Source organism: Helicoverpa zea, chromosome 1 (assembly GCF_022581195.2).
Source record: "Helicoverpa zea isolate HzStark_Cry1AcR chromosome 1, ilHelZeax1.1, whole genome shotgun sequence".
In the NCBI taxonomy this organism is placed as follows: domain Eukaryota; kingdom Metazoa; phylum Arthropoda; class Insecta; order Lepidoptera; family Noctuidae; genus Helicoverpa; species Helicoverpa zea.
In genome coordinates this window covers 1,871,918-1,978,745 of record NC_061452.1, presented here as the reverse complement: position 1 = coordinate 1,978,745, position 106,828 = coordinate 1,871,918, and the positions used below count along the sequence as shown (strand labels likewise).

At 36.5% G+C, this 106,828-nt stretch overlaps 1 protein-coding gene and 5 non-coding genes across 6 annotated transcripts; 1 reads left to right on the top strand and 5 right to left on the bottom strand.

The window, feature by feature from the left end:
- Positions 1 to 10,234: 10,234 nt before the first annotated feature.
- On the bottom strand, positions 10,235 to 99,659 carry LOC124630378 (galanin receptor type 3). The gene is made up of 5 exons (XM_047164261.1): positions 99,279 to 99,659; positions 14,519 to 14,640; positions 12,466 to 12,641; positions 11,822 to 11,963; positions 10,235 to 11,086 (listed from the first exon to the last, which is right to left on the bottom strand). The coding sequence occupies exons 2-5, from the start codon at positions 14,619 to 14,621 to the stop codon at positions 10,404 to 10,406; spliced, it is 1,104 nt and encodes a 367-aa protein (XP_047020217.1). The 5' UTR covers positions 14,622 to 14,640; positions 99,279 to 99,659; the 3' UTR covers positions 10,235 to 10,403.
- Trnah-gug lies at positions 18,996 to 19,067 on the top strand. The gene has a single exon. It is a non-coding gene; the product is annotated as a tRNA-His (tRNA).
- Positions 66,671 to 66,742, bottom strand: Trnah-gug. Its single transcript has one exon. It is a non-coding gene; the product is annotated as a tRNA-His (tRNA).
- Trnah-gug lies at positions 67,454 to 67,525 on the bottom strand. The gene has a single exon. It is a non-coding gene; the product is annotated as a tRNA-His (tRNA).
- Trnah-gug lies at positions 67,903 to 67,974 on the bottom strand. The gene has a single exon. It is a non-coding gene; the product is annotated as a tRNA-His (tRNA).
- Trnah-gug lies at positions 70,552 to 70,623 on the bottom strand. The gene has a single exon. It is a non-coding gene; the product is annotated as a tRNA-His (tRNA).
- Positions 99,660 to 106,828: the final 7,169 nt, after the last annotated feature.

The following is a 106,828-nucleotide window of genomic DNA, read 5'->3' as shown; positions in this document are numbered from 1 at the left end:
CATACCTACAACACACGACCACCATTACTTGAAGGACGTAAGGTCAACGACCTTTATTGCGGTAGTGACCGATATTTAGGAACGTGCTAGTACCTTGGTATTCAGGCTAATGGCATATTGGCATTGGTGGGTAATTTATGTTTGCCATATGATGCCTGGTGAATTTTTCGTTATACACTAATGTATAATGTACGTATTTCTACCAATATGCACAGTTATCGACACCATAATTTCAGCGATTTTGATGACCTTGCTACCGCCTGCAGTTTGATCTGCGTCCAGAGGGAACTTCTTCCTGAATACCTAACATAGGTATAGGTAAATTGCTATGTTATTGCCAATATGCGTTGTTATTGCCAAGTTTCATCAACAACCATTCGGTAGTTTTTCCGTCAACGAAAAACAAACATCCATATATATTTTCACGTTTATAAGATGATATAAGGACGATAAGATGTTGATTGAGGTTACCATTAACTGTGTAACATACCAGGTGACAATATTTTGCGCTAAGTTATTTCTCATTCCCAAAAGACAATACATACACATTATTTTCATAATATGAAATAATAATTACTTACCGACTGATCCATTATTTAGTAAATAAACGTGTCAATTGCGGTGTAGCAACAGTTGGTCCTAATGACTACGCATGCGTAGTAAATCCTGCTACGCCGTAGACGTACATGCTACGCAGGTACTCATATGTAGGTACTTTAGAATAAATAGACGATTGGCAAGGTAGAAGGTGTCTTATTTTCTTTGACATAAGATTTATTTCACATTGACTCGATATCATACAGGTAAAGTACGGAGTTTGTACGTGTTCGATAGCTTTTAATAAATAAAAAAGAAATTGTTTTATATCCAGCCAGTGCTTAAAATTTTGTCCAATTAACCCCTCTGCTCGACAAGGTTTTGACATATGACTTTACCGTTGATTCGGCGGGATATTTTGAATCGCGACATGGAAGTCAAAAATTTGTACTAACTTTCAACACATGAATTCTAAGTCCGTAACGCCTGATCAGAAGTATTTTAACTATAACTTTAGAGCTCACTTATTTGACAACAACGTGCGAAGGTCAAATGGGGTCAGTTAATTCAGAAAAAGATAAAAATTACGGTGTTTTTAAGTCTATCGAAAAGTTAGGCCTTTCAAATTTGGTGAAAACTTACCAATAAATAATCGCATCACTTTCTCAAACACAACACAAACGTCATATTTATAACATTTTCAATCCATTGCAACACATTTCGTGCACTTATTTATGTTCAATAACTAAAAATCAGCACATAAAATACACAATAAAAATGAACAATTTACAAGATCAAAGTCACAGACAAGAAGTAGATTTGGAATAGAGTATTTTTTTTTTTCAATCAGCGGTGTGCATTCGATACCTAAATCGGATATTTATTATAAATAATCGAATACCAATTTTATATATATTTTTTTAATAGCAACTTATTTCAATTTTATTAATTAATTTTAAATTAAGGTTCAATTTGTTTTTGTTGTTAAGAAAAATGATATTTAAGTGTTATGAAAGTTTTTAGCATTAAAATTTTATATGTATTATTTATTTTGGTGTTGCGTCATTCGTAATAATTTTTAACTTTAATTGAATTTTTATTACCTACTAGCTGTTGCCCGCAACTTCGTCTGCGTAGGCAATATAGAATAGTCAAAATACTACTTATCCCGTAGGTGCATTCTTTCACGTGACAGTATAATTAGGATTAGCACTTAGCAGTCGCATAGATTCATTGATCAAGGTTGTGTTGTGGATGTGACCATTTATCTAAACAAAAGAAGTAAAGTTTGTGACGTTGTGAATATCTCTGGATCTAGTCAGCCAATTTGGAAAATTATTACGTATGGTGCGTAAGTAATTTTCACAGGAAACAGTTATAATCTATGTCTATATGCTTTGAGTCTGACAAAGCTGTCATTTGTACATTTTCTGCAGCTTCTGCGACTAATCAGAAGCCAGAAAGTCTGTCAGTTTCACCATGGATATCGTCTTGTGTAGTGAGACTGGATTGAAGATAGGTAGATAGGTAGTCGCTCCAAGCAAAATATTGGTACTCAAACAGATTCGGTGACTGGAAGGCAACACCAACATAGTTGGGGAATAGCTGGATGGATGATAAAATGAGTCATCATCATCAGCAGGCGCATAGGGTAGGATAGTTTCACTACTGGGGAGAAACACTTGTATGACGGGGATTTTCTGTGCACTTACTCACTATGGTAAGGCTGACCCCACATTAGGCGTGCGCGATCCTCGGGCGTGTGAGTAGCGCGGGCATCGCGAGCGTGCTGCGTAAACGTCGCGTTTTGCTGCCCTGCGGCATGTGTGAAGAATGCAAGCGACGCGCTCGCGGCGAGCATGCGGCGCTCGAGTTGCGTTCTTACCCCTTCGCCCGCTATCCCCGCCGCCCGCTAAACGCCTTAGCAGTTAAACGTCAAGGAGAGCAGCGCGTGCGCGACGCGAGCGCGCTGCAAATGCCGCAGGGCAGCAAAACGCGACGCTCACGCAACGCGCTCGCGACGCACGCGCGGCGCCCGCGCTACTCACACGCCCGATGATCGCGCACGCCTAATGTGGGGGAGGCCTAAGCCGGGACTCCACCGAAATGTTTGCATTAGTTCACGAATAGGCAAAATGTACGTATCTGTGCGAGTCCACTTCATGTGTTCGTACTTGAAACCTGCAGTTTTGCCAAGATTTTCTAAATGGACGCTCGCAATTTGCCATTTCTTCGTGGAGCCAGCAAATCAAAAGAAACATAAATGTTGTATACTGTGCGTCACTCACTACCGCACACCGGGAAAATTTCGCTCTTGCGGAGGACGTTTATGTACCATATTTTGTGTCACACGTAAACAGGACGACAGTAAGTATCCATCGAAACACTTTCAAAGATCTGATGAACGAACAAATCAGACCTGACTTGGTCACCTGGGGCCAATCAGAGCTCTATGAAGCGATCATACGCTTTGGCTCCTACTGTTATTGTGGTTTCTGAAAATTTATTCACCTCATTCAACGATGAATGTAATTCTGATGGTACTATTAAGAACACTTACTTAGCGCAGAAGCTGACGTTGGCAGGTCGACTCTTTTGACTTCTCGAATAGGATACCATTGGTTTTTGTGCAATGCACACCTGCAATGCATGCTGGATTAGGATAGGATACAGGTGGATAGGATTTGTAACAGAAAACAATTCTGTCTTTGTGATTGAATGACATCAAACGTAGTTTTATATAAAAGGTGTTTTTTTAGACTTGGCTCGGGTCTTACTGAGACTGTTCGTAATCGTGACCAGTGTATTTGCGATCAGAAGTTGAAAGTAAGCATGTCTCTGGTATGCGACGCGCAATTTGTGCGTTTTCAGACGCATAAAGCATTTTATGCGTCTCACTTTGTATCTGGGCTTGTTCTTAAAGCTACAGAATCCTACATTACCTACCTACCTCACGCTTAGCACACGCTCACGCAGATCCTCCTTTCTTCTATGATTAAGTTTACATATTTTGCATCAGAAAAAATAATTAAGGTCTACTTAATACTACTCACTCAAAGTAATTTGTTTTAAGGCCACCACATTAGTGGAAGATAAGCTAAACTATGTTTATGAAAAAATCCTGATATGAACTCCATCTGTAACTTTAAATGATAATTAATTGTTCCACTAAAGTCATCATTTTTGACATAATGTTCAAAAAATAATTTAGATGGCACCGTTTTAAATTTGGCTGAGAACTATTAATTTTCTTTTCATCAAGGTAATAATTATAGTTGAATTTTGATGTGGCACGGCAAACTGACAAACACTATTGAAATGTCTATCGAAAAATTACACAAAAAATTGCGAATTACGGAAAATACACAACTCCATCTGTTGAAATAATAATCCTCTATAAAGAATGTATGGTAATTTATTGTCATTTACCACCTCGCTCTTTTGACAAATTTGATGTATTTTATTTAACACAGATTACCACAGATGGAGCTACTTTAACCTTGGCTAAACAAAATTTTCATATTTTTTTTTCTTCCGAAGTTACTTATGAAGGTGTGATTTTCTGTGTAAAGGTTAATAATAGGCCGATCAACTAATATAAGTACAACATTCAAATGTACAGTTTTGACAAACAGATTGCGTGTCGTAATATTTTACATCTTGAATTCACAAAATTAATCATATCTTTTGATAGAGTCAATCGATTTCGATGAAACAAAAACTAAGTAATACCCCAAGTTACGTAGAATTTTTGTATATAAGCATTGTCTGCATTGAATTCGTAGATTTTACGTGAATCCCGAACAAACAAACAGATAAACAGACAAACAGACAAACAGACAAACAGACAAACAGACAAAAATGACAAAAATGATGGAAATGGGTTCTGTTAGTTATCCTTTAACATGCTGGCTATTTTTTTTGTCAATTTCTTCAATGTACAAAAATTACTTTTCTACAGATTTATTATATGTATAGATTACGGAATTTTAATTTATTCTTATATTATTTCTCAACAATTCTAAGATTTTTGTTTCGGCGGAGGGTAAGCCTGGCGTTCTGAAATATAATGCAATTTGTAACTACCAAAGTCATGTACTTATTTCATGATGAGAAACAATAATAATGATTGATTGATTTTAAAGTCACCAAATATTTTTAACCGAATCCCAAAAAAGGAGGTGGTTCTCAATTTGGATACTTGTTTTTGGTCGAAAGGGGTCCCCATATTTGTTATTAGGTCCAGGATCTGATGATGGAAACCTTGAGAAATCGAGGGCAACTCTCGAAAATTGTAAGCATAGATAAGGTTATAACTTGACACTCAGATGTATGTCTGATAACACTATGAAACAGTAAAGGTTTAGAGCTGACCTGATGATGGAGACGAGAGAAGTTCGGTTGTCGAGTTCCCGCGACCTTCTCTGGTCTCCATCATCAGGTCAGCTCCAAACCTTCACTGTTGCAGAGGCCTCGTAAATACGAATAATATAAGCCCAAACACGAGAAAGTTTACATATTCAGTTGTCGAGTTCCCTCGACCTTCACTGGTCTCCATCATCGGGTCAGCTCAAAACCTTCACTGTTGAATAGTGCTACCAGGCAAACACCTGAGTGATAAGATTTCACCCTATGTATTTCTGCAACTTTCGAAAGTCGCCCTCGATTTCTCAAGGTTTCCATCGTCAGATCCTGACCTGATGATAATGGGACCACCTCGGAAGTATACGCTATCAAACAAAAAAAGAATCATCAAAATCAATAAATAAATGGCTGAGTAATCGCGTAACAAACATACAAAAAAAAAAACGGTCGAATTGAGAACCTCCGCTTTTTGGGAAGTCGGTTAAAAATAAGTCGGCGGCGGTCATCTTTCCATCTTGGACCAACTTTCGATGAACAGCGAGTAGCACTTCCGACTACCTATTTTCCCTTTCAAACAATAAAATCGTCATAAAATTTTGCGATAACTACACCTAACTACAGCTCTCGTCAAATAGCTTTGCCGCTCAGTTAAAAAGTTGGAAGTAACGAATCGCCATTAAGTTTGGCAGGTCTACAGGAATTCTGCACATAAAACACCCGAAGAAATAAATAAGTCTTCATTTGCCGTCTTCAGAAAGCCTAAAAACCGAAGATTTTTTTTATTCCGGCTACAACACAGCTACAATCTGCTACAGTTTTCTACCACTGATTTTCTAGCATTTTTTTTTCAAAATAAATTAAGTCATTTTACTTTTCCTAATTTATTTTCAGATTATGATAAGTATACAAAAGTGCAATTTAGTAATATTATAATATCAAATAATATAAAATTATTAAATCGATTCTTTATTTTAACGAATCGGATCATTCGATGCAAAACTTCTATCACCGTCGCCATCTTGTCTATGCGTCTTCAAATTTAAAAAAACAACTAATGTAAACAAACATGGCGAGTTCGATCAGAATTCGCGGTAATTACGATTGGATTTTAAAAAGGTATATTTCTAACGGGATGCTAAATATGAAAGGTTTGAATGCGTAAAAATAATTTAAATTTATTTAATTATTTTATTTTGTACTCACAAATGCGGTTTGATTGGAAAGAAAATAAATATGAGCGTAAACAATAAAGAAAAATGTATGACTGATTCGCAGACCCCGATTGGGGTCTAAACCGAGCTTACGGTGACATTGATTTTCAGACCCCGATTGGGGTCCGCTACGGATTTGACGGTTAAACCTGCATGGAGGTTGTACGTGATCAGTTAAGAAATTAAATTAATGGCGGTCGGTTTGTAGCCACCGTGTAATCGTTGATGCAATTATAAAGGGTGCATTGGACTTGTAACTCATTAATTGGATCTTTATTCAATATTTTGTGAATAAGTTTTACTGTTTCACGGATTTTATTGCGTCCAATTTTATACGAGTATAAATTACTCATTTAAATAAATGGATTGTAAACAACATTATTAATATATTATTATTAAGTAACGATAACGTAAAGTTGTGTTTTAGTCTACTTTTGCAATTACCTATTTTAAATACCTATTCTTATAAACTTTTTAGTATGTAGAATTATTAAATCAAACTCATTGGACATGCATTAGACCCAACCAACCTCTTTTTAGAGGTATATATGGCATAAAATAAGAAAATACTCCTTATCATTTTGAACTAAGAACAGCTACCGTTCCATATACAAAAAAAAAAAAACTGGCTGGTACATTTCCCGAACAACAATGCATGACGTCACAACGCGTTGCTGATGGTGTTTGTTAACTTCGCGCCTTTTATACAAACATGGCGGGGCTATTTTAGGCGGGAAAACATTTGTCTTGTTATAGTTCGGCCATTCAGAGAATGCGTTCCTGACACGTCGCGATTGAACTGACGACGTAACTTTGCAATGGCGTTGCAGTTACGATAAAAATATTTTTGCTGGTTGTTTACCGTTTTAACAATTGAGGAGCATTAAAACAACATTATTATATCAATAATCAATGAATGTTATAATTTTGTGCCAAACTGAGTGTCAAATAACTTGGTAAACAATATTTTTCTAAATCTATACTGCGGTGTCAGGAACGCATTCTCTGAATGGCCGAACTATAGTTCCTATTCATTTGATGTGTTGTTATAATGTTGTTTGGTATATGTATATCTTTGTGGATGATAAATGTTGTGTTGCACTGAAAAGAATATTTGATGTGATAAATAATGATAAAGTAGAAATGAGTTTGTACATTTCAACTTCTGTAGGTACACAGGATTTAATTATTTTTTTTGTGTAAAGTGTTTCAAGGAATTTAGAAAGAGAAGTAAATCCTTAGTATAGAAAACCTTAAAATACAATATCTGTAAAAAATATAGTCTAGCTGTCACGGCTCTTAAGATCCAGCCTGGTAATAGTCGGACAGCGAAGACTTAGGGCCCATTTTACCTTTTTAGTATCTCTAAAAAACAATGTAACTGAATAAATACTAGCTGTCGGTAGACTTTCCATCATGCTTTGTCCATACAAACCCGTATTGAGCAAGCGTGGTGATGAACGCTCAATCCTTCTCTATGTGAGAGGAAGCCCAGCAGTGGGACAATAAAAAGGCTGTAACGTACGTAATGTTTTGTCCATATTTTGACAAAAGGCCCTTATACCACTTAGACCAAGACATTTCCTCATCAACAATTCACTTCTATTATCCAAAGACTGGTTGGTAACGGAACACACAAGTTTGTAAAGCATGCATTCAGATATTGTTGCACGAAATCGAAATGCAAATGGATTGGCTTGCACCGAGAGCTGTATTCACGCCATTCAAAGAACGACCATTTCAATTTATACGGGAAAACCTTTCTATAGTTTCTATAGACTTTTTTCCTGTGTTTGTGATCGAGAGGAATGTATTGATATGAGCATAAACAAAAGAATCTTCTTTGAATTTCTTTCAAACTATGTACCATATATATTGTATAGAATCTTTTGAGCAGTTGGTAACAAGAAAATACCGTTGTTATTAAACTGACTGGTAGCAACTGTAGACTGTAGTAAAAAAACGGAGACTATACCACAGACTATACATTTGATAACATGTATATACTCCATTGACACTGAGCACCGTTTTTTTTTTTCATATTTTTGAAACGTCAAAAAGAATAAAAACTCCAACTATAATACAACTCGTCCACATTCGTTATCTGTTTCATGAACAAAAGCCTATCAAGGTTCAATCAAAAAGTTCCTGTTGTCATGCATTTGTTTTTAAAATATTAGTCTCAATGGCCAGCTTGTTGACAATTTGAAAGTTCGCTCTTACATTACTCACTGGCTGTTCCCTGCAGTTTAACCCACGTCTCGGGAGTACCACTTCCTACAATAAGGTAAAAAACTAGCCATTTAAAAATAATTTGAATCGGTTCAGTAGTTTTGGTGTGAAAACGTGAATAGAACCCCATTTTCGTATCTTCACGTTTCCAGTGTCGCTTTCCAAGCAATCCTGGGGGAACTACTTACCACACCTGGATGAAAAGTACCCTATTTCTTTATTCAGGCTCAAGACTATCAGTGTTCTTTAAATAATTTCTGTAGATTCAGCGTGAAAACACGATGGACAGAGTTACTTTCGTATTTATAATATTAGTGAGGATACATTGTGTGGTCAACTAGACCGGACGGTCGCATGTTTGTTAATAGCTCTCGATAGCGCAGTTCCGTTGTATAGTCGGAACTTGTTAATGGGTTACACTTATTTATAATGTTGTAGTTAATGCAGAAATGTGGTAACTTTTAGATATTTGGAATAAAGCAGTAATGGCAGTTTTATTTTTTCAAACATTAGTATCTAAAGGTTTTGTATGAAATATCCTAATTTTCTTTTTCTTTTGGCCTTAAGCTAGCTCAACCAGTACTACCAGCCGAACTGCTGTCGATTTGCCTGATCACAGATTTCATTCAGTTTTTTTCAGTAAAATAAGTTCTTCCTTATCGAGTGTCAGCAAGGGAATTCTTTAGCCTAAAGTTGTGTTAATATGTTGATCACTATACTTAACTACTTACCATCCATCCCTTTGTAAATACCCTAATGACTTTGTCAGGGTGTTTACACTTTAAATGCCAGTCATAGGGTTGCCAGATACGGTTTACCAGATTTGTGGTAATTTAGAGCGTGTCAGGAAACAAGGTGGCTGGATTTTATCAAATCTTGTCGGACTATATTCGGACACAAAACACTGTCGTGGTGTTTCTCTGTAAAATATGGTTACACTAGCTTCTGCCAGCGGCTTCGCCCGCGTGGTGTGTTGATAAAAAATAGCCTATGTGTTAATCCAGGGTATCACCTATCTACATACCAAATTTCAATCAAATCGGTCCAGCCGTTTTTGCGTGATTGAATAACAAACATACATCCATACATTCTCACAAACTTTCTCATTTATAATATAAGTAGGATAGTAACTAAACAATGGCTGAGCCAATTTTTTTGGGCATATCTAAGTACCACCTCTGGAACAGCAGCTACATTCATTAATCATTACCATAGACAGCCAGACACCTGCAGCGGTCAGACTTTTAACACCTCTTTTTTGCATCGGGAATTAATTTATACGTAAATATACTTTTTTAATAGCTATTCTACCAGTGGAGTCCAAGAAGTCACATCTACTGGGTTACCGGGTATCGACAAATTAGTCGACAAATTAGTCGACAAATTAGTTGTCCGACAAAGTGGTTGACGTCGGTCGCTTTTGAACGCATTCGAGTCTTTAATAGGTCCCTGCGGAGTTGTTCCGGGTCGCAGTTGCGGGAATATGACGCCCAAACTTACTAATGGCTATGTAGTCGATGTTCTTTCAAATTATAGCTATCGAATAAAATTTCTTTACATGTTTCAGTCTATTGTACATACTTTTATTTTTGTTTTCCCGTTGATATACTTACGATTTTATAGTCCAGTTACAGGAGCTCTGGGTTAGAACCCGAAGAAAGGTATCTCATTTTACGATTTCTCGCGACGTGCCACCATATGCTTCATACCCTTTTCTGTCTCCTAAAATACGTCAACTGTAAATCTAAAAACTGTTAAAACGTTTTACTGTCTTATAAGAACTGGTGGGGCACATAAACAAGGGATCTGTAGCAAGGATAAATCACAGCCATTCCGCGCAAGGATACGACACGTCAACAATCGTTTACGTCCACAATAAAACGTCTATAAGTGTTTCATACACTTTATTGCTTCACGGATATTATTCTCCATAAAATCTCAAACAACCACGTTTATAACGACGAAACGAGCGGCTCCCCGCGAGGGGCGCCTGTAGACTATACGAGGCACTGAGAGACAGGAATCACAGATTGACAGAGCTTAGAAGATAGACGGACATCAATAGAGGAAGCTTGAGGGGGGAGGGCGGGGCGAGGGCGCGGGCCGGGCGAGGCGCGGGTGGAAGGCTCCGAGAGCCGCTTCGTTGGTCGACGAGGGGCGCTCCTCCCGCACGCGCAGCTGCGGCAGCCGCCACGCCGCGCACGCCGACGTCAGCGCGTGCCGGTTCAGCACCCAGTACGCCACGGCGTTCAGCGCCGAGTGCGCGTACCCCAGCAGCAGCGCGAAGTGCGCCAGCAGGAACGGCACGTGCAGCCCTAGTGCACCGGCTACCACTATCGCGGCATGCGGACACCAGCACATTGCGAATATCGCCGCGATCCCCATGAGAACGTTGCCTAACCGTCGTCTGGAGCGGAGCGTTGAGGTTTGGGGTTGTGGGCCTAGAAGGCTCGGTTGGAGTTTCTTCTTGGATCTGACGTCACCAACGTCGACGGCGTCACGGCGTTCTCGGGGTCCTACGCCGGCGACGATGATGACGTGGGTTGGTCTCCTCATGAGGGGCACGGGGAGAGGGAGCTCGCCGTGTGCTGCTCGTGCGGTGAGGGAGAGGGCTGTGAGCTTGACGCGCACGGCCCAGTGGCACCGCGCGACCGCGATCACTGGGAAGCAGTATGTGAGGAGTGCGTGCGCCGCCGCTAGTGGCGGACATGATACGCACGTCGTTGTGAATGCTGCCGCACCTGGGGGAGAAACACTTATTAAATGAAAATATTCAAAAGGCACCTAGAAATAGTAATATTTTTTCGGCTGCTTTAAGGATAACGTAAATAAGTTGTAAAATTTTTATTTTTCAAGTTTTCTTTCAGGAAGATCCATATTCACAGTTGACCAATATATTAAAGGGATAAGTTTAATGAACAAGAAACAGGGACATAAAGGGATTTAGTTTCGGTTCCGTATTCATGAATTTCAAATAAGGACAAATAAGCAACGCCGGTAAAACGATGTAATAAAAATATTTACTGCTAGATTACAACTGGCCTTTTGTTAAATTAGGGAAGCCATTTTGTTTACTGATCAAAACGTTTGGCAGATTGCTTTTTTTATAGATGTCTCGCTACAAATGAGTTGTATTTGATTAAATAAGATTTATTGTCAAAGAACGATGTTAGGATTAATAAAATTAAGGACCTTTTCGTAAGGTTCCGCCAGACTTCTGTTATCATGGAAACAGATCGATAAATTATTAGAGTATTTTTTGCTACTATTTAGGAGCACGAACTAGGTACTGTCTTTTTTACACATTGTAAATCTTTGCAAAGTCTAAAAGAGTGTGATGCAGAAAAAAAAAATTCTACTCGCTCGCACAAATAGTAAAAAATTGCATGTGAATATTGCAAGCTTGTTACGCGAAATCATGCTAGCTGCGGAGTCACAATCAATATTGATAGTAGGAATCTCTTCGTAACACTCACTAAGTAACAACGCGGCGATCCACACGGCGACTACGGCGAGGTGCGCGCGCGCACACAGCGAGGTGCCGCCGCGTCGTACTGCGCCGCATCTGTCCGCGGCAATCGCGACTAGAGAGAGTGTGCTCGCTGCCACTGGGAATGACTGTGGATGAGAAAATTGTTAGGTCAGCAAAAAAGACTCGCTGTATAATATTCGCTTAGTGAAAGCGAAAGAGTAAGAATGAAAGAAAAGAAGTCAAGAAGCAGACAGCATACGTACACTCACAAGTTTTGTTATTCATAATGCTAGTGTGACAGTGAGATATACCGGCGAGTAGGTATACTGCAACGTTAGCTTTATATATTTTCTATGATCTCCGGTGCATTGTAAGTTATATAAAGGATTGTACAAGTATACCAACATAACCTAATTATGTATCACACTAATCTCGTAAAAATCGAACATAAGCTGACCCACCTCAACTCTTGTAGGTCCCGGCTGTCATTGAACATCCTTGGCAGTCGTTACGGGTAGTCAGAAGCCAGTAGTCTAACCAAGGGGTATCGGGTTGTATGGTCACTGGGTTGAAGAGGTTAGATAGGCAGTCGCACCTTGTAAATATAATTGGAATAAGGGCAGGAGGATGATGATGAACTTGACCCACCTCAATATAATAAGTAACTTGGCAGGGCAGCTCATCTATCCTGGCGGCCCTGGTGGCCGCTAGAGGCGCGCTGGCCGCACACACGAGGAAGTCAGCTGCGCACGCGCTCAGCATCTGTGGCGTGCGGAGACGCGACGCGCCGCCTGACGCTAGCGCTGCCATTAAGCTTACATTGCCTGGGGAAGAAAAAACATATTAGGTAAAAGGATGTTTTGAAATATTTCAGAGTTATAAATTCTTAATGGTATAAGTTCCAGACATTCATCTGCCTATCCCTTTGCCAACTAACAAGTCGAGTACTGGTGTTTTACATAGAACCATTGCCTTTCTGACCTCCTTAACCTATCTACTGGGGCCACACTGGTAAATCCCCTACCTAAATTATGTCAAAAAAGTTATTAATAACAAATCATTGTTGTCTACTGTTAATATGGACGTGTCAGGTTTGTACAAACCCAATTTAAACGGGGAGACGTAGGTGTGTTTTTCTCTGAAGGTACTTGTTTTTTTCTTTTGAAGTCGTGGTGGCCTAGTGGGCAAAGAACCAACCTCTCGAGTATGAGGGCGCGGGTTCGATTCCAGGTCAGGCAAGTACCAATGCAACTTTTCTAAGTTTGTATGTACTTTCTAAGTATATCTTAGACACCAATGATTGTGTTTCGGATGGCACGTTAAACTGTAGGTCCCGGCTGTCATTGAACATCCTTGGCAGTCGTTACGGGTAGTCAGAAGCCAGTAAGTCTGACACCAGTCTAACCAAGGGGTATCGGGTTGCCCGGGTAACTGGGTTGAGGGGGTCAGATAGGCAGTCGCTTCTTGTAAAGCACTGGTACTCAGCTGAATCCGGTTAGACTGGAAGCCGACCCCAACATAGTTTGGGAAAAAGGCTCGAAGGATGATGATGACTTGTTTTTTTCTTTTAAAACAAGACTGGTGTCAAGGTTAGTACTAAAAATGATTTCAAGAGAATCTGTTATATACAAAACGCCGGGTTTTTTTCTGTATACTATTCGAAAAGCTTTAAAAACATCTCGGCTCTCGAAGCAATAAACACACTACGTCCACTATAACTAGAAATTAACTATTAAACACGAAAGAAAATTATGTTTCACAGGCTAAATTAACTATGCAAAGAAAATGTTGAACTTCAGTTTGTTACCAGGAACTCTTGTAGAATCTTATATTAAGCTCAGGTTATGAAAGGATTTGCAATTTCATGAATTAGTTACATCACTGGATTCATGAAAACAAGACTAGCGTTACTTTTCCGTTATTTAAGATGAACTTGCCTTTTCTTCAGTGAAATTACTTTGCATAACAAATATAAAGTAAAGCGAGGAGCTTATTATCCGTAAAAAGAAACTGGACAATTGTAACTCGGACTCCAGAATGAAGGGATCAGCATCTGAGTTTTTTATTGTTGGGTTTACTTTATCCTTAAGTTGGTTTTTAAGGAAGATATCGCTGACAATCAAGATCATACGCGGATGGATTGCCGCGGTGATTCAGTAAAAATTCCGTTTTTTATTGGCACGCGGCATCTTCACACTTACCGATAATACCTATGACGGAGACGAGCACGTAGAGCGCTACGAGCGCCGCGAGCGTCGTCTCCTCCGCCACATCGCGCTCCGCGTCGCTCGCGTTACTGTACATAGCGCGGCATGTTCACACTTACCGATAATACCTATGACGGAGACGAGCACGTAGAGCGCTACGAGCGCCGCGAGCGTCGTCTCCTCCGCCACATCGCGCTCCGCGTCGCTCGCGTTACTGTACATAGCGCAGCATCTTCACACTTATCGATAATACCTATGACAGAGACGAGCACGTAGAGCGCTACGAGCGCCGTGAGCGTCGTCTCCTCCGCCGCATCGCGCTCCGCGTCGCTCGCGTTACTGTACATAGCGCGGCATGTTCACACTTACCGATAATACCTATGACAGAGACGAGCACATAGAGCGCTACGAGCGCCGCGAGCGTCGTCTCCTCCGCCACATCGCGCTCCGCGTCGCTCGCGTTACTGTACATAGCGCGGCATCTTCACACTTACCGATAATACCTATGACAGAGACGAGCACGTAGAGCGCTACGAGCGCCGCGAGCGTCGTCTCCTCCGCCGCATCGCGCTCCGCGTCGCTCGCGTTACTGTACATAGCGCGGCATCTTCAAACTCTGGAACAAAAACAGAAAAAGTTCAAAAGGGATTTCAAACTTTTTGGTGTAGCTAAACCGCATCCATTTTGTTTTTCTTTTTTCATTTCGATTTTAACTGGAACCTTTTACAATTTCATTGTAAGTAGTGGTTTAAGTTAAAAACAATTATTTGGGACCATGTATGTGTTTTATTTTTCACACATATTCTACTAAAATGCTATTACTTTCATGAAAAACAAACATAGCCCATGTTTGTTTTTCATGAAAGTAATAGCATTTAAACAAACGTAGCCCATGTTTGTTTTTCATGAAAGTAATAGCATTTTAGTACAATATGTGTGAAAAATAAAACACATACATGGTCCCAAATAATTGTTTTTAACTTAAACAAACATGGGCCATGTTTGTTTTTCATGAAAGTACTTTGTAAGCAATTTCAAATAACGCCCTTATCATTACAATGCACTTACGCATTTACAAATTACTTTTTTTCAATAAATCTTCTCTGTCATTGCGTATGTATAAATATCGAAATACATAATGTATTAGATCGAGCTTTAGCCGAAATTAATATCGTCACTCAAAGAAAGATTAAAAAAGATCTAAGCAATATTATTATTGCATCGAGACTGAAAGAAAGTAAACACTTTCTTTTGAACAAAATATTTTATCTTGCAATTCGGTTATTAATATTATGAGAGAAATATTATGTACTTATTTCTAATAAATGCTCCAGTCTTTAAGTTATTGAAGTAATATGAGTAATCAGAATGATTGAAACTTTCAATACACAATTTTTTTACCGTGTAAAATGACTAGCACAGTTATCCACAGTTTCACTCGCATCGCGAGGAAACTTACTGCGCCCGGATAAAAAGCAACTTTCTCATTGTAAATATGTAAATAAACTCAAAATACATAGACAAAAAACTTTCTCAGCCTTTACTATCAGTGTACCACAAAATATGTAATTCAAGAAAAACTAACAAAGAATAAAGGTTATTGAATATTTCCTACCACGAAACCGTTTTGTAGATTTGGCTTATAACTACGACAGACAGAGTAACGTTTGCATTTATAATATTAGTACGGTTTTGTAGGTATTTTGTACCAAAAGAGTGACGACGAAGCACTTCATTTATAAATACCTACAGTGTACACGAGTAAACTCGTGATATTTAATTCATTTTCTTTGACATTTGCACTTTGTAAGATGACTGCTCTAACTTCTATATAAATGTATTTAGTGTTTCTCTGTGAGATAGTCGCAGTCTCTTTATTAAGTCGGATTGAGAGACACTCTTCATTACAGTAATGAGATGTTGCTTAATTTAGTCTTACTTGTCAGTAAAGACACGTTTTCTTGATTATCTGATGTTTCAGATGCTAAATTATTCTTTAAACATCGTCTAAAGGGGTTGTAAGTTAAACGTGTTCAACATGATTCAGGCATAGTTTTTTTTTTAAATATTTTTAGCTTTAAGTAACGCTAAAAATATTTTCAGGTATCTTGTCTGTCTGTGGTTCTCAAACGGATTTCAAATGTTGAATTCGACTTTTGAAATGTTAGTCATTGAGAGGATTTTTGGGTGTGCAAGTATATTCAAGTTATGTCTGCCTGTTTCAAAGTTAAGCCACTGAACATAAAATGAAGTATGTAAGTCGGTCGATATTATCTACTCCACATTGTAGCATCAATGTATATTGTGTACAATGTATATTACGGACACATTCCATATAAAAGCTATTTTATCTTCGTCCACAATCTGTTATCTTATATATCAATACAAATAGCGTAGGAATAAAAAGTAACTATTACTGGCCACCGACGTTAGTCGTCTACTTGGAGAACAAAATGAATAGCGGAGATGTCATAACGCAATACGCGGGTGTTCGGGGGACGAACAACGTTACTAGTCCTTAGACGCCTTCTTTGGAACCAGCTCAGTTTTTCCAAAATAAAATCACCAATCTTTGAGGGATGTCGTGGTTTGACAAATTTTCTTCCATTTTAATTTCTGTTTCCTTTCATTTGCTTTTTACACACTGTTTACATCTCTTTTATTCTCATTTTCCTTTCGCAGGTATGCTGGAAGAGATTTCTTTAGAAATAAGCATTACCTTTGTAAATTCTTTCTTTCCTGTCATCTTTCTTTAATATGTGCGTGTACAAAAATTTGAAAATAAATAATAAAGAACCCGAATGCCTTGTTACTTCTAGTAATTGATCGTTTTGCACAATCTTACTGTACGTTACAAGATGGCGCCTGACCTACCTTTATGGCATCTCCGCTATCTTTCCTTCCTCCGTGGCTAACTATAAAATAAAGAATGGAACCTCTTTTGTCCCTTATTACACTTAAACGCGTCTAGACGGCCATATTGAGTTTTGAAGAACACTTGCAATCGTTTGTTGATGAAACTTTTTAGCTATCGTTTCGTGCTTAGTAGATATCTAATTTTGTTTTTGTGAACAGACTTGTTGTAATAAAATGAAGATGAAAGACTGAAAATTGCAATTTTAATGAACATCTATTTTTGTTTGTTCCTAAATTGTTGCAGGGTTTTTTCCTACTTCGCAATTTATTCTTAAACTAGCTTCTGCCTGTGACTAGGTCCTCAGTAAATTAGGTACTTTAATTATTATTTAAACCGCTGTTTTCCGTGTTTGCGTATTTATTCTATTATTGAATGACTGTATGTATGGCCTAATTACCTTATACAATGAATGTGTCATATCTTTAATATTCAAAACAATATAAGGGCCTATTCAACTCTTGACCAAAAACTGAATAGAATTCATAATAAATTCAACTAACATCAACTGCCAACCTCTGACCCGAAACAAGACAGCCTATCATCCCTATCATTGTTATTCACCACAGAACTACTGTCAGTCCCCTGCCCAAAAGTTGTTACCCGCCAGGGAACTGTTTTATATTCAAGATGTAGCTCCCTTATAAAATACAATTTTGTACATTTCACGCCTAAACGCTGTTGTAAAGTCCTTTTGACAGTTATTAGGGTTATTTAAAGTTTTGGTAAGAAAACGGTTTATGTGTAGTCGTTATATTTTTGGTACAGCCTTTCTTCAAGGACTTTCGTTAGATAGGTTGTATTCGATGTCTCGATGCCTGGTTGGTCTAGTGGTCGCAAGCGCGGCTGCTGTGCTCGAGGTCTCGGGTTCGATTCCCGGGTCGGGCCGAAATCGCTTTGTGGGTTTTCTTAAAATTTCACAAAGCAGCCCGTAGTCTGGAAGTTGGTGATTGATTCACCCGAGCAGGTAAATGTCAGTCCTGCGCCTGATCTCTTTCCGGTCGTTTCAGATTGCCATCCCATCGGGTTATGAGAGTGAAGGAATAGGGAGTTCACTTGTGTCTGCGCAAATGCTCGTGCACTATAATATGTCCTGCGCAGCTGGCTGGTCTCCTTAAATGAGAACAGCCGCTGTGGCCGAAATCGGCCGTGGACGCCATTATTCGATGTCCTACTTCTACACTAATATTATAATAAAGAGGTAACAAATAAAACCTTGAAGAAAAAAGGCTCCGAAACTGAAAGAAAAAACGATTCACTATTGCATAGCTACACTATTTCCGAGTAATAGGCTACCTATATTTTATCCCTTCACGGGCATTAGTTTCCACAGGATGCGGGTGAAACTGCGGGAAAACGGTTAGTTTAAAATATAACTGGTCTCAGTTTAATAAAGAAATTGACGACGATATTAATTGATATTAAAACTGTCGATCTTGACTATCCAGGCGGTTATATTTAATTAAATCAAATTAACTCTTCCAAGGTCATAAGAAAATTAACGATGTTAGAAAATGAAGAAGATATTTGCTACCTATTTCCTTTTAGATATAAAAATCTCTATCCTCTATTAATTATTATGTTTTTTTTTGCAATATTATTTTAAGAAAGACTAAAAAATATTCATTGTAATGATAATTTTCTTGTGAATTATTGTCGCATAAAAATCGGATACCCGACTGATACCCGTCTCGCATCTTTTATACAATAGCTTTGCCTTAAACTCACATTATTATATTTGAAATCTTTGGCTATAAATCTAATACATCGATCTTAAACATATGTACATAGTCTATAAAGACTAACAACAGTATTAATTTACTCGGATCATAAACTCAATACATTACACAATAATTATTTGTTAACATAATTACAACACCATTTATTCGCTACACTGCCGAAGAGAAAGTGCTCCACTTTGTATAACACAACCAAATTACGAAGCCTACCTGTCGATACTAACAAGTACTTCAAAAGATGACTTTCTAATTTTATGGAGTTATATTTCTGTGGCAAAGTGTTCGCGGTATTAAGTGGTGTTACTACCAGCTCCGACAGCCGTGATCGTCTAGTGGTTAGGACCCTACGTTGTGGCCGTAGTAACCCAGGTTCGAATCCTGGTCACGGCAGTGTACTCACTGTCGCGGCGGAGCACTATGGGAAAGCCCCATACAAGGCCGTCTCAAAACCGTTTCACCTGAAAGTCATTGTTATGGAGTAAAACTAATTAATTAATTTAGTCTTATAAATGAGCTTTCTTTTCTATATTTTTTAAATTATTTTTTGCTAACCTAAATGTATAAAAAAAGGCATCAAAGCTAACCCATGTTCAATGATGTGATTTTAGCACAATACATTACTACAATTCAACGCCACATTACTCGAAAGTTTTTGATATAAATGTATAAGTATTATACATTTTTGAAATGCTTATAATCTCCTCATAACGTTTCTTAAATAATATTATGTATAATAAATAAATAAATAAAAATTAACCAATGTAGTTTAAGATGGTATAATTTTCGGGTTACTTTTTTTTTTAATGAGACTTACCCGGTTGCCGCTGTTTGCCGATGTCTAGATATTTGTTGTATTACGATCTTTATACATTAGTTTACACAAGGAGAAAAAAAAAAGTTGCGCATACTTGCGCCTTTTCTGACACGGTGCCAAAACATATCGCGAGATAAAAAAAATATTTTTTTCCAATATGATTTTACTTCTCACATAATCATCTGTTATCTATTGTGTCAAATTGATAAAATGGTCATTACAGTGATGAGTATTATTAATAGTTATTTGTGGTTTTGATATAGTTTTGACCACCTTATATGATAAAATATGGTCACTTTATCTATTAGGGTCAAGTTAAAAACAGGTTATGGGAAGAATGCAAATATTAGTTTCTTATCTTTTTGCACATATCACTATTTTATTGGCCTATAAAAGAAAGGCGAACCCTGAAACATCCACAGTTGTTCGTCAGAAATTCAGTTGCTTTTAAAAAGCAGTTCAAACCTATTTTCAAATATTCACAGAAGTTATCTGATTTTAAATAATGGGTGAATTTGTTTGTAGTAAACGAGAGTTGTGCAATTTGTTGATAAATGGGAATAATATAGAAGACTACTTGCATGAAAATTTCAATTTGTCACCAGACGATATGGCTACTGTGATCTCCTACATTCAAAGAAACTTGGTGTCTAAATGTAACGAACGCTGGAGAAATGCATCCCGGAAAAGAGAACGCTTTGAAAGTAAGAACTTCGACTGGTTAAATGGTGAATTTCGTGTTCCACTGGAGTGTCGAGTCACAGTTAATGACCCTAATACATCTGGAAGCAGTGCAGGTGGCAGACCATCGAAACCATACGAAGCATCTTCAGAAAAAACAAAGAAACGAAAAAACATGCAATTAATACAAGAATACGGATTGGAGTGTGTGCTCAATGCATATACTCAGGAGTTGCGGTCTATGGGTGAGACGGAGGAGGCCACAATTGTTAATATTATACGAACTGCGCCAAAAAATGATAAGAAAAAGTTTCTTAAATTCATAACTGAGAACCCTGAAGACGTTACACCTTTTACAAAGGAAGAAGCACTACGGACATTTATTGACTTAGACCTTAACAAAGAACAGTATGGGAAACTTCGAATTTGTTTGGCGGACAAAAACTGCTCAGTGTTTCCTTCTTATCCAACTTTAGCCGAAGCGAAGAAGATGTGTTACCCACCAGATTCGAGCATAACCATTACTAACATAAGTGCAAAAGTCAATCTGCAGGACTTATTGGATCATACTGTAGCTCGTATATTACTAATTGGTTCAGTTTACAAAAACGGTTTAAGACAGTTGAAACTATTCTGCAAATGGGGTTGTGACGGGTCATCAGGGCAAAGTGAATACAAGCAAGTTTTGCCCGAAGAAAGCGATTTCATATCAGATGCGAACCTTTTTATTGCTTCACTTGTACCCATTAAACTCATAGATGTGACAACTAATATCGTTATTTGGAAAAATGAAGCTTGCTCATCCGTAAGATATTGCCGACCTATATTAATAGAATTTGCCAAAGAAACTCCTGAAAAAACCGCGTCTGTTGTGGCTGATATCAAAAATCAAATTAAAATCCTGTCCCCTTCCATGATAAATAAGAATGGTGAAGTAATTGAAATTACTCATGACCTATTTTTAACCATGATTGATGGTAAAGTAGCACAAGTTTTAACTGAAACTCCTTCAAGCGCTTCTTGTACAATTTGTGGTGCTACTCCTCGGCAAATGAATAACTTAGAGGCAGTTAGGACACGAGATGTGAATGAAAGTTCATTTCAATATGGACTGTCAACACTACACGCTTGGATTAGAAGCATGGAGATGATTTTACACATTTCCTATAACTTGTCTTTCCAAAAGTGGTCAGCCACTACACCAGAAAATAAAAAAAACAAAGACGAAAAGAAAAAACTGGTACAAAAGCGGTTTAGGGAGGAAATGGGACTGCATATCGATAAACCTCGACAAGGCACTGGAAATAGTAATGATGGAAACACAGCTCGGAGATTTTTTCAGAATTACTCTTGCTCTGCAGACATTACAGGTGTAGACGTAGAACTTATAAAACGAATGTACATTATACTACAAACTATGTCATCTGGAATGGCTATTGATTCAAAAAAGTTCGGTGAATACGCATATAGTACCGCCCAACTGTACGTAAATATTTATAATTGGTATTATATGCCTTCCTCCGTACATAAAATACTTATTCACGGAGAAAAAATCATTGAGTACTATGCTATTTTACCTATCGGACAATTGTCCGAAGACGCTCAAGAATCCCGCAACAAGGATTACAAAAAGTTTAGACTTCATCATTCTAGAAAGTGTTCAAGAGCGGCTACCAATACAGACGTTTTCCATACCTTATTATACACTTCTGATCCATATATATCAAGTTTGAGAAATACCTCAGAAACAATATCGAAAGAACTTTTCGATGAAGCCAAGTCCCTTCTTGCTGTCAACAAAAATCTGTAGGAGCTTGTTGAATTTTGTATATTATTGTTTTCTCGTTATACAATGATATTTAATTATATTTAATGTAAGTAAATTACAAAAAAAAAATTTTTTTTCTTATAAATGCATGTATTTTTTTAAGTTTTATTTTTTAAATAAATTAATAAACATATTTTTTTAAATTATTATTTTTTTTTATTAAACCTTGTACTTTCAAGTATATGTGTGCAAAATTACAGATCATTTAGTTTTGAAATAACTGAGATACGGAGTTTTGAGACGAAACATACGCGATTTTCCCATAGTGCGGAGCAGAACTTTTTAGCATTTTATCGAAAAAAAAATGCTTAGAGGCGAGAACTATGTTAGGAGACCCTTTCCGAAAATCCTTATTATTTAATTCTCTACTCTACCTACATCGTATTAGCGTGCCGAAAGATGATTTTTGTTTATTTTCTAATTTTCTTGACAGACTTTAACATGATTCAATAACATGACAAAAACTTTGTGGGGTACAGACATCATTTAAAAAATTATCAGAAATATACTTCTATACATTTCACTGTACCATGTACTGTACAGTCATACAGTGGTATGGAAGCTAATTATATTTACTTACCTATTACAATCTCTATAACCCGGCAAACAAACAAATGCCATCTAATACTTACAACAATTGCGTATTTACCGTAATTCCCATTTTACCCGGCTTATGTCAGCATTGCCACGATTTATAAAGAATGTCCCTAACTACAGTTTAGCTCAAGGCATTGTCATCTTCTCGTCAAAGATAACGACTTTTTCTCTTTTCTTTGCTAAAACGGTTTTTCTTTGGAACTCGAGCGTAATAACTGTCTTGGTAACTATAAGTGGACATAATAAAAATGATAGACCGTTCGTTTAAGGGGGTGTTTGTGTGTATTTGTGTTCGGATTCTTTTGCTGTGGAAAATCGCTATTTTGATAAGTTTTTACGTATTTAAGTGTAGTGGAAGTCATGGTATCCTGTAGGTTTTTATTCAGTACGAGTGAGTTCGATCCCAGGTCATGTAGGTACTAATGTAGTCTGAGTATGTATATCTTAGATGCCAAATGACTACGAGTGGGTTCAATCCCAGGTCAAGCAAGGTAATGCAACATGTATATTTTATTATTTTAGACGCCAATGACTGAATGAGCGGAAGAAAACATATTGACGAAATCTGAGCTTAAAGTATGAAATCGGCAACCGTAGTTAGCGGTAATTATTTCGCTGTATGAGAATTGAAACCCGTTTATTGACGATTTCCATAGAAATACAAACTCGATCCTATAACAAAAAACACATTATGTTATGTTTGTCTATTTACATATCCACTCTGCAACAAATTAAAATCGAATCAATTTCAGGTTTAATTATTCGAGTCCGGAATCGATATAAATCGAATGATTTTGTATCCGAAATACTCATCTTGTTTTAATTACAACACGAGCGATATTTTATTCAGTACTCGATTTTAATTTCACGGAGATTTAAAGATTTTCCGTTGCTTTAATAAAGCTTGCATTAATTATTAAAAAAAATATATACAGAGAATTGTACTGCGAATTTTATTTAACTAGAGTTTTTATTTCGAACGATGGATTCTTGAGACTGTATAATATTTACTAAGTTTAATCTCGAGACTCATCTCCTAACATTTGCACAAAAATATATGTCAAGTAGGTAGTTCTCGAAGTTGTTCGGAAATATGTATACCTCGGGCAGACATTGCAGTTAGGTAGAAATAACTTTGAGGACGAGGTGAATAGGAGAATTCAGTTGGGTTGGGCTGCATTTGGGAAGCTACGTCGAGTCCTAACATCGTCGATCCCACAGTGCCTAAAGACAAAAGTCTTCAATCAGTGCGTCCAACCTGTCATGACTTACGGAGCCGAAACGTGGACACTGTCGGTACGGCTGGTTCACAAGTTTAAAGTCGCTCAGCGGGCTATGGAAAGGGCTATGCTCGGCATTTCTCTGAGGGATCGCATCAGAAATGAGGTAATCCGTCAGAGAACCAAGGTTATCGACATAGCCCACCGAATCAGCCAGCTGAAGTGGCAGTGGGCTGGCCATATTAGCCGAAGAACCGATAACCGTTGGGGTAAACGAGTTCTAGAGTGGAGACCACGCCTCGGCAAACGTAGTGTAGGACGTCCTCAGGCACGGTGGAGTGATGACTTGCGCAAGACGGTCTCAGTGGCGTGCACTTGGAGAGGCCTATGTCCAGCAGTGGACTGCGATAGGCTGATGATGAGGTAGTACCTAATAGTATCTGCCTCTGCTTTGTTAAATAACGGGATAACGGTTGATTTGATACAGTTTGAGTTCACTATGGATATCCGTGATTGATAATGGAGATATAGTCTTACTTTTTATCAAAAATAATGTATTATCTAAAAACAAGTACATAGGTACAGTTTTGTTAGTTCCATTCAGAAAGTTCGAATGCAAGCGAAATAAATAGTAACTAATTAATCAATTCATTTTCCCTATTACACCGACACCAATATTGATGAAAAACCAATGATACCATTTTCAGCTCGAGGTCAACTGCAACATTGCAATGCAGCCACCGCGCTGTTGATATAGTTAAGGAAGCACAACAGTCGTGTGTCACATCAGCTGACAGTTCTCACGGCTGTGACGTCATACTTGTTCAGTTGACAGGTTATGTAGGTAAACTTTTATTAAAAAATAGCAATTTTAAAAAATATCAGAATTTTTTTAGCAAAAAAATGTAAATGGTTCCCCTCAGAATCGCTGTCACTGCTCACCAATCCCCTCGAAATACATGAAGAGAGTTACTACCTAATTACTACCATTAGTTTCATTCAGAAAGTTCAAATGCAAACGTGATAAACAGCTTCTAATTAATCAGTTGATCTTCCCTATCACCTATATTGATGCAACATTTCAATGCAGCCACCATGCTGTTGATATAGCTAGATGAGGAAGCACAACAATGCTGTGTCACATCAGCTGACAGTTCTCACGGCTGTGACGTCATACTTGTTTGGATACTCAACATACTGGTGTTTGTGCAGTTCGGTTTGGTTGACAGGTTATAGATATAGAAGTATTGATTTTATTGAAATTTTGCTTTTATTTAAGGGAGCTGACCACTTCAACTGCCTAATATTGGCTCGTGTTATAAGACATTATAATCAGGCTATGTATTTTCAGTATCTTCAACAGATGTGTGGTGCATACTTTCAATGTTGGAATATCAATAAGATTGTAGCTACTGTTCGTATTTTATATATTTATTATATGCGTAAATTAACTTTAGATTATAAAAAACTGATGACACTAATTAACTTTCAGATTCTGCTCAAAATTTTATAGGTACTTAATCAGTGAAAAGTTTTACGAAAATTGAAAAAATATATTCACAGGTTCAACCTATTTATTTACGCATAATTAAAAACAAATTAAAAGTAAATTAAACAACAACGAAGCGACAGAGTTAATTGGACTTACTCATAAATATTTCGATGAGTATACTCTCTGCTAATTAGATGATATTAAATTAATCCGTCCCGTTTATGTATAAATTAAGGTGACAGACTCATTAAAATCAATCTTCTTAACAAAGATGTATTTTTATTCAAGTATTTTTGTGGGTTTGATGGGGTTATCGAACTGTATTTTTTATTAATTGGTGAGGTGGACAAATTACAATGATTGCATTGAAAAACATTAATTTTTAACATTCCTGCACCGTCAAAAAAATACGATAATGAACAGATTATCAGGACGATTTATGCTTTTATTTTTAAAGGAGTTCCCACCAAATAAGTATAGGTTTTACAAAAAAGTCTGTAATGGTCACATACTGAAGACAGCGCAATGATTAATGCTTGCGCCCTATCTATGTAAGAAAAAGCCTCCAGCGTTGACAAAAAGTATGTCACTCTTAAAAGAATTTATCTTTAATACAATTTCCTAAGACCCAAGGAGACCAAACCACAAAAAAAGGGAAGAAAAAAAAAATATATTTTCCAGGCCAAATTATTTTAGCCAACATCAACAAATTGGTGGTTTCTTTGCAAAATATCGATGTTCGCGACAAAATTTCCATAATCCCTGGAAAGTATTCATAATACCGTACTTGGGTAAGCAGGAATATCTAAAGTAGGTACTTCCATTTTAAGGCTACAGTCATTGATTGTATTGACCTTGAGTTTTTGTAGGGTTACCATAAAATGTATGAATTTTAATACTCAATTTTATTTACTTGTTATATAAATGGTAAATACATAAATTATATACAGTTTTGGGGACATCTAAATTTTTACCCCACTGCGCCAAAAGGAGGGTTACGTTTTTACGCCAAATCATCTTACCTTAAAAACTTTTTTGACATGGAACTTAAACCAAATCTTTTACTCAGTACAGTAGCTGAGGTAGCGTGGCAGCTATAATGATATTATTATTAAGATTAAAGGGTGTTTGGCTCAAAGCGTCCGTGAAAATTAATTTAGCAGTAAAATAGAGCTGTAGTTAGTATTATACCAGTTACCAAAACTTGATTACACATAACAGATATCGACGTTATAAAGTGTAAACCTCGTTAATGCATTTTTGTTCTTTGATTTATTCTAGGAAAATAATGTCGTAAAACACAACCCATATCTTCCTCCTAAAAAGTTACGTATTTTACTAACTACACTTAACGAGGTTTTCACTATAAGGTATACCTAAATAAAAAAAGAACGTGTCATAGTCGGATGGCACACGTATTTTCTATCTTATCCATAAAAATATTTTATACTAATGAAACTACACTCATACAATATTATTACCACTATACTCATAACCAAATGGTAATCAGAATTTAGTGTCAATTGAGGAAGGTCTGAACAATATATTGTACTTCTGAGAACATAGAAAAGGTTTCCAAGAAGTCTGGTCAAGTGACGTCACAAGAATCGAGAGTGTCCGCAGTGACATCAACTCTCGGCATTTGTAGGGTGACCATCATGCCTAATGTTGCAGGATTTATTTATATATTTTTAATTTGACATTGAACCTTCAGTGGAATGTTTAATATGTCAGAGTTTGCTTAATATGAATATAAACCTGAAAATAAGGTGTGTTGGAACTTTCTTTTTTTTACATATGTAATTTTTCATATGCGTTAATTTGTCAAGGTCAAAGGTCAAGATATCAGCATTCCTCTGCTATGTTATTATGTACCTAACTAGAGAGATAATGTATGTAGCTACTTCAGTATAGCACTCTATAATATCTCATTTGCAAAACAGGGTATACTCTAAATTGATAACTTTACCGGTCGGGTAGCACTAAAAACCAGATATGTCCCAAAAAGCTCGGTCGTTTGGTCACCATAACTATGAAGTCACACTCGCGTAAAAAATATTTTATGGTATAAAAAGAAAATCGTGTTTTACTGAGAAACCTCATACATGTATTTCCCAGAAAAGTTTAGTGCACATCTTTGAGAATATTAGCAATTTTTTTGTGCATGCAATTGCAATGTATTTTTCATAGATTATGTGGTTCAAATGTGGTTAATTCAGGATAAATGTTTTATTTAGTAAATTAATCACTTCCTAATAGTGATACTAAAACAAAAGCAAAAAACCGGCTAAGTGCGAGTCGGACTCGCATACGAAGGGTTCCGTACCATTATTTATAAAACGGACAAAAAAATCACGTTTGTTGTATGGGAGCCCCAAAACTATATGTTTTTAATTCTAGTTTACATTTGTTGCATTTGTTGTTATAGCGGCAACAGCAATACATCATCTGTGAAAATTTCAGCTCTCTAACTATCACGGTTCATGAGATACAGCCTGGTGACAGACGGACGGACGGACGGACAGAGGAGCGAAAACAATAGGGTCCCGTTTTACCCTTTGGGTGCGGACCCCTAAAAATCATCGTTTATATACCAAAAGTATTAAATCGTCACTGAAATCAATTCCAAAATTAAAAAGCAAGGCACGAAACTCAAATAGTCCTTCGACATCAAATACCAAAGAAAACAATAATTCATCTATCTTTGAAAATCCTTGTATTATTTGTTCTACGACTTGTCCCAGAAATTAACCAAAAGTTAAATGGGTAACTTTTGATTGATGTCCCAGCACGGTTCAGTTAAAACCAATAGACTTGAAATCATTTGAATGAACTTCGCAAAATATGAATTAATATTTGAGTTACAGCCTTTGTTGAACCAAAAAGATAAATGGGATAACTAGGTCACAGTCACATTGTTTACTATAGTTCGGCCATTCAGAGAATGCGTTCCTGACACGTCGCGATTGAACTGACGACGTAATAACATTCATTGATTATTGATATAATAATGTTGTTTTAATGCTCCTCAATTGTTAAAACGGTAAACAACCAGCAAAAATATTTTTATCGTAACTGCAACGCCATTGCAAAGTTACGTCGTCAGTTCAATCGCGACGTGTCAGGAACGCATTCTCTGAATGGCCGAACTATAATTGATAAAATAAATGTCATGACAAAAGTTTTGCTGTGTCACGGGTCTATGATTGGCACTAAAATAACTCAGGCTTTATACTATTTTTGTCGCAGTGGCTAAGAAGCTTAACCTAACATTCAAAGAGAATGTTATATAGATTATATAGAGAATTTTCCTTAAACGTGTGACTAACGTCGGTTTAACTTTTTTTGTAGGAAAACCATTGAAGTTCAGCAAACGTGAAAGCTTAACCAACAAACAGAATTTCTCATTTCGCAAAAAGCTGATTATAATATCTAATTCTATTAGAGTCAGCTCATCTTGATTTCAAAACCTTTTCTCTTACTACACTTTCACACAGTTTGCACAAAGCTTTCCCTGACATCGTTCAGATTTCCAAACGATCTATAAAGTGCCGACTCGCCTTTTGACCGACACTGCATATATCGGAACCACATAAAACGTAGTAAGTACCTAATCGTGATATGGACCAAGAATACAAACCCACATTAAGATCAAACAAACCACTGTGCTATAAGGTTGGAAGTTTATAGCCCTATAAATATTTTATGTGTATAGAGTGACATACATTCAAATATTATCTGCACCTGCAACTTCTTTACCTTGAAGAAAATTATCTTACGTTAGTAGGTATGTACTTATGTATTTTTATTTTCAGTTGAGCTGATTGGATCTTGTTAAGATGTCTTGAATCTCCATAAAGAATACGAGCTTTCAATGATCGTGGAATTAATTCGGTCCTGCTTATTATTGTTTCACAAAGTAGAGCAGTTTGACGACCTCGATGGCGCAATGGTCATCATGCCGGACCGCCGAACCTGAGGTCCCGGGTTCGATTCCCGGTTCGGTCGATATTTGTGTGATGAGCATGCTTGTTGGTCGTGGTCTGGGTGTTACAATATGTATTTATAAATATGTATATATGTAGCTATATGTAGTTTATCAGTTGTGTTAGCACCCATAACACAAGTTAATAAATAACTTACCATGGGGCTAACCGACCGTGTGTGAAAAGGTGTCCCGACATTATTATTTATCTTATGTTATTTCTTTTTCTTCTCTTTAAAGAGAGTATAAAACCTTACATGCGGGCCGGAGCCAAGCGTGTAAGGGATGCTTATATAGAAAATGTAGATGATAGTGTGGATGATGTAAGAAATTTACGTGTAATGCGGCAGGTGTTAAGTATGGTGGCTTTTTGAAGCATGTGTAGTGTATGGGCAGGCATGTGTAGTGTGTTGAGGCTTTGTAAAAGAGATTTGGGTATGATACCGGTAGATGACAGGACTATGGGGACGATGTGAACGGTTTGCGCTTTCCACTGGGTTTTTATTTCTATCGCGAGATCCTGATATTTACTCAGTTTCTCCGAAATGGTGGTTTGAATGTTGTGTGAATTAGGTATTGCAATGTCTATTAAGTACACTGTTTTAGAAGTCTTATCGTGTACTGTTATATCCGGTCTATTGTAATGAATAGTTTTATCTGTTATTATTGTGCGGTCCCAGTAGATTTTATGATTCCTGCCTTCTAAAATTGTCTCAGGTTTGTATTTATAATATGGTACTATCTTATCTATGAGTTTGTATCTGTAAGCTAGGTGTTGGTGTATGATTGCTGCAACCTGGTCATGCCGGTGTTTGTAGTCGGTCTGTGCAAGGGATTTACACGCTCCCGTAATATGTTGTATCGTTTCAGACGCAGTGTTGCAGTGTCTACATAGATCAGTCGGTTGAGTTTGGTCTTTTATAATATACTTTTTATAGTTCCTAGTAGCTATAATCTGGTCTTGTATAGCGAGCATGAACCCTTCGGTCTCCGGAAACAACTCGCCTCTCCTGAGCCATTCGTTCGACTTAAGTTTATCGACGTGTGGCTGGCACAGGAAGGCTCGGTGTCTTCCGTGTAAGGCTTTAGTGGACCATGCTGCTATTTTTTGTTGTGTGTTTGTTATTGTTTCGTTAGTTTGTGTGTTTCGGTCATGTAGGTTGAGTGGTGTTAGTTGTATGTCGGTGTTTGTGATGTGTCTGTGTAGTGGTGAGTGTTCAGATTTGTTGTGGAAATATGTTCTGAGTGTCGATATTTGTTTGTTGTGTAGGTTGTGTATGTCTATCAATCCTCTTCCTCCTTCTTGTCTTGGTAGTGTAAGGCGTTGTGTGCATGATTTGGGGTGGTGTTTTCTGTGTTTAGTGAATGAAGTGTTAATAGTGCGTTGTAGATTTTGAATGTCGGTATTAGACCACTGTATGATTCCGAAAGAGTATGTGAGGATGGGTATTGCGAATGTGTTTATAGCTTTAATTGTGTTTCTGGAGTTAAGGTTGGTTTTTAAGATGAGGTTGATTCTTTGTGCAAATTTTCTACGTAGTTCTTGTTTTGTGATCTTTTGCTGTATTTGTCTGGACTGTTTGAACCCTAAGTATTTGTATGTACTGTCTTGATCGACTGGTTGTACTGTTTCACCAGAGTCAAGTGTGTAAGTGTTATTTTGTACTTTACCTTTGACTATTGACAAGATTTTGCACTTGTCTACGCCAAATTGCATGCATATGTCATTGGAAAACTGTTGAGTAGTGTCGGCTAATTTAAATAGGTCGTTTGTGTCAGCTGCGTACAATTTAATATCGTCCATATACATGAGGTGTGTCAGTGTGTGTTGTGTGTCATTGTTAGATAGTGTGTATCCTGTATTAGTTTGATCGAGTAAGTGAGATGGTGGGTTTAGAGCCATACAAAACCACAATGGGCTTAGAGCATCTCCCTGGAAAATTCCGCGTTTTATAGATATTGGTTCGGTAGATACAGATGAAGGCCCTTGATTGATTTTAAGTGTGGTTTGCCAGTTTTGCATGGCAGATTGTAAGAAATGTTTAAGTGTCGGGTGGATTTTATAAAGGTCTAAGACATGTAGTAACCAACTGTGAGGGACGGAATCAAAGGCCTTTTGATAATCTATAAACATCGCATGAATCTCCTTTTTGCCTTTAACTGCGCTGTTTGTGGTGACCGCGTCGATTATAAGTTGCTCTTTGCAACCTTGGCTGTTCTTACGACATCCCTTCTGTTGTTCAGCCAGTATGTTGTGTGTAGTTAGGTGGGTGTATATTACTTCACTTATACAGGCGGTGAGTATTTTGTATAGGGTTTGTAGACAGGTGATTGGTCTGTATTTGGCTGGATTGACGGTGTCGTTTGTATCCTTTGGTATCATATACGTGACTCCATGTGTGATGTATGTTGGAAGTAAGTGAGGTGAATTAATGAATGTGTTCAGATGATTGTGTATGAATGGGTGTATGCGAGTGAATTTTTTATACCAATAGTTGTGTATATTGTCTGTGCCTGGTGCTTTCCAGCTGTGTGTACGTTTGAGGACATCTATGAATGTGTCTATTGGTATAAATTCATAGTTCATTTCGCTGATTTCAGATGAAACTTGGTTTAACCATTCAGCGTTGTTGTTATGCTCTACTGGGTTTTCCCATATATTTGCCCAGAATTCTCTGAGGGCTTCAGGGGAAGGTGTTTCAAGAGTGTGTTGATTAGTGTTGCTGTTATAGTTCGGCCATTCAGAGAATGCGTTCCTGACACGTCGCGATTGAACTGACGACGTAACTTTGCAATGGCGTTGCAGTTACGATAAAAATATTTTTGCTGGTTGTTTACCGTTTTAACAATTGAGGAGCATTAAAACAACATTATTATATCAATAATCAATGAATGTAGTTACGTCGTCAGTTCAATCGCGACGTGTCAGGAACGCATTCTCTGAATGGCCGAACTATAGATGTGAGGTTCCTGTAGAAGATTTTCTCATAATTGATAAATTTTGTGTTTTGTGATTTACGTTCTGTACATGTCATGTATCGCCTGAGTCTACTAGCTGCAGCATTAAGTTTTTGTTTCAGTGTGTCCAGAAAGTGTACTATTTGTGTATTTGAATCTTCGTGTTGTGCATGTAATTGGTATGTTGATTTTACTGTTTCTACTGCTGCTATTACTTTGCGGCTTCTATTGCCTCTAGCGTATTGTGTTAGCCTACCGATGTTTGCTCTTAGTTTGTCGATTTTCTTTTCTAGTCTTATCTGCCACTTTGGCTTTTTCTGTACGCTCCTTCGATTTTGGTTTTGTATCTGTTCTGAAATTTTGGCTCCATTGCATTTTGCTGCCGTCCATGCTGCGCAGTATATTATGGACTGTAGAGTGTTAAAGTTGGTGTCAGCGTTTACGTTGTTGGGTAGAATTTTGGTATCTATGTAGTCTACTATAACTGAGAATTTTTTGGATGTCTTTTGTTTCGGTATGAATGGTCTGTTGGTAGGATGTGTGTCTAGGAAGTATTGTTTTGCTTGTGTGAATGTGTCTTCTATCACGGAGTTAAATTCTGGGGCAGTGTCAGTATTATTTTGAGATGGGATAAAAGCTTCAATATCGATATTGTTAATTAAATCGTCCTGACCTATGTCAAACGTAATATGAGGTTCGTTGTTAGTTTGTGAGTTAGGGTTTTGTATGTTTGTAAGCTCAGTGTTAAGTGTTTGGTAGTTGTCGTTGTAGTTTTCTGTGTTGTGTTGTGTTTGTGTGTTTGATTGGTCATCAATTTGGTTACTGCTGCTCCTCAACTGATCGGATACCTGTCTTTTAATTTCTGCTAATCGACTATTGTTTATATATTTGTTGTTGACAATGGCTCTTTGTTGATCGGATAATCTTTGTTCTGTAATATGAGATAACTGTGGATATTGGTTTATGAACTCTTCGTGCAAATATTTTCTATAGGATGTTTTGTTTGTTTCAAGTTCTGTTACTGTGTAGTAGATTCTCATGATTGATTCGTTTAACTCGTTACCCCATTTCATTCGTTGTCCAGTGTTGGTGTGTAGTGTAATGTTTTGTGTAGAGTGTTGTTGTGTTTGAGTGGGGAATATGTGTAATTGACCTCTTACTTCTTCATAAATACGGTTTATTGCATCTTGTGGTAACAGTTTCTTATTAACTATGGCCCTGCGTTGGTCCCCCACTCTCTGTCGGCTTACTTGCATGTATGGGAATTTTGATGAAAACTGTGTGTGTAAGGGCTGAAGATATGTTTTGGTATCGGTTTCCATGTTAGTGAGATGAAGATAAGTACGTAGGATGAATTCGTTCATTTCTTTAGTCCATTTTCTACGTATTGGTGCAGTGCTAGTGTTGGGTACAGGCTCATTGACAAAATTTGTCTCCTGTACAACATCCACCGACTGTATACTAGCTGATGATAATGATGGTGATGGTGAGATGCAAAATGATTGTGATGATGATGGGATTGATGAAAAAAGTGAAGAACATGATGACTCATCGTCATGTGAATCTGCAGCAGTTTGGGACTGAGCAGTTGGCTGCGATACGGTGCCCCCCCCCAGAATACGAAGGGCAGCCCAGGCTGGAAGCCATGGGGCGGGATTCTCCATCGCGGTTAGCTCCGGTACCCGCCTGGGGTAATACTCTATTACGTAGTCGCATTGCATAGGGAAGTTAACTTAATAGGTTTAATACCTAAGAAGATAGTTAAAGAGACAGGAAGAAAGAAACAAATTATATGGGAATAGAATTTTAGGTATCTAAGTCCTGCTGATACCTGAAGGGTAAAGGTTTTAAGCTTCCGTTTTCTAGGGAGTTGGAGGGTGTAGGTAAAGATAAGGGAAGGGATAGGTTAGGAAGTTGGGACCGTTAGTTGGAAAGGGTAGTGTCAAGGTGTAAAGACAATTTAATTTAGCTTAGTACCTCCTGATTACCTGATGGCACAGGGTTGTCATGATCGTAGTGACAATTTTACTGTTCATGCCTTCCCACAAGCCCCCCCACCACGTCAAGGTGGCCCCTTGGGGGGGACATTATTATTATTATTATAGTTTTTTTTTTTAACTGCATCGAGGAAGAATTTATAGGTTATAATTTATACCAATATAATATAGCTGAAACATCTCGACAGCTCCGATAGTACTGATTCGATTTGAAAATGTAATGGTTCTGTAATGGTAGAGAAGCTACACTATACCTGGCTGACATAGACTATCTTTTATCCGGATGCGCGAAGTAGTTTCTGCGGTGCGCGGGTAAAACCATGGGAAATAGCTAGTCAAGAATATAAAGAATTTATAATACATAATTATGGGTTTCAGGCACTATAAGTTGCTCACAGAGTATCAAGTCCTAATACTTCCTACTATTATATTGAGTACGTTATAATCTGCTCAAGTAATCCGTAGTTAAACTAGAACTAATTGAATATATTATTACACGTCGATTAGTTATCTGTCTAGTAAACGTAACAATTAAGGTGATTACACGACTAGATCTATGCCTGTTTAATTTAGTTGACATCATCCCAGATCTGGTACATTTAATGTAGGACGACTACCAAACAGGTTGGATAATACAGAAAACTGCTATCCGGTGTTCTTGGAAATCAATGGGGAAAGTCCTATGTTCAGTAGTGGACTTCTTACAGTTGAAGTGACAAATTCTGTAAATACTGTTTTGTAACGTTTCCTCTATTTTGTAGTGTAAATGCGGTTGCCGCTACTTGCATTTCAGAGAAGAATACCCGAAGTTTTATTTATTTACAGTGTATTTTGTTTCGTAAAAAAAAACTGTGAAAATCATAAAGCAACAAAATACAATAAATAAAACTGCATTTTTGCAATACAATACATAGTAAGTCTTAAAAAACAGACGCCTCACGAAAAACATCTACAAAGAACTTTTCCTACAACGATACTTTGAATTAACAATTTAGTTACGTAGGCAACAAGCTAGGAAACCCAGTTACCTACAATTTTGTTCAAAACAAGAAAGTTGAAAACACCTAGAGGTAGTATTTTAGTTACGTCTGCACGAGGCAAGGAAAAGTCTTGCATACAAGTTTTGGACGTATGACTAGAATAGACAACTGTTAGTTTATTTTCTGTTTTAAGGTGGGTCTCACACTACGAACTCATTTCTCCATTACTTACTCTTTTTTTTGTGATTTCTCTGTATTTTGTCTGAGACATCGTAGTGCGGTAGGTACATTAAGAGCTTTCGCAGACTGAAAAATGTGATGTTTCCCACCAATGTATAAAATTGAAAACTTTCAGTCGACCTGACAGTTGAAAAGTGCACACATAACGTACCAGTAATCAAGTAACGGTCGACTAAAAATGTATTATTTATAGTCAACATAGAATGCATACTGCACGTCATAAGGATGCTCACATTAATTGAAGAGTAATAAAATTGTAGCTCACAGTACGCCTTTTTAATCAAAAACACCACAAAGCTCTGTCTGAAAAATCTCTTTATTTTTACATCTCTCTAAAAGGTGGTAGCAAAATAAATCCTGTGACAACAATTTCTATATATGACTAAGTTATGGTAGTGTGTGATCCGCCTCGTAAAACTTGCAAGTTTGGGACTTATGATAGGAATAGACACGTGTCATGTTAACCTTAGTTTAAGTTAGCACAAGTTTGTATCAAAATTAATAGCAGAGTAAGGATCTTGTGTACAAAGCAATGTTTGTAGAATATTGGTAGTTTGGTTGTGTAGTGAGAAATTTTGCACTTTGGTATTCATTATTTGTGTGATTACCTACCGTGTAATGACACTATGCTATTTTAGGTAAGTTATAAAACAGTGGTCTGCAGTTACAGAACACAGTGAAAAAATGCACTTGATGAAAAGTTCTAGGCCGAATAGGTTTTTGATTAAAAAAATGTTTTTTGCTTTTAGTGTTTGGGTATGAATTCTAAATAAACTTTAGTAACCATTTTTTGTGCGAAAATTAGGTCTTAATACAAAACACAAAGAATTTTATAAAAAAATTTAAAAGCTCGCACAAAGCAAAGCTATTCTTTAAAATTAATCCTTTATTTTCAACTTCTCTGCACGTAGGAGCTTTAATTTGCTTTTAAATAACTTCTTTTGCACGGGAAACGAAATATTAATAACTAAAATGGCGGACTTTTTATTCATTCAAGTATCCGAGCAAACATCGCTTTTGTTATGCACAGGAGTTAATACGCAATGAAGTGGATGAAACGTAATTAAAAAAGGAGATGCATTGTTAATTTAAACTGCAGTTATCTAGGAATTACGTATTTGTCTATACCTTTTTATTTCTACTGTACTCGCATTGAATACTCGCACCCGAATAAAAAATACCCTTTATTTTATTCTGATAATTAAGATATTATCACCAGGTTTCATTAAATCCGGTCAGCTATTTGCGCTTGAACAAGTAACAAACACAAAAAAATTGCTTGAATAATATTTATGTTATTACTAGCTGTTGCCCGCAACTTCGTCTGCGTGGGCAATATAGAATCGTCAAAATACTACTTATCCCGCGCTCGCGACGCACGCGCGGCTCCCGCGCTACTCACACGCCCGAGGATCGCGCACGCCTAATGTGGGGGAGGCCTAAGCCGGGACTCCACCGAAATGTTTGCATTAGTTCACGAATAGGCAAAATGTACGTATCTGTGAGAGTCCACTTCATGTGTTCGTACTTGAAACCTGTAGTTTTGCCAAGATTTTCAGAATGTACGCTCGCAATTTGTCATTTCTTGGTGGAGCCAGCAAATCAAAAGAAACATAAGTGTTGTATACTGTGCGTCACTACCGCACACCGGGAAAATTTCGCTCTTGCGGAGGACGTTTATATACCATATTTTGTGTCACACGTAAACAGGACGACAGTAAGTATCCACCGAAACACTTTCAAAGATCTGATGAACGAACAAATCAGACCTGACTTGGTCACCTGGGGCCAATCAGAGCTCTATGAAGCGATAATACGCTTTGGCTCCTACTGTTATTGTGGTTTCTGAAAATTTATTCACCTCATTCAACGATGAATGTAATTCTGATGGTACTATTAAAACACTTGCTTAGCGCAGAAGCTGACGTTGGCAGGTCAACTCTTTTGACTTCTCGAATAGGATACCATTGGTTTTTGTGCAATGCACACCTGCAATGCATTCTGGATTAGGATAGGATATAGGTGGAAAGGATTTGCAACAGAGAACAATTCTGTCTTTGTGATTAAATGATATCAAACGTAGTTTTATATAAAAGGTGTTTTTTAGGGTTTTTAGACTTGGCTCGGGTCTTACTGAGACTGTTCGTAATCGTGAACAGTGTATTTGCGATCAGAAGTTGAAAGTAAGTATGTCTCTGGTATGCGGCGCGTAATTTGTACGTTTTCAGACGCATAAAGCATTTTACGTGTGTATGGTATTAAATAGAGAGAGCTCCCATTTCTTATCTGCACTTTGTATCTGGGCTTGTTTTTAAAGCTACAGAATCCTACATTGCCTTCCTCACGCTTAGCAGCGCTTGCGAGAGATAGATCCTCATTTCTTCTAGGATTAAGTTTACATATTCAAACTATGTTTAGGTGATCTTCACACTGCCCCGCATCACGCTGCATCTTGCGTGTCGACGCACCTACGCGCGTTCCTGCGGGAGTGCAGATCTGCATCATCGTGCGGGTTATTCACGCACTCACGCGCGTAGGTGCGTTTTGTAAATTCACGCACAGCGAGTTCCATTTTCAAATATACACGTCACGCCCATTCAAAATCACGCGCGGCATTGCGGGATTCAGTGTGCCATACCTTGCGTCTCGCCCCGCACCTACGCGCGGGGGTGCGTGTTTCTCCGCATGTATGTGCGTGATCCGCATGAACGCGCGTGGATGCATTTTCAGTGTGTTGGACTATGCGTGTTTTCCATACAAACGGAGATATTTCCATACAACGGAAAAAAACGCATCCACGCACTACGCTGCATCATGCGGGGCAGTGTGATAATCGCCTTATGAAAAAATCCTGATATGAACTCCATCTGTAACTTTAAATGGTAATTACTTGTTCCACTAAAGTCATCATTTTTGACATAATGTTCAAAAAATAATTTAGATGGCAGCGTTTTAAATTTGGCTGAGAACTATTAATTTTCTTTTCATCAAGGTAATAATTATAGTTGGATTTTGATGTGGCACGGCAAACTGACAAACACTATTGAAATGTCTATCGAAAAATTACACTACGTGTTAAAATATGGTGAATTACGGAAAATACACAACTCCATCTGTTGAAATAATAATCCTCTATAAAGAATGTATGGTAATATTGTCATTTACCACCTCGCGCCTTTGACAAATTTGATGTATTTTATTTACCACAGATGGAGCTACTTTAACCTTGGCTAAACAAAATTTTCATATTTTTTTTTCTTCCGAAGTTACTTATAAAGGTGTGATTTTCTGTGTAAAGATTAATAATAGGCCGATCAACTAATATAAGTACAACATTCAAATGTACAGTTTTGACAAATAGATTGCGTGTCGTAATATTTTACATCTTGAATTCACAAAATTAATCATATCTTTTGATAGAGTGAATCGATTTCGATGAAACAAAAACTAAGTAATACCCCAAGTTACGTAGAATTTTTGTATATAAGCATTGTCTGCATTTAATTCGTAGATTTTACGTGAATCCCGAGCAAACAAACAGATAAACAGACAAACAGACAAAAATTACAAAAATGATGGAAATGGGTTCTGTTAGTTATCCTTTAACATGCTTTCTATTTTTTTTGTCAATTTCTTCAATGTACAAAAATTACTTTTCTACAGATTTATTATATGTATAGATTTGAATTAGGTAGGTACAACATACATGTCTCATCCATTAACTATTCCGTTGTGAAGTTAGCTCAAAACGTCAGTCAAAATGTATACAACGAAAATGCCCGCTTTGCTAAGTATCAAACAATAGTAATGGAAAATAGAAAACGTTTATTTGCAACATGGCGTTAATTAAGAAAGATACCTAAAGCCTTTTTCATAAAACATGACATTTTATTGCACGACTTTTAATTGAGTTTCCACATCAAATAGTAATAGGTATAGCAGTGGATGGATCAAATAAATAGCGATATGAACTGATAAAACACATTTACTGTACCAATCAACGGTAGTGTACTACATTCTCTTTGACACAAAACTACAAAGTACGAAAAATAACATGTTTCATTAGTTATTTGACGCACTGACCTGAATATTTGTTTTGATATAGCTACAAAAAAAAAAATTACGCAAAGTAAAATTATTGGCTCCGAAAAGTAGTATTTTTTTGTAATTCTATAATGAATTTAATGATAGATAATTAAAACAACTTCAAAATTTCACAATTTATTAATTTTTCAATCGTATGGAATAAAGAATAAGAAAGCAATGCTTTTCATCAAAACTTAGCTTAGAGACATTAACATTATAACTTAATTTCGACATATAAAATGTGTGTTATAATTTACGTATATAATGCAAATTATAATATATAAACAAAACAGACTATAATAACCTTTTTTATTAGTAAAACATTATTATTTAACCGCACGAGCTAGCCGATACCTCCGCGAGTGATTCCGCTCAGTGCGCGTCAAACGTTTGAGTAATGACCAACGCTCTTTGAGTTTACATTGTAGGTACACGCTACAGGTTAATCTATACATATAATAAATTTAAAATATACATCGGAATTACTGCGGTTAGTGAAAATTTAAAAGGTTATTTTTCATTTGTTTTGAGATGATGTTTTAACTGGATACATTGCAATGACCGAATGAATTTCATAACTACTTTCTATATTTAAAAACGAAGTGAGTTACACAACGTGATATAAAATCTAACTCAACATCTGGCAACTATAAGCAACTGCTGGCCTTTCCTGATATTTATGGAGTAAAATGGGGCCGTGATATGAATATCCTACTAAGCTTTATGAGTATTTGTTTAGCAATCGATTGATTATTATTTATTAATATTTAGAGAATGAATTTTAATCTATAAAATCTATACTCTCGTCAATCCGTTTGTACAAAAATTCTATAATAAATTCTATTTAGGTAATTATTTTCTAAAGTATTATTAGTCTGGTACGCGAAGTAGTTACTTCAGGAAACTAGTGAAAATCAGAGCGAAAGTGATAAATGAAAAAAAGTTTTTTTGAAAAATTTTATATAGGTACTTTTTATGAGTTTATTACTCAGAAAGACTGAAGTAAAATCCGTTCATGATAAAAACACTGAAGTCACTCTTATCCTTATCTTTTGTAACTTAGAAGACAGATTACTAAGAACTGAAATAAACCGCTTAAGTTATCCCTAACACCGAACTTAGTAAGTATTTATCTACTAACAATATTTATGAAGAATTTCCATTTTGTATTCCAAAACTTTGTTTTTAACATCCATTATATATTTGAACTGAGAAAATACATAAATGTATAGGTAGGTATTGAAAGCAAGAAAGTGTGAAATGAGATTATTTTAAAGTTTTTGAGTACGTGCACACTGCAGATTAAACAGTCGGCCGACTGTTGACCCGGTGGTTGTTAAGTTACAGCCTTTTTATCGTCCCACTGCTGGGCACAGGCCTCCTCTCACACGGAGAAGCCTTAATCATCACGCTTGCTCAATGCGGGTTGGCAGTTTTCCTCGAAATGCTTTCCTTCACCTTTTTATCAGCCATTGGTGTCTAAGATTTTACTTAGAAAGTACTTACATATTTAGAAAAGTTGCATTGGTACTTGTCTGACCTGGAATCGAACCCACACACTCATAAATGAGAGGTTGGTGCTTTACTCACTAGACCACCACGACTATTTCAGTTAAAGTTTTCAGTCGCTAAACCTGCTAAATACCTGATATTTGTAATGTACGTACTAACGTTCATCTTCATACTAATTTATGAGCTAAAACAACTCTCGGCCGACTAAAAGTTTGCAGTGTAGGTACCTGCAATAAATTGGTTTTTGCATACAACGTGGTAAGCTGAGCGAAAAATGAATGACGTCATTCGAATGAAACTTTCTTTTCAAATATAATCTTTCATTTTTATGGCTGCGACTTTTAATCTTATCTTTGATTTATTTGATCAAAAGATTTTTCTGAAGTTACACAAATTCTATTATTGAAATTGAAATTGATATGAATTCTAACTGCATGAATTTATTTAAATAGTAAGAATATTGGTGGCAAAAATCTTTAAGAAGATTCAGGTAAATGATTCTTTAATTTTTGGGATAAATTATGGATAAATTCCATTACATGTATTACTTTATTAAGCTTTTATGATTTCATTTTTGACATAGGTATCATTTATTACTGCTGTTATCTGCGGAACAAATTCCCGCTCCGTATCGTAATCGTATTTAAATGGGCACACACTATAATCACACGATTAGGTAGGTTTGACATCAAAGCCGGACAGATAGAGTTACTTTCGCATTTATAACATTACTAGCATCCTCCCGCGGTTTAACCTGTACCTCGATGTATCGGGTGTAAGTTTCGCGTCAGCAGTTTTGTCGCCGTCACCGCTGTCACCGCCGAATGCTGAGTCAGCACAGTGCGCGCCTCGTCCGCCCCGCTGCCCCGCTCCCGTCCCTGCGGCTCCTCCGCTCGCCGCCGCTCGACCGCTAGATCAGCTGCTTGTTTCTGCAGCGTCGACGAAACATCAAGATGTACATCGAGACTACGCTAGCGTCACCAGTAGCAAAATTGATGCTACGAAGAAGTCCGTGCCCGTAAAGGGACCGAATCCGAAAACCGGGCTGACGATGAGGGGTTCGTTACGGTGCAAAGGAGGAAGCGCCGTCAGCGAACCAACAAGAATCGCTGCGGCACGGGCCCTATTGAGCATAACATCAAAATCCGTGCCGCTAAGCCAAACACCCCGGTGTAGGTACATCTCCCGCCTACACTACACCACTAAGGCGGAGGACATCGTGGAGTACGTGCGTCAGAAGCTGAAGTACGCCCCGAGAGTGCAGCTGCTGGAGTCGCGCCATAACGCCAATTTCAAGGCGTTTGTGGTGCTAGTGCCGACGTGTTTCCTGCACCTCGTGTTGGACGAGAACTTCTGGCCACAGGACGTGGTGTTCCGTCGCTTCCGCGGACAAGTGCCGCAGAACCGCACGGAGTGACATAGTGCATAGTGAAGTGCTACTAACATAGTTTTAAGTTTTTTATATACTAACAATTTTGTATAATATAATATGTATGTTAGTCATTAAGGTATATATCTATGGGCAATGCAGCCTGAAAATAAAGATATTTGATTTGATTTAACCACGTCGCGAAATAACTGCCTCCCGTACCGGACCGGATGGTGATGAAAATTATCTTACGTCCTTCTCCTGGGTCTAAGCTACCTCTCCTCTTATTTTCAGCTTAAACGCTTCAGAAATTCACGTGTGATGGCATGCCAAAGAGATATCAAAGAGATATTTTATATATAAGCGTTAAGCATATATCGATAGTAAGTATTTCGCCCAAAACTGTATCTACGCTCAATCCTTCAAAAGTCCCGAGCACAATTCCTAAATCATCTGAGCCACACAGATCAATTTGTTTCACAAAGCGCAGTATGGAAGCCGTCAGCTCATACATACAGCCACTCAAACCGGCGCCGTATGAGTGACGGCCCAATCAAACCACTTTGATGTAGGCTCCATATCAAACTGCTATTTTTTATTTCGAAGCAATTTTACACGGCTTTGCCTTTAGGTAGACTAAAGTTTTCATTACCTATATTGGATTTTTTGATTACAAATAACTATTAACAATAAATGTTCACAAATAAATAAAAAAGAGAAGTTAGAACTACGGACAACTTCTATAAGAGAAATCAAGAAATCCATCTGTATCGCTTTCAGCGGGGTCGTACCCAAAAGTGCTAGAAAAAAATATTATGTGCCACAGGGATTAAAAACTACATATATACGTTGGTAGCAAGCAACTTTACTTTAGTTTTTCTACCTCATAATCATCTAAATAAATGAATAAACAATTGAATTTATAGCGCTCCACCAAACATGCTCAAAACAAAAGAACTAGCTGTCTTCAAATGCAAGCAAGTAAATCCTAAGAACTTCACATTGTCATCACTAAAACTGTCACGCAACTTACACAAACAAAACAAAAGAAACCTTAACACTATGCAACATAGAGTTCATTTCTGTACCTAAAGGACTCTGGCCATTCCTGGTCCTGAAGGCTTCTTTCGAGGCGTAAAACAAACATTACTTAAACCACCAGCGCGTTGATGCGGATCATATAACGTACTTGGAACGTCAGCCAAGATCTTCCACTGAAGTCCTGTCGCCTTAAATAAATGTTTTTTTCACCCGCCTTAGAGACGGGAACTTTGTATATTACAGGTCTTTTTATTAACCGACTTCCCAAAAAGGAGGAGGTTATCAATTCGGCCGGTATGTTTTTTTTTTTTTTTTTTTTTTTCTATGTATGTACATCGATTACTCCGAGGTTTATAGACCGATTTACGTGATTCTTTTTTTGTTCGACGCGGAATAGCTGCCAGTTGGTCCCATAGTCATCAGGTCAGGATCTAATCATGGAAACCCTAAGAAATCTAGGGCAACCTTCGAAAGTTGTAGGCATACATAGGGTAAAAACTTGACACTCAGGTGTATGCCTAAAAACACTATACAACAGTGAAGGTTTGGAGTTGACCTGATGATGGAGACCAGAGAGGGTCGAGGGAACTCGACAACTGAATATGTAAACTACCTCGTGTTTGGGCTTATATTATTTGTATTGACGAGACCTTTGCAAAACTGAAGGCTTGGAGCTGACCTGATGATGGAGACCAGAAAAGGTCGAGGAAAATCGACAAGTGAATATGTAAAATACCTCGTATTTGGGCTTATATTCTTTGTATTGATGAGAACTTTCCACTTATATGGATAGGGACAACTATTCATATCACTGAAAAGCTGTAAATAAAAAACTTTTTTACAAAAAAAATTAAACCGACTTCCAAAAACACTAAAAAGCAAAAAAAAACTAATTTTAGGTGCATCGGCCTAGAAGGCGGTGGCAAAATTAACTTAGTAACATTCATAAGGCACCGACTTCTAAGCCGATGCACCTAAAATTAGTTTTTTTTTGCTTTTTAGTGTTTTTGGAAGTCGGTTTAATTTTTTTTGTAAAAAAGTTTTTTTTAAGGTGTATTAATCTTTTTTTTATCCTTGACCTTTCTCAGTCCATTGTAAGAATTTTAAAAGGAATTCTGTATTCATTTGTGAACTTACAACCTTTGGTGTTTAAGACATCTATACTAATATTTACAGATGAAGAGTTTGATTGTTTATTTGCTTGAATTTAAAACGCTAATATGATGAACTACTGGATCTAAGTAAAAAAATATTCCAATGTCAGTTCTGGGCGAAGTGAATAAATATTCCAGTGTTATTATGTGACATAGGTATGGCTCGTTTATCGATGAAGGCTACAAGCTACTTTTTATTCGGGTTCGCGGAGTAGCTACCATGAGAACGAATGACGCAGGTGAAACGGCTAGTGGAATCCAGTCTACTACAGAAACTTCGACAATTCCAACCTAAGCAAAAGAAACTTGCAAATAAAATAAGAAACGTATCTAAAAAACACAAAACATCCCAGAATATATCTAATAAAATATCTAGCCAATAAATAATTCACAAGCAACACGTACTTTGCGAATAAATAGAAGAATATGTTGTGAATATTGATCAGGTCTTCGTTGGGCACAAAGGGAGTCCTTCGTGCGAGGGAATTGGCAAGAGTGCTGTAACCTATTTGAATAGGTCACGCACCGATAGGCTCGCCGTATCTAAGGGTTGAATGCTGCGAAAATGTACACGTGTCGGCTTGTTTCCACCTGCTCCACAATTTCCTTCCCAAGGGGTCCAAAGCAAAGAAAACAATTCTTTAAAAATATACCTTCAAATTCCTTACTCCGAGCTCCAAAATATTTTAAGTATAGAGACGTAATTTTGATAATTTGCTGACGATTCACACCATATTTTGGAGCCATGTAGAAGGAATTTGAATGGATATCTTAATTTATTTATTTTGTTCTACACAATTTTGAACCCGAGTGGAATAAATGTATGAAAACTTTGCAAACAGAAATCAATGAGTTTGGAATAAAATGGAAACAAGCCCGCGTGTCTTCGATTTTCAAAACATTTCCGAAAGGTGATATTTAGGTGTTGTAGCTGTAAACGTGGGAATTTCTAAATAAGCTTTTTTTATGAACCGGATTATTCTATAGTTTCCAATGTATAATAAAATGCTGGAGTTTGTTTGTTTGAACACGATAATCTTAAGAAATATTTACTGATCAGATTTGAAAAAAAAGTGAGCTAGATGTCACATTTGTCGAGGTAGGCTATAGAAATATAGGCTATAGAAAACACTGACGGATAAAAAGTAGTTTTTTATCCGTCAGTGTTTTCTATATGAACCGGGAATTTGCTGGATAACTTCAGCAGTACGACATTACGGACACGAAAATCAATGAAGACCATTGTATATTACACAGCACTACAGCTTTTCGGTGATACGAATAGTTGTCATTATCTATATAAGTAAAAAGTTCTCATCAATACAAAGAATATAAGCCCAAATACGAGGTATTTTACATATTAAGTTGTCGAGTTCCCTCGACCTTCTCTGGTCTCCATCATCAGGTCAGCTCTAAACCTTCACTGTGGTATAGTGCTTTCAGGCATACACCTGAGTGTCAAGTTTTTATCCTATGTATGCCTACAACTTTCGAAGGTTGCCCTTGATTTCTCAGGGTTTCCATCATCAGATCTTGACATGATGACTATGGGACCAACTGCCAGCTATTTCGCGTCGAACAAAAAAAGAATCACGTAAATCGGTCCATAAACCTCGGAGTAATCGATGTACATACATAGAAAAAAAAAAACATACCGGCCGAATTGAGAACCTCCTCCTTTTTGGGAAGTCGGTTAAAAGTACATTTAAGATTATGACTTTGAACGACGCATAATATGTATGCAAATCCACACGAAGCAAGCATGCTCATAAAACTTGCACAAATGTACGTCGTCCACTTGTCTATGCATTTTACATAAGAGTAACAGCACACTACAAACTTTTAGTTGGCCGACAGTTTGTTGGACTCATAAATCAGTATGGTAATTACTGGTAGTTGATAATGATGATGATATCCTCCTAGCCGATTACCGGCTACGGCGGCTGTTCTCATGTAAGAAGATTAGCCAACTGCGCAGGACATAGTGTGCACAAGCATTTGCGTAGACACAGGTGCACTCACTATTCCTTCACTCTCATGGGAGGACGCTGGGACGGTATTCCGACACGACCACAGAGAAAACTCCTAGGAATTACTGGCAGTACGCACACAACAACGATCAGGTATTTGGCAGATATTAGACCGACTAAAAACTTTTATTGAATTCACGATTTTCTAAAAAAAAAACTGTTGGCCGACTATTTAGTCGGCAGTTTGTAGTGTCAGGAATCTGCAGTGCATAGTTGTGGAACATATTAATATGTTTCCTACTACTGGTTGTTGGTCCCAAAATGATCTAAACCTAGGACAATTTTGAAAATAAAAGAAAGTTTGCCACTGTAAGTGTGAATCGTATTTTGTTTTTATTGAAATTGTTTCTGGCACAGTTAAAGCACGAATGGTCTAAATGGAAATAGTTGATTAAAACCACAGTTTAAATTAAAATGCAAAGAACATTTTTGTTGGTCTGTGTGCAATGTCTTTACAATTTAGACTCGAAAGACCAATAACACTACAATACAATAGCGCAAATTAACAGAAATAATAGTCAGAAATAACTATTACCTACATTTGTGCTCATGGCAGGAAATATACTATACCAAATTAGTCTTCGATAACGCCACAACACACCAAACAGTAAAACAAAAGCAAATTTTAATTACAATAAATGATCGACTAATCGAGTTTTGTTCACATTAACTGGCTACATAACACACCACTGAAAGGCTGTATATTGTGTAATGACCCAATATCGTGGAGAACAAATTTACCAGCGGAGGTGGCACAACGGGAAATGTCCCAAAAACGAAGCGAGCCAAAATGCGGCTGAGCAGGGGACGAGGAACGTTACTGTTTCCGCCATTAAACGTCTTCTTTGGACCCAACTATTTAATACCTACCAAAAATCGTTGTCAGACGTCTCAAAGAATCCGAACGCCTCGTTATTTTACTCGTAACTGATTGCTTTGCCCACCGTATGTACCTAATTGACCTAGAAGAAGGCCTGACCTACCTGCAGCATAGCATCTCCGCTCATCTTTCCGCTTTCTTTTTTCGCTCACTTTTTCCTTACTCCGTGGTAATGACCCAATATAGATGGATTTTCACGTCTATTCACAAAAGGTTTTTTGTGTCGCGACAAAGGCCGTGATTATCCTAAGCCCGGACGGGTTTAATTCACTTCCGACTAGCTGTGTTGAATCATCCGTCTTTTGTCAAGGTTGCAGAATTTATAAATCTTTATTGGGAGGCGTACATGGAAATCTTTAAAATGTGGTTAGGGGAGAATATTTTTATTTCAATAAGTGATTATTTTTTAAAAGATATAGAAGCTTTTTTCCAAAATCAGCATCCGCAAGTTTGATTAAGAGCGCGGGCACACTACAAAGATTTAATAGGCCGATAGTTGATTTTTGTTCATAAGGTTTGCTCTTAAGGTAAGGTTTGGGCAGTTATTCGGTATCTGACTGACTAAAAACTTTGATGCCTACCTAGACCCGACTAAATAGTCTGTACTGTACGCGCGAGTTTAGTAACACATTTTCCTGAATACAGGTCCTCAGAAATGTAGTGTACGTATCGGTAAGCTGTATAGTTAGTAGATAGGTATAACTGCCTCGTTGGTCTAGCTGTCGCAAGTGCGGCTGCTGAGCGCGAGGTCTCGGGTTCGATTCCCGAGTCGGGCCGAAATCGCTTTGTGGGTTTTAGAAGACTTTCACATAGCAGCCCGGAGCCTGGAAGGTGGTGATTGATACACCCGTGAATCGGAGAGCACGTAAATGTCGGTCCTGCGCCTGATCTCTTTCCGGTCGTGTCGGATTGCCGTCCCATCGGGCTATGAAAGTGAAGGAATAGGGAGTGCACCTGTGTCTGCGCAAATGCTTGTGCACTATAATATGTCCTGCGTAGTTGGCTAATCTCCTTACACGAGAACAGCCGCCGTAGCCGATCGGCTAGGAGGACATCAGATAGGTATACATAATTTGCTACTCTATTTCCATATTCAATTATATTTCATGCTAACCCTATGCAGAAAACATTCATCATAGCAGGTTAACGGCTACGACTCATGAGTTTATACACTACACTCTGAACTGCTGATAAATTACTCTATAGAGTTCTTTTGACGTGTGAGAAATTAGTAAGGATCTGGGTGTTGATATAGTCGAGAAAGTTATAGTATTGGTACCATCGATTAAAAGTTCGTTATGAAAATGATTACATATTTTATTTACATTATACAAGCTGTTGATTTGCATCCGTGCCATATTCAAGGACGTAATTATGCTAATGATTCTCGACCCAAATAAACAAAAAAATTGGTACGTCATTTTTTTTTCAATTTTTTTTTGCGGAATTCCGTCAATGTCATTTAGCCGTATTAAAACTTAGCGCGTGTGTTACTGGGCTTAAAACCGTGCTGCGCCCTCACACAAACGCAAACACAAAGCATACGCAACGATTATTCATAAATTTCATTCATAAAATTGGATTACTTCTGAAATACTACGACATTACAATGACAAAAAAAGCAGTGCATATTAGCTATTTCCCGTCTACTGTAATTACAATCGATTATTTAGGTATTTTATGTCCTCCTCCTGACGTATGGCACAAATGCAAATCAACACCTTGTATGTATTATGAAGCTGAAGATTTTGTAGGAACGCAATAATTTCAAGAACTACTGGTCCGATTTAAAAAATGTTTTCACTGTTGGATAGCCCATTTATCTCTTGATGTTATAGGGTATTTTTTTATCATCATGCAGAAGCTCCCATAGGACGTGGTTGAAATTGATGGCAAAAGCTAATGGCTTAATATCGGGAATAAATTGATCCTATGGTTAATGATCCTCTGTTGAGGCAACCTTAGTTAGCCGTTTCACCTCCCCAATCCTAACAAAAGTAAACGAATAATATTATTTTTCCTGTTAATTTTGCGGCCAGTTAATTAAAGCAAACTGAGAGAAATGTTCCTGCAAATATTCTCAGTCATTCAAAATTACACCTTATTCCATTCCAATAAGGTCTTTTTTTCGTGCATCCTTTTTGCGTTTGTTGGGTTGTAAATCACTTTCGAAAGCAATTTTGGTCCACCCCTACACCGTGTATTGTGAGAAACGGCGTCTACTTAGTTACCCGTAGCCCTGATTTATAAAAGTCTCCTCAAACAAATCTTATCTTTATTGCCTTTAGAATAAGACAACAAATCACTTTACTATAACTTTGTACCATTTATCTTTAAAGTAATGGTTATATTTCGGTACAGTCGCGATGTTTGCATATTTTTATTTTTATGATGTGCAAAAATTTAGAGCGTAATTTACGTTAAATTATGGATGGAAAACTCAGTGTTGAGACAGCTTTGTTTTGTAATGAGAAAATTTTTACATCTAGTACTTGCTTCCTTGCTTAGATAAGATCTAAGCTACCGCCCCTCTAATTTTCATCTTAATCGGCCCAGCCGTTCACGCGTGATGGTGTGAGCAAGGAATACAGGGATTCAAGACAGTACTATGGCTAAGATCAGGTAAGTACATTAGAAGCTGACAACTTACATCTTGTAATACTTTGATACCCCCAAGAATTTTGTTCGAATTTCAAACCGTTTTTCCCCAAATAAATATTTTTTACCCCACTCAGTGTCATTCAAACCGAAGTGGCCAGGATTTCCTTGTTCGAGGGGATTTTTGAAGAAAGAACAGTGAGTTACTAACTGTCAACGTAAAAAGGCGAAATAAAAAGGCGCTTTATATCTTCTGAAGTAATTTAGAGATCTTTTTGTTGATAACATTTTTTTTCAGCAAGTCTGTCGGACTGTTAAGCTTAGAAATGTTTTTTTTGGCACTCTCTCTAAGTTTGGCAGAAAGAGGAAAATAGTTCAATCGCTTATTTTAGCTTACCAGGGCTATTAATGCCTTTCATGCTTATTTTCCTAACTATACCCATTGGTCTCGGCTTCTAGTTTAACCGGGTGGATTTGAGTACCAGTATTTTCCAAGGAGACACTGCTTATCTGACCTCATCTACCCATTTACCCGGGCAGCCCAATAGCAGGTATTACCCAATACCTTGAGAAGACTGATTGACAACCAGTCTTACAACCTTATGAAGACTGGTAGGTACTGTTTTCCGACTACTGAAAGATGCTTAATGACAGACACATTGGATAGATATGTTACCGATATTCACCCCTAAAATAACCAATACGGATCACAATTGATTACAAACCTATCAAATATATACATATATACCCACACGCATGAACACACACATACACGTAAATCATAAAATGTAATAATATATATAATATTAATGTCAAATAATTTTTGTTAATAATTCTAATCTATGTATATTTCAGCTTGTTTACTCTCAACTATTACTCAATCTCAATTACTATATCTCAATTATTACTGTGTGCTTCTTAATTGGCGTATTGTTATGTTTATAAATTATGTATTAAGATTGTCAGCTGTGAAGAACCTATATGAAAGAAATATACAACGTTATTTTTTGTTTATGCGAAACCTGATACACCTATCCAGTATTTTTATGTAAAGAATCTATGTACGAAATTTCAAAACCGTATCATGAAAAATCACAAAGTTATAAGCTTGTTAAGTTACGGGACTGTCCGTAAAAATACATAATCACCACAAAACGCACATGCCGCGCAACGCGATAGCACTGTGCGCTCGCGCCCGCTATGAACTCGCCGTGACCTTTGTTGTGCGAGAATAAATACTTATTTGTGGTGTCCAACATTCAAAGTTTTTTAGATAATTTTGGGAAAAAATATAACATGGTGTAAAAACTATTGGAATCGATTCAGTTACTGATTCTGAACAAACTATATTCAGGTTTCGTACAAACAAAAAATAACGTTGTATAAATAAATAAATAAATTTCAATACACCAACCAAAATGACGAAACCAACACGAACGACCACGTGACTCGATTCAAATGAAGCCATATTGTTTCTCGTTTGAAATTGGAACGAGCAAGCGCTCAGCGGTTTGTGAATGCGTTCCCGCCATCGTTGTACAATGGCGGTGATTGTCAATCTGTTACCGTGAATATTGTTGAATCAGCAAACTACAAAATGTTTTTAGCATTTTTTAAAGGTTAGTAGGCGATTAGAGATTCCGTTTTTATAATAGTTCTTATCGCAAAACAACGGATAAATATCGATGTTTTAGAAATCCGCAGTCAAAACTGTGTTTTTTCAAGTGGCAGTTTTGTTGGGTGGGGAGATAGCCTTCCCTAGCAAATTCGGTCACGGACAAAATGCATATTGTTTTCAATGGCTTATTAATACTTCCTGATGTTGATAGTTTTCACATTTAACCCCTTGTATACGCAGATCTACGCGAGACACAATGGATTTTCTATTGTTCTCTAATTCGCGGTTTTCATCAGCGTCATTCAGCTTCATTCAAGAGGTTAATATTACTACAAGGCCTAATAATATCTATGCCTTATGCTGGGCGTAAAACATTTCTATTATAAAATTCAGGTCACGATCGCGTATTGAAACTCATTAGTTTCAGTGTTCGCAATCAACTTCTTTACAAGACTTGATTAAAAACGAGATAGACAGAATATTAGCTTTCTCTCTCACTCAATCACGCTATCTCTCTCCTAACCTATTATTCTCCCTTCTTTGATTACAACCGACCTATTTCTAGCATCAATTGTTACGCACTTCAGTCGAGGCATATTATAGACTAGCCGTTTTCCCGCGGTTTCACCCGCGTCTCGCGGGAACTACTACCCGTACGGGATAAAATAAAGCTTATGTTACCATATGTTCTCTCGAAAAAATGGGACTACTCGGGAAAAGTGTAGCTTTCCAACAGAGATAGAATTTTTAAAGTCTGTTCAGGAGTTGTTGAGTTTATCCATTGCAAACAAAACTACAATTTTTTTCCTCTTTATAATATTAGTATAGACAAGTCGTCTCCCGCGGTTTCACCCGCGTAACGTGATAGGAGTGTACGTGGATAGGAGTGTGTGCTTTCCAAAGAATGAAAGATTTTTTCAAATCGGCCCAGTTGTATCGGAGCCTTGATTTTACAAACAAACAAACGAATGATTCCTCATTATTATGTGAGTATACATAGATTGTACAATGAATAGATCTGCCCCTCTTTAGTTTCCAAGTGTTTTCACCTCATCAGATAGTGACGTCATAATGTATTGTTGTTTGGTCCTTATGTATTTTGTGGTCCTCCTTGAGAGTGAGATGTGTTATGGGGAAAATGACACTTTACCTCGTGAAAAATACATTTTGTAATAGGAGTTGTCTTCGCAGAGATAATGAAATTATTCCGACTAAAGACTCTTACAATATATTTTTTGAAACGAATTAGAAATAACTTAATTACTGTCTCTGTTAGTTACTGTCGCTGTATTGTTATTCTTTTATCTTAATTTTTTCTACTATTATTACATGTATTTTATATATTTTATCGTTTATTGACTATTTATTTTCTATATCTTTAGTATTTATCGTATATTTATCAATTATATGTACACCCTAAACTACCCATTTTTAAACTATTCTGCAGATAAACTCCATCCAAAGGTTGTCTGGAAGAAATTGCTGATTAGCGATAAGACCGCCATTTGTACTCTTCTTTGTGTATTGTGATGTCCTGTGTTGTAAATTTTCTTTTTTCTTGGTGTACAATAAAGCATAATCTATCTATCTATCTATCTAATTATTTAAGTTATTAAGCTTAATTTTATTTTGTAGCATTAGGTAATTTTGCACAATTTTCTTTGGACTGCTTTTCTTAAAATATCTGTGTCTTGATGTATATAATTTCATATCCTTCATTTATTAATATAATATTTCTCATTATATCATTGTGGAGTCATGATTACCATTCAAATAATGATAAATACAACATTACACGGAAACATCGTAAACCAAACCTTTGTGGTAAAACCTAATTTATTTAGAACACGTTAATTCACCACATTGAACTATAATGTTTCACATAACATGTAGTTAAAGCGACCTCAGACGGAATGTATGTTTGTGCGGTCATTCTAAATTACGGTAAAACGCAACCGCAACAGTCAGTGTGGAAAACCTTTATAAATTCTGATAGTTTGCGGTTTTTTAACGGCGTTTTGTGTTTGCTTGCTTTTATAGTTTTTGTAGCAGATGTGTTTTGGTGTGTCTTTGTCGTAACAGACTGTGTTTGGGTGCTGAAAACCTTACTGTTTTAAAACGAAAGTCGTATTTTCAGATAAAAATATAAGTTGTGAGAAACTACTTAACAGTGATATAAATAATCATATGTTTTCCAATATCTGAATCTTTGGCAACGAATTGTTTTGCATTAAAGCAAGAATGAAATTACTTTCGTGAGGCTGCTCTGAATTTTCTAGATCACATGTGTATTGGATATCAGAAATAAGAGATAGGGACAAAGGTTCTCTATTTAGCTTCCATATTAACAAATAACAGCAACAACTTTAGCTAATTAACAAAAACTTCCTCTATAAATAAACACCCAAAAAACAGAAAAGAGGATCAATTACCAAGTTGCTCTAATCCAATTTCATTAAAGTTATCAGCCAAGTTACAAGAGTCCAAACTGTCACAGTATCTTAAGATTGTTCACCAATTCCCTTAGTACAAAAGTTGGACAACAGTTGTACAACATTTGGCCAACATCGACCAACAGCCAACTTGTGTGTACAAGTTTCCTAATAATACCCCAGGGACGCAAACGACCTTTAAGGTGAGGTCTCGTAAATACAAACACAAAGTGGTCTGGTTAATTATAATTTATTAATTTGGGTGCGTTTAACTTTAAGGTAGAATTAAGCAATTTGTTTTGATTGCTCATAATTATCAACTACGATAAGTTCCAATTTAGTGATTTTTTGTACGAAAGAGCGACTCAGCAGTCTTCGTGTCCAATAAAATGGCTCGCTTTAAGCTGAAAGATGGCAAGAAATAAAAGTAGTTTCTAACTGCAAACAATGCCAACGACAACCATTAAAGTTTCAGCAAGTTTAAAGATCCTAATCGGTAAGAATTCATGGCTGGCAATAAACGTATTTTATTTGAACACGACACTTGGTGACGTTATTACACCCGGTCGCAATCCGCAATAAGAAAGTCGCGCGGTCGTTATTTCGGAACCCAACCTTAAATGGTTGGTGTCAATCTTGTTAAGGAATAAAGTTTTAATTAACTGTTTTATTGTTTCAAGTCTGAACGGAATATGAAAGCACAATTTTTGACGGAAAAATAATTAGGTTTTATTGTTTATCTTTGCGAGTTTTGACGTCTCTATGATAAGTTCTGAAATTAGTTTATTCATGAATTTTAATTCTTGCAGCCGACTGCATGAAGCTGCACTACTGTTTTGTATATGTATTTAAATGCAACCGTTCAGTCGCTACCAGATATCAGAAATGTACCTTTAGGTTGTAAAGTTAGGATTCCCTTTCATTAGAATTGTTACTTATCAGTACCTAAACAAATCCTTCCTCTATCCGTCTCCTAAACCCCATCATTATTAGGATTATTACCTAACTTATAACACTGGTAATTAGCGAGCTTTACACCTCGCACCTCGCTCTCAGCACGTCGACGTGATTAGATAAACATCGGATGGCGTGACGACGCGGGAATTAAGAACCCCCAGTACTTCCTATATTGAGGACAGGGACGAAATTGAAAGGACTAAAAATGTTTTCTTTTCATTTACTTTTTTTATAATCTGTTATTAACTAAATTATTACTTTGTGCCGACTCCAAATAATATTGGGATAATGGCAGGAGGACGATGATGAACTATACTTGTCTTTTGTTCCGTGGACATTATTTCAAGCATCTTGATAAGAGTCTATTACCTTCCTCGACGAATGAGCCATCTAACATAACACTGTTTTTTTGTTAATCGCTCTTTACGCCATTAAAACGATTTTCCTTGACCTCTTCCCAGTGTGAAAAATACTTAAATAGGTACTTCAACATCAAATGGCCACGTTGCTTGTACCAGTTTGATCTTTCACTTAGCGAAGGATGTAGGGTTTTTGAAATTAAGTACTTCGTAATACGAACTGGCCAAGCCGGAACCCTCTTCATGTGTCAAATCAGCGTTGATAGCTTGCACAAACTAAATTGTGTGTGTTACATTCTTTCATGAAGTAAACGTAACATGTATGATACAGGTTTTTGAAATGTAAATATGTACCTACTCTTGTTGAATATACAAAATTCATCACGCGTGTATTTTATATATCTAAAGCTAGGCTAGATTAAGGAGTCCATAATAATTTAAAGTCACGTTTTATTTGTATGTTTGAGTTAAAATTCTAAAACCTTCCTACTGTTTTCTGCTTCCATTTCTCTACCAAAACTGACGAACGCAAGTGCTATTTTTATTTTTTTTAAGAGGAAAAAGCCATTATAAAAATATTTTTTATTTCGAATACGCCGTGTAATCCGGCCCTGCGCCACTCATTTTAGTATTCATATCGCTTCAGATAGGTGATGGATAAGCTCGACGCACAATGATACCAAAACGGCATTTTCATCGAAGACTTTGTTAACGTCAAAATTCGTCGAGTTTTCAATAAATCTTACGAATTTTCTCCTGAATTTAAAATTCTCTTTGAAATGCTAATACTTTCTTTTTTATTTTTTACATAGACATTTTATATTTTATTTTTTTGGCAAAAAATGTAAAAGACAGATAATACTCTGGTGTATTAAGTAAAATTCTTCATCCGTGTCGCCATAAACTATGAGAATAGCTTATTCTGTGTTAAATATTAGCTTGTCAGTCAGATAAATAGCGTTGCTGATTGTTCAGGGGTGCGCCAAACGAGTATTAGGTACGTCTACACAGTGGTTGTGAATTTAAAATAAGTTGTTTCACTGACAGATGTTAGGCATTTTTCTGAAAAATTGGGGTCGAATTCTACCTGTAATGAATATCAAGTAGAGCTAGGTTATCAGATATCGAAATAGGTTTTCAACATTTCTGTTTATTATGCTGGCGCATGTGTTGTGTGCATTTTATTTTTACTTGAAATTATATCGGGTGTGTCGTTCACAATCTCATTAAATCATATCGCATATACTTTATGATATTCTATGGCGAATTGTAAAAAAAATAACCTAATCCATTCAGTGGTTTAACCACAGAAGTTATTTTTCGTTTTTATAATTTACAACATTATGTGTAAAGCAGAGATAAAGTTAGGAGTATCGTATGTTTTGATCAGTTGACAGCTGTCAGTTTTCAAGGGAGAATTTCAGTTGTTTGTAATAACTGACTTTTATATGGTGTTCTAATTTTTGCACATTTTTATTCCATTTACTTTGTTTGAAAAAATCATTTTTTTATTTTTAGGTATTTTTCTTTTATGTTTGTGTTAATCGACATATATTAACCAGTATATTAACGCATTTCATTTAATATGATTATGAACGACACACCCGATATACATGTATGCCATATTAAAGTCACATGACTTTAAGTGGATCCTGTAATGGGTTATACATTTAGCTTGTAACTCTTTTGCATGTATCGATTTTTAACCCCCGACGCAAAAACGACGGGGTGTTATAAGTTTGACGTGTCTGTGTGTGTGTGTGTGTGTGTGTGTGTATGTGGCATCGTAGCTCCCAAAGGGATGATCCGATTGTAATGCGGTTTTTTTTGTTTAAAAGGTATGTCAGTCGGGAGTGTTCTTAGCTATGTTTGGTGGAAATCGGTTCAGGTCTTCAAGGTCATCAGCTCGTTTGCTAGATGTGATAGGAATGTTACACGCTCAGTTTACTTGCAAGTATATGTGGGATCTGAAATTTGAAACACTAATGTCTTTTGGAACCACTGAGCTGGTCTGCTGTTAGGGCACGAAGGTAGGAGACGTAACCCTGAACTGCCTTTTAGTAAACCCATCGAGTTTGGGCTCGTTGAATTTGTCTTGACGAGTTCTCTTCATGTTTCTGATTGACGAGAACCTGATGCTGGAAATGGGGTGTGGCGGATGAAACCCTGAAATGCCGGAATGAAACGGATAAACCGATTTATATTTTTGCTGAAAATCTAGAATGTCCAAAGGTTAATCTTTATTGTTTCTCAATCTGTGCAATTCTCCCAGAGCCAGTTTGTCATGAGGATTGTTAAACAGCTTCCTTTGGCCGAGATCGCATATAGCGACCCCATCTTAAGATAAAATAAATTAAAGGAAAAATTAAGGAGCTCCTTTAAAAAGCATGAAATAAAATTAAATTATAAATTTAAAAAAACCCCCGACCCAAAAAAAGTACGCAATAATTATGACAAAAGGTTAAAAACGCTAAACCCTATAAAAAGCAAAAAATAACTTTTAACACTACGTAAACTAAATTTTGACGTGTCGGGGGACCGCTTTTTACCTTTATAAATACTTACATAAATCAAATGATACCTACCTAATTACAACATTCGTTTAAAAAAAAAACACGTATCTAAAGTAATGAATTAGAGCGGTCCCCCGACACGACAAAATTTAGTTTACGTAGTGTTAAAAGTTATTTTTTGCTTTTTATAGGGTTTAGCGTTTTTAACCTTTTGTCATAATTATTGCGTACTTTTTTTGGGTCGGGGGTTTTTTTAAATTTATAATTTAATTTTTTCCTAAACACAATGTATAATTGTTGGCATCCCAAATAAACAACTGCAAGCCAAAATGAGATCATAACACAAAAAACAACATGATCCCACACCCAATCAATATCAATTTATGTAAAGGAAAACATACCAAACAATTGATGGGAAACCCAGCACGTATTCACCCAAATTGATTAACCCAATAACATATATTATGGCAAAGGAAATGAAACGGAAGCCGTCGCGAAAACGATCGGTCGTGAGCTGACGCGAACTTTGACGGCAAACGTGACCTTTGACGGCAAACGTGGCCTTTGACAGCAAACGTGATGCGACGTGCGTGAATTGTCATGACGTCTTCATTTTACGTACAAATGTGCGACTGGTAATGACGTTTGACGTTTGACGGGTGATGTTAATGAAATGAGCATGAAGGAAATGAGTTGTATTCAATGGTGATTGATGGTGTATCTGTATATTGGTTGTGTTTCAAAATACCTATATACTTTTATATAGCCACATGAGATAGTTGAAAAATTAGGTTTTTTGCGTCATGTCTGATTTTTTATGTATTTTATTTTTGTAATTTTGTTATAAAAGTCTATGTAAGAAACCAAAAGAGCTATTTTAAAGTGGCTAACAAAATATGTAAATATTTACCTAACAGAATTTTTCCGTTTCAACAATTTTTCTTATGAATACAAAATACCTATCACTATACATCAAAAGTATCAGATTGTCGAAGCTTTGTCACCGCAGGTAATATTCGATTCGCGTGGGAGTGAGCAAATGACAAATTCAATTTTCCTCACCACAGTGAGACGCGTAACTTGCTTCTATTATATCATTGAATTCGAGAAATAGAGGTGTTATAGGGAAGGAATACAGTTTTGCTGTTGGAATAGTGTTGGTAAATATTTACAGAGGAAGTGTTCTATGTCAATCATGATAAGGTAGACAAAATTATAAAAAAAAGTCTGACAACCAATCTTACCAAGAGATATCGGGTTACACAGGCTGTCATTGAACATCCTTGGCAGTCGTTACAGGTAGTCAGAAGCTAGTAAGTCAGATATCAGTCTAACCAAGGGATAGCGGGTTGCCCAGGTAACTGGGTTGTGGAGGTCAGATAGACAGTCGCTCTATGTGGCACATTAGTATTAAGCTGCACGCGGTGATGTGACTGAAAGCCGCCCCAATTTAGTTCGGAAAAGGTTAGGTAGATGATTTTACAATGTATTACGTTGTGATTAATATCTCCACCTCAATCAAATCTAGTCACCAATCAAATAAACTTCATCTGTAACTCAAACATGGTCAAATCCTGAATAAATTACACCGCAGTAATTACACCTGCATTTGACTGCAAGATAATCTACCGAGCGTTGATTAAACTATCGATGTCTGTTCGGTAACAATCATGGAGAACAAAATGACTAGCGGAGATGTCATAATGCAAAATCTCCTAAGAAAGTAGCTTCGCCAAAATGCCACCCGCATTTTTGTTCGGGGCACGAGGAACGTTACTGGGGGTAGACGTTGCACGCTATCAATGGAACCCGACCATTTTTTTCATTATCCATAAAGACCAATATTTGACAGATTGCTTGGATTGGCCTCTTCAGTTCTAGTAAGTGATGTAAGCCTGATGTACGCCTGATCTACGTACCTTATGGCATTTCCGACATCTTTCCTGCCTCCATGGTACCGATAGTCCCAGGTAACTACCACCGTATCGAGTTTGATCACACTGCAGATGCTCAATTTAGGGATCGATTGGACCTGTAATTGATTTGAAATCGAGTCGATTGGTGGATTTATAACCGGTATTAGGGTCAGTGGGTAGATTATAAGCGGGGATTCGAAGTGATGGAGCGGTTGTATAATCGATCTATTAATTCTGGTAATTTGGTGCAGTTGGCTGGCGTCTGTTGGATGCATTAGAAGTTTTAAAGCTAAGGAGTCTGTTTGTCATTGAGAAGTAATATGGAGTCCTAAACTGGATGGTGATTAATGTATTCTTAATACAAAGTAATGTATCTTTCTAGAAAGGTTTTACGTGGATTCTACTGACACTTCATTAAATAAATAAATAAAATAAAATAAATAAATAAAAGTGATTTATTGACCTTCGGTGTCCCGTGGAATTCCCAACAAATGGGCTACCAAACACTGAAATATTTTTTAATTTGGTCCTACTACTGGTCCAACAAGTAGAACAATATTATAGATAAATAGACACTCGTTTTTATTCTCCTCTAAGGAACGTTTTTCCTCAAAATCAATGGATAATATCAAAATAAATTGAATTTCTTCGAATCGTGTAATGCACGGAAAGTTTTCTTACGTGGAACTCTTGGGAATGCATGAAGAAAATCGATGTATGAATCTGAATATATTATTATTTATCCCTAATGCTACCTAGTATTTACTTGTCAAAAGTATTACATTGATACGTGTTTGTAATTTGTCTTGAATGGTGTAAGTCTCACTTTGAAGGCGTTCTATTTATACAATGAAATAATATTTCTGTGAAAAAGTAAATAAAAATAAATAGATAGATCATCCAACTATTATTCCGATAATAATATCATTTACAGCTATCCTACTATTTATCAAACTGATCGAAAATCGAAATGCCAATATCCTGCCCCACTCGATTAAATATGGATACTTTAATCGATATTGAAATCTTATCTCGTCTAGATAATACCTAGACAGCTTGGAAGATACTGGAGAGCTGGATATAGATTAAAATATCCGAAAAGGGCTAAAGTTATTGTAAGATAAATATTGCAATTTTAAATGTAGGAAATATGTCTGTGAAGACGAATATGTCTGGTGCATAATATCTGGACAATTTATTAAATGCTTTTCATTGTATCTATCTTCTACATAAAATACTTAGGTTTTTTAATAACCAAGAAACATATTTCTCTTAAATATTTTTCATGATACTTGTTTTCTTTACGATGTAACAAAAATATAGCCTCCAGGAAGAATAGCCAACGTGGTTGTTGTGAATGGAAATTCTCTATGCATTTTTGCCAACCGAATAAACAAAATATTTTCATGACTAGGTAAATGTATGTGCATCAGGGTTTCTTAAAAAATAAATAGAAGTAAATGGAATGATAAGTTTAAACTTCTATTATTTTAGTATCATAACTGAAACATTTACAACCAACTCATTACTTTCATCCACACAAGGGCCAGAAATGAAAAGCATCAAGGCTTTTGGTCCTTTAGCACATAACCTCATTTGTGAGACGTGTAAACATTAATTAAACCGCGGAGTTGCGAATAATTAGTATTACTTGGGCTGACAGTTTAAATCTCCTTGTCATACAAACAACCACATTCTCACGATATTGTGTTAGTCTTAATACATTCCTTAATCTTAGTAGGTACACACTTGGTATAATGTATTGTGTACATTATCTTATGAACAGGTACATATATTACAAAATATATACCTACACTTTTGCAAAATTGAGCACTCTTAAGAATATAAAAAAAACTCACATTAAAAATATAAAGAAGAACACTCGTTTATTAAAGAGGGGGTCATTGATTGTTGCCAATTGTTTATACAAAGCGTCAAATTTAAAATGAAAAAAAAAAATACACCGCACAATATAAAATCGACCAAGCTATTGTTTATACTATACTACATATTATGTATCCATACATATCTTCGAAAAACATCGTAAACACCCTTCAGGTGCAGTTGAGTAATAATTTATTAATGCCATACACTTTATGTAATCTCCCATTAAAACTGCTTTCAACACTTAAAAACAATTCATAAAATATTCACCATAACGTTTCGAACAAAAAAGAACAATGTATTTCAAAGCAATCTTTCCATTTCCCGAACTAAGATAATCCGTATAAAATTGATATATTTCAGCTTTTACAAACGCTACCGAATTCAACACGAATTTCATAAACCTTTCAGCTCTGATCGCAACACGTAACATCTTTCAAAATAAATGGTGGACCTCACTTTGTATTACTCGTATGTTCGTGTAAATAATATATGGAATATACGGGTTTGCCATTAGGATTTGGCAGATTATTATCTGTTAGCTTTGTGTGAAATGGTTGTTTAATACGCAGCTGAAATAATGTTATAGATAGTTCATCTCAGATTTGCGCGCGGCCCTATGTGTTCGTCGGCTTGTAAATATACAACTTTCATTCGTGTGACAGTGACGTCGTCCGAGCATGACATGTTCTTATCGCTTTTTGTTATGGGTACAGTCGTTTACGAAAATGTCTAGTTCTTCACGGAGAAAATGTATAAGGAGTCAGGTAGCGTTTCAAAAAATGAAACAACATTCGGAGCTTTTTATTATTACATTTACAGTTTTTCATTATTTTCTCATATGTTTTTTTCAAATTGACATTGACTAGTATCTAAGAAATAAATGAGATGAAATTTCTAAGATGGATTAAATACTCCTTACATATTTTCTAGGTCGGGGTACGCAATAAATAAAAGTGTGGACTAAGAATGTAAAAAGACGCATAATCTAGTATAACAATGTAAACAAAATGTGTAGGGAATTTAAAAATTTTAGAATTTTAAAATTATATTGCTTCGCATAATGTCAACCAAAATAAGATGGAAATAATGAAACTCATTAATGTTAACGTTTGAGTCAAATTGATGAAGGGATGTTGGGTAATATCATCATTTGATTTTTCAAGTAGCGATTTAGAATCATTATAAATAAATAAACATTAAATTAAGTAATAACTGTTTTTCTTTAAACAGCCGTATACAACCCCTAAATAACTGTATTTGTACCCGACTGTACCTCTTGTCACTCACACAAAGTCACTGTATATGTACAAGGGTTACCCACACATAAGGCCGCGCGCAAGACTGAGTTGAACTTACTATACAAGTTTGTTGTAGTTTATTTTTGACAGTATTGTTAATCTTCATATCGTTGCCGTCGTTCCTTGTTGGACCGGGATCTTGATAAATGCTTGTATGAAGTCCGAACAAGAAAAAAAAATTGCATTACTAAGACGGCTTGAAACCGATTACAGTTAAATGTTGGGATGTTAGTTAACGATGAGAAGCTTTTTTTAGAAGGCACAAATGCTTATTAAGTTACCTGTTCCATGAGTCATATGTGATGCATACCGATTGTTTAACTATTCTGCCTGCATCGTGGACAGTGAAGTGGTTAAGTATAATAATGTTGATGACAATTTTATTTTTCAGGAGGTAGAAACTCAGGCACAAACCACAAAAATATTCAAAGGTTTTTGGCACGCTTGCTGGTGCAAATAAAAGCTTCACTCCCAAACGTAAAAGGCGTGAATGAGTGGCCCTTTGAGCTTCCAACTGACCGTGAAAGATTTTAATATTCAATTCAATATGAAAATCAAGTACACATGTGACATATTCCCACATAAATGACGTAAAGTTGGAATGTTTGTGACGTTGTAGATAAATTTCGATATTGGCAATTTAATGTCCGGTTTTTAATGAAAATATTTTCTAAATTATCTAGAAATATACCTAGATAGAAGCTGTTAGATAAATAGATTATATAATGGTATTTGATATGGGAAGAAGTTCCCCCTGGGAAGCGAGTAAAACCACGGGTATTAGCTTGTGTAAACATATTAATATTCTAATACAAAGGATCCGCGTTAGCCTTCATTGTAACCCATGTGATTATGAATATATTGAATATTTAACTAAACGTCGCCTTTGACGATAACGCGGTGTCCTGCGAGAGCGACGAACGCGACGCGACGCGACGCTGCGAACGCGACGAACGCGATCAACTCAAAGGAATTCCCTACATGCGGCCTATGTGACAGTCTGCGGCGAGACGCGACGTAACGCGTACTTGTTTTGAGGGCGACCAGACGCGACACCGCGAACTATTCAGAAGCGTTGATTGTTGTGGGACAAAAAAAACATAAATATTAAAGAAATCGTTTATTAGTACAAACAAGTTGGAAGATTGTTGCTGTCTGTACTTTAAATATGAACTTTCAAGCAAAATTGTAACACAACTTCTCCATGATTTGAGAAGTAATGACCAAAATCACGTAGGACATCTGTCGCGTATAGCATCGCGTCGCATTACGTCGCGTCGTGTTGCGTCGCGTCGCGTCGCGTTCGTCACTCACGCAGGACACCGCGTAAACCGCTGATTTTCGTGTGTACGTGAATATGGAACGCGTTTACTATTTCGAGTTTAATTTATGTAAACCCATTTTAGTTTCAGAGTGGATTTTGTTCGAAACATTAGGCAGGTTATAAAGTCAAAGCCGGAATTCCCCGAATATATTGGCAGGTAATCGTAAAAGGTGTTAACAATAAGTGTTATTTTGTTCTATTTTTATTTTTGTAAACAATGAAAAGACCCAATTAACTAGGAGTAGTTTTGTATAATTCTTCTTCTTGTTTATTCTTGCTATTTTCTCAAGTTATTTGGACAGGCGGCCGATCGTAAAAATAGGGAAAATTTGATCTAGCAATGTTTGGTATAATTAATAGTATTTTTTAATTTAAAGATAAATATACGAGTAATTACTCAGTACAATATTCAGTGAATTGTACAAACAAATATTTCGATGTTAAACAATTCATAAATCCTGCAAAAAGCTTTTACATAGCGAGCGGTTGGTTATCCACATTTTGAACATTCGAATATTTCGGATGAAAATTAATATTCATACCAGTTGCTGTATAAAATTCTACTTCTTACTTTATCAACCTATTGTATCTCTAGCTACTTTTACCGGTTTCACTAGCATCCTGAACCTTGTCTTTTTAAGCGTTTTCTAAGACAACTTTTATTTGTAGATGGATATATGTAAAGATATATAAAAAATAATAAATGTATCGAGAGTAACCTGTAGGTTTACGTAACAAATAATAGTTTCATAGTTTTCCCAAATCTACCTGGTATGATGACTTACTATAACGACTGCCACTAAGTAAGTAGCAATAGGGAATGCCGGCTTTACGTGTCCTCCCAAACACAGCTCCCAGAAAATCAATGAAAAAATAAATTGTTGGACTGAGCCTCAATAAAATTGCGGCGTGTTTTCTAACAATATTTACTTTGACTGTAATTACTTCGTTAATGAAATTTTTACTTCGTAATTTTTGCTCCTATCTCTCTAGGACAGCTGGTCTGTATAAATAGAGTAATTTAAATAATTATTTAGGAATATACTCGAGTTAATAAGATTACTGCCTAGCCTACATTGTTTAGATAATCTCACTGGCAGCCCACACCTAGTGGGTAACCGAATTATAGATTAATCAATCAAATTATGCTTAGTTCTAATTTCATTAATTAACTGGACGTTATTCGGAGAGTTAACCTAGTTTGTGTTTTACTGGCTTAGTCACACGTTTCTGCCGGCTTTATGAGGAAATTACAGGGTTTGAAGTATAATATATTTTTAACAAAGGTAAAAATCTTCATGGCCTATCATCCTCCACCAAGAGTTGACAGAGTTGACAGTGGCTTATCAAAATTCTTTCACTGTTTTATGAAATATTTAACACGGGCTTTACGTCGTAGAAACAAAATTGAAGTTCCTTTTTAAAACTATATTATAAGTAAGTGACTGTTAAACAATTTGCAGACTACCAAAAATGAATTTTGTAAGTATATCACTATAACAAAAACTTATAGGTATGTAAGTAGTCGACATCGTTACAGCCACAGCCAGTACAGGATGGTTTACGCTGAACATAACAATTACATTTAGGCTATTTTTTATCTGCACGTAACAAGTATCCAGGTACTCCTGATTAACTGCCTCGTTGGTCTAGCTGTCGCAAGTGCGGCTGCTAAGCACGAGGTCTCGGGTTCGATTCCCGAGTCGGGCCGAAATCGCTTTGTGGGTTTTAGAAGACTTTCACAAAGCAGCCCGGAGCCTGGAAGCTGGTGATTGATACACCCGTGCATCGGAGAGCACGTAAATGTCGGTTCTGCACCTGATCTCTCTCCGGTCGTGTCGGATTACCGTCCCATCGGGCTATGAGAGTTAAGGAATAGTGAGTGCACCTGTGTCTGCGCAAATGCTCGTGCACTATAATATGTCCTGCGTAGTTGGCTAATCTCCTTACATGAGAACAGCCGCCGTAGCCGATAATCGGCTAGGAGGACATCATCATCATCACTCCTGATTTGATGTAGTTTGGTAAATGGAGCCCTTTAGAGCATTGTACTTAAACACAGCCGGTTAAATGCAAATATTATGTACACTTCACAAACCTCATACTCATGGTGATTATTATGTTACATAGTTTTCACATTACGCCCTGTTGAAGACAAGTTCACTACAAACAAAAGCAATGAACATATTTTCCAAAAAAATCTGCTCCGCCGCGACAGTGAGTACACTGCCGTGACCAGGATTCGAACCTGGGTTACTACGGCCACAACGTAGGGTCCTAACCACTAGACGATCACGGCTGTCGGAGCTGGTGACTGTGGTATCGAATTACAAGACTTTATCTCGATTAAACTGGAGTACTTTCACTTATAATTTGTCACGATATGCGCTACGTTGCAATGCGACATGATCTTGACATTGCAAACAGCAGTAGTTCCTCAGTGCCGGTCAATTCACTGATCCCGCCTTTCCTCGACTAGGAAGATGATGACAGTTTCGAGTCTTACCGGATGCAGCTATCTGACATTCTCTAAACCTTGGCTACTCCAAAAGAGAGGCTGGTTGTCAGGCTTTACGATTTTCTGCTTTAACTTTGGATGGTCGACGAGGGTGGCTGTCACTTAGCTACAATAGTGCCTTATTTGTGTACCCATAATACAATTGACACATTCGGGCTTGATACGTTAGCAAATGTAATGTCAACAAGAAAAGGAGCCATAACTATGGCCAAAGTGGTTCATGAAAGCTTCATCTACCGTCAAGCGGTGACATTTCTCATTTGGCTTGAACCCGTTGGCTAAAATTGAGGCCATAGTACGCACCTTACACTTACTGAAAGTTCTGTTTTCATAGAGTATTTTTTTTTAATTTTGATTATACTGTCACAAACTGTAGACTAATTAAACAGTCTTCTTCAGTGTCTACATCAGGTGCGCCTAAAGTCATCTTTCTGTTCCACAAAAATTCAGACCAAATGCAAAAAATCTGCTCCGCCGCGACAGTGTGTACACTGCCGTGACCAGGATTCGAACCTGGGTTACTACGGCCACAACGTAGGGTCCTAACCACTAGACGATCACGGCTGTCGGAGCTGGTGACTGTGATACCGAAATTTTACATTTTATTCGGAAACTGGAGCACTTTCACTTGCAATAACGGCTTGCGCAAGAGTTTAAGAGACGTAATTGTAACACTTCTTGAACCCAAAGACCAATCTGTAGTCCATTGACGGCTTTGAGTACTGCTTGGGTTAGTGTTGTCAAAGAAATGGTGCACTGGTTATGGTATACTGATGACCTGGTACTTCTTTCCCATATGCTGTTATCATGGAGTATATAATGTCCATATTCAATCAAAATTAAATCAATCATCTTCTGATAATGTATATGGAGCAATAGTGTGCTGGAGGGTATTATCTATTTATAAAAAAAGATCTGCTCCGCCGCGACAGTGAGTACACTGCCGTGACCAGGATTCGAACCTGGGTTACTACGGCCACAACGTAGGGTCCTAACCACTAGACGATCACGGCTATCGGAGCTGGTGAGAATGGTATCAAAAATTCAATTTACAATGCAATTGTGTCGATAAAAAAGTGCATTTTTATTTTATTTGGAGACAACCGTTACGTGGCTGTTATGCTTGAATGAGTTTCAGCTTATTTCAGGTAATAGTTTTTTGGATAGGTACCGTCAATTGGATGACAAACATTGAAGTCTTAAAAATTATATTAAAAGTTCATATTGCGTATGAAAGGACCATTTATTTCTAAGAGCACTTCTATCATCATACAATACCTATTTCTGTTGTTGTACATATACATGTGTATATAATGCCAATTGCGTTCAAACAGAACTAAGTATTAAGTAGTTTGTTAATTTCGCTAAGTATTTCAAACCGAATGATTTAAAACTTAAACTGCATGCAAGTGCAACAGTTGCACGCAGATAGATTGGAAAACTTTCGACTCAATTAATCATAGTTGATTGCCAAACTGTGGGCTGAATACAAAGTTACTGCACTCTACCATTCATCATCATCATCATCATCATCATCTCAGCCATAGGACGTCCACTGCTGAACATAGGCCTCCCCCTTTGATCTCCACAGATACCTGTTGGAAGCGACCTGCATCCAGCGTCTTCCGGCGACCTTTATAAGGTCGTCTGTCCACTCTACCATTATTCAACAAGTATTAGGCATATTTTTATGTAATTTACAAGGCTGAAAAATCTTATTATTATTTGAATAGATAAGATTTTTTATATACCAATTAATTTTGCAACCTTGAAAACCGGAAAAGAAACAGCATTTGTTCATATTTTAACTTTAAATGACAATGACATTACCACGGAGGACCAATCTGTCCAAGAGTGGTTATGATTGATTGGAGATTTTATTCAGAAAATAATGACCGGGTTCCATAGAAGGAGTGTAAGGGCGAAGCTAGTAACGTTCCTCGCGCCCGAACACCCTCATTTTGGCGCGCTACTTTCTCATCTCCGCAAGTCATTTTCTTCTCTACAGACATAATCAGTAAAATGATACCGAGAAATGAGAAATGTATGTTACTATGCTTACCTTCCTGCCGGGGCTGCGGGTTGTTCGAAAGAGATACCGCGGCCCTGGTACATAAAAGGCCTATGACGGAACACGACCGTTTTTAGTCAGTAAGAGTCTGACACTCCCTCACCGCTGCTAACCCACAGCGGGAGGGGTCATTTGATGATTTTTGACGTCGGAAAAAAAAAAACTCTCTCTCTCCCTAAACAGTCTTGTGGCTTAAATTCACAGTAACACCTACAGTTACCAAATCAAATCTAACTGTAAAATCAATTACTAGCTTAACACCTACGAACCGACCCGAGAGGGTTAACCTCAAGATACCGTTACATGTGGACACGCCTTCATCTACATGTAGGTGCGACTGAATTTGATATAATGTACAGTTAGGAACTAAAGTTCTTAAACACAAACAATAAGAAAATTGCCTGAACATTGCAAACTTAAATGCAAAAGCAATGTGTGTTTAGCGTCTTTTGTAATTTTGAAAGTAGAAGACTTATAGAAAATTTTAATATTCAGGTATTTTCCTGATTTTCATTGTGCTAATCGCCTTTCGTTTCTGACTGTACCCATGAATAGCTGATAATAAAGGTTCTTACATTTGCGCAGTGACCGTACCAAGGGGTTTGATAAATAAATTTGACGGGTCACGTCATAAATAGATTTAGCATTTCGGAAAGGTTAGCGATAAGAGATCAATGGCTGTAATGTTATCTTAGTAAAAACTTATTCAGAGAGTTTTTACTACGAACGTGTAGGCTGTTGGTTTAAATAAGTTCATGTCGTTGTGAAGCCTTTTCATTAAAATCTATTAATAAATAATTTATTTTAAAAAGTTTATTAATGGCGTTCAGGCAGATTTTTGGACACCATATGTATTGCACGAGCGTTTGCTTGCACAACGTGCACACTATTCCTTCATTCTCATAGGCCGATGGGACGGTAATCTGACACGAGCGGAGAACGATCAGGCGCATCAGGTCGGTAAAAGTCTATAACGTCACTTAAAATAGCTTTATATTTATTCTGAAAACAAAGATTATTACGCGTACAAAGGAATTAAAAAGTATAGTTAACAAAAATGGAGCTACCTTATAAAGATTTTTCTGAAACTGAGTTCTGCAACAGTTCACTATTAATGCTTCTACCGCAAAAGAGGTCAGACGATTTGACATTTAATTCTTACGGAACCACCTCGATGGCAACTATTTATTCCTTCGCCATTGTTCTGCAAGCATTGTTCTAAATGTTCCTCGAGGAAACATAGTAAAACCGGTTCTTATATATTTGCTGACTGGTTTGCATAAAAATGTATATTTTGTACAATAGTGTTTGTTTCTTCGCAAATAGTTGTGGACATAAAAACTACTTCTAAGTATAGGGTTTGTCATTGTTACTTTATTTCGAAATTCAAAATAGCCGATTTTTTTTTAAGAACCTACAATACCTACATCAGAAAATGTACCTTAAAAGTAACATACTTTCTGCATCCATTTTCTTATGATGCCGCAAAAAATGTGCTCCGCCGCGACAGTGAGTACACTGCCGTGACCAGGATTCGAACCTGGGTTACTACGGCCACAACGTAGGGTCCTAACCACTAGACGATCACGGCTGTCGGAGCTGGTGTTGGTTGTCGCTAAATATAAGATCTGTTTGCGTTTAAACCAGATTACTTTCACTTGCAATTGGTTACGGCATGCGCAAGAGTTGAATTACGCGACAAGCAGTTATTATGCAGCAATCGCTTTATCGTGATACTGTATCTATGAGCTGGTTAGTATAGAATAGAGAATGCCTCATTCACCTTTTCTAAAATATTTCCATATACTAGTGAGAAAAATACCATAGTCGGTTTAGCCGTTTTAGCGTAAAAGCGACATACACAAACAAGCACATATTTGCACTTTCATGAAATCTAGTAAGAATTATAACAGAATAACTTGGCATTATATGAATTGCATGAATACTTGTAAAAATTTTACATTTTGGTTACTTGCAGCGTATATTTGTTTTTCTTATTTATCCCGTTTCACAGAAACCTGGCTCGTATTTAACTTTCGCCACAAACAGAGCCATTCAAATACAAATATTTTTCTGCAAAAAGGAATAGGTAGCTTTATTCATAAATATTTAAATATGAATCCGATGTAGATCAGACGTTTGTTTATTTTGTTAAAAACAAACAATTGAAATATTAAATGTTGAAATAGCAAATTAGGGCATTCCTCCGTACAACAAGTATATAACGTGCCTACCTTATTTATAAAGCTTGTCTAAAAACGTGTAAAGACCTAAGAGCCCCAGTCTTGCCAGATAACGAAGAATTATTTGATCTCTGAATACATTAGGCTCTCCTTTTAACAACTCTCTGAGCGTTCATTTAGTAACACAGAACGTAACATTAACAATTGTTTATAAGCTTATTCTTTTCCTTCCATCTTTTGTACAAGTCTGTTTTGAATTTCTCTTTTGAGATTAAAAAAGGTGATGAATTTATTCTGTTGAATTACAAACTCTGCATTGATTAAGATAAGAGCACACTGCAAACTTTTAGTCGGCCGACTGTTTTTTTTGGTTCATAAATCTGTATGAAGTTGTATGATAGTACGACCATTACTATAGTTTATTAGTTTTGATAGATGGTTTGTTTGTATCAATCAGTATCAACTTGAATGGTAGTACGCACATTACAAAGATCAGGTATTTAGCCGGTCTCAGACCGACTGAAAACTTTGAACGGAATCAAGATTTTCTTTAAAAAAAATGATTGCGAACCGTCGCGTCAACTTTCGGCCGACTGTTAGTCACAACTGTTTAGTCTGCTATGTGCAGGTACTTAAACAATTCTGGTGAAGATTATATTATTCAGATGTTTTCGCATAAAAAATAGAAAGCTTCCTATACTTAAAAAGATATTGAATGCCTTCAAAAAAATCTGACGGCTTTATAATGTTATTCATAAAAAGAGTTATTTCAAAGATAATAAACATCATACCTTTATTAAAAACAACGAAAACACGAGTCAATAAAAATAGTTTTAATGTAATAAAAAATGTATAAAATTACATGCATACATGTATAAAACGTTCTGTATAATAATAACTTTCAACCCACATGATTTTAGAAATACGAATGTTCTTAGTTTATTGGGTAGTTATAAATCCTACTAATATTATAAACGCGAAAGTTTGTATGTATGGATGTATGGATGTTTGTTACTCTTTCACGCAAAAACCACTGAATGGATTTTAATGAAACTTTACAATAATATAGCTTATACATCAGAATAACACATAGGCTACAATTTGTAAACATATTGTTCGAAATACTAAACCTGCGCAGACGAAGTCGCGGGCACCAGCTAGTCGTTGATAAATAAACATAATGCACGATGAGATAAAACAAAATGTAAATTACAACGATAAAATTATAATGTTTCTAATAAATTGCACTTCGTGAGTGAAAACACATCTTTCTCTTATATTAAGGAATATCTAAAGCACTATAAAGAATAATTTAAAACAGCCAATATGCATGTTAAAATAAATATTTACATATTTATCAGAAAACATATTTATATCCATTTATTAAAAATAATAACTCTTACATTTAAATATTATAGCGGTTGGTTGGTTTGCTTGAACGCGCTTATCAATGAAAGTACTGGAGAAAACGTGTTGCAATTTTTTCGAAAATGGCTATACATAGGGTAGTTTTATCCAGTTACCACGGGACGAAAAAAAATAGTACTCAGTTTTTTCTTCGGACTCTATTTCACTAAATAACACCAGCAAATCTTCACAGAATACTGTAGTACCAATCGTTACACAAATCATAACAAAATTATTACATCTACATTCAGCGTAATCACTTTCGAAATAATCAGGAAAACAGAAGTATTTTTCTTGCGGAAAAAACAAGGTCTTAACCCAATATGCATGGGAAGATAATTGTTGGTAATACCCTCTGTTATATCTATCTCCGTATTGCTGGCATTGTAAGCTTGTGTTACTGACGTATATACGGGCTGAGGAAGGCAAAATGATAAGATCTACGAGTAATTCGAGTAATTCCTACAGTGAATAGGAAAATACATTTGAGAGATAAAAATATAAGGAAAATCTGTAGAGTAAAAATAAGTTGTATTTAGCAATACAATTATCGATGTATTTAGAAAAGTTCAAATCCTACAAAAATGTTAAATACCAGGTCGGCAGCTGAAGGTTGGAATTTGCCTAAAAATAAATTAAAATTTTAATCAAAATGGCAAGTATTTTCTATAAAAAAGTGTGTGAAAGCTTTTATTTATTTAAGTACTCTTACATAGTCGGATAAATAGTACTCAGATTGTATCAGGTAAACAAAGAAACGTCTACAAATGAAATACCTGGATTTTGGCCAAAATAACACCTAATAAATCGATCTCAGTGGCGTGCACTTGGAGAGGCCTAAACTTTACACAACTAATTATAATCCCAAGTAACACAAATTGCGGAAAAGCTTCACAACTAACTATTCCTAAACATTAATAACCTATTTATATCCTAAAACTTACTCGAAACATTTACAAAACAAACAAACCGTTAATTGGCTTCCTCTCCTAAATTACTATTTTAATTTCATAACAAACTTCGTAACACAAACTAATTAGTAAGTGTTGCTTGTATTTAGTTGTGTTTAGCACAGACTGTGCACAATATAACACAGTCTGTGCATGATCCTAGCACAGATTGTGCACAAACTGTTGAGATATAGATGTCTGGTACCTAATGGATGGAATAACATGTCTATCGAAATGAGACATGCTGCATGCGTTTGTAAAGGTGCGACAGATGAACTAGCTATGCGCTGCGATTTTATTATAATCTTGAGTTTTCGTTTTGTGAGTCTAGTAGGTAAGGAACTTCATGCTTGTTCAGTTGTTCGAAGATTAGATAATGATTTTGTGCTGACTTACAAAGTAGGTACGTACGTAACGGCAAAAATAAAAGGCGAAAAGTAGGGGTTAAAGCAATAGGTATGCTCATTATACTAACTTTGAATAAAGTAAGAATTGTCATTCAGAAAATCAATTCCTTAATACTTAATTCTCGCCCATTCAGCGCACTCTTCATCTGAAACTCCTTAACCGAATCACTGCCAACAATAACAGCTTTGTTTCATAGCAGTCTGACGTCGACATATTCTAAATACTGACGCTCTGATGTTCGATACAGATGTTACCAACATCACTTGCAATATCGTGCTCGTGAAAATTAAGACTATATTAATACACCAAGTTTTAAGCGACTTGTAAATAAATGCGACTGTTGAGTTTGTTTGTTTACATTAATAAGTCAATATATTTTCAATCATGCGATATTTCTTCGTTCTCAATAGTCTTGAATACCTACAAAAGTATCTTTTTACAGCTTAAATTCCTTCAAAATTAAAGTCTTTCAATCTCAGCCCATTTTAAACAAAATATTTTATTGTGTCTTCTAGAACTAGCTAACTCTTAACAAACCCGCAGTCTAATTTTTTTCTATGCAGTTTTAGCAGAACAATTATAGAAGAAAATCTTACAATCACCAATTTAAATCAAAGAGCAAACGACTAAAGCAAAATTGTCGTTTTATGTAGAAAAAGTGCAGATCCTATTAAAATGTTAAATACCTAGTTGATCGAGCGCTTTGCCAGAAAGGCAAAGGTGAAAGGAAATTGAATTTTCTATTCTTTTAAAAAATATTTTTCTTAAATCAGTGTTCTAGAGGATTTTTATGAGAGCTAATGTTACTGGAGGTAGCATTTTCAGCACGCTTATTAAAATAAACTAAATATGTACCTCTATTTTTATAAGGTGCACCAGCGGCTTTTGCACGCAGTTTTTTTACGCACGGCATGTTCCGAGCGATAAAAACCTGTCGCGTGGTTTCACGTGTCATCATTTGACCCTGCAGTAGTCAATCCGCTAGTGTGAAAACGCAGTAAAAATGTTTTTTACCTAGCTCCCGTGCTATGGCAATGAATTCGTATAAATAAATTTAAGGTACATTGCAGTAAAGGATAAAATTCCCTAACTCTATAACGGCAGCGGTTTTATGACTGAATAAAACGAACGATTTAATTACACAGCATTATCTTTATTAAACGCGTTTAAACTTGTACCAACACTTCCGCCTTTTCACGTCATTACCAAACAGTAATTAATTTTAACGATGACGAATAATTATGTTGTTCGCGAAATTTGATATTTTATTCGTATTTAAATTTTCGCGAGGTAACATTACCAGAATTAATAGTTAACAGAATATTTGGTAACAAACTCATTTGTGTTAATGAGGATTGTATTTTTTCTGTGTCAGGAAACATGTATAAATAAATTACAAAAATATCCCTTTTCACCTTTTGAGTAACCAAAATTCTGGGAAAATTATCGTATTAATTATAAAATATATATTTGCTTACATACAATTCGTGGGAATGTTGTTAAAGGGAAAATATTTGCAGTGGAAAACGCAACAGAGTACTGTAATTGCTATTTGCCAGAGGCAACAAGTTGCAAACAGTTGACGGTCTGATTTAACGCTCTTACATAATATTTATGTGTACCTATTAGGGAAATTATTTATTTTAATGAATAGGTATTATATTATGCGCATACAGAATAGAATTTAGTTTAGGTAGTGTGTGTTTCTGTCACCTTTTTTTCTACAGCTAACCTAACTACAGGTAGAAGATTTGAAGACGTTCTTTAAGATTTTACACGTGATTATGTTTTAGATAATACATGAAGGGCCGATTTCCAGATAACTTTTATCTGAAGAATGTATTAGACTTTTGACAGTTTTTGTATACATTTTAAACCATATAGTAAACATGTCAAACCACTGTATTTAATTCTCGAAGTTAACTGATGATTATATATTTTTTTATAGATAAGTGCTTGATTTCAATAACTCCTAATTACTTACATTCAAATAATGAGAATCTCAATGTAGCTTTTCATCATCAGCTCATCAACCAACCACCAGAAATCACCTACAAACAAAAACTCCCAAAGCAAACAAACTAGTCTATATTAATCTTGAGAGAGAACGCGCGGCAATGGCCGAGAGGCTGCCCTGCATACTAAACTTCACTAATTAATGTGTGTGATGCCGACGTGAATTAGAGGAAAAACGTTTGACTAGGCTCACAATTACTTGAGTTAGAGATGGGTGTAGAAATATAAGTACATACGAGTGAGCCAATCTTTTTTTTGTAGTAGTCATGTTCACCAACCTTTTTAGTGTCCCACTTTAGGGAGTAGCCCTGTCTTCATATCTGAGAAGGAATGACCATTAATCACCACGCTCGCCTAATACGGGTTGCCTTTTTTCTTCAGCATTGCTTAGTCTTGGACGTCTAAGAAACATTCAGAAAAGCTACGTTGGTACTTGCACAATGGTACCGGTAAGAACTCGCACTAAAAGTAAACTATATGCAATCCGTTAATTTTCATCTCACTTCTACCAAATCGTATCAACTATAAAATTAATTTATTATCACAATAACCGTAAATAGGTATAACCAGGGTCATTTAATAAATCAATCGTCTAAAGTAGCCCATAGAAGTCAACGCATTTCAAAAGACGCATTGCGTACCAAATGGCACCATCCCAAGAGTTAGCCATATGACTGGACAAATTGTCTTAAAAGAATCCACGTGTCGGGAATACCAACCTTGTCCTGAAGTAATAAGGTTGACAATCGAGTGGGGGTTTTATATCGGATAGTGTTAGTAAGTGACCCGTGATGTGCCTATTGCATAATCAGTGCTATTTTGTAGGAAAAGAACTGTAGATTTCTATAGTAAAGTCTCTGTTGGCTAGTAGATGGCTAATCGAGTCCGGTAGTTGTGATTTATATAGCAAGAGGGGTCAAGTTTTGTAAGTACCTACAAATACTGATTTTCACAATTTCCGCCATTTCATCTCTGGGGGAACTGCATAGATAAAGTTTGATTTTGTTTATGTCATGTGCTCGGCCTATTGTCAGTCAATATGACAAACGTTAATTTATTGATGGCATTTTTAGTAATTTACAACTTGCAAGTATCAAATGATGATGATGATGTTATTTCAAACTTCAACAACTTGCTGGATCAAATTCCATTTTTATATGTTTAATTATTTTAAACTGCATTTTTAAATGAAACACGCTTAGTGGTAAAAAAAATGTGTTATATTTCCTCCAGGGTGTTCTTTCAACATGCGAGAGAGAAAACCTATCTAGAGTAAAGTATTTTACTAGTTGGTTCTTTCGTAACGTTAAGAAAAAACTAAAGACGCAGTGCGCAGTAATAAAATGTTCAGTGTATGTTTTCCTACCTGTGGAAATAAACAAGTTTGTACAACATTAGTATTTTACCCATACCTCTAACTTGTAGGTGACTTTTATTTAAGTGTATATTTTCAGCAACTTTATCGGGTATGTCGTTCACAATCACATTAAATGAAATGCGTTAATATACTGGTCAATATATGTCGATTAACACAAACAATAAAGAAGAATACGTAAAAATAAAAAAATGGATTTTTCAAACAAAGTAAATAGAATAAAAATGTGCGAAAATTAGAACACCATATAAAAGTCAGTCATTACAAACAACTGAAATTCTCCCTTGAAAACTGACAGCCATCAACTGGTCAAAACATTCGATACTCCTAACTTTATCTCTGCTTTACACATGATGTTGTAAATTATAAAAACGAAAAATGACTCCTGTGGCTAAACCATTGAATGGATTAGGTTAATTTTTTTACAATTCGCCATAGAATATCATAAAGTATATGCGATAGGATTTAATGTGATTGTGAACGACACACCCTGTATGTGTGTATAAAGGTTTAGTTTAAATACTTAACCTAAATTTTTTTTAAGTACAACGTTTTGTGTATATTTTTTTCTATAGATTCAAAATGTAAATAAAAGCAGCATGCTTAAACAATTTACAAGAGGGCAAATGATGATTAAGGTACTCATAAACTATGCGCTATAAATAAAACTTCCCTTCTTGGCAGTAGGGTAAAAACAAAAAAGTTGTTAAACAACCCCTAATTCCTCACTAAAATTAAAACCACGAAAATGTTTACGGAGCCTCTTAAATAAATAAATTTATAAACAGTAAGCAACACTCGGGGTCTTTAACCCTAAAAGCACACTGCAAACTTTTAGTCGGCCGATAGTTTGTTTGGGCACATAAATCAGTATGATGATGAATAGTAGTACGCACATTACACAGATGAGGTATTTAACCGGTATCAGGCCGTCTGAAAACTTTAACTGGAATTTATTTTAAAAATTGTTATTGCTAACTATCGGGTCAACTGTCAATTAGGTATCGGGTTGCCCGAGTATTGAGGAGGTCAGGTAGGCAGTCTCAGCTCTGTATCTCAGCTCTGTATAAAACACCGTTACTCAGCTGCATTTGGTTAGACTGGAAGCCGACATTGTATGATAATAGTATGATTACCTATTTTGATTATCCATTTGCAGGAAATAGTTCCCTCGAGACGCGGGTCTCAGGGAACAGCTTGAATTTTATTTGTATTAAAATGTAGGAGGGATGTGTAATTAAATTAATATTACCATTATATTGTAACCTAATAACTAGTGCTCTAAGGAGTCAGAAATTAATTAATTTAGAATGGGAGGCGGTCCCGGGAGTCATTTGTTTTATCAGCTTCAAGGTCACTACTGTAGTATAGATTAATGGTGATGGATGAATGTCCTTGAATAGTACTAGACATGAAATTGATAGTTACTAGGTAGGTTTTAGATGCGTGATCAATTATTATGCGTTGATGACAGATTCATATTATTGAAACTACATTATGAATCTTTTGGCTAGTTTCTGAGATTTGGCTCACATTCGTCTTATACTCATACTTCCGGTGGCATTTAAAAGACCAGTTCAAACCCCATGTAAATTAAAAAAAAATACCTAAATTTTGTGGAATATTTGACATTGGCCAATTTCAGATAATTTTATTCAGTCCCATAGTTAAACGGCTTAAAAACAACAAAACCGTATAAGGTACATTTTTTTATGTTTTACATATTATACTACATACCTCACAGCGCTCTAGCACTAGCGAATTCCCCCCCCACCCCGCAAATTCGCGCGGAAAATTCGCTATCATGTAGGCGTTGAAAACCATTTCTTTGTGTGAAAACTGACGATCTCCCCACAGAACGCACATTACAAACAAGTGAAGATCTTGAGAGAACTCTTTCGTCCACAAAGGGTTTGCCGTGTGACGTCACAAACCCCTATTGTTCTGCAGTCTACAGTCGAGCTGTGTGCGATCTTGACTTTGACACTTTACTGCCAGGTAAGAATGAAGGCTAACATATATGCATAAGCTTCAAACTACATATTTTTTAGGTACGCATATATGGATCATTTTTTTAAAGAAATAAGTAACATTTAATTATTTCAAACTTATGTAAGTAATTCATCGCTTGTTTTAAGTTATGACCTAAGTTCCTTACAATAATAAATAAATCAAAAAGCTATTTCAGTTTCGACTGTATTCCCCGATTTCTAGGTCTCGCAAAATGTTTTACTTATGTCAAAAGTTTCGCTACGAATACACAAAGCTCGTAAAATGTCCGTATAATATGCTACACATGCTGAGTTAATAAATATTTTATTTTATTACATCCCATTTTGCAAATACAGACATTCTTTAAAAATACAAAGAAGTCTAAATCCTAGAAGAGCTCAAAAGATCTCGTACAAAAAAAAGTACGTCACATTATAAAAATACGTTCACATTTTCTGTCAGAAAATAAAACAGGTTCGTAGCGAAATCACATTACAAACACAACAGAGTTGTTAGCACATAAAATACAAAGTTAAAGATGTTGAAACATGGTTGCCTGCGAAAGCTTATTCAGCATGTTTCGGAGCAGGTCTTAATGTAAGTAATTAAAGCGCGCTCGCAAAGCGACATTAAGGCTGGCCTTTCTAATTAATTTAGATCTTTGTTCTTGTCCTTCCATGTTCACACCTTGCTTTAGTAGGAACCATTTTTAAAGGTAGATGAATGAGTGATACTGAATTTCTGTTTTCAACAAATTGACTGAAAAGTACTGAAAGATCATATCGTGTAGCAAAGCCATATGTGATAACCCAGCGTGTGGTATGTCAATAAGGGAAGATTTTCAACCATTTTCCTTTCTAGAACTTTCAAGAAATAAGGGCCAGAATTTCGCAATCACGTGTCATTTTTCCACGCGCTCCTCAAAGAGGCCAAATCCTAGAGGGACTCACCAGGGCTAAAGCCTGCCAGGGCTGCGAGATTGTTCGAAAGAGTTACCGCGGCCCTGGTATATAAAGGGCTTAAGAAAGAACATAATTGGTTTCAGTAAGTAAGAGTCTGACACTCCCTCACGACGCACCTACAACGGGAGGGGTCATTTGATGATTTCCCATAAAAAATGGTGTCTAAATCCGACTGAATTATTTGCGTGTCACTCTAATTTATCGCTAGGACACACGGGTATAATATTGCAAGTCAGTGAGATCGTAAAGCAGAGTATTATCGAATGACCTCGTCTCAGGTCAGCTGAGTTAACTGCTTGAAGTTATGGGTAAACCTTGGTTGGACTATAAAATACGATAGTTTTACTGTTTTTTTTTTAGATCAAATTAGGGATGATAGGTTGAGGTTCTTTGAGATGTGAACGTGGCTGGATATAATTGTTATTTTTTAAATTTTAGTGTGAAACATAGAACAAGGTTCTAATTTATTTCGCTAGTCAAACCTGATTGCTACTATAAACTTCTTAGGTACTTGTAGAGAGTGATATCGAAATAAATTAACATCACTGGGTTTCAAAAGTGTCAATTACGCAGTTTTAAGTTTGCTCTTATTTTAAAGGTGTTCACAAAATACTAAAAAAGATATGTCGTAAAAAGAAATATATACCCAAAACAAAAATGCGAAAGGCTGCCAAGTTCGATAATATGGGAATGCTTCGCCTATAAAAGAAGTGAGATCTGAATAAGTACCAAGTTCTATACACATACCTCAGTTAAAAATAGTTACTTTTTAATGATGTTACTTCACAAGTTTTAATAGAAAATTATATACTTGATTCATTGCGTTTAGTAGGTTTATAACAAGGTGTGTGAAAACTTGCCAAGTAACATCATTAAAAAGTAACTATTTTTAACTGAGGTATGTGTATAGAACTTGGTACTTATTCAGATCTCACTTCTTTTATAGGCGAAGCATTCCCATATTATCGAACTTGGCAGCGTTTCACGTTTTTGTTTTGGGTGGGATTTCATTTATTTTTGTAAGGTTGTTTATTTTATTTTTTTCTTATGATTAAGTTAGTTAAGGAAATGTCTCATCTAGACACACGGCAGTGTGTCCGCCATTTATACTATCTTTCTGATTGTTTAATATGCACTATGCTTCTTACAAAGAAATGAACTAGATTAACTAAATGGACTAGATTTACCAACTAACTGACATGACATGTTATCATATATTATGTTCGTGGATCAAAGTTACACATTCGTTATTTTCGAAAATGACTCACACTTGGCCGTTTTCAGATTTTTACTTTACTTTGACTAAATACAAACCTTTGTAACGAATTTCAGATCGGTACAACCATTCGAAGATATATTATATAAATATAGATAAATTTAGTTCGTTTTAGTTCCTTAGGGGTATAAATTTACACCGGGTATAAAACACCTTCATTATTTTGAAACTGACTCACACTTGGTCATTTTCAGATTTTTCCCTTTACCTTGACATAAAGACCTACCTCCATGCTAAATTTCAAGTCAATACGACCATTGGAAGTGGTCTAGGTTTTTGATGAGTGAGTCAGTCAGTCAGTCAGTCAGTGAGTGTATAGTAAAAATAGCTATTTTCTAACGTCAATATTTCAAGACCTACAATAGGTATATTAATAAAATTTTGTATTTTAGATAAGTGAGGGGGTCTCAACAGTAAATAAAATAGATTTTGAGTTATAGGGGGGTCGAATTTGGCCCGAAATGGTTCGTGTGATATAACCCACGGCCGGTGTGTCGCTTTTTTTTGCTCGAACTTGGCGGACACACTGCCGTGTGTCTAGATACATACATATTTTACAAGTCTTTTGAAAATACAATCAAGCACTAAAATAAAAAGTTTCTTCTGAATAAAAATAACCACGTACATATTCAGCAAATCGCATTTTAACACAATACTCCAACATTGTTAAGAAAAATAAGTTAACAACACACTTAAGATAATTTGCAGCAAAATAAAATGCTTTATCAACCGAAATTCATTATTTTTACGCCAGACAAAAGAAGCACTTACAATGCTCGTTTACACTGAAAAACTAAGTTCGAATAAAATTTTAACAAGTACTTCAGTTAACACTTAGTTTAATAATGCGATTGAAACTTAATTATCTGACTGGACTTCAATTATTATCAGATAAGGTGGGATTTATTTATAACAAAACCACGTAGTTTAATTTACGAAATTATAAAAACAATATTATATGAGAGGTTTTCTTTCTCATTAACCAGAAGACATTAGTGAATTACGGCTATCATTTGAACATCTTTAGAAGCCAGAAGAATAGATGGAAAACGTCTTTCAGGCAGTCGCTCCATATAAAACACTAGTACTCAGCTGCATCTGTTTATACAGACTTCCTACTTTATACAGATACAGCCGATTTCAACGTATTTTGGAAAATGTTAGGCAGATGATGCTTTTTAATATCTACAGGCAAAGCCGCGAGAAATATCTAGTATCGTGGAATATAGGGTTACATAGCGCCGTGAATTAATGAAGGTAATCTTCTATGGCGGGTGAAACATTGCGCGGTCCTACAGTGATGGAGTTTTTTTATACTCCTACGTTGTTTATTTTTAGGGTTATTTATTTTGTAATTGTATATTTATAAAATTAGACAGGATACATGTTTATTTTGGGTTTAATGAGTAAATCTGTATCGGAATTACTGAGTACCTACTGTATCTCAACTGTAAAGGAATACAGGAATATTCTATCCTAAACAACCAGACAATCGTATAGAATTTTCCTATATAGAGAGACTAAGACAGAGAGACACAAAGATAGTTTACTGAATACAAACAAATATACTGTTGATGTGTTATAAATGGAGAATATTATAAAAAGAAATACAACAAAGCACAAGAGATAATAAGGATTTCACAGTAATACCAAATAAGTTGATAAGACGAAATCCTTACTGTTAATTATTATAAATACGAAAGAAGCTTTGTTTGTTTGCATGTGTATCAGTCGCACTTTCTCACCAAAAATTACTGAACCGACTCAAGTAAAATTTTGTACACTGATCCGGAGCCTGAACTTCTTTTGGCATGGCTGGTGTCTGACTACAATTAAACCACTATCAAACGATAAACCACAAACAAAAGTACTCAGAAACCACCCATTACAGTCTTAACAACAATTTTTCATGAACCTCAGAGTAACTCATTACATTATCTTGGTTCAAGCGGTGTCTTTGATCATGTAACTGTAATTCCTCCGTGCAGCGCTCACGGCGAAATAATTGTTGCTTCCAGATGTTTATAGAAGACTGGCTTTTGTATCAAAGCGATGTCAAAGACGATGTGATGTTTTAAACATGAGTCTACGGTGAATGGTTTTAAAATAACAGATTATAAAATGTCTGATGGTGTCACAGCTCGGGGGCGCTCAGATATCGGCCACTAAATAAGTAATTAAATTACATACACAGTGATTTTACGATTGCTAATATTACTATTTGTTTTCTACAATCCTTATTCTACGAATACCTACCATTACTACAAAAATGATAGGTAACCAACACAATCCTTGAATAAATCTATTTCCATACAGATAATTGAATTCACATCGTGAATATCGACCGGTGGCGGTGTGTGATGCATCTCAATTTCAAAGGCTCTACTCCATCACAAGTAAATTCCAGTCGTGTCGTCTAGCGTCTGCTGTATGCATATACAATGTAGACTGCACTTGGCTATGATTACCTGCAGTATGAAATAAACTAGTGACTGAAAATATAATAGGAAAATTATTTACGAGTAATGGAAGACGTTCTCAAGTTTGTCTTCAATATTTACTCAATAATTAAATATCAATGCTTAATTATAAAGTCCTTTTAGTTCAGTAACAAAAATCCAATCATCATGAATGCCTAAAGATCAACGAGTAAGCGGATCAAATCGTTGATAAACTCGTATGGTTAAGGGTAACCCTTTTACACAAATAACAACAAACATTTTAAATTAAAATTAGAAAACACCCTACTGACCCAACTCCTTTACTCAAAATTTGATTTATACGGTCAAAATCTGTTACCATCGGACACAAACCATCATGTTCTGTAGGCATATAAATCTGCAACTAGCATTACAGCAAACCACAATGTTGCAAGACTTTGTAGCTACAAATGTAATACGAGTTAGAACACCCATACACTACAGATTAAACAGTCGACCGTTTTTAAGAGCATCTTGATTCCAATCATAATTTTCAGTCGGTCTGATACTGGGAAAATACTTGATCTGTAATGTACGTACTACCTATTCTACTTCATACTGATTTATGAGCCCAAACCAAGTATCGGCCGACTAAAAGTTTGCAGTATGAGGGTGTTCTTACAGGGCTGAAGTAGTGGGTATTCAGGATGCGGAGTGTGTTAGCTAAGGAGTGAGCTCTGCTTGGAAGCTAGGATCACAATGTTGTTAGTACACAAACGAAAACTAGTATTTGTTGAGATTTAATATGGTTCCTAATGAGTGGTGGCTGAATTCCTAATGTTAAGTGAGTTTTAGTAAACTTAAAATGTAACTATTTTCATGTTACTTCAATTCGAAGACTGTTCGTGATTCGATTTAGTGTTAATTTAATGCATTACAGGCTTGGGTAATTTTAATTTTGGACAAATTGTACAAGAGTAATTTTTACTAAAAAAGGAATTCATTTAAGATAATCATGAAGGGTTATGTGAAACGTGACTTATCTTGGCTTTCCATTCCATGATGCTGCCTAGCCTTGTTAGAGGCTCTTCAAAATAAATTACCTACTTTCGTTCCCGTTTGAATAATCTATAATACAAGACTGAGATATAATGAAAAAATATTTCCCGAACTTTGAAATCCGTGATCCACATCCTCAAGTAATACGCTATTGAAAAATATCATATTTATTCCACATCATCCTCCGAGCCTTTTCCCAACTATGTTGGGGTCGGCTTCCAGTTTAACCGGATTCAGCTGAGTACCAGTGCTTTACAAGAAGCGACTGCCTATCTGACCTCCTCAACCCAGTTACCCGGGCAACCCGATACCCCCTTGCTTAGACTGGTGTCAGACTTACTGGCTTCTGACTACCCGTAACGACTGCCAAGGATGTTCAATGACAGCCGGGACCTACAGTTTAAAGTGCCATCCGAAACACAGTCATCGGTGTGTTTCGGATGGCACATTTATTCCACATATCCTCTTAAAAAAGCACGTTAGGGATTTTTTCAGATATTCTTTATGCAATCTCTCATGAGAATTCAAGAAGTTGCATGCAATTCCCAGTGCAGTTCAAGATAGCTGCCTGAAGTCTAGCAATTTCAGGAAACTAGGCTATGCGTCAATCACAATCAGTACCGAATGTCTTTGTCACATGTCTTTTTAAATCTTTTCAGTTTCAAGATAGTTTAAAATTTAAACCCATTGATTTATGATGATGAACAAGATTGACTGTCAGACTTTCTAGCTTTTATGTATTCGTAAAGGAACATTTTGAATACCGACTCCAACTGCTGACCGCAACTGAAATAAATCAGCCGCAGTTGGTATATATGTATTAACATGAAACGGCAACAGTCCTTAGATATTAATTGTTTTCATGTAGTCCCGTGCGGTTGACATTTGCAGTCGACAGCTAGAATTTAAAAGGTATCTTAACAAAGATAATAAGCGTTTAACTATTAACAACAAGAAGATTAAGAACAACATACCGTTTACAAAAACCCATATTCAAATAAACTAACTATTCAACGAAGCCCATACAAAACCCCAAAAAGTCCTTGACATCTGATATTTTCTTTCGTAAGTTTCATAAGATAACACAATAACTATTCGCATCCATTTTGTCGGCGTGATAACTCATTATCTCTGTGTTATCTATCATTGTAGGCGTGGGATTAACTTATTCGGCTGAAACCCAACATAGAAACCACTAAGCAGGTTTGTTCAGAAGTTTCACTCCGTCAAAAGTTACTCTCTATTCTGCAGTTTTAGATACAAACTTTATGTTCTTGGATACAAAGTTATCTATGTCGATGTATTTCTCCGGTTTTAGTTTGGGCTCCGTGCCAATAAATGTCAAAAAGATTTCTGGCCTACTTACATGCTCGTGAAAGGTAAAACTTATATTATGTGTAAAAAAGATAAAATTTATTTTTAAGAAATTGTCTCTCAATCAGTTCCTTATAAAAAAAAACAGCAAAATTAAATCACACTACAATATTATGTTTATTGGCTAAGCTGTAGATATCATCCCATCCCATCATGCTTTGATATAATCGGGCAGATGATGGATGAGTATCCCAAGACACTAATTTTACAATTATGTCGATACGACGCTGATCCATTACAAGCAACAAACCGACCCATAGTTTCTGGTATTTGATTCCGAATTCATCCGTTGTGCAAAGACATACTATCAAATATTTAGCGAATGACATAAAACCATTAATCAGGGGCCGCTGATGCGCACATTATCGTTTAGTTAATTAACAGAGCCCTGTATGATAGGGAGGCATAGGTTGGTATGAATTCATTACGTAATGAAGAACAATAGGAATGCGACTAGACGATCACAATGACAGCGAGTAACATTCTATTGTGAGCAAAAATGTGATGACTTTGTTATTGGTGGTTATCTAGGCATGCTATCTAGTGACTGACTGTTAGCTATAATAATGACATCCAGAGACAAATTTTCAAAGAGATCATCCAGCTGCGTATGATATACTTAATAATAGTGCACAAGTATTTGCGCCAATACAGGGGCACTCTCTATGCCCTCACTCTTACAGTCCTCGGAGACGGTAATCTGAATTGACAGGACCGATAGCTTAACATGCTTTAAAAACACGAACATAATAAATAATATTAAGAATAGCTATAGAGTTACCATTGCTTTTAATAACGTATCAAAAAGACACGTCATGTGATTTTAACAAAACTGCAAGCAGCTTTTCAAGACCATTTGTAAGGCACTCTTTTCCTTTTTCATATAACTTCAAAGACCAGCTCGTTTGCTGGAAAATCAACTATTTACAGGCACGCCTGCTGCTAGAAAACTCATGTTTGCCTCCAATTTAACCGATGAATGATCACGTAAAACGGAATGCTATTGCCGCTCTCGATTTCATAGGCGGCGTTTGTCGCTCTACCTAGTGCAGTAGTGTGTAGTTTTACTAAATATCGTTTGAAGGTTATAATAATTTTAGTTATGGATGATGTTTTAGTGATGGTATCTGTTTAAAATTATGTAAAAAGGGGTATGTACTTTTTGATTATTAGCATATATTAGGAGGTAGGTTTTTGAATTTATAAAACTCAGCATTGTTTTCTTTTTCTACGTGTGGCAAACTTTTCTAATTGACAATAACTTATAAATACTGAACTTTACATCGTTCAATTGATGTAAGTAGTCTAGAGCCTGAGAAAGGACATAGACTTTTTATTCGGCTATGTATAGGAAATAGTAACCTCAAAACGAGGGCGAAACCCCGGGAACACCTAGTACATTATACCAAACATTAGTTCAGTTGGTAGTATTGACAGAAATAATAGTGAAAGGTCACACTAGTGAGGTAACCTATTGTGTAATCTCATCAAACGAAAGGTCACTTCATCTATCAAACTAGTTCTCCCCTGCAACTTCGTTCGCATGGAATAGTTGCTTTGAGCAGACGTCTTTTGTTTCTTAAGGCTTTACTAGCGCCCTTAGGATTCTATATTGAATGCTCTTTAGATTTATTTTCTAGAAAAACCAGGAGAGAATCGAAAGGTAAAATACAAAACATATTTACACTAAAAATTATGTTAGTTTTAAAATTGTTTGAAGCCAGACATGCAGATAACGAACATAAACAACAATTAATGAAACTCTTGGGAGAAATAAAAAAGGGCTAGTTATCTAATTAATCAGATTTCGCAATTTCTAAAATACCATTATTTTACAACTGAAAACTGGATATCTGAATAAATTAATGTGACTAAGATTTTACTAATATTCCTTGATAGAATTAAAATCATTAATTGTTACATGATATATTCGAAGAAGAGGACCCAAGAAACAATGGAAGGAGTATGTGAATAGAAGAGTACTTCTATCTGGCGTCATCTCACAATGAACACTATTTCTAACCATATTGACTTTCCATACTTGGAAGGAGAAAACATGCTACGCCGCCGACCCCAAAAAAAAATGGGATAAAGACAGGAGGATGTAGATGGAAAACGCCTTCCTCTCTTCTTACTATTTTGCTGTGCCCATCAGGGTCCATAATTGTGACTACCTCTATTATTTTATATTTTGCACCAAATGTACATTATGGAATGTAATATATAGGTACAATAATAATAATTGATATGATTTGAATTAATAGGTACACCTGGTGACATATTGGTGGTACGATGAGAATTTAACGACTGACCCGGATTCACTGGTCTCGCGTGTAGTGTAAAATATTCGGTGATACGTACTATGAATATTCATCAACTGTTAAATAGGAAACTATTATGATCTTGTTTGTTTACTAATAAGCCTGCATGTTATGGTAACTGATTGCATGCTATTTCATTTTGTGGGAAACAGTATGAACCCTTTTCCTTCCGTTAAACACGAATCCCTGAATTAAAAGGGTCTTATATTTCCTTTTTGAGTCTCTAGACTACCTGTGTCCTTAGTTATATCAAGATTGGTTCAATAACAATAATAGCTCTGATGTGGGAGAGATGTCAAAGTAACTCACTCTATATGACCATATGTCGCATTGTCACACTAAAACTAGTCAACCGATTCAAAACACTTTTGCGCAGATTACCTAACAACAGGAAAACCAGGGAACTTCTTCCTGCAGGACAAACATGGATGACCGGGATAAACAGTAGCCTAAGCAGGAAGATATTCCCTAGTTTCGAGGGTAGTTCCCCGCAAACTTCTTCCCGGTAGTTACCGGTAACAACTAGTAATAACATAAACACAACACAAACTTAATCGCAAACTATCCATTCCTACCTACAAATATTTGCCGACACATTCCCTAACTATTGCAATTTAACTTGCATAAATCAATATAGTTAACTTGTAGAAGCCGAGTTTAGCTGACTACATACTTAGTTACAAGTTACTCGTATCCACGAAGAAAGGAATAGCGGAGATACCATAAGGAAGGTAGGTCAGGCGCCTTCTTGTAGATCAAGGTAACGCATGTTATGCATGATCAGTTAGTAGAACTAACGAGACGTTTGGGTACCTTGTTAAATCAAAACCAATTTGTCAAAGATTAGTCTTAATATATTGACTGATTTTATTTTGAAAAAAGTGAGCGGGTTCTAATGGAGGCGTATGAGAACAAAGCTGGTAACATTCCTCGTTCCCCGAACATCCGCATTTTGGCGCTCTTCTTTCGTAGGAGATATTGCGTTATGACATCTCCGCTAGTCATTTTGTTCTCCATGGTTACAAGTTACACACATCTGCTTTGAACAAAAACTTTGGCAAGCATTTTACTTAGTTCCAACTTATAATATGTTACTGATGACATGGCGAATGTGTCAACTAAGTTATGTTTGTTATGCTGAGTAAGTTATTCTGTTAGTTTGTGTATTTGTTTGTTATATATTGTTTTTATTGGTAGGCAGATTGAAGTCTGGGATTGATTCCCTGCGTCTCAAGTAATATTATGAAGAGGAAATATTTGATTGTTTATTTATTTGACATGAATAGGCTCTGAAACTTCTTGATAGATTTGAAAAATTCTTACACCGATAGGAAGCAACATTATTCCCGAGTAACAAAGGAAATATTTTATCCAGGTATGGGAATAAGTTCTCCCAGTAAGCGAGTGAAACCACAGGAAAAAAGCAAGTTTTTAATAAAGCTTTATTTTAATTTAATCTGCATACCTACATTTGGAATCAATTCAAAAATGTTTAAGCAATCCGATAAAAATACTGAATTTAATTTCAGTTTGATTACAGTAATAGAATAAACAAATAACTGTAAGTAACGTTTGTACAAATAAAAATATACAAAATAGCATAGCGAATTTCAAAAAGCATTCTCGAACAATCATAAACGTATTTTGAAAACAAATGAGTTTTTATCTCGCGTAGGTAAATGAAAAATAAATTCAGGTATAAAACTATTTTAAAATTCAAAGAAGAAAAAAACAATATGACGTTTGAGTGTATACGTGAAACTTAGGGTGTTTATACACTGCGATACAAAAGCGCTCGACATTCACCTGAAATATGTATATTGTGTGTGTATTCATATTTAAGAGCTAAAGATTTGAGGTTATCAGAAAAAGAAAACAGTTTTAGATAGCACGTTTATTGAGGAAAGCTAATCGGACTATTTTATTCGGGTGCACGAATTAAGTAGTTCCCATGAGACACGGGACAAGGCAATGTTTAAATCATATTTAGCGTGAGACGCGGTAACTCGCATAAATCGGAAACAGTCCTAAATCACGTTTTTGCTTCAAAAAGTGTCAGTGTATAACAGTCCTAAAACTAAGTGGAAATTCCAGCTTTTCATACATTTTATTTTACCAGTTATGCCAACATTGTTCGTAGTTTTCAAATGTAAAAATGTTGACCTCACTACAACGAGGATAGAGCGATAATTCTGTGCGGTAAGCTAATTTGAATTTATTGTTACGCAGAAAATGTTTGTTGTAGAACTCCATATTTTATATTTGCTTTAGTTTTTGTTATTTAGCTTGTAATTTTTATTTCGTTGTTTTAACGGATTACTGTATTGTGGGTTTTATTATTATGCTGCTGTATTTTTTTGTCGTATACCTATTTGGTGTAGCTGTCTGAACAAACATTTATATATTATTTACTTTTTACCAGCATCCGCCCACAGTTTCAACCATATCCTGTGAGAACTACTTCGCGCACCCGTACACAAAGTGGCTCATATCCTTCCTCGTTGGTAGGCTATCTAACACTTAAATATTCTGTCAAAGTTCTTTGGTAAAAATAAAACGTTTTTCATATTTACTTAAACCTGTTTTCAAACACATCTAAAATCTAGCAATGACGTAAATTAACAATAAAATTCGCACAACATTCAAAGAAAAATGCAAGTTATCCAAACGAAACAATAGAATAAACACAAGCCACAGAGTCTAGAGAGGAGTGCCGCCCACAGAGTGCGTCATCTCTCGATTATGATGCGTTATTGAAACGCCTACGTCACAACTCTGTAAGATGTGCTGAAGAAAATCCATTTGTAAATACAGATGTTTTGGTTCAAGAAAGCGGATGAGATAAACTTATGTGTGTAAATGCATATTGGCTTTTCCTTTTATAAAAAATAATTCAAATTATTTAATATTATGATTTGTAGCCGACTTCCCAAAAAAGAAGGAGGCTCTCAATTTGATTTCTTTTCTCAACTGTGTCAGGGTCGACTTCTAGTCTACTCGGTGGCAGCTGAATACCTGTGTTTTACAAGGAGTGATTGTCTATCTGATTTCCTCAACTTCGACCGCGTGTACTTACTATATTATATTTTTTAAGAATAAACAATTTTGCTTCTAATTTTAAGACTGCTATTCAAAGACGCACAAGAATCATAACAAAAAAATCATTGACCATTATTTTTCCATACCTTGATGGAGTATCAAAACATTTTAGTAGGTAATCCGTCTTAATAACAGCCTATTATGGTCGTAATAACTGTTTGAATGGGCTCACAACAAACTTATTCTATTGTGCTGAAAGTTAACACCTTACTAAGCCTTTTATCGCTAGAGGGGTAAAGAGGTAATCTCGTCTCGAGGCTGAAAACCGCGGGAAACTGTTTTAAATTTCGAATTACTTTTTGTCTGGTGTATGGAACTTTTTGTATCTATAAAGGTTGTATATGTAAATAAAATTATATAGTGTCTACAAATCATTTTTTATCAGATAATTATACCAGCTTATATCGTAATAAAACAAACGCAAAAATACTCCATCTGTTTATTCAAGGCCATCTAACCTAAATAAACAAACACAATTCTTTCCCCAAACAAATAATACTAAAAATATCCTTTTACGCAAAACCAGCATGACATATGACGTCACAAGACACGACAGATATGACAAATATTTATACGCCATTCAAGGGTTAACACATCGCTGAAGGGTTGTCATAACTCGAGTAAAAATAACGACTGAAGGGATTGGAGCCCTTTTAATTGAGTCCTTAGAATTTAACGATGCTTGGTGCCCTTTATTATACTGGATACGCTTGACCCTTGTTTCAATCACGGAGAAAATAAGTAGCAGAGGTGCCATAACGGAAAATCTCTTAAGAAAGTAGCGCACCCAAATGCGGGTAAGCTCAGGATGAGAAATGTGACAGTTTCCGCCCTTAGACGCCTTTTTTGGAACCGATTTTCTTTTTGTAATATCAAAAATCGTTGACATATGTCTCAAAGAACCAAAAGTCCTAGTTAATTCACTCGTAACAGATTGTTCCGGTCATACCTATTTGACCTAGATGAAGGCGCCCGGCCACCTGCCCTATGCATCTCTGCTCATATTTCCTTACTCCGTGGTCACACTGGACACGCTTGACCCTTTAGGTTTCCATTAAATTGGAAGTGTTTAATATAAATCTCGGGTGTTAAGGGTTGTTAGTGCTATTATGTTAGGACAAGGTCGAGGTAATTGGTTCGTACCTTCGAATGGGACTTCTTAATAGTTTTCTGTCTTGAATTTGAATAGTGACTTATGTGTGTTCCTTACTTGACACTAAAAAGCTTGCACTTGATTAAGTAACAATTTCAAAGAGGAAGATACTTTTATTATTTTTGACCCCCCCCCCCCCCCGGCGAAATTTTCTCGACCCATTTATACATACATATAATGGTATATGAAAAATAGTATAACAGATAATTAATTTCTTAAAAAGACTTTGTAGTAAAACAAAATATTATTTTTTTGTTCCCACCTAAATCTTTCCCCGAAAAATGTTAGGCAGCAAATTCTAAAATTATTTAGCAAACTATACTAGATTATAGACGTAACCTTGGAAGAAAATTGATATGATACGTAAATTGAATGACCTGGAATTGAACCCACACACTCGAACCTTTTACCACCATGGCTATAGGCACTGATTGCTTTCTTAGCTAGGTATATGCAAAGGTAGCATCTCTTTCAATTTCTCTGATCTTAAAAAATTTAAACATTGCATAACCTTACCCAAAAGATTAAAAAAATATATCATTTTTTAAATCTTCACCAAACACCATTTCATCCCAAAACACTTAAGATCCTATAAATTGGATTCAGAACGGTAATAGCAAAATGATTTATTTGGGCAAACCTTCAAAATAACGCGACCCTATAAATATATTTAACTGAATCAATTTAACTACATCGATTCCTGTCTTCAGTTAACCGTTTAAGATTAAATAGGATGTTTAAATTTAGAAGGTTTGTTTGGTAAACTGCGGTTGTTGATGTTAACGTCACAAACGTAAACTAACGTGCAGGTTAGAACTATTGTTCTTGAAGATATTCTGAAATACCAATACGTATTATAACTGAAATGTGTTTGTTATCATCACTCATTGTCAAACTTATAGCAGCGTTTTACCTGAAATAAAACGCATATTAAATACTTACCTTATTTGAAGCTTACTAGTTTGGAGATAGGCACCTACGTGTTTTCCGCTTTTATCTCTGTCCTTTTCTACCCCATATCTTGCATCTCTCTCGCACACCGACCAGTTTCACTCCCCACCAGGCAGGAGGCGACGAGTGTTCTCGGCGGCCACAGTTCGTCATTGAGTCGAAAACACCAGGCAGAAATTAAAATGTAAGCTTCAAATAAGGTAAGTATTTAATATGCGTTTTATTTCAGGTAAAACGCTGCTATTAAATTCTTGACCGTTATTTGAAGCTTACTAGTTTGAGACGTGTTTGTTATCGCCTGGTGGAAGTGGACGCCAATGTGAGCAAAAGCACAATGAAATTGTGTATGTAAATAGGTACTTAGGTACACGAGTAATCACATGTAAGTATGTGTATTGCGTCCTGGAATACTAATGTAATCAAAGTTAACTGGTACTGGTACTCAGCTACATCCTGTTAGACTGGAAGCCGACCCCAACATAGTTGGGAAAGGGGCTCGAAGGATGAGTAATAAAAATTAAAAGAGAGATGCAAGAACAAAAGCAAAAATTGATTTCATTTTCTAATAGTAATTAACAAAAACATTGCGATACTTCTTAATAACAATAGTAACAAAAATATAGACATTAATCAGCTGGATTAATTAAATAATCGAGATAACTTGCTACTTCTATTTAGTGGGTATCTTTCCCTTCTGTAAAAATGGGCAAATGTATTGCCTGATCGCCAATTACCCTTTGCTAATATATCGTCCAAAGGTATATTGTCAACACAGATTTTGACGCTACCGCCGAGTGGAAGCTTCCTGGGGTTGTAGTTATTCCTGCCTCTTTTAACAATGTCTTAATCCACCCGCATCATCGTTCGGGTGCCTGCCTTTGGTTGGCCTCTAACGGATATAAATAAATTTAAGGAATTAGCCGATGTCCGTCTATCTTCTAACAAGGCTTTAGTCTTTCTGACCCAATACACTGGACTTAGATTTATATTTTCCTGATTATCCATCAAACAACAACCCGACTGCCTATGACTAGAACTGTCGGTCTTAGAGCCAAAGACTGGCCATAAGATTAAATTATCTTTGTTGTTTTTGAAATGTTCTGGGTCTATTGCAAGCAAGGAAAGATCATGGACTCGCCTTTCCGAAACAAGCTAGCAAAAGAAAGAGCAGCAGTGTGCCTGGAAGTTGCAAATGGATTATTCTCGTCTACGTTTACTGCACTTAAGTAGGTTACCAATTGGTCAATATTCCAGATGGACGGCTTCCCGGGGAACAGGTTTGCTCAGCGCTATTGATTTTAAAATGTGTCCGACTAGAACGTGTGAACCTAGCTCTAGAGTGGTTTCTGCATTGCATAGTGTAGCTATAACTGACTTGTGTAATAAAATAGTATTGTATGCTAGTTTATTTACTATGTGTAAGTTCGCTAAAAATTGGGTAAGTATAGGTCCAAATAGGGATTCAAGGATTCATAGGATCCAATTTCATACTTTTCGCCCCAATTTAACCATCGACTCCAAGCTGATTGATAAGTGTTGCGTGTGGATTGAAGAAGACTTCAGTCGGAGAGACTCCTTGTCCCTCCCCCCCCCATTTCCTTGACCTTGGCAGGGGGTATCCCCGTTGCTGTGCGGTTTCTGCTCGAGGTTCATCAGTGTGTAGGGTACTGCTAATGATCGGGACTTCAAATCTGCTCGCCAAAATACCTGGTGCCACCGAAGGAACTACTATGAGATTAACTCCCGTTCCTGAATTGAGATGACTGAGGACCTACGGTATAAGGTAAGGTGGCGGTAATACCCATGCTAGCGGGTAAGTCAAAACTTGAGAAAAATGCATCGTGGAACCCCGCTTTCGGGTCCTTCAGATCTAGGGGCACGTAGTACACAACTATGTGTCCCTGGGCTCGCTTCGAGGCAAATAGGTCCACTGCTGATACAAGATGCCACTCCGGTGGAGGTTTGTGTCGGGAGAGATGGTCTGCCTGACTGTTGAATAGGGCTGGTATATGATTCACGACGTGATAGATTTGATACAGCTCAAGATAACTGAATACTCTGTACGTCAAGTTCGGTAGGCTCCTTGATCGGGTGCCACCTTGATTTCTTAGATATGACACCACAGTCCCATTTCTGCATTGAAAAATGGCTGTTGATCTCTTTAGCAACTTGCCGTGATTTTCCAGTTAATACTGCAAGCATCTCTTTCAGATCGCAGTGAAAGCCTTTTTCTCTCTCGTTCCATGAACCCATTACGGGAGTTCCGTTCAGTTGCGCCCCCATCCTACATCGGAGGCGTCCGTGGTTATAAGGTGACAGGGAAGTGGCGAATGAATATCCAAGGTTTGGTGGCAGCTGACCAGCCACCACTTTAGATCTGCTAAGGTATCTGCTGGTAGGTTCAACATTGCTATACTCCATTCACCGAGCCGTGAGCCCACAATGTAACCAAAGAATGACACTTTTTCAAAATGGTGGGTATAACCCGACCGATGACAAAAACGTCACATTTTTATGTAAAATGTTCTTAGTATCTGTGGTCTTCAATTAAGTAGGGTTCTATGTATGACAGTCAAGACTTCTAGGTTCATTTTAAATGTAAACGATTTACTACATATTTCATTAAAATTAAGAAAATAATTTACGGCATTTATTATACATATTTGATTTCAATTAAGTTTGAAAAGATTGCATAAGTTCCACAGACATCGTTCTAAAATATCATTTCTAATGTTGTCAGTATATTACTTTCGTAGTTATTTTTATAAAATATGATCATTACTTCAATCGTGACTTATAAGAACCCTTTTTATGGTTTGTTCACCGTTTGGCTCACGGTTCCATGAATAGGGTAGGTATAGATTGCTGTTCAACACTGCATTGAGGAAAGTGAGGAGAGCCCGGTAATGCAGTCTGCCGTATGGAACAACGAAAACTTGCGAAGTTTAAAAGTCCTATCAAGCTATGCAGGTCTTCTAAGTTTGTCGTGCTGTTTGTCACGTAGTGCGTTTTGTCATTATCTTGTTGATAATGCTTGCGATTTATTCACTTGCCATCCAAAACATGGTGCAAATGATCCCAAAGTAGGCAAATATATCTTGGTGAGCCACCAGAAAATCGAGATACACAATTATAAGTAACCCTTGAGTTTTCAAAGTTTGAGCCACCCAAATTGGTCACTGTGGCGAAGGTCTTGGGTGCCGTGCTTAAGCCAAATGGTAGGCACGTAATCTGAAGCAGTCTTCTTCTGTATACTAGTCGAAGAACATATCTGTGACCTTCGGCTACCGGAAGGTAGAAGTAAGCCTGGGCGAGATCCACTTGCACAGCCATTCGTCTTTCTGAAGAAACTCTAGCACCCGAAAAACATTTATTAAACTGAAGGGTTCCGTAATTATGAACTTGTTGAGAACCTTGAGATTGAGTATTGGACGGTTCTTTCCGTCGCCTTTTGGGCACAAGAAACATATTGGAAAGAAAGCTGGCAGAATTTGCAGCTATCAATAGAACTTTTTGTTTTATCATTTGGGATATGACGACATCCATCTCTTTGGACTCTCTGGTCAAATCTGGCATTATCTATCAAAGGTGGCTTTTGGCCAATGGTATGCGATACCCAGTTATTATTTTTAACAAGAAAGGCGGAGCTCCCATTTCTTTCCATTGGTCCTGATATAATGTTAGGCAACCCGCCTGGAAAGTCATAACTTACGTGCCTTGTTGGACGCATCAAAGTCCGCCTGCGGTCCTGGACGCTTTCTGTTTCCTCTGTTGGACATGGTTCCTATTGTAATTTACTCGTGATATCCCAAGGGAGCTTTTAGAGTTTTGCGTCACACGCCATTCAGCGTGAGTGTGATTACCATTTCCCTTCGAGGGAAGGTTATAATGGCGACTCTTCGAAAGTCGATCCAAAAAGCCACCCTGCGAGGGTAGATTGCAATGATGGTACGACCCGCAACATGCATGATTGGTACCCTGCGAGGGTCCGTGATAATGAGCCGACCCCTGCGGGGGATGGCTAGTATACTTACTGGTCCCTGCTTTGTAATGATGCTGCTACTCGCAACATGCAAGATTGGTGCCCTGCGCGGGTCCGTGATAATGAACCGACCCCTGCGGGGGGTGGCTAGTATACTTACTGGTCCCTGCTTTGTAATGATGCTGCGACTCGCAAAATGCAAGATTGGTACCCTGCGCGGGTCCGTGATAATGAACCGACCCCTGCGGGGGGTGGCTAGTATACTTACTGGCAGTCCTAGGCGGAGCGTACCAAGTCTTTCAAGGCCGAAAACCATCACACGCCGTGATAATGAGCCGACCCCTACGGGGGGTGGCTAACAGACTTACTGGCAGTCCGAGGGGAGCGTACCAAGTCTTTCAAGGCCGAAAACCATCACACGCCGTGATAATGAGCCGACCCCCATGGGGGGTGGCTAACAGACTTACTGGCAGTCCGAGGGGAGCGTACCAAGTCTTTCAAGGCCGAAAAGCTTTCTTGACACCACCAGCCCTCTTCAAGTGCGGTAGTGACCAGTCCGAACTAAGGAGATGCTGGTTGGACCGCACCTCACACCATTCTTTTTTGTCAAAAAGTTGAACGCCTTGCAGGATTGAACTAGGGCCACAGGTGCCTTAGGAACTTCGGGCTTGCTTTCTTTTCCATAGTCACGTGCACGGGCTGTGGTAGCTTTATTATTTACCGCATCCGTATTTGCTTTATAAGTCACTCATTCTGAAAACAAATTACTGAAAAAAAAAGTACACGGAAGAAACTCGTGACAAAAAAAGGGGTAGATGTACAAAATATTAACACTTGATTTCGCAAAATCGAATATCGAACGGTAAAACCGTTAACAAATTGTATAAAATATTATAAACTCACCTGTGTTCTGCGAGAGCACTGAGTTTATTTTTCAACGAAATACTACAGCGGTTGGTTAGACCAACCTTCTCGGGCGGAAAACAAGACGCCAATGACGAACTGTGGCCGCCGAGAACACTCGTCGCCTCCTGCCTGGTGGGGAGTGAAACTGGTCGGTGTGCGAGAGAGATGCAAGATATGGGGTAGAAAAGGACAGAGATAAAAGCGGAAAACACGTAGGTGCCTATCTCCAAACTAGTAAGCTTCAAATAACGGTCAAGAATTTAATGATAAATTATCAATTTTCCGTTAACAATTGAAAATCGATGCGTTTATCTTATCTCTTGACGGGGCACTTTTCGCGCCTGTTTCAATGAGATAACAGAAAGTTAGATGAAATATTGTTCAGTTACAAAATATTTCTAAATCGACTTACCAAATAAACAAAGAATTAGCTGATCAGCTGTTTCAATCCGCTTTTCTCACGAACACACTCTTCCATAACACTTATTCAATTCTCATCAAAACACTGGTATTGTAAAACCTTAATATGAAAAATATACAGGCACAAAAGAAAATTCAAGAACCAAACATCTCATCAGCAACCAAAAAGTTTACAACTTACTCTCAGAAAAAAAAAGAAAACTCTTATTTCAAAATCCACCATTAAACTACAAACGTCAAATGGAACTGTCAAACCATTTTCGAATTAAGATTTTCGCAGCGTCATTTTTGTTATGAAAACTGCGATGTATTTTTGTTTTCGTGACGTCATAAGACGGGATGGCTCGCGTCCTCTCTGCGCGGAACCCGCGGTCATACTGAAGTCTGAAAGCTTCGCTCCCAGGGATACATATCAATATACGTATGAGAGACCGCTTAGCAGACTTTTTAAAAACTATTTCAGCTTTTTTCAGCGTGAAATCAATTGAGAATCTGAATTGGAAAAGTTGTTAATTAAATCGTAGCTGAAATGCAAAAAGCTTTGACTATTTTTCTGTACTGTACTGTAAATATTTTTTATCAATGGATCGATTGTATATACAGGGTTTATTTGAACAGTTTTGAACCTTTTTTCTGCCTGTATAGCTATTGAACTTTTCGGTATTTACTCAAACTAAATTAAGTTCGTAGTTTGTTTTGGATTTGCGGTTTCAAAACATACCTCTAGATCGCCTTTTCTACGTTGACTGAAATGTGTATTTTATGTGCGTGTTTTTATTTTTACTGTAGTTTCATACGTACGGTAGTTGTATACGGGTAAGCTTCATTTCGCGGGCAGACGCACTAGCTAGTTGTAACCAAACAAAAGATATTTTATATTGTTTAATAAATACGTATACCGAAGCCACCAATTCATGAAGTCACCAATTCATGACGCCTATCTAAACAAGTAAATAGCAGATAGCTGACCAAATCAGATTAACAGAATAACTTAAAATCGCGTAACAATTATTCACATCAATCATTTATTATTGCTCTTCTACTAGGCGTTCTTCATTCAATCAAAATTTAATGTGGCTTAATACAATTATGTGTAAGTAACACGCAACTCTTGAATTTGAAAATCCACAAAACAGATGAACTCAGAAAGTTCTCTAGTAATTTAACCTTAGAGGTAATATCACAAGGAAAGAAAGACTGCGGAGATACCATAAAGAAGGTAGATCAGGCGCCTTTATGTAGGTCAAGCAACGTACGGCCGTCGTGATCATTTAATAGAAATAACAATACATTAAGGTTCTTTGTCAAATCAAAATGTCAAAGATGGTGTATTGATTGATTTATGATTTAATTTTGAAAATAATGAGCTGTGTCCATAGAAGGTGTGTAAGGGCGGAACTAGTAACGTTCCTCGTTTCCCGACCATATGCATTTGTCGCGTTACTTTCTTAGGTGATTTTGCGTTATGACATCTCAGCTAGTCGTTTCGTTCTCCATGCACCTAATAAGTCTTGTGATTAAGATCAAACCTTCTGACACATCTATATAGTGACATAAAACTGATTAGATCGTTTAGATTTTCGATGAGATGAGATAAGATTCTCTTGATAAAGTTAAACGAATTGTTTCACGCCATTTGCCTCTTAATTGAACTCGTGTGTTAGTTTTATTGAACTAATCTCGTAAATAGTTAAATTTTGAGTTTGGTAAAGTGTGAGTACATGATTTGGTTTTATTAGTTTTAAGTGAATTGGTTACAATAAAGAAGTTATTTAATTTTATTAGGCGTTGAAAGCCTTTGCTGATATAATAGGCTACGTTTAAAACATAAATAAGTATTCAAATGAGATAGGAATAATTAATAATAATAATAAGATCTTTATTTATACAAAACCGATTTAAGTGTTTTGTACACAGATAATGTACATCCTGAAAAAGTACATAACATACGTTTATGCAGCAAGTCATTGCAGGGTCATTGCCAAACAGTATTGTAATTCTTTTTTGATGAATAAGTTTTTTTTTTTTTATTATTATTCTTTATTGTACACAAAAACATTTAAAAGATACACACAACACAGACATGTACAAAGGCGAGCTTAACCCAGAACTGGGTTCTCTAACAGCAAACCTTAGAGCGATAGAGAGATGCGATAGGGAAGAGAAAATATTAAGTGCACAACATTAAACAAAACAAAGTTTTTTATTTTGTAAACAAAACAAAGTTTTTTATGTTTAGTATTTTGTTTTTTTTTTTTTAATTTTGAGCAAGTAGCAAAAAGCAGTTCCCTTAGAACGCGGGTGAAATTGCGTGATACAGCTAGTAAAAGAATATATGCGTTAAACACAATTGTCTGTGTGAAACAACTAGCAATAAATAAAAACAACAAATTTTTCAAAGACTTTAACATTTCCAAGCAGAAAACTTGTGCCATAACATTACCATACATTACAAGTTAATGTAAAAATGTAAGTAACTGCGTCGTAACTTAACATTAACTGTGGTTTAGTGCCAAACTTAATTGAGATGTTGCACAGTTAAATGGCGTATGACAAGAGAACTGAGTTGCCAAATGTATTGTTTTCAGTTGCGTAACGAAAATTGTGGTTATGGAGAAAAATTACGACTTTTGAGAATATGAACGTAGCAACTACAATAGACTAGTAAAATTGGTCTTAGTTCAGTACTAAGACCGTAGTATCAAGTACTTGATAGAGATGTTTAGGTAATTTGATTTTTTCTTTAAGTTTAATTGCAATATGAATAACTAACTTATTTATCGTTTACCATGTAATAAATTGTTATTTATTTAAGCTGATTTATATAAAATAATTAACAAAAAAAAACAATTTGAGGACAAATCACATTTATTTTATTAAGATCTAAAACTGCAATGGAATGAGAAGTTTTTGTTACCATTGCTATAAGTTGTTTTTTCTTCTTCTTCGTGAAAATAGTTTAACCTACTTCATATTTTCGCTCTACGAAAATATTAGCCTTATCAATTTCAATTGCCAGCAACGCTACGCCGTAGCGGGGTCTCGTAGCGCTATCTACGAACTTGTCGTCTGCAAGTCTAAGCCAATAGATTTCGTAGTGTTCATGCAATATTTTTTGGGTCATGAATTTAATATTACATAGTAAGTATGAGCGTGAGTTTAAGATAGATTATATCGGATATAGCGATATATGAAAATAGCAAAGTTTTCTTCGAAAAAGTCAATATTTCGAAAATTCCAGTTTATCTCGAAGAAACGTTTCAGAAAAGGGAAATCGATTTTAAAATCTTATCTGTAAAATTGATAGCTTCCAAATTGTTCATTCGTGCAGTTATAATTTAAATCGGGTTAAAGCAATTTCCTCAAAATTGATAACTAATAAATCTTTCTGGGAACAGTTTCTTCCGATACACTAATTGAAATATTCCAGACATTACATAACTAACATACACAAACATTAATCCTTGTTTTCAAGAAGTCATTCAACCTTCTTTTGTATGGGTATTAAAAAAGGTTCGATGCAGCTACGGATAAATAAAATTCAATAAGCCGTATCTTCACAAATCCGGCTGATACTCAAGCCTGATTATATTTTACTACTATAAATTCGTCACACAAGACGCTTTGTCAGCACTTTGTATTATCTTTAACTTGGATTATTGAAACAACTGGAACTGCTGTGAGCTTAAATCTTTATGCAACAGTACTACCGTTTACGAGCGGTACAATAAATCCCACCCTCTACGGGGCATCTTCAGGAGATGTTGACAAGACTCGTTGACATATTTCAAATATTTTATGCCATGGGTTGCCGCAAAGTAACTGATTCTGATTCCATAATTTAACAACAAATACTGATAGCTCACTCATAAATTCTCAATCACAAATCTGAAACACATGCACACACAACTATGACTGGCGGTCGCATCCTTTGGCAGAGGGAAGGCAACTCCAGATGTTTAAATGCTCTAGGATCTGAAACGACCTTCCTAAGTCAGTGACCGATTAGTGGCTTTTAATGTCTGCGCAAAAGAAACTTATCTGGGAGAATCATTTTATTTGATGTCTTTGAATACTACGATGACTTGCAAAGGCTCTGGACAATGCTTATTTATACATATTCTTTTAATAAAAATATACTTCACAAATTCTTACTTATATGGAGAACAAAATATTTTCTTACTACGTTAATAATCCATTCAGATCAATATCGGCCCCAAGCGGCTATTCTCTCTAAAGAAATCAGCCAGCTTTGCAGTACATACTCTAGTGCATAAGCATTTTCACAGACACACTTCTTAATTCCTTCACTCTCATAGTCCGAGAAGAGAGCAATCCGACATGACACAAGAGATATCATAAATGTCGGCTCTGCATAGTTAGAAGACCTAAGGGTGCGTCCACATCTGGCGAATGCGCCGCGAATGCGCAGCACGCGAGCCGATCGCGAGCTGTCCGCCAGCTGCGCGCGTGCAGTCACTGCAATAGTTCGGTGCGCCTCTTTAGCGCAACTCACGCAAGGCTCGTATAGAGCGCGCGAGCGGCGCGCGATCTGCGCGCAATCAGTTCTCGCCCTTACAGTTCCGTATATTGGCTCAGTACTATCGAAGATGGCAGACGTCGCGCGCCGCCTGCGCGCCGCTCGCGTGCGGCGCTTAGGTCGCGCGCGAGCTGCGCGCGGGCGGCGCAGAAGCGGCGCACGAACAAAAATGCACGCGCGCAGCTCGCGGACAGCTCGCGATCGGCTCGCGTGCTGCGCATTCGCGGCGCATTCGCCAGATGTGGACGCACCCTAATAAACAGCATTGAAACAAAAGTTCAGACAACTGTACATACACAAAAGCACACGCAACAAAACAAAACACGGTCACTATTGTCATTGTACTAAGCATTGTTTTACACTGCAGACTTCGCGGGAAACTCTATGAAATACGTATATGGACAATAACTGGTATGCTGTTTGTTACGAGTAGAAGTTGGCGCCGGAATTCCGCAAAAATGGTGACTACCTTTTTGAAAAGGCTGTGATGTGCCTTTTTGTTCATTTTTATGTACTTATGGTCTTAATATCCGCCATACCAAAAAGTTAAGCGTTTCAGAGGTTTGCAAATGAACCTCAAGCTAGTGAGAAATAGTTACTACTTAAATCTGAATTTGACACATTTTTTCTTATAGAATATGTATTCAAATAAAGCTTTATAGAGTTATAATAAAATATGGTATTTTAAGTTATTAGCAATGATACTATTTCAGTCAAAATCTAATTATAATAATTTGAGTTAACCCAACATACTTTGTGCTCCCGAACTTCAGACAAATCGTGAGCAGCTTTCCCTTATAAATATCAAAATAAATAAACTATGCAATAGGAAAAACTTCAATAGCATTGTACGACAAAGGACCTGAGAATATAAAGAATCCTTTATACCATTAGTTGGAGCGTTTTATTTATGACAAACATACACCCCGACGCTTCTACAATTTATACTAGGGAAGAAATATCGTATTGTTCCTTTATATTCTTTAAGTTCAGTATCTATTGGGAGTCAGTGTTTATTGGTAAGTAGTATCATTTTATAGAAGAACAAGCTGTTTTCCTGCGGTTTCACTCGCGTCACTTGGTTACTACTGTCTGTACCCGGATAAAATATAGCCTATGTTACTCAGGAATAGTGTAGCTTCCAAACGGTGAAAGAATTTGTCAAATCAGTTCAGTAGTTTCGGAGCCTTTTGAGTATAAACCCTCCACTATATGGACGAATGATCTGGCCAAGGTTTCCGGGAAGCAGTGGATGCGGGTTACTGAAGATCAAGCAAATTGGTGAACCTTGAGGGTGGCATTTGTCCAGTAGTGGACGCCTTTGGGCTGACAAGACGATGTGCTTAAACAAACAAAAATTGTTTTCTCTTTGTTATATTAGTATAAAAGTATAGATAGCGATAACGAACACACCTTGATGCTTCTACAATTTATATTATTTATTATTTTTTATTTTTCTCGCAAAGAAATTATATCGTATTGTTCCTTTATATTTCTATAAGTTCACTATCTATTGGGAGTCAATGTTTATTGGTAGAATCATTTACATAGAAGAATATAAAGTTTTTCCGTGGTAAATATGATTAGCAGAAATGATCAAATGCTGTTTTGTTTTGTCTCATTGTTTCTATTTTGGGGAACATACTAAAACGTGGCTTGTAATTAAGTAATTATTGGACAAAAAAATAATTATTTAAAATAAAAAAATATTTATCCAATGAAAACTAAAATGAAACCTAATAATATGTAATTTTAATTAATTACACAGAATCAAATTCATCAACAATTTTGCGCTCAAATCATTTTACTACTCGTACTAACTTATATCAAATGCATTATGATTTAGACTCATGAAACTCTAAAATGCTAATAATTTATTAATTGAAATGTTTCGTTCCTAATAACTGCCACTGTTAACATGTATCATTTTAATACCTACTGCTACTACTAAAATTGGTTTATGTAATATTGGTCATCGTATTACCTCATTAACATTTACTAGAATAGAGTTTAAAATATTGTTACGTTCTAATTGGACTAATTTATATCGAAATATTTTATTTAGAAAAATCTTATTGTCTCTACCGCACAGGGATACTCAGACTACTCAAACACAGAGAAGGATTTATCGATAAATATCTTGGTGGCTTAATGGGTAAAGCACCAACCTCTCAAATAATACGAGTGTTTGATTTTAATTTCAGGTTAGCTTACCAATTATCTTCTAAGTATATCTTGAACACCAATGGTTGATTAAAAATAAAGTGAAAATTAAAATATCTTACCTATACCACAAAACACCTGAATTAATCTAGAGAGCAAGAAAGTATCAGTGCGCACCAACGCATTTAAAAATTCTTTTGCATCTAACAACATTGAAAAAAGTGCTAATTAAAATATTCACTTCATTGATTAAACAACTGCTAACAGGATTTTCTAATTGAAAGAAAAAATAAAGGAAAAAATCTACTAGATTGTGAAAGAAAAATGAAATAAAAACTCCTTCTATGTAATTAACATCGTAGGTACTTCGCAGTAAGCCGAAAATCGATCTCAGTGGCGTGCACTTGGAGAGGCCTATGTCCAGCAGTGGACTGCGATAGGCTGATGATGATGATGATGATGATGTACTTCGCAGTGTCGTGCAGAGGTTGACAAAAGAAAAACGTCGTATGTTCCTGTTTCTTTGTCATTCAGATAGGTCTTTTTACTTTCTGTGAGCTTTGATTTTTATGTAAATAGATTAGAACAGCGGATAAATTAAATATTATTATTATAAAGAAAATAATGATTAGTGATTACGTATTGAAGGTTTGGATTACATATTGTTCATGGATTTTATTATATTTTTTTAGAACTATAAGAAACTGTGTAGTTATCTTATGTATCGAACGAAAGCTAGGCTACATACTACATATACGTAGAAACTTATACCTTTGTAACTTTAATCTTTTCGAAATAAAACTTAAACGTACAAATAAAAAATACCATATAGAAAACAG

Bases quoted from the DNA above. Each gene is read 5' to 3' on its own strand.
- LOC124630378 (XM_047164261.1), bottom strand. From the start codon at position 14,621: ATGTACAGTAACGCGAGCGACGCGGAGCGCGATGCGGCGGAGGAGACG. The intron at 11,964-12,465 runs GTGGGTCAAGTT...TCTCATCCACAG, and splicing joins AAGTTACTTATTATATTGAG to TCATTCCCAGTGGCAGCGAG. The intron at 11,087-11,821 runs GTGAGTGTTACG...TTTCTCCCCCAG, and splicing joins GATCGCCGCGTTGTTACTTA to GTGCGGCAGCATTCACAACG.